At 44.7% G+C, this 144179-nt stretch overlaps 1 protein-coding gene across 5 annotated transcripts; it reads left to right on the top strand.

Annotated features, from left to right (window-relative positions):
* The first annotated feature begins 28848 nt into the window (after window positions 1-28848).
* Window positions 28849-140413, top strand: PTPRU (protein tyrosine phosphatase receptor type U). 5 transcript variants are annotated; one of them, XM_069971569.1, is made up of 31 exons: window positions 28849-29092; window positions 69137-69256; window positions 69440-69711; window positions 79119-79200; window positions 79292-79407; window positions 79941-80115; window positions 81857-82150; window positions 82969-83262; window positions 85099-85208; window positions 88155-88356; window positions 89731-89833; window positions 92586-92859; window positions 93435-93471; window positions 94409-94547; window positions 94676-94705; window positions 95833-95984; window positions 97766-97956; window positions 99089-99158; window positions 99267-99343; window positions 115603-115639; window positions 119421-119518; window positions 124279-124395; window positions 124503-124657; window positions 124740-124875; window positions 124968-125117; window positions 126158-126334; window positions 128570-128710; window positions 130309-130434; window positions 135845-135996; window positions 136078-136213; window positions 139753-140413. In XM_069971569.1, exons 1-31 carry the CDS (start codon window positions 29005-29007, stop codon window positions 139813-139815), a joined length of 4314 nt encoding a protein of 1437 aa, XP_069827670.1. In that variant the 5' UTR covers window positions 28849-29004; the 3' UTR covers window positions 139816-140413. The 5 variants fall into 5 exon arrangements, with proteins under 5 accessions (XP_069827670.1, XP_069827669.1, XP_069827673.1 ...); XM_069971568.1 differs by having other exon boundaries at window positions 99255-99343; XM_069971572.1 differs by lacking the exon at window positions 81857-82150 and having other exon boundaries at window positions 99255-99343.
* The last annotated feature ends 3766 nt before the right edge of the window (window positions 140414-144179 follow it).

The following is a 144179-nucleotide window of genomic DNA, read 5'->3' as shown; positions in this document are numbered from 1 at the left end:
GAAACCATAAACTGGAGGCTGAAAACCATATGCTAGATGCTGAAACCGTACACTGGAGGCTGAAAACCATACACTGGAGGCTGAAGCCATAAACTGGAGGGTGAAAACCATAGGCTAGATGCTGAAAATCATACCCTGGAGGCTGGAACCGAATGCTGGAGGCTGAAAACTATATGCTAGATGATGAAAGCCATACACTGGAGGCTGAAACCCATAGGCTAGAAGCTGAAAACCATACACTGGAGGCTGAAAACCATACAATGGAGGTTGAAAACCATACATTGGTGGCTGAAACCGCACACTGAAGGTTAAAAACCATAAACTGGAGGCTGAAAACCATACGCTAGGGTCTGAAAGCCATACACTGGAGGCTAAAGCTTACGGAGGAGGCTGAAAACCATACACTGGAGGCTGAAAATCATACACTGGAGGCTGACACCGTATGCTAGAGTCTGAAAACCATACACTGTTGGCTGAAACCATACACTGAAGACTGAAAACCATATGCTTGAGGCTGAAACTGTACACTGGAGGCTGAAAACCATACACTGGAGACTGAAAACCATATGCTTGAGGCTGAAACCGTACACTGGAGGCTGAAAACCATACACTGGAAGCTGAAGTCCATACACTGGAGGCTGAAGTCGTCTGCTGGAGGTTGGAAACCATATGCTTGAGGTTGAAACCATACAATGGAGGTTAAAAACAATACACTGGAGGCTAAAAACCATACACTGCTGGCTGAAACTGTAGACTGGAGGCTGAAAAGCATACACTAGAGACTGAAAACCATACACTAGAGTCTAAAAACCATAAGCTTGAGGCTGAAACCATACACTGGACATGAAAACCATACACTAGGAACGGCCAGTCTCTGCAAAGATCTGCAGTTTCTGCCGGTACTGCAGTTTCGGCCGGATGATCTTTCTAGCCGCACTGTTCTGATGCGGGCACATCAGCGCGCGCCTGCATCAGAACTTCACACAGCACAATAAAGCAAGCGGCCAGAGCTGCTCGCTTCATTGTGTGAACTGACAGGTCTTTCTGCGGCCGCAATTCACTTAATTGCGGCCGCAGAAAACGGACACGTCAGTTCTTTGCGGCGCCGTATGGGATCCCGGCCAGAGCGTATACTATGTGTATACGCTCCGGCCGGGATCCCATAGCAAGTAAGGCAGTGTTCCACACTGTACAAAGTACGGCCGTTTTTGCTGATGGCAACAACGGCCGTACTTTTACGTAGTGTGAGCATAGCCTAAATCTACTTTCTAGTGGTTTTGGGAAATCTGATCCACAAAACAGATAAAATCTGATTGCTGTTACTTTCTATGGATTCGTTCAATCGAATGAACTACAACTAAAGCCTCCCGCACGGCCGCCTCCAGACCATGGATTATCTATGCACCTCTGATTTTAATTGGATGAAGTAGTAATTCTCCTACCAGTAAACATATGACGGCACTTCAAATGCAAAAGCAAATATGGCCCCTTTGGACCGTCGGATAACCTTTCCCTAACAAGCTGACTATGTGAGATGTTATAGGAAGAAACTCTTCAAAGCCGAATAAATAATTCAGCCTGGAAGCAGCCGGTCAGAGATCAGAGTGCGCAGAGTCTACATGCAGAGCAAAGAGATCATCTCTATTAATATGCAGTATGCATTCTGCTCCATCTCCTGTCCGTATAGAACTTCAAAAACCAATGAATACAGAAATACAGCTAAATGTCGAAGAGCGATGACTCAAGTTCTGATACTAAATGACATGCAGAATAATGTGATGGCGCCTTCAATAATTCATATATCAATTATAGAACCCTGGATCGAACCTCGGCCAGTTCTGTATTATTAGGATTTTGCGGTATAATTGTATCACCAGGTTTCATAGCAAATTATAGAACTTAGGACCGTGTCAAGTAAACGTCCTCTACAAGCAATGACGGTATTAGGCCTAAGATGACTTTTTGTCTGACAAAAATCCCCACTATCCACCAATCTATAAGAGGGACCAGTAAAGTGTCCTAAAAAATAAAAGGTCCCTCTGGTGGGTGTGTAAGGCCGTAGCGGCCATGTTTGTTAACAAATAAAACATGTCAGGATATATACATACCTGTATACTTAGAACAGTATATAAACATATCAAAACATGAGAACAACATAAATACCAACATAAAAGCTGAACTGTCTGTCATTACTACCTGAGGTAGAAGGTCCCTTGGAGACGCCACCAACTTGTTTGCCCTCAGCCGCACTCACTAACACGAAGGCCCCACTCTTGACCCCTTCAGGATTGGACTGATTTTGGCCTTCAGGACCAGAGCCCATTTTTTAAAATCCAACCTGTCTCACTTTATGTGGTTGTAACTTCTTGATGCTATAATGTTTCTTTTTGATTGTGAGATTTTTTTTTGGTGACATATTGTACTTTAGGTTAGTGGTAAATTTTGGCCAATATGCAACAATTTTTTTGTGAAAAATGCAATTTTTTCATGAAAAAATTTGTATTTTAAATTAAATCTGCGGTCGCCGTGCAGGTTTAATCATGTAATAATTTTATTGCCAGCATCAATATGCATGCAGCAATACTAAATATGTGTACTTTTTTTATTACTTTTCCAACATTTATTATTGTATTGGGGGCTATTAAGATTATATGTATTTTACTTTATTATTAATATTTTTGAGTGTGTGTGTTTTTTTTTCCTTACACTTTATTTTATTGTCCCACCATGGGGACTTCACTATGTAATTGCCTGATTACTGGCATACTGCATTGCACTACTACAGACGCAGGCTAAGGCTATGTTCACACTGCGTATGAGTCCGTCCGTAGTTTGTATGCCGCCATACATGTGCGGCTGAAACTACGGGCGTGGGAAAAATCGACATACGGCGGGATGCGTACGCACCGCGAACATACGCCCGTAGTACAGTTATGCTTCCCTAGCTTGTTTCGAAGCAATCTGAAACAGGTCATTTACTTGGAAATCTTCGCCCAGCCCAATAAAACTCACAGAACCTTTTGGATCGAAAAATCAAGTTCAATTTGGCTGAAATAAGTACTCCGTACGGGACCGCATGGAAATCCACGGCCGTGAGTTTCAACACTTCTGTCCTCAAACAATGGTCTTGTTCATTTTTCACGGCGCCGTATACGATCCGGCCGTAAGCTCATACGTAGTGTGCACTGTGCGGGCGTATATCGTATACTTTCAAGCGAATGCATCAACCTCAAAACTACGTGCGTATATTCGCGGTTTGCACTACGGACGGAATCATACGCAGTGTGAACATAGCCTTAGGCTGAGCCTGATCAGCCACCGTAGCTGAGACACCAGAAGGCTTCAGGAAAACCTCCTAACGTCACAGCAACCATCGGGTCTGTGCGATCTCACCGCACAGCCCCAATGGGGAAAGAAGGAAGGATTCTCCCTTCTTGCAGTATTATAGGTGCTACGATTGCACTGATCGCAGCACCTATAGGGTTAACTGCTGAGATCCGGGCTGAGCGAGTGCCCGGCAGCAGGGTCCCCCCGCGGACGACACGGACGCAGCTCCTGCGCTTGTGTCAACCCTGTCACATATCAGCATGTCCATCTGCTGGAACGCTGAGCAGAATTGGACGTGCCGGTACGTGATCCGGCAGTAAGGGGTTAATCCACCTATCCTGTGAGCATATTACCCAACAGGACCCCAATCTATAAGCTCCTCCCCTCACGTGACCATTCCCTTCCAACCACTGTTAAGAATGCTTCTTAACACGGAGACTTCTTATTTGGCTTAAAGAATACCTATCATTATAAATTTAAACAGATCCTGGGCTTACTGACAATCTTGTAATATACATAAATTAAAGATTTTGGCCATAATGTGTTTTAAACCTAGCCTATACTTTCAAACACCAGGGGGTGCTGTTTGCATTATTTCTTATTCACTGTTAGGCTATGTTCACACTATGGAAAAACAACGGCTGTTGTTCGCACAACTACGACCTTTGTTATGAAATACGCCCGTTGTTTTTACATAAGTGTGCTTATGGCAAGGTGTACATGAGGGGTGGGGCTTACATGAGGGGTGGGGCATACCTCACTGCACTGAAGGGAATGGCAGTACATGCTGGGATGGAGCTCATTGGCCCTTGGAATGTGTAGGGGCCAGTGAGGGATGTAGCCTGTTTGGCTTGCACTGACAGGCAACGTCATTTGATGAGTACATGCCCCCCCCCCCCCCCCAGTGAGAGTAAATGCCAAATAGGTGAGAAGGGAGACAGGGGAGATATCTGGCCACCAGAGCCGCAAATCACCAGACAGCAACCAAAGACGTAGCCCTAACTGTATGTGAACTTTATTATTTTTTTTAAATGACATGAAACGACAGGTACACTTTAGCTAGCCGCAGGGGTGACCCCTAAGGAAACCTAGCAATCGCAGTGGAGTATTTCAGCTTTCAGCATTTACCTAGCCACTGAGTTGAAATCCTGTCACAGTTATCAGAATGAAGAGAGTAGCCGCCCAGCGTAGGTAGGGTTGTCCAGTTCACCTCAGCCTCCTCTGTGTGCTGCTAGCCTGACATGGATGATCTGAAGCTGTTGTAGAAAATATAAAATAAAAGAATCCTTTTTCTCTTAGTCCTGCACAGGGGACCTGGCTTAAGCCAGGCCCTGAAAGAAACACCTCAGCAGGAGCTCTCTCTGGTGTGGTCCTCCCTCAGAGAAATCCTGACTGAAACTCACTGACTCAATCTTTCCCAGCGAATAATCTAACCTCTGATGGGGCAGAAAACAACTGGCCAGTGATTGGTGAGGTGGTGTGAGGGATCCAGCTCAGGGATTGGTTGGCAGAAACAGATAAAAATACAGTTAGGCAGTTGGCAACTAAGGGTACGATTACACGGAACGATAATCGGCCCGATTTGGCCGATTATCGCTCCATGTAATAAATACAACGATCAGCCGATGACAACGATTAGGGATGGTCCGAACAGAACCCGAACCCTCAGTAATGATTCCCGCTGTCTGCCAGCTCTGTGGAGCGGGCGGATCCAGCGGGCGGACCACCTGGAAAACTGGGATACAGCCATAGCCATAGGCTGTATCCCAGTTTTCCAGGTGTTACTCCCGCTGGATCCGCCCGCTCCACGGGAATCATACGAACCCGAACCTCGGCAGGTTCGGACCATCCCTAACAACGATCATCGGCTGATCGTTGATATAGGTTTGGACCTATTTTCGTCAGGCGCCGACCGCGCACCGCTATGTGTAATAGCGGTGCGCGGACGGCGACTGACGATATACATTACCTATCCACGTTCCAGGGCTGCTGCTACGGTCTTCTTCTTCCCGGGTCCTACGCGCTCTAGCTTCAGAGTGGCCTGTCAGCTGACAGGCCACCCAGCCAATCACAGGCCGCGGCGGGCCCGGCCTGTGATTGGCTGAGCGGCCTGTCAGCTGACAGGCCACTCTGAAGTTAGAACGCACGGGACCAGTGGAGAAGAAGACCGCAGCAGCAGCCCTGGAACGTGGATAGGTAATGTATATAGTTAAGCAAGGGCTGCAAGGACATCGGTAACCATGTCCCTGCAGCCCTTGTTTAACGATTATCGGGACGTGTAATAGGTCCAGTAGACTAGGTCCTAGTGAGATAGGTTTAAGCGATCGCAAAACGATCGCAAAACGAATTTTCCGAACGATATATTGTACCATCTAAATGCTGATCGTTATAAGAAAAAAAAAAAGTTACTCCGACATCGTTAATCGTACGATCGGGCGAATTATCGTTCCGTGTAAACACAGCATTATGGCAGAAAATAAGAAGTGCAGGCAGAAATAGGAAACACAGGCAGAGCGCAGATTCCCTTCACTTTTTTTAAAAAAATAAATGTGCTTAAAATCGCAGTATTCTGAGCCATATAACTTTTTTATTTCTCAGTCTGCGAGGCTGGGAGAAGGCTCATTTTTTGCCTTGTGATCTGTAGTGATGTGTTTTGTTGGTTTTACTATCGCATATACGTAATTCTTTTATCTCTTTTTATTCCATTTTGTTTTTCTGGGATGTGGTTTGACCAAAAATCAGAACGGAAGAATTGGTTTTCTTCCATTGCATCACAGGAAAACAATCCGTCCTCTGCATCAATAATGACTTGCTCCTTTAACCCTTTGAGGACCAGGCCCAAAATGACCCAGTGGACCGCGCAAATTTTGATCTTAGTGTTTTCGTTTTTACCTCCTCCCCTTCTAAGAGCTCTAGCACTTTCAGTTTTCTATCTACAAGCCATGTAAGTGCTTGTTTTTTACAGGAATAGTTGTACTGTGTAATGGCGTCATTCATTTTACCATAACATGTATGATGGAATTCCAAATATATTATTTATGAAGATATAAATAGGTGAAATCGTAAGAAAGAATGCAATATGGTAACGTTTGGGGGGTTCCTGTGTCTACGTAATGCACTATATGGTAACAGCGACATGACACTATTATTTTATAGGTCAGACCGAACACAACCATATGCAGGTTACACAGATTCTCTAAGGTTATACATGTATTTTTTTATTAAATCCTTTTTTTGGCAATTAAATATTAATAAAATGGGCCTATTGTGACGCTTATAACGGTTTTATTTTTTCACCTACGGGGCTGTATGGGGTGTCATTTTTTCCGCCATGATCTCTAGTTTTTATTAATACCATATTTGTGAAGATCGGACGTTTTGATCACTTTTTATTGATTTTTTTAAATATATAATGTAACATAAAATCGGTAATCTGCGCACTTTTTCCCCTCTTTTCGTGTACGCCGTTTACCGATCACAATGACGCTTGTTATATTTTAATAGATCGGACAATTACGCACGCTACGGTATATTATATGTTTATCTATTTATTTATTTTTATATGTTTTATTTATATAATGGCAAAGGGGGGTGATTTAGACTTTTATTGGGGGAGGGGCTTTGGGGTAGTGTAATAGTGTTTTGAACTTTTTTTTTTTTTACACTTTTGAAGTCCCTTTGGGGGACTTTTACATATAGTACTTTGATTTATACACTGATCATTGCTATGCCATAGGCTAAATTCGGTAACCATCTCTTACATTGGGCAAAGTCAGTAGGACCAAGCAGGGGTGGATTAACTTTACCATAGGCCCGGGCTGTTCACCAAGCCTGGGCCCCCCCACCCCGCTGTAACTATGGCGGCACTAGCCTGGCGTTCATAGTACAGGAAAGATAATGTCATGATGTCCTGATTTGTGCAAAATTGCCATAAAAAAAAACTGTGATTTTTTTGCAAATCATGGCGGAAGTGTAGCCAGGAGACAGTACACCACTGAAAGTATAAGTCTTTTTGGGTGGTCATGGGCCCCCAGGAGCTCGGGGCCCTGGGCTGCCGACCGGAACGCCCCTGTTATAATCTGCTACTGGGACCAAGAATGTTACAGACCTGTTGACTACTGTTGAAGTAATGTTGAGCAGACCTGGGACACTTCATATAGAGATCTGATGCCAGCCATTGAAATTAGAAGAAGGTCATGTTGGATTGGATCAGGGGTGTCAAATTCAGGCTCTCCAGCTATTGCAAAACTACAATTTCCATCATGCCTGGACAGCCAAAGCTTTAGCTCAAGTTGAAATTTAGTATGTTGCAAAACTGCTTGTGATCACAACCCCTGTTGATTTCTTTTTTTTAAAAAAAAAGTCACAACATACTGTGCAGAGAAACCTAGCTAGGCTTGGAGGATCGCATGTAAAGTTTTACATAAACTATGGCACAGCACATTAGCAAAGCAACGGGCAAAGTTCATTATTTAAGTAAATACTAGATTTACTACTTGTACTTGTAAGTCAGTATAATATCACTGTGTGATTAAATAGGCTTTGGTGACAGGAGAGCCGACCATACAATGCGAGCACCCCCAGAATTCTCTGCTACTGAATGTGAACGCTCAGCAGCGATACACATGTGCAGTCAAGGGAGACACCTAGTGGCTATAATATATAAATATATATAAATAATGTTTAAACACAGAAAACTTTTACAAAAATTAAAGAGAGTACAGTGGTGCCTTGGATTACGACTATAATTCGTTCCGGGACTGCGCTTGTAATCCAAATCACTCTTAAACCAAAGCAAATTTTCCCATAAGAAATCATTGAAATGCAGACAAATGGTTCCCCACCCATCAAAATAATGATTTTTTTTTTTATTCTGAATAACATGAAGAACAATAGGTGAGGGTGAGTGCAGGCACATTATAGCAGCAGTGTGTATAGCTGAGTGTAAGTACAGGCACATTATAGTAGGAATGGAGAGGATGGGAAACACAAGGGCTGACAGAGACTGCAGGAAGGAATGAGCAGGGTATAGCAGCACTCTCTGTCCAGGGAGAGAGGGGTCACAGTCCTGTCCCCTGATGTAAGCCCCAGTTGGAAGTGGATTTGCTATGATTTGGAAGGTAAGGGAGACCTCCTGGGTCAGAGTACAGGGTTGTAGACCAAATTTTTTACGATTTAATGAATAAGCAATGTCGCCCCCCCAAAAACAAATATGTTTTTTTAATTTTTTTTTTGCGTAGTGTGCACATACCCTTACTTGACCCGCAGTAACAATGATTTCATCTAACTAGTTTTGTACTCGAGTCTTGTATGGATTTCGGGAAATCTGCCTAGTATTTAATACCCATGAAGCCATGATTACTAGTTCCATAACGACTCCCGTAAGTATTGGTTTACCATTTCCAATGTCTCCCTGCTGCAGATACATTTGTCCTTGGCTATGCATTTTTCATGCGCAGCTATAACAACCGGTAATTTAGTATTTGGTATTCTGCGTTTCCTTTGATTTTGTGAATTCCGTAGCAATTTTTCAATGTGAATAATTAAGAGCAGATCCTGTTACTGTTATTGTTATGTATCTCTTATTACCTTTCACTCATTGGTCGTACAGACCGCCGTGCTAATAGGCAGCAGAGGGATTCTATCATAACGGTTATTAATGGCAATATCCGAGACGCTGATGATGTTATCGATCCATTATCTTAGGTGATGGCCGACAATATGTCTCCCGGTAGCGATTTTTTTTTACAATCCTTATGTTTATGCATCAGTTTATGCAGCATAAACTCTCTCGGTTTCCTATTAGCACTTGCGGTCTGTAAAACAAATGATGGAAGGAATGGAAATAAGAAATACATATTCAGTGGGCAGAATGTACACATTTCCACCTGCGGTTATAATAACAGACATAAAAGTTACTCAATAAACTTCTTATTGAATAATGGTGAATACAACGGGAGTGCGACATAAATTTCTAAAAATACCCTTACCTTCTAAATAATATATATAAACCAATAATATGTAAAACCAATAAGACATTTATGCATAAGGGAATTTGTCCAATGCCTTGTGAAACGTTGCTGTTTAAAACTGAGATTACGTAGGTGTCACATTCTACAAGGATAGAACTAAGGGCCCTATTCCACCGGACGATTATCGTTCAGATTATCGTTAAATCCTTCGAATCTAAACGATAATCGTTCGGTTGAAATGCAGTTAACGATTAACGACCGAACGAGAAATCGTTGATCGCTTTATAAGACCTGGACCTATTTTTATCGTTCCTCGTTCGCAAAACGTTAGTAAATCGTTCGCATTGAATAAGGCGTCGTTCGGTCGTTCGCAATAGATACGAACGCAATAGCGAAGAAATAGCGAAGAAAAAAAATCGCAATTACGATCATAAACGATTATCGTTCCATGGAAATGAGTGAACGTTTTCAGGTTTTCGCTAATCGTTAACGATTATGCAAACGATAATCGTCCGGTGAAATGGGGCCCTAACACCTTGGCTAGGAGTACTAGAAACCAACAATGCTCAGGTACAGAGATTTGGGCGGAACACACTTAAAGGGGTATGGTTGTAATTTTTTTTGCTTCTATTTAGAAAATCTTAAAGGGGGTGCTCGAGCCTGGGGGCACTTTTTTTGGGGACCGGTGAGGAGGTGGCTGAAATAAAAGACGTCCACTTACCTCCCCGGTTCCAGCGGCGGATCCGCCATCACGGTGCCCGGTTCCCGGACGCTTCCTGGCGTCTGACGCCGCCCGAGCCGCTACGTCTCAGGGCCGCTCAGCCACTCAGTGAAGGAGGCGGGATCCGTTTGAAGTCCGCTCAGATCCCGCCTCCTTCACTGAGTGGCTGAGCGGCCCTGAGACGTAGCGTCTCGGGCGGCGTCAGACACCAGGAAGCGGCCGGGAACCGGGCACCGTGATGCGGGACCCGCCGCTGGAACCGGAGAGGTAAGTGGACGTCTTTTATTTCAGCCACCTTCTCCCCCGTCCCCCCAAAAAAGTGCCCCCACGCTGGAGTACCCCTTTAAGTCTTTCAGTACTTATCAGCTGCTGTATGCCCAGCGGGAAGTGGTGTATTCTATTGTCAGAAAATAATATAGTAATTCTGTAATATATTATCTGTAATTTACTTTTAGTTAAAAAAAGTCTTGAAAGTCTTCAGCTGCTGAATGTTCTGCAGGAAGTTTTTTTTTCCAGTTCGACACAGTGCTCTCTGCTGCCACCTCTGTTAGGAACTGTCCAGAGCATCCCCTTTGGTTCCCCGTGGTTATTGTTCCAAAATTCCGCCATGTATAAACGACTGACATCCAATGGCTGAGCCCATAGAACCAACCTTCATTTGATTACTCCCAAGCCAGTCTTCTTCTTTTTTTACTTTTTTTTTATAAAAGCTATGTTCCCACTTTGTGCTAACAATGGCCGTTCTTTAGTGAATGGCTGTTGTTGTTAAACTAAGGCTAGAATTAACGATCATGAACATGAATTGTTTGCGCTCATCTGTGTGAACGTAGCCTTACGATTGATTTCCCTTTTTTACCCATTTTCCTTTTCTCTACTTTTCTCCCCCTTCGTTGGACTTCTGAGTCGATTCAATAGCCCAGCCTTATGTTTTTAAATTACAGGTATATGTTTAAAGGGGTATTCCACGCAAACATAACTTCATAGGTTTGTATATAGTGAGACTAACAATTTATCTCATACTTTATTATTATTATTTTTTCTGTCTTCTTTCCCCAGTTCTGAGCTGCTGCTTTCTGCTGAAGACACAAAAAAACTGTGTTTGTGCTTTTCTCTCTGTCTCCTCCTCTTCCCCCCTCCCTTCTGAGATGGCTGATATAAACATGCCCTTATCTGCAACTTTGTAATGCCAGGAGGGTTAATCACAGTGAGTTCATCAGCAACTTGACCTCAGATTACAAAGAAGCTACAATGTTGCAGATACAGCTGGCCAGGGAGAGAAAAGCTCACACACATTTTTTGTGTCTTCAGCAGAAAGCAGCAGCTCAAAAGTGGGAGAAGGAGACTAAATAGATAATAACAAGTATGGAATGAATTGTTAGTCTCACCATGGGCAGCAACATATCTAAAGTTATGTTTGAGCAGAGTACTCCTTTAATTATAAAATTATAATATGCTTATAATGCATTCATGCTGATAACAGGTCAGTGTGCCTTGTTTCCCCTTTCTATGATAATCTAAATGGCATCAGGCCTTAGTTTTGGTCTTTCTCCTGTGCTTGTTTTGTTTATTGCTAGAAATAAAAAAAAATTAAGAATAATTTTTTTTAAAAGTCCATTTATTTTAATGCTGTAAAGTTGTGGGCACAATATATAGCATTGTTGGTCCTCGCTGTAATGGCGTCTGCGGTGGACAACGCCATTAAATTGTTGATTTAGGTGCTGACATTTCTGCAAATAATCCAATGGCTGCCCAGTAGTTCTTCCAGATCCCAGCAGAGTCCGTTCTAATGCCGTTTTTAATTAAAGTAAACCTTCTGCTTCATGGAAAATGTACAGGCAAGCAGATCTTCTTTAACCATTTGAGCCAAGCTTCCCGCTCGTGTATACAGCCCGCACACGTTCAGCGGACCGCTTTCACTTCCCATGCATATGTATGCTCATTTGGCCAAGCACGCATGTGTTCTCTGCCAGACACCTCTGCTGGTGGTTTATCTCCCCTTATATCTCTTGAGAACAGATCATTGGGCATGTTGTAATGTCAGCCAAACTGGATAAGTGTCTGGTCCCTGCTCAATCCAGCAGGTCAGGCCCACATGCTCTTTTAGTTTTGTAGTAATTCAGTTAGTACAATGTAACTGTGTGGTTACAGAGGTTTTGGTGCTTTGTGACAGGAGAGCTGACCATACAATGTGAGCACCCCCAGGATTCTCTGCTACTGAATCTGGACTTGCAGCTGTACACATGCGCAGTAAAGATTTGATCCAGCTATGTTTGTGACTGCACAAAAGGACCGAGACTTCCTGTGTTTGATCTCTTTTTTTGAATAGAGAAAAGACCAAATATCAGCACGGAGGGAGCATGGACCGCAGACAGGAAGGGGGACACCTAGTGGCCTTATGTATAACATTAAACATCAAAAATGTAAAGAAAACCAAAGTGAATATATTGCAAAGCTGCCTGTGATCACAACCCCTGTTGATTTCTTTAAAAGGGTCCTAACATGCTGTGCAGAGAAACTTAGCTAGGCTTGGAGGATGGCGTGTCAAGTTTTACATACACTATGGTTAGGGCTGTCCTAAAAGCATTATGGGCCCCTGGGCAGAGCTTTGAACTAGGCCCTACTCCCCCCACCCCCCCACTCGCGCTCACTGTGACCTTTACCACCTTCCCAGGGGACTGACCGCCGGGAGACACTGGGAGGCTTTGAAGCAAGCAGGAGCGTAGAGCAGATGATGGATGCTCTGGGGCCGCAGGGGTTAACGGTGCTGAGTTACACATACTCGCAGTGGGATGACAATGTCAGCCCATTCAAATACATGGGCAAGTATCTGAAGCGGATTTTGCAGCCCATTGAGAAATCCACTGCGGATACGCTGTGTGAAGGCACCCTTACAGTAAGTTCAAAGCGCAGAGGGCCCCCCTGTTGCCCTCTTACCCTTCCTAATGTGGAAGACGGCTCCGACTGTGGCAACGCAATTTGGTGGTCTGGCAACGGGCAAAGTTGATTATTGAAGTAAATAGTAGATTTACTACTTGTAAGTTTTAGGCTATGTTCACACAACGTATAGAGACGGGCCGTTCCGTGACCCGCCCGTACTTAAGTACCGGCCGGATGATCTTTTGGCCACAGGGTTCTGATGTGGGCGCATCAGCGTGCGCCCTCATCAGAACTTCCCATAGCACATAGTGAAGTGAGCGGCCGGAGCCGCTCGCTTCACTGTGTGAACTGACAGGGTTTCCTACGGTCGCAATTCATTGAATTGCGGCCGCAGAAAACTGACATGTCAGTTATTTGTGGTGCCGCACGGGATCCTAGCCGATGCGTATACGATGTGTATACGCTCTGGCCGGGATCCCAAAGCGGATAAGGCTATGTTCACAGGCGCATAAAGTACGGCCGTTGTTGCCGATAGCAGTAGTGTGAACATAGTCTTAAAGGGGTATTCCCCCCAAGAGCAAAAAAAAGTAATGCTCCCAAACCTAGCTGGTCTTTCTCACCAAGTCGCCCTGAGTATTTTGAGCCATCTCCCATCTTTCTAGCTGCTGTTGTTCCTGAGTTACACGTTTTTTTTAAAGATCGTCTATTATCAAGATAGGAAACTACATTTCACATCATGCAATGCTTATGCCTGATGATGATGAAGTAGTAGAGCTGAGATAGTGATAATGGTGTAGCAGAGCTGAGATGGTGATAATGGTGTAGCAGAGCTGAGATGGTGACATGGTGCAGCAGAGCTGAGATGGTGACACGGTGCAGCAGAGCTGAGATGGTGACACGGTGCAGCAGAGCTGAGATGGTGACACGGTGCAGCAGAGCTGAGATGGTGACACGGTGCAGCAGAGCTGAGATGGTGACACGGTGCAGCAGAGCTGAGATGGTGACACGGTGCAGCAGAGCTGAGATGGTGACACGGTGCAGCAGAGCTGAGATGGTGACACGGTGCAGCAGAGCTTAGATGGTGACACGGTGCAGCAGAGCTGAGATGGTGACACGGTGCAGCAGAGCTGAGATGGTGACACGGTGCAGCAGAGCTTAGATGGTGACACGGTGCAGCAGAGCTGAGATGGTGACACGGTGCAGCAGAGCTGAGATGGTGACACGTTGCAGCAGAGCTGAGATGGTGACACGGTGCAGCAGAGCTGAGATGGTGACACGGTGCAGCACAGCTGAGATGGTGACATGGTGCAGCAGAGCTGAGATGGGTGGGTGGACAGGTGAGACCGATCTGTTGAGCCCAGGGGGAGGGGGTGCCGCCGGTAAGCTGGGATGTTGAGGGTGATGGGGGTGCCGGGGGCGAGCAGCACAAGTGAGCCGCGGGTGAAGGGGGGGGGTGCCGTGAGCCGCGAGTGACAGGGGGCACAGTCAGGGGGTGAGCTCTGGGGCTGGGGGGGCACACGTACAGGTGACTGGTGTGGCTGCAGTTAGAGAGGGAGACAGTGACAGCTGCACTGATCACTGTCTCCCTCTCTAACATCAGCCACCCCCAGTCCTCCTTCACTTCAGTTTGGCTGGGTTACATGCTAACCCGGCCCATTGAAGAGAAGGAAGACACGTGATGCCGTCTCGGGGGGTCGGGCCAGGAGCAGGGAGCGTGTCGGGTTGGACTGAGAAGTGATGATTCTATGTGTTCCATGAGGGTGGATGTACCTAGATAACAGCAAAACTGTGCAGAATCTTTAATACCTTGATATTGGAAAGATGGAAAGCTACGGGTGGGTGACGTATAAATGCAAAAATAATTTTGGGGGGAATACCCCTTTAATGTAAAATAGAAGTTTTCTGACCCCCTAAACCCCCATCGATCGTTATAGCAGATCTTTACACGATAATCGCTATGTGTAATACGTCTTTAAGACTTCTCCACCCCCTCCTTTATAGAAGAACAGTTTTATTCTTTACTGTAAGAGCAGTGAGACTATGGAACTCTGCCACATGATGATGTCATAGCTAATTCATTATATAAATACAGGGGAGGCCTGGATGCTTTTCTTAAAAAATATAATATTACAAGTTATGGGCATTAGATTACATGTGATAGGATGGTGATGAAGGGATTATTCTGGAGTCGGGAAGGAGTTTTTCTCTCTGTGATGGGGCAATTGGCATCTGCCTCATAAGGGGTTTTGCCTTCATCATCAGACTCGAGCAGGCTCCACATGCGCTCATCGGTAATACATAGTCTTACTATACAGTAATGTACAGGCAGGTGGAATTACATACACTAGACCCCACATGAAAACTTCCTCTCCTGGGTACTGAGATTTCTGAGCCAATCCAGTATATATACCCTACAAACTGTGGTCAGAGTATCTGTCCCTTTAAGAAACCAGAAGGGGAATGTATGTTCCTATAGCATCAGAGGAAGAGCTTCCGTGTGCCCAGTCTGAGGGAGGAAGCTCCAGTGTGCACAGTCTGAGGGAAGAAGCTCCAGTGTGCCCAGTCTGAGGGAAGAAGCTCCAGTGTGCACAGTCTGAGGGAAGAAGCTCCAGTGTGCCCAGTCTGAGGGAAGAAGCTCCAGTGTGCACAGTCTGAGGGAAGAAGCTCCAGTGTGCCTAGTCTGAGGGAAGAAGCTCCAGTGCGCACAGTCTGAGGGAAGATGTTCCAGTGTGCACAGTCTTAGGAAAGAAGCTCCAATGTGCACAGTCTTAGGAAAGAAGCTCCAATGTGCACAGTCTGAGGGAAGAAGCTCCAGTGTGCACAGTCTTAGGAAATAAGCTCCAGTGTGCACAGTCTGAGGGAAGAAGCTTCAGTGTGTACAGTCTGAGGGAAGAAGTTCCAGTGTGCACAGTCTGAGGGAAGAAGTTCCAGTGTGCACAGTCTGAGGGAAGAAGTTCCAGTGTGCACAGTCTGAGGGAGGAAGCTCCAGTGTACACAGTCTGTGGGAAGAAGCTCCAGTGTGCCCAGTCTGTTGGAAGAAGCTCCAGTGTGCACAGTCTGAGGGAAGAAGCTCCAGTGTGCACAGTCAGAGGGAAGAAGCTCCAGTGTGCCCAGTCTGAGGGTAGAAGCTTCAGTGTGCACAGTCAGAGGGAAGAAGCTCCAGTGTGCCCAGTCTGAGGGAAGAAGCTCCAGTGTGCACAGTCTGAGGGAAGAAGCTCCAGTGTGCACAGTCTGAGGGAAGAAGCTCCAGGGTGCACAGTCTGAGGGAAGAAGCTCCAGTGTGCACAGCCTAAGGAAAGAAGCCCCAGTGTGCACAGCCTGAGGAAAGAAGCCCCAGTGTGCACAGCCTGAGGAAAGAAGCTCCAGTGTGCAGAGTCTGAGGAAAGAAGCTCCAGTGTGCACAGTCTGAGGGAAAAAGCTCCAGTGTGCACAGTCTGAGGGAAGAAGCTCCAGTGTGCACAGTCTGAGGGAAGAAGCTCCAGTGTGCACAGTCTGAGGGAGGAAGCTCCAGTGTGCACAGTCTGAGGGAGGAAGCTCCAGTGTGCACAGTCTGAGGGAAGAAGCTCCAGTGTGCACAGTCTGAGGGAAGAAGCTCCAGTGTGCACAGTCTGAGGGAAGAAGCTCCAGTGTGCACAGTCTGAGGGAGGAAGCTCCAGTGTGCACAGTCTAAGGGAAGAAGCTCCAGTGTGCACAGTCTGAGCGAAGAAGCTCCAGTGTGCACAGTCTGAGGGAGGAAGCTCCAGTGTGCACAGAAGAAGCTCTGGGGTGCACAGTCTGAGGAAAGAAGCTCCAGGGTGCATAGTCTGAGGGAAGAAGCTCCAGGGTGCACAGTCTGAGGGAAGAAGCTCCAGTGTGCACAGTCTTAGGAAATAAGCTCCAGTGTGCACAGTCTGAGGGAAGAAGCTTCAGTGTGTACAGTCTGAGGGAAGAAGCTCTGTTCCTGGTGGAGCCTGGCCATTCTGAAACACAGGAAAAATGACAGCTGGGAAGAATATTCCTGATTCCTGTGATTGTGAGACTAGCTGATCCTCTTATCCCGGTCCCCAGCACTTTACAGTGTGTCGCCCTCATGTGACAGACTGACATTCTGAACGCTACAATTACTTTTGTTGTGTCTGTCGCTATAACTTCGGGAAAGTTATTGCATTCTAACCTGGTAACACCTTACGTCTCACCCTGGGCTGAACTCCTCTGGGCGCCATGGCAACCACCATCAATTTGCAGAGCAAAAACATGAACAAAGTATAAAAAGTCAAAAGTCAAAAAAATCTTAACTCTTGCAGTTCTGAACCAGCAGGCCCCTTCCACAGGCTCTTATGATAAAGCTAAAGCTTTGCCTGTCCAAGCATGACATGAATTTTGGGGTAGTTTTTCTTTCAGATCAACTGGAGCCAGAAAGTGCCAGAGATTTGTTATTTACATCTATTTAAAAATCTTCAGTCTTCCAGTACTTATCAGCTGCTGTATGTGCTGCAGGAAGTGGTGTATTCTTTCCAGTCTGACACAGTGCTCTCTGCTGCCACCTGTGTCCATGTCAGGAACTGTCCAGAGCAGAAGAGGTTTTAAATGAGGGATGTTACATTACAAGGGACCCGCAGCGGCTTTCACTACAAGTTGTCGGTGCGAGAAATCCGCTACGGATCCACCCTGTGTGTTTGCAGCCTAAAAGTACATTTTAGAGTTTTTCACAAACAGGTCATAAAGGGTTAAAGCGTCAACCAAAATTTACTACTAACATGAGGTTTATTAGAAGCAAAACAATCTAAAAAAAACCTGGGTAAATTTAAAGGGGTACTCTAGTATCCCCCCCAAAATCTGTCAGAAAGTTATACATATTTGTAAATTGCTTCTATTTAAAAATCTCAAGTCTTCCAGCACTTATCAGCTGCAGTATGTCCTGCAGGAAGTGCCATATTCTTTCCAATCTGACACAGTGCTCTCTGCTGCCACCTCTGTCCATGTCAGGAACTGTCCAGAGCAGCAGCAAATTCTCATAGACACCTCTCCTGCTTTCCAGATTGGAAAGAATACACCACTTCCAGCAGGACATACAGCAGCTGATGAGTACTGGAAGACTGGAGATTTTTTAATAGTAGTAAATTTCTACTACTTTCTTCTTATTATAATTTTCCACACCCCCTGCTACTTTTTCTGTATTATTATTTTCCCGCACCCCCCTGCCTGTCTGATTTTTTATTTTTATTTCCCTGAACTTCTCCTTAAAGTTTGGCTGGTCATCTCGGAGGTTTTACTGTATATTGAGAATCGTTTTATAGATATTCCCTTATCCTGCTTGGCACTTTACAATGTGAGACTCCTAGACTCCTGCGTCCAGCACGGCAGCCAACTCTATATGAGGCAATGAAAAAGAATTGGACTCACAGCAGGACGCTATCTCCTGGTGCACCGAGCCAAGTGTACTGGACGCAGGAACCAAGGAGACCAGGTAGTGGCCCAGATGTATCTGAACTGTCTGGTATTGTCACATTGTCTGATAGCCACCAATCATTTCTCAGACTGTACTGGTAAAATGACAGCTGGGCTGCTATTGATTGCTATGGGAGAATCAGACAGTTTTTGAGTACAGACAGATGGACAGGGCCCATGAAGGTTTCCTTACTGCAGCACTTGCATCTGCTACCATCCACATCACCGCCTAAGGCTATGTTCACACACTGACAAAATGATAGCTGTTTTATTTGGAGGAGCCTCACTGAATGACAAATATAATAATAATAACAATAATAATAATAATATCAACAACATAGCCTAACATAGGGCTGGGTGATTAACCCCTTAACGACATCGGGCGTAAGTATACGCCCCCGCAGGGTGGGCTTTAACGCAAACGGGCGTATACTTACGCCCGATGTTTCCCCGATCGCTGTGTGTTCACACACAGCGGTCGGGGAAGATGGCCTGCTATAATGTATAGCAGGCCATCTCTGCTCGTCGGCATGGGGGGTGATTAACCGACGATCGCTGCTATAGGCTGATCAATACAGATCAGCATATAGCAGCTGAAAACAGCTTTCCGGGTCATCGGTGACCCAGTGACCCGGAAAGCAATGGCGATTGGTGCTGTCCGGGATAGCACCAATCGCCATTAGTGTCCCCACCAAAGATGGCGCCGATGCCACCTCCACGATCGTCGTGATGGGCCAGCCAGTACCGGCCGGCCCATCACGGCGATCATACTGTAAAAAAACAGTGTGCAGAACAGGTGTGTGTGGTGCAGGTGTACCATACTCAGCTGATCCCGGCGTCCGGAGCGACGATCTGCGGTCCGCGGCGTCCTCTTCTCTTCGTCGGGTCACTGGCTGCTGGCTGCTGATAAGTGCCGCACATAAGTGCGGCATTTATCAGCAGCTCCTTTCTTGGCGCAGGGATATTTTTTCTTACTGTCAAAAAAACACGTAAAAACACTACATTACACTACACTACATGGAATAAAGTTTTACACTACACCACTACACATTTACATACCCCATATATCAATCCCCGTATAAAGATGGCCCCCAAGGTGTTTTCGCCGTCGGACGCATACGTTATTATTGCCTCCGACACCGAAACAGCCAGTGAGGATGAATGGGGGGATCCTTCTTTCCTCCATTCATCCTCATCATCCAGTTACGTGTCTGGGGGTAGAGTAGCGTACGCTGCCCCCCAGACACGTCTTTTCCGCCAGTACGGTCCCAATAAGAGATCACGGTATGGCGTGAAATTCTACAAACTCTGTGAGAGTACCTCAGGGTACTCTTACAGATTTAGGGTACGTGCACACTGCGGAATGGTGAAGGATAACCCTTTGTGCATTCCGCAGCTGGCACCCGCCGGCGGACTGATGGAGGCGCGCGTCTCCGCACGTGTCATAGACTCCATTCTATGCACAGGCGAATTCCGTCATCCGTCCAAAGAATGAACAAGTTCATTCGTTGGAGAGAGGGCAGAATCCGCCCGTGCATAGAATGGAGTGTGACACGAGAGGAGACGCACGCCTCCATCAGTCCGCCGGCGGGTGCCAGCTGCGGAATGCACAAAGGGTTATCCTTCGCCATTCCGCAGTGTGCACGTACCCTTAGAGTGTATGATGGAAGGGACACCCGAATTCAGCCCCCAGATTCCCCCCCACCCCCACCCCATCCTCCGAGTTAGTGGGGAGATCATTCGGGAACTGATCTTCCCACTGCTGGATAAAGGTCACCACCTGTACGGGGATAACTCTTATACCAGCACCCCCTCTTTCGGTCCCTCGCTGCCCGAGCTACTGTAGCTTGCGGCACGATCCGAAAATATCAGAAGCAGTAATAAAGCCCTAATATTTAGCAGCCATGGAGCGGACCCAGCGCTTCTGGATATGTGGTATCCCGTATCGCACCAGGACAACATTTTCCAGGTGACGTCCCCCACACTGGAAAACAGGAGACCCCAGAAGAAGTGCAGAGTGTGGCGTAACAGGGGGATCAGGAAGGACACCATTTTCCAGTGTGACGCCTGTCCTGATCACCCCGACTCTGCATACTGGATCGTTTCAAGGCGCACCACACGTCATCGGAGTTCTACATTTTCTAAATTCTGTCCCTTATTCCTATTTCAGGGGTCACGTTGATCCAGGGATTATTCTGATCGCCAATATGGAGTCGGGAAGGATTTTTTTCCCTATGATAAAGCTACTGTCGTCTGCCTCACGAGGGTTTTTTGCCTTCCTCTGGATCAACACAGGTTGAGTTTGATGAACTTCTGTCCTTTTCAACCTTATAAACCAATAATTGGCCTAATACCCCCAAATAAATTAGAATTGTCCCTTTTCCCCAGCTAAATAGGTATGGCTGCCATTCCCATTAGAGGATGCCATGATGCAATTACAAAGCCTCTGTGCGGCCAGGACAGTAGAAACCCCCCACAAGTGACCCCATTCTGGAAACTACACCCCATTAGGAATCTAACAAGGGGGGCAGCGGGGATATGGCCCCCTGGTGACGGCCACATTTGTGGCGTGAAAATGAAAAAATTGTATTTTTTATTTTCATGGCACATGTTCCACATATGTGCCCGTCGCCAGTGCGGTCCATATGCTCACTGTACCCCTTGTTGGATTCCTTATGGGGTGTAGTTTCCAGAATGGGGTCACTTGTGGGGGGTTTCTACTGTCCTGGCCGCACAGAGGCTTTGTAATTGCGACATGGCCTCCATCCTCCATTCTAGCCTTTTAAATGGCGCTCTGTCCCTTTGGTCGCTTGCCCTGTGCCCATATGGCACATTATGTCCACATGTGGAGTATTTTCGTACTCAGGGGAAATTACGCTACACGTTTTGTGTCCATTTTCTTTTTTAACCCCTTGTGGAAATGGAAAAAATCGAGGCTAGACCAACATTTAGTGTAAAAAATGTTTCATTTTTACACTAAATCATTGATCTTGTCTTGATTTTTTCATTTTCACAAGGGGTTAAAAGATTAAAAAAAACACAAAATGTGTAGCGCAATTTCCCCTGAGTACGGAAATACCCCACATGTGGACATAAAGCGCCATGCGGGTGCAGGGTAAGCCTCCAAAGGGAAGGAGCACCATTTGGTTTTTGGAGGCTGGATTTGGCTGGAATGGATTTCGAGGGGCCATTTTGCATTTAAAAGGCCTCTGTGTTGCCAAGACAGTTGAAACCCCCCACAAGTGACCCTATTATGGAAACTACACCCCTCAGGGAATGTAACAAGGGCTGTAGTGAGCATAAGGACCCCACTAGTGACGGGCACAAATGTGGAAAAATGTGGCGTGAAAATGAAATATTAAATTTTTTACACTATAATGTTGGTTTAGCCTTAAATTTTTCATTTTCACAAGGGGTTAAAAGAGAAAAAAACACACAAAATGTGTAGAGCAATTCCCCCTGAGTCCGTAAATACCCCACATGTGGACATAAAGCGCCATGTGGGCGCAGGGCAAGCCTCCAAAGGGAAGGAGCGCCATTTGGATTTTGGAGGCTGAATTTGGCCAGAATGGATGATGAACGCCATGTCGCATTTACAGAGCCCTCGTGCTGCCAAAACACTGGAAACCCCCCACAAGTGACCCCATTCTGGAAACTACACCCCTCAAGGAATCTAACAAGGGGTGCAATGAGGATATGGACCCCTTGATGATGGGCACATTTGTGCTGTGAAAGTGAAAAAATGAAAATTTTCCCTTTCACGTCACATTGTTCCACATTTGTGCCCGTCACCAGTGGGGTCCATATACTCACTGCACGCCTTGTTAGATTCCTTGAGGGGTGTAGTTTCCAGAATGGGGTAACTTTTGGGGGGTTTCCAGTGTTTTGGCAGCACGAGGGCTCTGTAAATGCGACATGGCCCTTGAAATCCATTCCAGTGAAATTCAGTTTCCAAAGGCCAATTGGCGCTCCTTCCCTTTGGAGGCTCGTCCTGCGCCCGCTTGGCACTTTATGTCCACATGTGGGGTATTTCCGTACTCGGGAGAAACTGCGCTACACGTTTGGTGTTTTTTTTTTTCTTTTATCCCCTTGTAAAAATGAAAAATGAAGGCTAGAACAACATTTTAGTGTAAAAAAATCGAATTTTTCCTTTTTTACACCACATTGTTCTGAAAATCTGTGAAGCACCTATGGGGTCCAGATGCTCACCGCACCCCTTGTTACATTCCTCGAGGGGTGTAGTTTTCTAAATGGTGTCCCTTTAGGGGTGTTTTTTAGGTTTTGGCACCCCAGAGCCTCTGCCAACCTGAAGTGGTACTGTCAAAAATGACCAAATATAACGGAGCCATTGAAATTTACTGGGCGCTCCCTTATATCTGAGGCTTGTGGTTGCGTCACATACCGTAATAGGGCCCCATATGGGGTATTTTTATAAACTGCAGAAATGGAGCAATCAATATTGGGGTGCATTTCTCTGGTAATAGGTTTATCATTATGAAAGATATTGGATTACAATAAAATTTCTGCACAGAAAATTAAAATTTTCTAATTTCTTACACACTTAGCTTTTATTTATGTGACTCCCCTAAAGGGTTAAAAAAAACTTTCTGGATGTGCTTTTGCAGAGTTTGGGGGGTGCAGTTTCTGAAATGGGGTGCTTTGTGGGGCTTTCTAACATACAGTCCCCTAAAATACACTTGGGGGCTAGGTTCACACTATGTAACTGTGCGGCTGTATTTTTTATGCGGCTGTAAATGTGCGGGTGAAACTCCGGCCGTGGGAAAAAATAGACATGCGACTCAAAACATACGGTCATTTACTTGGAAATCTGGTTCAACTAAAAATAACAAATAAAATCTTAAGAAAGTGATGCAAACACCTCTGGATGCATCTGGGAAAGCAGGGAACACAGTTTACATGAATTGCTATTACCGGGGTTTGCGATCCTCTGCACTAATGCCGATGTCTCTCATGGTTAATCTATTAAAATAATAAAACACATTTTCGTTGTAATAAAGTTCCTTTCGTTGTTCAATAATTAAATTTAAACGATTCCATCATTTTGCAATTAAATATACTGTTAAAATAAATAAATATATATATAAATAAATGTATATTTATATATATATTTATTTTTTGAAAGTATATTTAATTGCACAATGATGGATTCGTTAGAATTAAATTATTGAACAACAAAACTGAATTTATTTCATCGAAAATGTGTTTTATTAATTAAATATTAATTAGTACAGGAAGCTCCATAAGCCGTTAATTCATATTGCCGGCAATAGAGCTTTCTGTACTAATCATCACTTTACTGTAATGAAAACATCAAATGTTTCTTCTAATTATGTTATCACAATAGCATTATTAGAAGAAACATTTAGAATTATATGTGCGCTCAGCTGATTGGCTGATCGGCTGAGCGCACATATAAAGAGCCGGTCCGCAGTACAGTGACTTCATTGTGCTGCGGACCAGCGAAGAGGACACATCGGGGTGAGTATAGAGCTCTCCCCACCCCCTCCCAAGCACTGCACCCCTCCCAGCAAGGAAGGGGGGTCACTTAACCCCTTCCTTGCTGGGATGGGTGCAGTCTGACATCAGTCTGGCCCCCAAGGGGTTAAGGGGGATACAATACATCCTCCCTTAACCCCTTGGGGGTCAGACTGTAAGCAGCGATCTGTAAAGATGCTGCATACTGTAAGGAGCACAACACCGCTCACAATGATGGGTGTTGTGCTCCTGTTTGTGTGTTTTTTGTGTGTTTCTCCCTTTTTGTTTTTCAGATATCGGTATCCTGGGGATTACGTTGGATTCCGTGGACTACGTCGATGACCAGCGTTTTTATTTAATTTTTTTAATAAAATGGTCAATGAGGGGTGTGGGGGTGTTTTTATTTGAATAAAAAAATTTTTTAACTTGTGTCTTGTCTTTATTTCTTTACTTTATAGACTTAGTAGTGGAAGCCGTCTAATAGACGGAATCCATTACTAAGTTGGGGCCTAGTGTTAGCCGGTATAAAATGGCTAACACTAACCCCCTATTATTACCCCAGTACCCAATGCCACCAGGGGTACTGGGAAGAGCCGGGTGCCAGTGGTCCCGGAGCGTCAAAATTGGCGCTCCTGGACCGGGCGGCAGCAGGCTGGTAAGATTTAGGCTGGGGAGGGCCTAAACCAATGGCTCTTCCCACCCTGGTGTTACCAGGCTGCTGTCGTTTGGTTTTTAACCCGGCTGGTTATAAAAATAGGGGGGACCCTATGCGGTTTTTTTAAATTATTTATTTATTTAAAAAAAAAAACACATAGGGTCCCCCCTATTTTTATAACCAGCCGGGTTAAAAACCAAACGACAGCAGCCTGGTAAGACCAGGGTGGGAAGAGCCATTGGTTTAGGCCCTCCCCAGCCTAAATCTTACCAGCCTGCTGCCGCCCGGTCCAGGAGCGCCAATTTTGACGCTCCGGGACCACTGGCACCCGGCTCTTCCCAGTACCCCTGGTGGCATTGGGTACTGGGGTAATAATGGGGGGTTAGTGTTAGCCATTTTATACCGGCTAACACTAGGCCCCAACTTAGTAATGGATTCCGTCTATTAGACGGCTTCCACTACTAAGTCTATAAAGTAAAGAAATAAAGACAAGACACAAGTTAAAAAAATTTTTTATTCAAATAAAAACACACCCACACCCCTCATTGACCATTTTATTAAAAAAATAAAAATAAAAACGCTGGTCATCGACGTAGTCCACGGAATCCGACGTAATCCCCAGGATACCGATATCTGAAAAACAAAAAGGGAGAAACACACAAAAAACACACAAACAGGAGCACAACACCCATCATTGTGAACGGTGTTGTGCTACTTACAGTATGCAGCATCTTTACAGATCGCTGCTTACAGTCTGGCCCCCAAGGGGTTAAGGGAGGATGTATTGCATCCCCCTTAACCCCTTGGGGGCCAGACTGATGTCAGACTGCACCCATCCCAGCAAGGAAGGGGTTAAGTGACCCCCCTTCCTTGCTGGGAGGGGTGCAGTGCAGGGGAGGGGGTGGGGAGAGCTCTATACTCACCCCGATGTGTCCTCTTCGCTGGTCCGCAGCACAAGGAAGTCACTGTACTGCGGACCGGCTCTTTATATGTGCGCTGAGCCGATCAGCCAATCAGCTGAGCGCACATATAATTCTAAATGTTTCCTCTAATAATGCTATTGTCATAACATAATTAGAAGAAACATTTGATGTTTTCATTAAAGTAAAGTGATGATTAGTACAGAATGCTCTATTGCCGGCAATATGAATTAACGGCTTATGGAGCTTCCTGTACTAATTAATATTTAATTAATAAAACACATTTTCGATGAAATAAATTCAGTTTCGTTGTTCAATAATTTAATTCTAACGAATCCATCATTGTGCAATTAAATATACTGTCAAAATATAAATATATATATAAATATACATTTATTTATATATATATTTATTTTAACAGTATATTTAATTGCACAATGATGGATTCGTTAGAATTAAATTATTGTACAACGAAAGGGACTTTATTACAAAGAAAATGTGTTTTATTAATTTAATATATTAACTATTAGAGGCATCGGCATTCGGCATCATTGCCGGCTATTTTTGAAGTACTCCGTACGGACCGCCTGTCAATCCACGGCCGCGTTTCCAGCCGCAAACAATGGTCTTGTTCATTTTTTACGGGTCCGTTTACGATCGGGCCGTAGATTCAGACATAGTGTGCACTGTGCAGCCGTATATCCTATACTTTCCAGCGTACGCATGAACCACCAAAAATACCGCCGCACAATTACAGCCGCAAATACAGCCGCACACTTACATAGTCTGAACCTGGCCTAAACCTGAACAGGTCCCTAAAAATATCTGATTTTGAAATTTTACTGAAAATTTGGAAAATTGCTGCTAATGTTTTAAGCTTTCTATTATCTAAAAAAAATTAAACATAGTTTAATAAATGCTGCCAACATAAAGTAGACATGTTGCTAATGCTATTTAATATATAATTTATGTGGTATAATCATTTTCTGTTTAAGCAGAAAGGTTTCAAAGTTGGAAAAATGCATTTTTTCACTATTTTTTACGTTATTTTGGTGTTTTTCATAAAGATTCATTATAAGTATCGACTCCATTTTACCAGAAATGTAAAGTACCATATGTCATGAGAAAACATTCTCAGAATCGGCCGGATAGGTAAAAGCATCCCGAAGTTATTAATAAATAAAGTTACACAGGTCATTTTCATAAAATTTGTCTCTGTCCTTAAGGCCATTTCAGGCTCTGTCCTTAAGGGGTTAATCAAATTAATTCGATTAATTTGCCCAGAATTCTGGAATTGATTAGATTTTTTGTGAAAATCGTAAATTAGATTTTTACAAAAAAATCATTGCGGGCGAACAGCATGGGGCGGGCAGTGTGGGACAGCACGGGCGGGCGGCATGGGTCAGTGTGGGGCGGACGGGTGGCGTGATACAGAGTCGAGCCGGGGCGAACAGTCTGGAGAGGGGCGGTGGAGCAGTGTGTGGCCGTTGGGCTGGAGGGAAGTCCCGAGATCTGCGGTGTGGGCGGCCTCCACCCCTAACACACCCGCTCCCCGGTCTCTGGAGGAGACAGCAGAGACTGCAGGGTGATTGCTGTGGATCTTGGAGCTGTCGGACCACGCTGTACAGCTTCAGTAATCACCTTATCCTGCAGTCTAGAGACCAGGGACCTGCATGTGCACTCCTGCCCCAGTCCCCCTTTGTCACGCCCAGCCTCCCTTAGTCCTTTTCTGTCACCCCCCTTTGTCCCCCCCAGCCTCCTTCTGTCACCCCTCGTCCCCCTCTGTCACCCCCAGTCCCCCTGTTACCCCGAGCCTCCCTCTGTTACCCTCCAGCCCCCCTCTGTCCCCATCAGTCACCCCCAGCCCCCTCTGTCACCCCCAGCCACCCTCTGTCCCCATCAGTCACTCCAGCCCCCCTCTGTGTCCATCAGTCACCCCCAGCCGCCCTCTGTCCCCATCAGTCACCCCAGCCCCCCTCTGTCCCCATCAGTCACCCCCAGTCCCCCTCTGTCACCCCCAGCCCCCCTCTGTCCCCATCAGTCACCCCCAGTCCCCCTCTGTCACCCCCAGCCCCCTTGTCACCCCCAGCCACCCTCTGTCACCCCCAGCCCCCTTCTGTCACCCCCAGCCATCCTCTGTCCCCCTCAGTCACCCCCAGCCCCCCTCTGTCCCCTCAGTTACCCCAAGCCCCCTTTTGTCAACCCCCAGTCCCCCTCTGTCCCCCACAGCCCCCTTCTGTCACCCCCAGTCCCCCTCTGTCCCCCCCAGCCCCCTTTTGTCACCCCATCCCCCTGTCACCCACAGCCCCCTTCTGTCATCCCCAACCCCCTCCTGTCACCCCCAGTCCCTCTCTGTCCCCCCCAGCCTCCCTCTATTCCCTCAGTTACCCTAAGCCCCCTTCTGTCACTCCCAGCCCCCTTCTGTCACCACCAGCCCCACTCTGTCCCCCTTCTGTCACCCCCAGCCTCCCTCTGTCTTCTCAGTTACCCCAAGCCCCCTTCTGTCACCCCGTCTCCCTCTGTCACCCCCAGCCCCCCTCTATCCCCCTGTCACCCCCAGCCCCCTCTATCCCCCTCAGTAACCCCCAGCCCCCTTCTGTCACACCCAGCCCCCCTCTATCCCCCTCAGTCACCCCCTGCCCCTTCTATCACCCCCCGCCCCCTTCTGTCACCCCCAGTCCCCCTCTGTCATCCCCAGCCCCCCTCTATCCGCCTTAGTCACCCCAGCCCCCTTCTGTCACCCCCAGCCCCCCTCTGTCACCCCAGCCCCCTTCTGTCACCCCCAGCCCCCCTCTGTCCCCTTTCTGTCACCCCAGCCCCCCTCAGTCACCCCCAGCCCCCTTCTATCACCCCCAGCCCCCCTCTGTCACCCCCAGCCCCCTTCTGTCACCCCCAGCCACCCCCAGCCCCCTTCTATCACCCCCAGCCCCCCTCTGTCCCCCTTCTGTCCCCCCCAGTCACAGGGGGAGCACTGTTACACTGGGAAGCCATACAGTTGTTGTCTCAAACGTCATTAAAATAGTATCTGACGCTGCGAGAAAAATCTTCAGTTTATTTAGCAAAAAATTTAAAAAAATCGAGATTTAAATCGAGAAGCATCCAAAAAAATTTAAAAATGGAGATTTTATTTTTTTGCCATATTGCCCAGCCCTAGCCTAACACTGATATCTAACACAGATCATAGTAAATCACAGTTACTTTATGAAAGATAAGACTGGGGAGGTAAGTATGGCACACAAAGGGTCGCAGCTTCTGGTGTCTCTGCCCGGGAGCCGCAGTTACACACGCAGACAGCGAATCATCGCGTCCACAACAAGCTGCGACATCGATCCTGATTCTGTAGCTGCGCTTCCCCAGAACCGCCAGCAGATGTCACTATTGCTCCACGTTCCTCCTTCGTCCACCAGGGGGCAGTACGGGCACTTTTCTACTTGGAGCCCATGACGTCAGCCCTGATACACTGAGCTGGTCTGACACTCCGCTCCACTCTGCAACTTTCCCGTGGCGGAGCAGGCAGGAATGAAGAGGGGGGAGAGGAGTATGTGGTGATAGAGGGGGGAGCCTACAGCTTGGACCGCAGGGGGCAGAAGACTAGACTGAGACAGGAACATGGAGAAGTTCAGAATGTACCCCAAGCTGTCCCTGCTGCTCCTGGTCGCCCCCCTGTGCTTCCCCCTGGAGACTGAGACTCCCACAGGTCAGTGACTGGTTGCTGCTGCTGTTCCTCCCCCTTCACTCCCTCCTTCCCCTCAGTCTGACTCTTCTCCTCCTCCCCTTTCCCCCTGGTCACTTCTTGCACCTCTCCTCTGCACCTTTCTTCCCTCTTTGATGCCTCTTCTCCCCATGTTGTTGTCCTCTTCTTCCTCTTCTTCCTCCTCACTTCTCTCCCTATCTTATAAACTTCCTGCCCTGATATTAATCCCCAGCCCTGCTGTTACTTATCCCATCTGTTCTACTACCCCCCTGTAATCCCCCAGGCCTTTCTTCTTGTCCCATTCTCCCCTTTCTTTTGTTCCCTTCCTCCTCCCTTCATGTATTGTCACCTTCCTGGATGTGGAAGTCTGATTCTTTACAAGCTCCTTTTTGTTCCCCTAAGGCATAGTTTTCTCTTCAGTCACCTGAGGGGGCCATGGGCGGCCAGGGTTATGGAGATGGGCTGCTAAACCCACCTAACCACTAGAACTAGATGGATAGAACAAGATATAATAGCAATAGATAGAACAAGATATAACTATAGGTAATAACAATAGATAGAACAACAAATAACTATATATAGATAGAACAAGATAGAACTATATATAATAGCAATAGATATAACAATATATAACTATATATAATAGCAATATATATATATATAACTATATGTAATAGTAATAGATATAACCAGCTATAACTATAGGCAATAACAATAGATAGAACAACAAATAACTATATATAGATAGAACAAGACAAAACAATATATATAACCAGATGTAACTATATTTAATAGCAATAGATAGTAACAAGGTTGGAAGAAGACGAGAGTCCATCATGTTCAACCTAGGGAGACCCTACTGTGTTGATCCAGAGGAAGACAAAACCCCTATCAGCCAGATAGATATAACTATATGTAAAAGCGATAGATAATACAACATATAACTATATATAATAACAATAGATATACATATATATATATATATATATATATATAAAATAACAATAGATATACCCATATATATATATATATATACAAACAATAGATATACCTATATATAATAATAGATATACCTATATATAATAACAATAGATATACCTATACATATGATCACAATAGATATAATAGCCCGCCTCCTGTCTCTGATAAGTTTTCCTATTCCGATCCCAAATTCCCATTCCCCCCAATGACAGTGAATCCCCCATCTGCCGGCACTGACACAGAGACACAATTGTTGCCTTCCCGTCCACGTCCATCCCTGACCTCATCCCGCTGCCACAATCTATCAATGTTTGTTTGTTTATTTCTTCCCTGACTTTCTTCTTCCGTTCTTTGCACATTTGTAACACATTGTATCGTCCGGCGTCATCCCCGCTCCTGTCAGTGACGTCATCATCACATCCTAGAAAGTCATCGTCCAGTCAGTGGAACATCTCCTTTTCCTAGGACATTACTGAGGAATTTCTGTAGCTAGGAAGCTGGATGGCCGTTGCTGCACCATTCCTGCACGGCCATTTCTTAGCCTTATACCCTGCTGCTCAGAGTCCTCTGTATCAGTCACACCTGTGGATGTTCTTTGCCCGTCACTGCCACCTGGTTTCTATGTGATCATAGCCCCACTCTTCTTTACACCTTTTATTCTCTATGGTATAATCCAGGGGTAGAGAACCTTGGCTCTCCAGCTGTTGTACAACTACAACTCCCATCCTGAAGGCTTTCCAGGCATGATGGGAGTTGTAGTTTTACAACAGGTTCCCTACCCCTGCTCTGTGGTATAATCCCCCAATCTTTATTGCTTTGTCCTCTTCTCCTCTCATCATCTTTGCACTTTTTCTCTATTACACGTCGGCACTCACCACCTGATTCTTCACCCATTTAAAACTTCCCATCACCCCTGTCTCCTGCACTTGCCTATTGCTTCTCTTTCTGTATCTTCCCCCCCTCCTTCCCCTCCTCCACACCTTTATTTCCATAATCCTTTTCCTCCTTGCTATTTACGCTTTAACATACCTCCCTTTGATGTCCTCCCCCCCCCCCCATGGTGGATAGAGGAGGGGTATGTGCTGCGCCTGGATGCTGGAGATCTCATTGAGGCGACCTGTAAAGTTTGACTCGGTGACGGAAGGGTTTTTACATGTTTATTAATTAGCCGCTAATATTAATAATTGATACGACTTGTTTTTTTAGCTGACACAGGGAAAAATAGGATCTGTGGGGACGGATAAGGATAGAGATTTATGATGCGATGTAAATATATTGTAAGACGTCATAGAACAAACAACGGTTACAGATGGTGGTATTAAAGAGGTACTCCTGCCCCCAAAAAATATATATTTTTTTTCAAATCATATAGATTTGTAAATGACTTCTATTTAAAAATCTCTAGTCTTCCAGTACTTATCAGCTGCTGCATGTCCTGCAGGAAGGGGTGTATTCTTTCCAGTCTGACACCGTGCTCTCTGCTGCCACCTCTGTCCATGTCAGTAGCAAATCCCCATAGAAAACTCTCCTGCTCTGGACAGTTCCTGATATGGACAGAGGTGGCAGCAGAGAGCACTGTGTCAGACTGGAAAGAATACACCACTTCCTGTGGGGCATACAGCAGATGATAAGTACTGAGAGACTGGAGATTTTTTAATGGAAGTAATTTACAAATTTGTATAACTTTCTGACACTAGTTAATTTTTTTTTTGACTGGAGTCTAAGGTAACTGGCAATGTGCATTAAAAAAAATAAAATTATATATATATATATATATATATATATATATATATATATATATATATAAATATAATATATTATAATATATAGGAACCTGTTGCCAAGAAAGGTCAAAGGGCAAATAAAGGACACAATTGTTTTCTATTGAGACAGAGGGGAGAAGACATGGGCACTGGACTTTTGTTGAACTTCTGTTTTAAAGAAGCCATGACTACAGTGCAATGTGTCATGTGACCACCCGGTAACGTGATGAACGGCCGCCAGGGCTCACAGAGTAGCCAGTCAGTATTCCGTTTGCGTCTCCTACTTCAGGTTCTCTTGAGTCCAGTCTAGGGACCGTCTATAAATCCGGCCTATGTATGTGAGGTCCAACCTGTGTAGGATTTACCACCCACAAGGTTTATTACATTGTTACTAATTAAGGTTTGATGTATTGTGGAAGTATTGTTACAGAACAAAGAGCTGGTACACCAGGGGATGGAAGGAGCCATTGCGGGAACACTTCCACCCAGACTCTATTGTTTGTTTCGGCCTGTATCCGGACTGAGTTTAAAGGGATTATCCAGCGAAAATCTTTTTCCTTTAAATCAGAAAGTTATATAGATTTGTAATTTACTTCTATTTAAAAATCTCCAGTCTTCCCATACTTACCAGCTGCTGTATGTCCTGCTGTAAGTTTTCTTTTTTTTAGTCTGACACAGTGCTCTCTGCTGCCACCTCTGTCTGTGTCAGGAACTGCGCAGGTTTTCTATAGGGATTTACTACTAATCTGGACAGTTCCTGACACGGACAGAGGTGGCAGCAGAGAACACTGTGTCACACCTCTTTCTGCAGGACATACATCAGCTGATAAGTATGGGAAAACTTGAAAATAGAAGTAAATTACAAATCTATATAACTTTCTGAGACCAGTTGATTTGAAAGAAAAAGATAACCCCTTAAAAAAATACAGATTTGTGTTCTGATAAAATTGACTTTGCCAGTTGTTTGTTTCAGCAGTGAAATGGTCACTTCTGACTCTGAACCTTCATGTCTAGACTTCTCTTTCTTTTTTCCTGGTGAATAACCTCACTTCCTAAAGAGATCAAAGTCCCTTCTCTCTATAGAGCCACTTTGTGACTGGCCGGTCCCCTCTCATTAGTGTCATCATTAATGACGGACCAAAGGTCCCCTTGTGCGGCCGTTGTGATGTGCCTGTCCTTACATGCGGGCACATTGCACCTCGGCAGTATTGATAATGCCAGTGGCCATATTGATCGGTGATCCATAAATGCACTGAACATATGGTGCTGCACGGGGAGACGGTGCCAGCTTCTCTATGGATAAATCATCGTCTGATGATTCTGTGGAATACAGGGGAGATTATGTTAAAAAATATGTTTAACATGAAAACAATGGGGGAGATTTATCAAACATGGTGTAAAGTGAAACTGGCTCAGTTGCCCCTAGCAACCAATCAGATTCCACCTTTCATTTTCCAAAGAGTCTGTGAGGAATGAAAGGTGGAATCTGATTGGTTGCCGGGGGTGACTGAGACAGTTTCACTTTACACCATGTTTGATAAATCTGCTATGTGTTATATCCTGTGCTGTACATGTATTAGGTGTATTATATGTTATATTCTGTGCTGTACATGTATTGGGTGTATTATGTGATGACAGGCCTCGCACCATCCGAGGTGTTAGCAGCGGGGCAGAATGATGCCACCAACCTGACAGCGTGATAACAGGGATTAATAAGATGAGCTGGTAGCATTGAATGTCATCGGTGTTATAGTTACTGGACTGGAATATTGATCTGTTCTTGCAATTAACACTCTAGTATAATCCCTATAAAGTTGAATTAAAGGGGTACTCCAGTGGAATTTTCTTTTTCTCTTTCAAATCAGCTGGCGTCAGAAAGTGACAAAAAATACCTCTGTCCCTGACATGGACAGAGGTGGCAGCAGAGAGCACTGTGTCATACTGGAGAGAATACATCACTTCTTGCAGGACATACAGCAGCTGATAAGTACTGGAAGACTGAAGATTTTTTAATAGAAGTAAATGACAAATCTCTGGCACTTTCTGATACCGGTTGATTTAAAGAAAACATTTTTTGCTGGAGCATCCCTTTAATGTGTTTAGCTACTCTCTATGGAAGGGGTAAGGGAACCTTGGCTCTCCAGCTGTGCATAACTACAACGCCCATCATGCTTAGACAGCCAAAGCTTTAGCTTTGTCTGTCCAGACATGATGGGAGATGTAGTTTTGCCACAGCTGGAGAGCCAAGGTTCCTACCCTGCTCTATGCATATGATGGGCAGATCCTTGTAATGTGCCTGAATTCCTTACGCCAAGTCTTCTGTGAGGATCAGGCGGCTTGTTTCATTGTTGTGAGATTAATGTGGAAGATTACACGGAATTCCAGTCCCCCTATACACGGAGTGCGGAGCCTCTATTAACATCTCACTACAACTTGTTTGAACAGGCACAGGGGGTCTGAGGAGGGAGACAAAAGACTGCTACAGTCTCAATGGAAGGAAGCAAAAGTGCAGGTCGCTGGTGGAGATGGCGGGGTTAATAAAGAGACGGTGCTGGAGGCAGGTGATAGGGTTGTACCATGACTAGAGGCTGGAGGAGCTCTGCTGTGGTTCTTAAAGGGATTCTGTTATCAGAAAATAACTTTATTAGAAAATTAGAAAAAAATGTCACCATAAATTCTTAAAAAATATGTTGACAATATGACAACAATGGGGGAGATTTATCAAACATGGTGTAAAGTGAAACTGTCTCAGTTGCCCCTAGCAACCAATCAGATTCCACCTTTCATTCCTCACAGACTCTTTGGAAAATGAAAGGGGGAATCTGATTGGTTGCTAGGGGCAACAGAGCCAGTTTCACTTTACACCATGTTTGATAAATCTCCCCCATTGTTGTCATATTGTCAACATATTTTTTAAGAATTTATGGTGACATTTTTTTCTAATTTTCCATTTTTGTATCTACATTATAAAATAATCCTAATATCTTGCAGTTTAAAGGGGTACTCCAGCGGGAGGCACTTTTTTGCTGGGACCGGGGAGGAGATGGCCGAGGGAAAAGATGTCCACTCACCTCCCTGGTTCCAGCGGCGGGTCCCGCATAACGGCGCTCCGGTGCCCGGTTCCCGGCTGCTACCGGGTGTCTGACGCAGGCCCGAGACGTGACGTCTCAGGTCCGCTCAGCCACTCAGTGAAGGAGGCGGGATCCAGGACATCTTTTCCCTCGGCCACCTCCTCCCCGGTCCCAGCAAAAAAGTGCCCCCACGCTGGAGTACCCCTTTAAGCTAAAACTAAGCTGGGACTTCCTGTTGTGTCTGTGGTGATAATAGGAAGCTGCTGTAAAGTGATCTGTACAGCTTTGCAGCATCATGAGACACTAGTAGATAGAGGAGACCATAGCAGCTTTCTGTGGAATGACCGCTACAAAGGTCACAGAGCGCGCTCAATTATGTTTCACATTCATCTGAAGGTAACAGACTATGGGAGGCATTTATTAAGTCCGGCGTTTTTTACGCCGGACGTAAAAATACCCCCGCAGCTCCGGCGCTACGGAGATTTATGTAGAGGCGGACTGCCTCTACATAAATCCCGTGCGCGCCGTTGCGCACCGCCGAAAACCTACGCCAGCTGAGGACTGGAGTAGGTTTTCGGCGTACATTTTGGCGGAACGGATGATAAATCGCGCGGACTCTGAGTCCGCGCCCTCCGTTCTGCCCACTTTCCGCCCCCTTTCCGCCCCCTGGCGTACTCGGCGGAAAGTGTCGATTTGCGAATATTTTATTCGCAAATCGGCCATTTGCGTATAAATAAATACGCAAATCGGCACTTTCCGCCGAAAATCATCCGTTCGCCGGATGATACATGTGGCCCTATGTCTATTGTCTGTGTCCATGAGTCTTGCTGTAAAGCATGTCACTAAATGCTGTTAAGAACAGCCCAGGCAATATGGCCGTTCCATAACAATTCACAATTCAGTTTTTCAGCTTTTCCATTTTGATAACAGAGAAGCACAACCTAGCGGTTCCTTCATACTTCCCATTCATTTCATTAATGGAAAAAACGCTCATGGAAAATTCATGCATTTGTGTGGATCCATTTGGATCTGTTTTCGCATTGACGTCCACATTTTTGTGTATTACGGTGTGGTTTGCAATTAAGCTCCATTCACTTCAATGGAACTAATGGGCCTATTACACGGGTCGTCTAGAGGAGCTCTCAGCGCTCGTTTGCTCCTCGTTCCCCGCTCGCTGCCGCCGCTATTCAGCACGGCTGCAGCGAGTGGGTGAGTGCGGGAGGGGCGGCCCGGGGGATCGCTGATCGTCCGGGCAGCCCATAGGATATAGCAGCGTCTGCTGCCGACGCTTCTATTCAATGAAGCGACGGCAGCAGATCGCTGCTATATCATATATCATATAACATGTTGAAAAACAAACGACTGCAGCATCAGCCGACATGAACGATGTCGGCTGATCGTTGCACTCTATTCCACGGGACGATTATGGTCCGTAGGGGCCGATATCGGCCGAATACGAACGATAATCATTCCGTGGAATAGGCCTTAAGATAGGGTCCATTTACACAGAGGGATTATCTGCCAAAGATTTGAAGCCAAAGTCAGGAATGGATTTGAAAAGAGGAGAAATCTCAGGCTTTTCTTTATGACCTGATCTCAATTTATAGTCTGTTTCTGGCTTTGGCTTCAAATCTTTGGCAGACAATTTGTCAGATAATCTTTCTGTGTAAATGGACCCTTACAAAACCTGCACCCAAACTGGAGACAAGAGGGGTAGAAAGTGGCCATGTTTTTGTAGCGCTGGATAACTAACCCCTTTAATATGAACGGAACTGCTCATGAATGAGACAAACACAGGTGTGAACATAGCCTAAGGCTGGACAAATCACAGAAGCCAGGTAAATGATACATCTAGACATTTCCTGCTGTTACCTGTTCCTGTCCACAGACGTTGTTATGGCTGCACTACTGAAATCATCTGATCGGCTTCTGGGGTGATTTTGCTATTCTTGCTGTAGGCAGAGGAGGGCTGTACGTCTGCTTTTGGGGTCTATATTTTATGCCCTATATCAGACATATATGGTATTGATGGTAGTAGCTACTTTCATAGGAAACAATAAAGTTAAAGGGGGTTTTCTCCTGAAGAGCAGAGGTTTCCTGTGGGGATTTGCTGCTATTCTGGACAGTTCCTGACATGGACAGAGGTAGCAGCAGAGAGCACTGTGTCAGACTGGAAAAGATACACCACTTTCTGCAGGACATACAGCAGCTGACAAGTACTGGAAGATTTTTTGATAGAAGTAAATTACAAATCTCTGGCACTTTCTTGCACCAGTTGATTTGAAAGAAAAAAATAATTTGGTGAAAGAAAGCGGCTGCAGCTCTGTGGAAATTTCCACCTTAAGGGTATAAACCCACACACCGTATACACAGCGTATTTACTGCTGCGATACGCAGCGAATACGCAGCAAAAACGCAACAAATACGCAACAAAAACGCAGCAGATTAGATCTAAATAACTGAACTCAGCATTAAATCTTCACCATCAAACTGCTGCGTATTTGCTGCGTATTTGTTGCGTATTTGCTGCGTATACGGTGTGTGGGTTTGTACCCTTAGGGTATAAACCCACACACCGTATACGCAGCGTATTTACTGCTGCGATACGCAGCAAACACGCAGCAAATACGCAGCAGATTAGATCTAAATAACTGAACACAGTATCAAATCTTCACCATCAAATCTGCTGCGTATTTGTTGCGTATTTGTTGCGTATCTGCTGCGTATACGGTGTGTGGGTTTGTATCCTTAGGGTACAAACACACACAGCATATACGCTGCGTATTTACTGCTGCGATACGCAGCAGATACGCAGCAGATTAGATCTAAATAACTGAACACAGCATCAAATCTGCTGCGTATCTGCTGTGTGTGTTTGTACCCTAAGGGTGCCTTCACACGTACCGTATCTCTGCGTTTTTATTGCTGCATTTTTTACATGAGCATTTTGATTTTCACATGATTTCATGTGAAAATCAAAACGCGCATGTAAAAAACGCAGCGTTAAAAACGCAGCGATACGGTACGTGTGAAGCTACCCTTAGGGTAAATTCAGACGGGAGTTTCACGCATGAAATCCGCAGCTAATCCGCAATACACGTATTATTATTAATGCGTGTATTGCAGATTAGCTGCGAATTTTGTGCGTGAAACTCCCGGTGGATCTGCCCATGTGAATTTACCCTTAGGGTATGTGCACACTGAGTAATTTTGACGAAAACTCGGTCGCGGAATTTTCAGCGCGCGCAGGTCTCTGCCCGTGTCATAGACTCCATTCTATGCACGGGCAGATTCCGCCCTCTGTCCAAAGAATGAACTTGATCATTCTTTGGACAGATGAAAGAATCCGCGAGCGGACGCAAGCTCAGAATTCTGCGACGGAGTTTCCGTCAAAATTACTCACTTTGCATATATCCTAGGGGTATGCTCACACTGAGTAAAATAGGCAAAATTCCGCGGCAGAGTTCCGCCTGCCTCAGTGTGCCATAGCCCGTCTATGGGAGAGCGCGCGCTCCTCCGCTGCCGCCGCTCTCTGCTCAGAGAAGTGACATGCGCGCACTCTCCCTTAGAGATGCTATGACACACTGAGGCAGGCGGAATTCGACGGCGGAGAATGTGAACATACCGTAAAATTATAGCCAAAAAAACAGAGGGGGAGAGTTATCAAGCATGGTGTAAAGTGAAACTGGCTCAGTTGCCCCTAGCAACCAATCAGATTCTACCTTTCATTTTCCAAAGAGCCTGTGAGGAATGAAAAGTGGAATCTGATTGGTTGCTAGGGGCAACTGAGCCAGCTTCACTTTACACCATGTTTGATAAATCTCCCCCATAGAGCGCAGCTGTCACAGAACTCCTGCATGCTTAGCCAGACTTTGCTTAATAAAGTGGAACACTGTAGGTTTACAAACAATTCGGTTCTGCTGTCAGCCATCACCGTTCCCTATAATCTCTGCCACAGACGCATCACAGCCGACGGAAGACAAAAGGTTAATGCTGTCTGCACTGAGTGATCCCGCTGACTCTTCAGCTACGCGGACCAGACGCTTTGGGAAACAATAGGAACCCTGATAATCCCACAGACTGCAGCCTTTTAAAATCCCCCCTATTGTGGGAACTGGGGCAGCGTGTGTGCTGCAGGTTGGGGGGGGGGGTCATAGCGTCTCAATTTCTGGTGACAGACATGGAAGGACAAAGGAAGCCTGAAGAGCCTAAGGGCCGTGTCGTTTTCACAATTCACGGCCTGGATAATTTCACCTGAAGATTTTTTTTGTTTCCATTTCTGACTGACTTCCGAGTATTTAAAGGGCTGGTTCATTTATCAGCTGCTACATGTTAATTAGAAGGCATACAGTATATTTCCATACCAGAGATATAGGTTATACTAGTAGGAACTTGGGAAAGGTGACCCGTGGGTGACTATGAGGTTTACCTATGTATACATGATAAGATTGTTCTATGGTACGTCCCCAAACCTGTTTCCTAGCTCGGCTGACTGAAGCCGGGGAAGATCCTGAACTGTAGTTTGATAGGATAATGGAGACATTTGCACCCCCATAGTCGATAATGTACTGACCGTAGGGACTGGCCGATGGCCCCTTATTTCTCCCTTCAGGGGTCAGCAAGGATCCATGTAGGATTTCATCCTGTCCAGGCATATTGGTTTCCTCTTGTTAAAGGGGAACTATCAATGAATCTAATGCTGCATTTTGCACGATAACGAATTCGAACGATAATCGTACATGTAAACGCAGCGAACGATCAAACGACGAACGAGAAATAGTTCATTTTGATCTTACAACATGTTCTTAAATCGTCGTTCGTCGTTCGCAAAAAAATTTGTTCGCCGATTTAACCTATGTGCGGGATAGGCTTAAGCGATTGCAAAACTATTTTCCGTACGATATATCGTTCCGTCAAAACGCTGATCGTTATGAAAAAAAAAATTGTTACTTCGAAATCGTTAATCGTTAATCGCTTTGTGTAAGCGCAGCATAACCGGCTGATATCTCCTTATTGTGCATGGGGCGCTGAGGATGAGGGTATGTCTCTTACCTCCATCCTCAACGCCATTCCTTTGGACTTTTCTAGGGGAATCCTTTGTCAGGGTAAGGCTGTTTGGAGCCCTGATCTGTGCCGATATGCCCCCAGCTGGCCTGTTCCTTCCAATGATTATAAGTGGAGCAATCAAAAACAGTAGCAAATCCCCAAAGAAAACCTCTCCTACTCTGGACAGTTCCTGACATGGGCAGAGGTGGCAGCAGAGAGCATTGTTTTAGGTCCTCCCTGTACCAAGCCTCCTGGTGACAACACATAGAATTTCCCCAGTCATCATTGTGCAGGTGTGGTTTCATTTAGCCAATATTTTATGTTTCTATTTGGGAACTGTTAGTTTGGGAACGGTGGTGACCTCTTTACAACACTCCTATGGCAGCGGCTTATCTTACTGAGGACTGGGCAGTTGAATTTCAGCGGCTCAGTCCTTAGATCTAACGGCATCAACAATTACCAAATTAGCGGGTGTGGGCAACATTTATCTAATGTGTTTGGCCAGTTTAATGGTGCTTTTAGACGGAGCGATAATTCGCAGGATCGCATGATTAACGATTTTGAATGAACAATGTGTTTAGACGGAACGATACATCGTACGGAAAAATCGTTTTGCGATCGCTTAAGCCTATCTCACACATAGGTTAAATCGATGAACGACTGTTTAGACGGAACGATTTGCGAATTTTTTGCGAACGAAAATTTAACATGTTGAAAGATCAAAATGAACAATTTCTCGCTCGTCGCTTGATCGTTCGCAGCGTTTACACATACGATTATCGTTCGAATCCGATCGTTATCGCGCAAATTCGAACGATAATCGTTCCGTCTAAAAGCGGATGTTAATGCAGCTTTTTAAAAAATTTTTTATCCTCATCTACCACAAAGTAATGTTTGTTTAGGGTGCATTCACACTTACCGGATCCGCTGCTGATTTTCTGCAGCGGATCTGCAGCGGATGCGGAATCTGTCTGGAATTCCGGATGCAATGCATTGCAGCAATTGTTCATGCAGCCCTGGCCGCATGATTATCGAGCTGTGTGAATAGGCTGAATAAATGAGAACAGATCTAGGTCGTCTAATATGCCCTTAAAGTATTTGTACCATTAGGTACATAGTTTTCTGAACGGTGGCAGTGCAAGGATCCCAGTAGCGTGATCATTTTTTTAAAATGCTGCCTGGTTCTTTTGCAGTGCAGCGGCCCAGCTCTATGCACTGAGGACAGGTCCGCCACCCCAAGTGTGATAATATCCCCGCCCCTCTGTGACACGGGTGGCTCTATTGATTTTAATGGAGCCGCTTGCAGGGGTATATGGTCCGACTGGGGGGGGGGGGGCAGGCACATGCCCAGTGCCTATATCCAGGCCGATGTACGGCAAAAGAACGGCGCAGAGCACGGGAACCATCAGTTTTAAAAAAGGAATGTGCCACTGGAATCCCTGCACTGGCACCAATCGCGCCATGCGCTTTAAGGGTTTGTGCTGGTTTTAGTTTTGTTTTCTATATGGACTTCTCCTTTCAGTTACAGTTGTGCTTTGACTCCTGTTTCTGTACTTTATGAAGCCAGACACTCCTCAGGTATAGGATGGTTCCTAATTGAGAGTTAGCAGCTGCAGTTCTGCTTACAACTTAAAATCACAGACACAAACAGCTGATGTACGTATCAGTAACATAAGTTGGGGAAGCGCCCCCTTTATTGATTTGTGTTAACTTTTACAGACAAAATATGGGGCGTTACTACTCATACGCAGGGTATTCAAGTGTTGCAAACTTTAACATATGCATCAGAGTTCCTGGAAATTATCATTGTGAGCGAGAGTTGACATTCCTTTCTTCCTTCCAGACCATCTTTCTGTCATGTTCTGATCATCTAATTCAGAGAGCTGCATATATTTATATATAGTCCCATAGGTCACGACGGCAGCAGGTAAAATCACATAACCTAGCCTTATCAAAAGGCATATTGCTTTGAGTATTTTTTTTATCCATCAATGTTTTCCTTGGTCTTCTTCCATGTTTTTCTTTTTATAAGTGACAATATTTATAATGTTTCTAAGTGTATACAGCCCATGTGGGACTCGACACACGTGGTCACCTGCACTGAACACAGTCAGTATGAACACAGCCCAAGGTGGCAGCTGCACATTATACATTACATTATTTCAAAAACCCAGATGCAAGAGGTTATTAATAATACAATACAATAATTTTTACATTAAACAAATAAATTAAATTAAATTAAATCAATGACGTATGGCAGCAGCAGCGTTCTGACCTATGGCGGGTCCGGCGATCAGGCGGCACTATTAACACGCCGGATGCTTTGAACTGTCCCATTGAAATCAATGGGATCAGTTCAAAGATGCGTTTCCCTCCTGCTCTTTTCTACTGCATCGGAGGGAAACACCGCCAGATCGCCAGATTAGTGTAAACCCGGCCTTACATTTACACTAGCTAGATAGAGAGATATAGAGACAAGGAGAGGCAGGGTTATAGAAGGGACAGATAAAGAATAGTGTGAGGGTAGTAGTGTAAGCTGTGTAGCTGTGAAATAACTGTATCAGTACAATCTGTCCACAGTTCTTCTGGGTGAAGTTAACCCTGTAAAGCTCCTGTCAGACAGAGTATTAGAACATACCACCTGACATAGCCTGCCAGGTGCTTCGCAGGGTTAACTTCACCTAGGAGAGCTGTGAACAGGGGCGGATCACTGGCATACAAGGACTCATCCACTGCTGTCCACTGCTCTCCTGGGTGAAGTTAAGCCTGTGAAGCACCTGCCAGGTTACGTCCGGTGGCCTGTTCCAATATGGCCTTTATTACACGAATAACCATTTTGACGGTGTGTGAAAATAGACTTACTTTGTTTTCATGTCTCTTTAGAACCACCTTTGATTATTAGTCTTCACTCTCATTTTTTTGCTACATAAATTTTATACATATTTTAATTATGGCTTATTTGAACCGTGAAAACTTATTAACATATGAAAACAGCTATGAAGTATACAATGTTTTCTACAATAAGTATACAATCATTTACTTATATAGACAATACAATCTTAATAAAAGGTGGAGCTTTGCTTTTCAGCTAATCTAATGTTCACAGATGAACACTTCTAAGCGTTCACATCAGGTGTTTAACAGAATGCACAGCAAACTATGGCTGGGAGTATATTTTGATTTTCTTTCTTTTTTATGTTTTTTTTGTTGTTGTTGTTGTTTATAACCCAGTGTGCACATAAAGTACTTTTCCTCCATTAGGATCAATAATACTGATGTGAATGTCTGTCTGCTTTACGATCATGAACAGAATAGTATATTAGAAGATAGTCGCCTACTGTGTGCAGATGACAACAATGATTTAAATTATTTCAATAGGAAAGAATACATTCCTATATTGTGTGACTGTGGTATTTCAGGGATTTTCCTTAGGCTAATAGGGTAATAGGGTAATGACCATATTTTCTGGAAATTAAAGCATGTAACTGTGTGACTTTTTACGAATATTATCCTCAGTCTGTTGGGTTAAAGGGGCAATTTGGAAAAAAAAATATGTTTTCAAATCAACTGGTACCAGAAAGTTATATAGATTTGTAATTTCAATCTATTTAAAAATCTACAGTACTTATCAGCTGCTGAATGTCCTGCAGGAAGTGGTGTATTCGTACTAGTCTAACACAGTGCTCTCTGCTGCCACCCCTGTCCATGTCAGGAGCTGTCCAATACTGACACCAAATCCACAGGCACTAAGGTCTGAGGTGAAAGACATCCTTAGGGTGCCTTCACACCTACCGTATTGCAGCAGAAAATCCGCTGCGGATCCGCAGCAGATTTAACTAAATGAATGAACACAGCATTAAATACGCACTGTCAAATCCGCTGCGGATCCGCAGCGGATTTGTAAGTGCGGATTTGATGCTATGTTCATTCATTTAGTTAAATCTGCTGCGGATCCGCAGCGGATTTTCTGCTGCGATACGGTAGGTGTGAAGGCACCCTTAAAGAGGTTGTTCAACAAAATATTTTTTCTTTCAAATCAACTGGTGCCAGAAGGTGTCAGAGATTTGTAATTTACTTCCAATAATAAAATCTCAAGTCTTCCAGTACTTATCAGCTGCTGTATGTCCTGCAGGAAGTGGTGTATTATCTCTAGTCTGACACAGTGCTCTCCGCTGCCACCTCTGTCCATGTCAGGAACTGTCCAGAGCAGCAACAAATCCCCATAGATAACCTTTCCTGCTCTGGACAGTTCCTGACATGGACAGAGGTGGCAGCAGAGAGCAGTGTGTCAGAATACACCACTTCCTGCAGTACTCTCTACTGCCACCTCTGTTTGTGGCAGGAACTGTCTAGAGCAGTAGCTAATCCCCATAGAAAACCTTTCCTACTCTTCAGACTGGAAAGAATACACCAATTCCTGCAGGACAAACAGCAGCTAATAAGTACTGGAAGACTTAAATAAAACTAATTTATTGATGTGTATAACTTTATGGAACCAGTTCATTTAAAAACTTTTTTTATTTTTTTTTCCCTCTTTTAACTCAGCAAGGGATAAGTAAGCAGAGAGGAGGCAGTGGAGGTAGGAATCAGGTACAGAAAGGTATAGAAAAATGTGGCATAAGCCGTGCTTTGTGCAAAAATGTGTGATCCCCCCCCCCCCCCTACTTTTATGCTTTCTGGACAGCGTTTCTGAAAAGTGTCCAGGGCTTGCGGAGGGGACATGGCCTCCTGATGTCTGGCAGATTTAATATAACTTACGCCAGTAATCTATTCCAGCTCATTAGCTGAAGTGGACATCTAAGTGGATGGTGCATGAGATGCACCCAATTTCTTAAAGGGGTACTCCGGAGAAAAAAAATGATTAAATGGTAACCAACTGATGTCAGATTTGTAAAGTACTTCAAGTTAAAAATCTCAAGTCTTCCAGTACTTATCAGCTGCTATATGCCCTGCAGGAAGCGGTGTTTTCTCTCCAGTCTGACACAGTGCCAGGGCCGGTTTTAGACTAAATGTGGCCCTGGGCAAAGTTGAAGGTGGGGCCCCATATGCTGAAATATTGTAGCAACAATTTAAGGTCCCCATACATTTTACACTTTTGTTGGTGGTAACTGCTGCTCGTGGTGGGTTCGCCCATCAGTGTAAGGTGTATGGGGCTCTCTGGACAGTCTGACAGATGACATCAGTGGACATAGGGGGTCGGACTTGATGGAAAATCAACACCCAACCTCTTTGTTGTCAGAGAGATAAGCCACCATCAGATCTGTCTGGCTATAGCTTATCCCTCTTATAGAGGACACAGGAACACTCATCTGTGCCGAACATTCCTGTGTATGGGGAGGACGGGGCCGGATGGGAGAGAGAATTGTCAGCTGAAGGATTGTTCAGCCAGCAGCTACTGAAAGTGTACGGACAGTATAAGGGCCGTACTACACGGCCTGATATTCCGTAGAAGTGAGCGCCAATCTAGTAGAATGGAGCTCGCTTACAGAGCCAACCACATGGCTCAATTATTGTGCAGCAAAGGCTGTATATATATAATCTATCATTAGTGATGTCTGTGCAGCCCTTGCTGTATATAGTAAATAATTAAGATATATATATATACTACCTGATCACGTTCCCTGGTGTCCTCAGGCCTTGTCTGTGGGATCCTCCAGTCACCGCAGCTGCAGCTCTCACTTCTAGTCCCCTCTCTGAGGTGACAGGCCGCTCAGGCAATCACTGGCCGTAACAAACAGACAAAGCCTGAGGACACCAGGAACATGATCAGGTAAGCAACAGCTTTATTATTTTATATGCACATCAGCCAATGATTTTTAAACTTGCCAAAAGAAAACGATCAGTTGATGATTGTTGTCTTTATTACACAGAGCGATATCGTCCGGATTCGAACAATTTTCGCTCCTTGTATTAGGGCCCTTATTCACATTGAGTCAGTTCAGAAGGTTACATGCCAGGACTGCCGCTAGTGTACATGCCGGGACTGCCGCTACTGTACATGCCGGGACTGCCGCTACTGTACATGCCAGGACTGCCGCTACTGTACATGCCAGGACTGCCGCTAGTGTTGTAAACACAAGAACTATTTATATGAATTGTTTTAAAAAATAAATTAAAAAAAATCACTATATCAGGACCAAATATTACCTCCAAACTGTTATTGAAGAAAACACACTATATACAGGCCAATATTACTACCATAGAGTGACCACAGCGTAATGACTCTATATACAGACCAATATTAGAACCATACCATGACGCCACATAAAGACTCTATATACAGACCAATATTACCACCATAGACTGAACACCACATAATGACTCTATACACACTATATACAGACCAATATTACCACCATAGACTGACCACCACATAATGACTCTATATACACTATATACAGACCAATATTACCACCATAGACTGACCACCACATAATGACTCTATATACACTATATACAGACCAATATTACCGCCATAGACTGACCACCACATAATGACTCTATATACACTATATACAATCCAATATTACCGCCATAGACTGACCACCACATAATGACTCTATATACAGACCAATATTACCACCATAGACTGACCGCCACATAATGACTCTATATACAGACCAATATTAGCACCACACCATAACCGCCACATAATGACACTATACATTCTATATACAGACCAATATTACTGCCATAGACTGACCACCACATAATATAGTTCTGTATATAATGCATACATAGAGTCATTATGTGGCGGTCACTCTATGGCAGTAATATTGGTCTGTATATAGAATGTATAGTGTCATTATGTGGCGGTTATGGTGTGGTGCTAATATTGGTCTGTATATAGAGTCATTATGTGGCAGTCACTCTATGGCAGTAATGACTGTATATAAACACTATATACAGACCAATATTACCCCCATAGACTGATCACTGCATAATGACTCTATATACACTATACAGACCAATATTACCACCATAGACTGACCACTGCATAACGACTCTATATACAGACCAATATTACCGCCATAGACTGACCACCACATAATGACACTATACATTCTATATACAGACCAATATTACTGCCATAAATTGACCGCCACATAATGACTCTATGTATGCATTATATACAGAACTATATTATGTGGTGGTCAGTCTATGGCAGTAATGACTCTATATACACTATATACAGACTAATATTACCCCCATACAGTGACCACCACCTAAGGACTGAATACCACCTTATTTTTTTCTCAATAAAACACACCGTATTGCCTTATATACATAGGAGCTGCAGCCAATCACCGGTCACCTGCAGCAATTACATAGGACGGATGAGGCCGGACAATGGCTGCAGCTCCTATATACAGTCTATTCACTTCTACACCTCTGCTGGACAGTGGAGTCAGCAGTGCTAATACACACACACTCACTATACAATATATATATATATATACACACACACACACACACGCTAACACATCCATGAAAACACATACAAATCAAAACCATACAGTCCATACAGTACACAGACATGTAACACACTACATTCATCCCTCACTACACACTACATATACAGTATACTTACTACCACTAGCAGCATGCTGGGAGTAGTGGTGCATCCTCTAATGTCCATGCAGCAGCAGCAGGCTGGGATCCTCACACTGCAGCCTGCAGCCCTCTCCTCCATGTCCCGACTGCTGTAATATTACACCATGTGAGGAAGTCACAAGGTGCAGTGAAGCTGGAGGGAGGGGGAGGGGAGGAAGCACACTCCGGAGAAGAGCGGGTCCTGCAGCCTCTATGTGACCCGATATCAGCCATCAGCTGTAGCCAGGGATCACTGCCAGAGGCTGCAGGACGCTGTCTGTGCACTCCTGCCACTGACACATACTGTAACTGGGGCAGGGGGCCCCTGGGGGATGGGGGCCCTAGGCATTTGCCCTGTCTGCCCCCCCCTAACGCCGGCCCTGCACAGTGCTCTCTGATTCCACCTTTCATTTTCCAAACAGTCTGTGGGGAATGAAATGCGGAATCTGATTGGTTGCTAGGGGCAACTGAGACAGTTTCACTTTACACCATGTTTGATAAATCTCCCCCATAGTCTGAATTTTAAAGGGGTACGCCAGGGAAAATCTTTTCCTTTCTGGTGTCAGACTGGTGTCAGAAAGTTATACAGATTTGTTATTTACTTCTATATAAAAATATCAAGACTTCCAGTACTTATCAGCTGCTATATGCCCTGCAGGTAGTGGTGTTATCTTTCCAGTCTGACACAGTGCTCTCTGCTGCCACCTCTGTCCGTGTCAGGAACTGTCCAGAGCAGGAGAGATTTTCTATGGGGATTTGCTACTGCTTTGGACAGTTCCTGACACGGACAGAGGTGGCAGCAGAGAGCACTGTGTCAGACTGGAAAGAATAAGACTAGAACAATATCCACAATAAAAATGTCATGCTTGATTTTATGTACAACATAGCATGGAGATCACTTACTGTACTGCAATATATACATCAGGGATGGGAAACCATGGCTCTCCAGCTGCTGCAAAACTACAACTCCCATCAGGCCTGGACAGCCAAAGCTAAAGCTTTGGCTGTCCTGGCATGATGGGAGTTGTAGTTTTGCAACAGCTGGCGAGTCGAGGTTCCCTACCCCTGCTTTCCACTGTTGGAGAATTGGATTCAGGAGTACCGCAGCCCATATTAGCCGCCTTCTTCTTCTTCTCTTTCCCAGCAAGGAAAGGAGGATTAGAAATGTATATTGTTTTAAGAATAAAATCCAATATGTCGTAGCGATTAGCTCTCTGAATCCTTTAATTGCTACTTGTGCCATATAAAAGGGAGCGCACATTTATGGGGCAGCATTAAGTAATGTTGTTCCAGTTTTAAATGTCACATAAACGGCCTTGTAGGAGGTCGGAAAAAGCTAATGGTAATGATATTATTTCACACAAAAAAAAATAATTCGGAGCTGTCATGGTGCCAGTCTCCGTTTTGTGTTGGGGTCTGGTAAAGGGAAAGGGGCTGGGAGGGGGTGGGAGACTGATGGAGCAGACTGAAGCTGGGCACCGGTTCAGAAAAAATAGGGTTGGGCGGTTTGAGGAGCTCCGACTTTTTATGAGCTCTGACTATTACTCGCTCTCTTTGCAGTCTTGAATGTGGTGGAAACAAACTGTGAGATCAGCATCAACATACAGTCCTAAACGGCACTATTGGGGAGAGTACATCTGTATAATCTGTATATAATATTACCGAGTGTGACCTTAAAGGTGACTGGCAAGAATGATTTTCTTTCAAATCTACTGGTTTCAGAAAGTTACTCAGATTTGTAACTTACTTCTTTTTAAAAAATCTCAAGACTTCCAGTACTTATCATCTGCTGTATGTCCTGCAGGAAGTGGGGTTTTCTTTCCAGTCTGACACAGTGCTCTCTGTTGCCACCTCTGTCCATGCTAATTCCCCTAGAAAACCCTCTACAGCTCTGGACAGTTCCTGACATGGACAGAGGTAGCAGCAGAGAGCACTGTGTCAGACTGGAAAGAAAACAACACTTCCTGCAGGGCATACAGCAGCTGATAAGTACTGGAAGTCTTGGGATTTTTATATAGAAGTAAATTACAAATCTGACACCAGTTGTTTTAAAAGAAAAAGATTTTTGCTGGCGTACCCCTTTGAAATTTAGACTATGGGGGAGATTTATCAAACATGGTGTAAAGTGAAACTGTCTCAATTGCCCCTAGCAACCAATCAGATTCCACCTTTCATTCCTCACAGACTCTTTGGAAAATGAAAGGTGGAATCTGATTGGTTGCTAGGGGCAACAGAGCCAGTTTCACTTTACACCATGTTTGATAAATCTCCCCTTATGTGTCTGTACGTAGCTCCATGTTGCTCCATGTTCCCTTTTCTTACAATGTGAGAGAAAGTAAATAGCGGCCATTTTAATGCTGCTTTCACCTGGCGTTATTCGTGCACCAGGATTTGTAAGCCGCCACAACCTGGCCGGTGTCTTACTGTTATCTTCCTTTCCTGGTTATGACTTACAAATATGCAAAATACTGCTGTGTGAAAGTGGCCGAGCTCACTACGGCCGAGCTGAGCCGCCTTATGGCAGCACAAATAGAAGCAGAGCAGCGCCACCTAGTTGTCAGATTATTTCACCGTTAATAGGCCTCCTATTTAAAGGAAAAGTCCATCGAAAATTTTTATTAAAGTATTGTATTTCCCCCCAAAAGTTAAACAAATCACCAATATAGACTTATTACGGGAAATGCTTATAAAGTGCTTTTTTTTCCCTGCACTTACTACTGTATCAAAGCTTCACTTCCTGAATAACATGGTGATGTCACTTCCTGGATAACATGGTGATGTCACAACCCGACTCCCAGAGCTGTGCGGGCTGTGGCTGCTGGAGAGGATGATGGCAGGGGGACGCTGTGGGACACAGGGCACTGGAGGGACACTGAGCATCCCTCTGCCATCATCCTCTCCAGCAGCCACAGCCGACACAGATCTAGGAGTCGGGTTGTGACATCACCATGTTATCCAGGAAGTGACATCACCATGTTATCCAGGAAGTGAAGCCTTGATGCAGTAGTAAGTGCAGGGAAATACAATACTTTAAAAAAAACAATTCACCGGACTTCTCCTTTAAGTGCATGAGGATTCTACAGTACCATTGTAGACCTTGGCTTTCATATGCAGTGCTTTAAAGTGACTCTGTCACCCTCTTTGTGCATTCTGACATCTCTAAACAGGTGTAAGGGGTAAATTTAGCGGTTTTCATACCTTATTTTATATTATACGTCTTGGTGCTTGTTTAAGTAAAAAGTCATCTTTTATCAACTGCAGATTGTTAAGTGGCGACCATTGGTGGGCCGACCTAGAGGGGGTGGGGCCTTGACCTTTAGGTCAGCCTGTTCTAATGGCGGGTGAGGGGGCGGGGCCAATGGTAGTGTTGTGGGTGGGGCTAAGTGGTGCTACTGTCACGAGGCCCCGCCCACTTAACATAATCTGCAGTTGATAAAAGATGACTTTTTACTTGAACAAGCACCATGACGTATGATATAAAATAAGGTATGAAAACCGCTAAATTTACCCATTACACCTGTGTAGAGATGCCAGAATGCACAAAGGGGGTGACAGTGTCACTTTAAATCTTATTTTAGGACAACCCCCCCAAAAATTGTGGCATACTCCATTGGGTGCCATGTGCTGAGGTATTCTTTCCTAACAGTCTCTTCCCTCTTTGGGTGAATAGCTCCATATGCCCTGTGCATAGAATGATGTCATATTGCATAGATGCTAAACTAGCTAAGTGATAAAACGAATAATTTTGTATACTGATTTTTCTGCACAGATATAATAATATTTGGCTCCAGTTTCACTGATTTATTATTATTATTATTATTATTATTAAAGGGGTAGTGCGGTGTAAAACTTTTTTTCACTAAATAACACACATTACAAAGTTATACAACATTGTATTGTGTGTTATTTATGTGAATGGTCCCCTTCCCCATGTTTCCACCCCCGACCGTTGAAGTGTGATACTGTATACTCACGGAATCACTGTCGACCCCGGCCGCCATCTTGGGAGGATTACATCACTCTTCAGGAGGCCGGCCTGACTGCTCCAGCCCTCCCTCATGCCGGCCCCCCTCCAGCGTGTCATCAGCTGCTCATCCTCAATTGGCTGAGCATAACAGAAGACGTCTGCAGCTGGAGGGGGGCCGGGTCAAACGTTGGGGGGTGGAAACATGGGGAAAAGGGCCATTCACATAAATAACACACATTACAATATTGTATAACTTTGTAATGTGTGTTATTTAGTGAGAAAAAGTTTCAAACCGCACTACCCCTTTAATAATATATATATAAATATATACTGTATATATATATATTATATATATGATAATTGTTATAATATTTTTGGGCGATTACACAGTTTCCATGACTGGTGGTGGTGGAACTTGTGGGGCTTAGGTCTCATTCATATGTTCAGTGATTTTTCAGGTCCACATATATATATAGTTCCGCTATATTTACTCCATGATCCTTGCAAAATGGTTCATAATTATTGTTTGACTGTAAGAATTCCCATTATCGATGACACAATTGTCAGACATCACGGTCGACATTGCTGCTTGTGGATTAAATATTTTTCTGATGGAAATAACCATTAGCAACAACATCACTTGTTTAAGTTGCAGTGTGCTAACCCGTCTCTTATATCTGTTTTTGTAAAGCTGTTTGACAGTCCATAGGCCCACTAGTCTATAAGCCCACCAGTCTTTAAGCCGACCATTCCATAGGCCCACCATTCTATAAGCCCACCAGTCCATGATCCCACCAGTCTATAGGCCCACCAGTCTATAAGCCCACCAGTCCATAGGCCCACCAGTCTATAAGCCCACCAGTCTATAAGCCCACCAGTCCATGATCCCACCAGTCTATAAGCCCACCAGTCCATAGGCCCACCAGTCTATATGCCCACCAGTCTATAATCCCACCAGTCCATGATCCCACCAGTCTATAAGCCCACCAGTCCATAGGCCCACCAGTCTATAAGCCCACCAGTCTATAAGCCCACCAGTCCATGATCCCACCAGTCCATAGGCCCACCAGTCTATATGCCCACCAGTCTATAATCCCACCAGTCCATGATCCCACCAGTCTATAAGCCCACTAGCCCATATACCCACCAGTTGCCAACTATCCTTCTAGACACCTGAGTCACAAGTCTGTATGGTTATGAATTCTTTGCTTCTGTTTAGAAATGAGCCAACTTGCCGATAGATAGTGGCAAGAACACGAACGATCAGCATTTGAATCCTGCTGGAAAACATGGATACAGCCATTGGCCATAGACGGTAATATAGACAAATGCTGAGTATCATCAGACAAGAATGATAGTATAAGGCTGGATTCACACGTCCACATAAGTTCTCAGGATTTGCGGATCTACAAATACGGAGTACTTTGTAACCCATTAATTTCTATGGTACAATTCACACATCCTCTATTTTTGCGGATCCTGAATCCGCAATGTAAAAAAAGAGGACCGCAATAACGGTACGGACACTCCAATAGAACTCTATGGGATCCTTGGTGAAAATTTTGCCACTTTTTTAATTGGAAAAAGCAGGAAGCTGATAAGGTGTTTTGGCTTCCGCATATTTTTGTATGAAAAATACTTGGTGGGAAGGTATAAAATATGTGCATCAGCAATTACTACTTTTATCCTGGAAACCTGGATGCAATCCTGATGCTATTCCATCTGTAATGTCCGAATGCAATGTCCGACTGGGGTACCTTGGGCCCACCAGGGAATTTGATTCAATGGGCCCACCTTACATAAACCAGATATACTTTCACACTACTATAGCGACTTTGCACTGAGCTGTGCATGTGACCAGTGGCGGTCTTTGGCACCAAGCACACCAAGCGATCGCTTGGGGCTCCCAACATCCAGGGGGGCCCCCACGCCCCGCTCTTGTGCTCAAGACCGCTGGACAGGGCCGCTGCCCCGCTCGCTGCTGCCATCTGAACTGCAACTATGAGCACTCGTAATGAGCGCTCATAGTTACATGCAGCAGCACTGACAGGGCGGGAGACATTGGCTCCCTTCCTGTCAGTCACTCTTGAGGCCGCAGGAAGGGTTTTCCCTGCGGTCACAAGTGGCAGCTTTGTCCTTGTGGTGCCGGCGCTCCAGTGACATCACTGGAGCATCGGCGCCAGGACAAGGGGAGTGCGGTCTCTTGTGATCGCAGAAAAAAACCTTCCTGCGGCCACAAAAGTGAAGAGAAGAGGAGACGCCCGGACCCAGGTGAGTATAAGTGTTTGTTTTATTGTGTTATATACTATATGGGAGGGGGAGCACACAGGGGTCTGTTTAACTGGGGGAGCGCACATCAGGGGTCTATATAAATGGGGGGAGCACACAGGGGGCTATATAACAGGGGGAGCACACAAGGGGGCTATAGACTACTGGGGCTTCACAAAGGGGTCTACATACTATTGGGGGCAGCACACAGTGGGTCTATATACAACTTGGGGCAGCAGAATGGGGTCTATATACAACTTGGAGAGCACACAGGAGGTCTATATCCAAGTGGGGGAGCACACAGGGGTCTATATACTACTGGTGGGGCACACAGGGGTCTATATACTACTGGGGGAACATACAGGGGGTCTATATACTACTTGTGAGGCACACAGGTGGTCTATATATAACTGGGGGGAGCACACAGGGGTCTGTATACTACTGGGGCAGCACACAAGGGGTCTATTTAATACTGGTGGGGCACACAGGGGGTCTATATACTACTGGGGGAACCACACAGGGGGTTTATATACTACTGGAGGAGCACACAGGGGTCTATATCCAAGTGGGGGAGCACACAGGAGGTCTGTATCCAAGTGGGGGAGCACACAGGGGGGCTAAATACCCCTGAGGGAGCACACAGGGGGTCTATATACTAGTGGGGGAGCACACAGGGGGTCTATATACAACTGGGGCAGCACACAGGAGGTCTATATACTTCTGGGGAAGCACACGGTGGGGGGGCTATATATAACTGGGGGAACACACAGGGGTCTATATACTACTGGGGGAAGCAAACAAGGGGTATATACTATTGGGGGCAGGACACAAGGGGTATATACTACTGGGGGCAACACACAGCGGCCTATTGTTTTGGAACGCGTGTCGAGGGGGGGCTTAGACATAACTTTGCTTGGGGCCCCAGAAATGCCAAGACCGCCCCTGCATGTGACCATATATCACACACAGATAAAAAGAAATCCACATTACCTATATGCATACATAGTACACACACACACACACACACACACAATATGTATATATACACACATCATACACAGATATAGAGAAATGTGCATTACCTATATACATACATAGTACACACACATGCACCATACACACAGACTCACATACATCATGTACACACACACATTTACATCTGGTACAGGATAGCACCAGGTACAGCTTACATGCTGGCACCAGGGCCACACTGTGCAGTCTGCAGCCCCTCTCCCTCCCCTCTTCCTGTGTCCCAACTACCAGCAGCAGCACATAGAGCAGATGGAGGCAGCCTGAGAGTAGGAGGTGGGGGAGGGTCCCAGGGGAGAGGAGAAGGGCTGCGCTGATTCTGTACTGTACATGCTGCTACTTGTCAGCCCTGTCAGCCCGGTCCCTTCTGCCAAAGGCTGTCCAGGCATCATGGGAGTTGTAGTTTTGCAATAGCTGGAGAGCCAAGGTTCCCTACCCCTGCTCTATATAACAAGACAAAACCCCAGATTACTATATAGAGGCAGTGAGTGACCAGGTGATAGGTGTGTGCAGCAGTTCTGGGGGATTATATGTCATCCTGGAGCTGCTAAACAGGGAGGCCCACCTCATGCTCAGGGGCTCACCAAAGGGTAGGGCCCACCGGGGGATTCCCCTGACCACTGTGGGCCAGTCCGAGCCTGTCTGTATGTGAGATCTGTAACACCCATGTAGGGACCGGAATCTGAAAGGTTTTACATTATTATTATTATTATTTTAATATTATTATTATTATTCTATTCCATCTTTATTGTTTCAATGGACAGTATTTATATAATAAATATATAATAGTATTTATATCTTATAGACGTCTAATGCTGCATTGCAGGGCATTACTCTCATCATTGTAGCCGGATTACATTGTGTAAACTCTTGTCTCTTAGCGGATCTATTAGACAAACACAACCTTAGAGAGAGGAAGCAGTGTGAGCAGTTTTGTCACAAAAGAGACAGAAGTCAGCATGTTACAGCCTGTTGAATTGCCTTTTCTCACTGTGCCACACGCATGAATAATTCAAGGTATCACTGGGAGAGATTTGCACAGGCGTCGTCGGTAGGACACATATATCACAGGTCGTGTTGGCAGATGTAGAGCGGTATAATTACATTGTAGGCCGCTGACAGTAACTTAGAGCAGCAGTGACCAGAAAGGGTTAGATCAGCTGCTAAGTGCCAGGTGTTTTTAGCGGGGACGGCCTGCATATTCACGCTTAAATTTAGCGCTTTTTAAAATAATTATAATCTTATAAATTTAACGATACTGCATATCAATGGTAAAAAAAAAAGTATAAAACAATGTTAGTATAGACTATACTGTATAAGTAAAAGATTACATAAAAACCTTACTGGCAGTACAGCTGCTGTGCCAGGCCAATCTGGCAAATTGCTTTACTATTTGTCCTGATGGAAGATTGTCGGCAGAATAAACCCACCTGGTCCATCTAGTCCGCCCTATTTCTTTTTTTGTTATGTTAGGATAAATATATGTATATACCAGGCAGGTTTACATTTAGCTGCTGTATATTCAACATACTGTATATTTACCTGCCACCTAAACTTTACTTTATTCAGTATGCAAATTAGACAGTTTGGTGCACAGGGGGAGGGACTGCCGCTCTAAGTGCACTGATCTGCCCCGCTGTTTCACCACTTTTTGGGTGGCGCAAGGAATCCGTCTGAGCTTATCTGTGCAGACAGTGGAGATAACTGCTATTAAAGGTGTATAGGCACCTTAAAGTGGAAATGTCACCCAGGGCTGGCGTCAGCACAGGGCTTACCCGGGCGAGTGCCGGGACCCACAGCACTTCCAGGGGCCCAGAAAGGGAGAGGGGGGCAGTGTTCTGATGTCCAGCCTGCTCACTATAGTACAGAGTGCCCGGGATGAAAATCAGAAAATAGAGAAAGAGAAGGACCTGTAAGCGTCCTGCAGAGAAGGGTAAAGGACCTGATCACATGACCCGCAGGTCCTCAATACTATAGTGTGGAGATCGGCCTGACAGAGAGGAAGAGAGGGAAGTCTGAGCTGTAAGTGCTCAGTGTGTGTGTGTGTGTGTGTGTGTGTGTCAGTCAGTAATGTGTGTGTTTGTGTGTCAGTCAGTCAGTAGTGTATCAGTAATGTGTGTGTCAGTAAGGGCCCTATTCCTCGGGACGATTATCGTTCGCATAATCGTTAACGATAAACGATCCAAATGACCGCTATTGCAAAAGACCTGAAATCGTTCACCCATTTACATGAAACGATAATCGTTACTTATGATCGTTCTTGCGGTCTTCTTGTAGTCGCTATTGCGTTCGTCACTACTGCGAACGACCGAACGACATCTTATTCAATGCGAACAATTTGAGAACGAGCAACGATAAAAATAGGTCCAGGTCTTATTAAATGACTGTTTTCTTGTTCGGTTGTTAGTCGTTAACTGTCATTCAAACAAACGATTATGGTTTAGATTTGAACGATTTAACAATAATCTGAATGATAACCGTCCAGTGGAATAGGGCCCTAAGTGTGTGTTTGTGTATGTTAGTGGTGTCTCAAGTGACTGTGCATAGTGGATGGATGAGGGGCTCGCTAAGGCTCTGTCGCCCAAGGGCCCACAAAAACATAGAGCCGACCCTGCTGTCACCCATGTTTGCATGGTAGATGTTTGCAGATTTACCTTTTGTACGTGATCTCTGTGGCGGCTTTTATGTGTAAAAATGCTTTTAATCATTGGTGAACAGTGTCAAAGAGGCGGGGCTTCTCTTTAAGTGTGAGCACAGACTAAAGCTCCACACAGGTGAGTGCATGTCATGTGCATTTTAGTGTCCGTATTATGGACACAATCCCTGGCCTGAGCAAGGGTCAGCTGACATTTCAGGTCATGAGATTTGCTATTAGGTTGGGAACTTACGAAATATGGATATATGCCAAAATGTGCATGAAATAAGCTTGGCTTGTCTTGTGTGTGGGTAGCCAAAGTAAAGATGGTAAATTTTAGGACATAACGTTGGAAGAGGCGACTTTCCTGTACACAACAATGTTTGTCCAGAATTCCAGTGAAAAATATGACAGGAGTTTCCCACCGGCCTTGAAATAAAAGCGCAGAACAATACTCTTAGCTGAGCCAAAATAGGAAAGTTTTATACATAGTGATGATAAATGATATAACAATAAGTCATATTAATTCACGTGTTGGTTCATTCTTTGGCTTTTTGATCTGTTTTTACTTATTGAAAATGGGGGGCTGTTTTATCCAGAGCGGCGCATCTGAACATCTCCTCAGGAATGGCGTAGAGGTTGCGCAGATGCAAAAGGTTGTGAGTTAGGGTACTATTACACGGAATGATAATCGGCCGAATCGGCCCTATCCGGCCGATTATTGTTCCGCGTAAAAAAGACAACGATCAGCCGATGATCGTTGTCATTGGCTGATCGTTGATATAGGTTCTGACCTATAATCGTCAGGCGCCGGCCGCGCACCGCTATGTGTAATAGCGGTGCGCAGCCGACGCTGGCGATATGCAAACAGGAATCCATACCTATCCAGGTTGCAGGGTTCCTCTTCCTCTGTGCTTCTCCACGGGTCCCGCTCGCTGCAGCTTCAGAGCGGCCTGTCTCAGCTGGCAGGCCGCTCAGCCAATAACAGTCCGGGACCGCCGTGGCCAGTGATCGGCTGAGCGGCCTGTCAGCTGAGACAGGCCACTCTGAAGCTGGACCGCGCGGACCCGGGGAGAAGCACAGAGGAAGAGGAGCCCTGCCACCTGGATAGGTAATGTATACAGTTTAAACAAGGGCTGCAAGGACATCGGTAACGATTATCGGGACGTGTAATAGGCCCAGTAAACAAGTGCTGATCTAGGAGCTCCATTACAGGCATTATCGGGCCCCCATCGGCCTGTGTAATACTACCCTTAGTGACTTTTTACCGTCTACGCCAGGGATGATAAATTCCCTCCCCTTTTATAAAGGTTTTCTCACAGTGTTATGTTTACTGTCTCTCAAAATATTCCATTGATCAAGGAATACTTGGGATGTCCAAAAATTGGGATTCAGTGTTAGTGGTAGTTCTTTTAAAGGGGTTATCCGGAACTACAAAAAAATGGCCACTTTCTTCAAGAGGCAGCACCACTCTTGTCTCCAGTTCAGGTGTGATTTGCAATTAAACTCCACTTCAATGGAACTGAGTTACAAAACCTGCACCGAAACTGGAGACAAGAGAAGTGCTGTCTCTGGATGAAGGTGGCCATGTTTTTGTAGCGCTGGATAACTCCCATCAAATGGGGTATTTTATTTGTATTCCAGTTGGATGCAATTTTCCTTCCTGTAATAGTAATTGTCTGAAGGCATACTGTTCTGTATGGTTGAGGAATTTTTGTCTGCATCTATATTCAACAATCAATATAATCTGATATTTTCACATAAAAATGTCCCTATTGTAACCTAAAAGTCCTAGGTCTTAGGCCAGTTTGGAAGGAACCATGTACCATTTGTATAATAGTTTCTTGGATACTTCCAAGTGGTTCAATGCAAAACGGTAGGGGTGATTGAACGCCCTTATTTTCCCCATTGGGAATTCGTAAATCTTTGCTACTGATCTTCCCCCCACTTTTCCTATACAGATCCATAGGTCTGTAGGGATATAGTAGTCTTTTATAGCTTTTTTAGAATTCCTTTGTGATTCTGGGATAGAGATAATAACCAACAGTATAGCTCAGAATCTCTGTTATAGATGGGGGTTTAAGTTTTCAAGAAAGCTTGTCTAATCTGGAGGTAAAAATCACTGTTCTGTAGATTGTGTTTATTCTTTAGGAATTCAGATGAGACCACAACAGAGATATGTTCTTAAAGTGAATGTACCACTAGGTACATTGCTTGGGCTCTTTACATTAACAGACTGGTGCATGCACGGGGATGCTGGTGGCCTGGTTTTATTTTGAATCACCACCTGGTTCCTGAGCAAGATACCGGTCTATTCCGGAGCACCGGACGGATGTGAAGCTCTGGAGGCGGGCTTGCCAGCCCAGTGTGATGAATCCCCCTCCCCTCTGTGACACCGTTTCATTAGAATCAATGGAGCCGTGTCACAGAAGGGAGGGGAGATCGTCACACTGCCCCCCCCCCCAGTGCTTCATGTCTGGTTGGAGCTCGGGAATAGACTAGCGACGCGCTCAGGAACGGGACGGCAGTTCAAAAAAAGGACTTTGCCACCGGCATCCCCATGTGTACGCCGTTCTGTTAATGTAAAAAGCCCAATCGATGTACCTGTGATTCAAATGTTTTGCTGTCAATAAATAGTTTTGGATCGGTTGGTGATCAATAAAGAATCTTGCTATAGGCCCTATTCCACGGAACGATTATCGTCCGTATTCGGCCGATATCGGCCGCTAATCGTCCCGTGGAATAGAGTGCAACGATCAGCCGACATTGTTCATGTCGGCTGATCGTTGCAGTCGCTTGTTTTTCAACATGTTGAAAAACAAGCGACTGATATAGCAGCGATCTGCTGCCGTGGCTCTGTTGAATAGGAGTGTCGGCAGCAGACGCTGCTATATCCTATGGGCTGCCCGGACGATCTAGCGATCGCCCGGGCAGCCCTCCCGCAGCTCCCCGCCGCCCCACTCCCGCACTCACCCGCTCACTGCAGCCGTGTTGAATGGCGGCGGCAGCGAGCGGGGAACGAGGAGCAAACGAGCGCTGAGAGCGCTCGTTTGCTCCTCTGACGACCCGTGTAATAGGCCCTTAAGTCTATCTATAGCTTCCCTGGATGATTTTTGGACTGATTGGACTGATTTGGTCGCCCGGAGGACTGTGGCAGCAGCAGTTTTACGCCAGAGAAAATAAGGTTGTCATCTCGGTGGCTTTTTCGTTTCTAGTCACTGTTCTCTCCCTGTCAGCGCGATTGGCAGGGATGATTGATAGGGAGAGGTGCCAGTAACGGGCCTCTCTGCCTGTCACTCATCCCTGCCAAGCACACTGACTGGGAGAGAGAGGTTACGAGACACGGGCAGGGAGCTGCCCAGATGACTACCTCTCGCGCGCCGGGGATTAAACTTGATTCTATCTTACAATGAACGATTAACAATGATTTTGGTGACAAACGAACGATAAACGATTTCTTGTTGGTCGTTTGATTTACACAAAACAATTATCGTTTAAATTGAAACGATAATTTACATGATAATCGTCCCATGTAATAGGGCGCTCAGGTCTAACCAGAAATCAATAACTCATCAGATGAGCGCCATCTAGATCAATGGTTCTGTGGTAGTCAGGGGGCACATCCCTATGCGGTTATGTAACGTACAGACATTAGAATGACAGCACATTAGTCTCAGTGAGCGCTGTGTTATACGTCTTTCATGTAACGCCCCTGTGATGGCACAGCCGGAATAATTGAACACTTGCGGCTTAGTTCCCCGGTATTTCAGGTGATCACTTGGGGTCCAGCAGGTCATTGGCTTATTCTTGATTGGACCCATCTTACAAAACCCTTTCTCACCATATTCCATAACTGCTTGACCTTACCGAAATCTAGAGATCTCTGACGCTGTAGATAACGTATATGCATCCATCGATTCGGCTCTAGACATAATGCTAATCTCAATTGTAGATCTGACGTTCTATTTGTGGATTTTGCAGTCTATTTAGGGAGCAGCACCATGTTATCACATCTGTACGTGTTTCATTAGTCATGAGGATGCTTGTATTTCTTATGGAGGAACAGGGGGTTATCTACTATTTGACGCAAGTGTTATATACTGCATAAAATCAAGGCTGTTAGTTACTTAAATAGCATTTAGGGTGGGTGCTAATGCAGTGTTGGATAGTATAGCTAATAGCCAACGATCGTGTACTGTAATGTGTTCTGAGAGACATCTTGAGATTGGTGAAAAGGATCAGTAGCAGATTAAGTAACCATAATTTGGTTTCAGGTGCTCAAATAAATTAGGATTCAGATGGTAAAATATATTTAAAATCCAACTTGGACCTAAGGGTGCTTTTAAACAATTTTGCTATATGCACTGTTTGCAGCAAACACTCGGGTGAATCAAACCACTCTGCTGCCTGAGGCGAACTACAGAAAGGCAAAATAGTAGTAGTAGTTGTTAAAGTAATCCGGCCTCTCTGTGCTCCCATATAGTAGTTAGGTCTCTCTGTGCTTACATATACTAGTTAGGCCTCTATGTGCATACATATAGTAGTTAGGCCTCTCTGTGCCCCCATATACTAGTTAGGCCTCTATGTGCATACATATAGTAGTTAGGCCTCTCTGTGCCCCCATATACTAGTTAGGCCTCTATGTGCATACATATAGTAGTTAGGCCTCTCTGTGCCCCCATATAGTAGTTAGGCCTCTCTGTGCATACATATAGTAGTTAGGCCTCTCTGTGCCATCCTATAGTAGTTAGGCATCTCTGTGCATACATATAGTAGTTAGGTCTCTCTGTGCATACATAAAGTAGTTAGGCCTTTCTGTGCATACATATAGTAGTTAGGTCTCTCTGTGCATAAATATAGTAGTAAGCCCTCTCTGTGCAGGTAGGGTCCCAGTAAATTTATATCCCTTATGTTCCCCCCCATCCTCTGGTAGTTAGTTTCCCCACTAGGTAGTGTCCTCATGGAGTTAAGCCTCCCCAGTAAAGCGTATCATTTATGTTAGTAATCTCTGTGTAGGTAACCCCCCCCCCCATTGGTAGTCTCTGTAGTAGTTGGTCCTCTCAGTAAATATTATCCCCAATGTAGTCATCCCTCCTGTAGCTATCCACCCATGTAGGTATCCCTTTCTGTAGGTAGTGCCTATGGCAGTTGCCCCCCCCCCAGTGAATAATATCCCTAATGTAGGCTATCCCCCTGTAGGTAGCCCCCCCCCCCATGTAGGCATCCACTCTATAGGTAACCCACCAGTGGGTAGCCTCCCCATGTTGGCATTTACTCTATAGGTAACCCACCAGTAGGTAGCCTCCCCATGTTGGCATTTACTCTATAGGTAACCCACCAGTAGGTAGCCTCCCCATGTTGGCATCGCCCTGTAGGTAATCCCTAGTAGACAGCCTTCCTGATGTGTAGACATCCCCCTATAGGTAGTCCTCCCTGGTAGTTAGCCCTACGCCCTCACTCAGTAATAGCATCCTATCACCCTCATGTTAGGCAGGTGTTGGCATCTCATTGATCAGATATTGAGCGCCTATCATCAGGGTAATAATAAAGGAGTCCTGGAGAGACCCTGATAGGCTTGTGAAATATGTTTTTATCTGCTCTTGACAAAAAACATTCAAACTTTATCACTTTATTACTTTTGTACCCTCTGTAACCATTGACTGTAGTCTTTCACACTAAAAACTGAGAATATAACATATGTCGATTATTTGCAGAATGCTTGATAAATTATAAAATAATAAGGTCCAGTTCACGCTGAGCAAAACCGGAAGAATTCCACGGCCGAGCTCTCTGTCGCGGAATCCTGCCGTGCTCAGTGTCCTCCAGTATCTCTATGGGAGGTCATGTGCGCCTCCGCTCCCGCCGCTCTCTGCTCAGAGAATTGACGTGTTAATTCTTTAAGCGGAGGGGGGAGGAATTCTGCCGTTTTTGCTCAGTGTGAACTGGGCCTTACAGTGGAAAGAACTGTTAATAAAGAAATAAAAATTGCAGGAATGATGGACCGCACATTTCCTTGCACACAGTGACCAAGCATGCTGAGTTAGAACACGGCCTGAGAAGCTTACATTATGCAGCATTTGTGGTTAAAAATATGGTGGTGTGTGAACATAGCCTTAGACTGTTTCGTTGTTTTGGCTATTGTAAAAGGCTGTGTGTGCTTTTTGCTATCGCTCAAGAGATTTCATAAATGAGAACCCCGCTGTTTGATATTAACAGCTCTTATACAGACATATGTCTCTTTGTGGTCACAACCAAACTCTGCGTGTAGTCTTATCACACTTTTTTTTTTTTGAGTTCCACAAAATAACATGAAATGAGTCGTGCCCAATAATTTCAAAGGACATAACGTAGTTTACAACTACAATGGATGTGGCAGTATACAATCCATGGGGAGTCACTTCCCTGTTGCGATAACAGACGCTAAAGGTATGTTCACACTGAGGAAAAGGTGAGAAATTTCAAGCAGAATCTGCGCTTAAAGGGGTAGTGCGGAGCTAAAAAATTATTCACTAAATAACACACATTACAAAGTTATACAACTTTGTAATGTATGTTATGTTAGTGAATGGCCCCCTTCCCCGTGTTTCCCCCCACCCACTCTATACTCACCTGATCCGTGTCAACCCCCTGTCCGCCATCTTGTGACAACGATGTAATCTTTGGGCGGCCGACTGAACCGCTCCGACCGACCCTCGTGCCGGCCGCCCTCTGCCGTGTCATCAGCTGCTCAGCCGCGATTGGCTGAGCATAACTGTGCTCAGCCAATCGGTGCTGTATAACTTTGTAATGTGTGTTCTTTAGTGAATAATTGTTTAGCGTCGCACTACCCCTTTAATTTTACACATTTTCTACTTGAAATCTTGCCTTAAAATATGTAAATGTAGGCAACGACCAAACGGACAACGAGAAATCGTATATCGTTCGTTTGGAGCTGACACCAAAATCAATCGTCAATCAATTGTCAATGGTTCGCAGTAATTCCGCATTAATTCACTAATCGTTCAGTGTAATTCCACATCGTCCCTTTATTTGCTTAGATCAGATGGAGTACATGATCGTAACTTATGACTGTTGTTCTGTGTAATATGGGGAACAATTTCAGGTTAACCATAAACAATCTTGTTTGCCATCATTAGGGTACGTTCACACTAGGGATGGTCCGAACCTGCCGAGGTTCGGGTTTGTATGGACCCGAACGCTCGGTAGCAGATTCCCGCTGTCTGCTCGCTCCGTGGAGTGGGCGGATACAGCGGGAGTAACGCCTGGAAAACTGGGATACAGCCTATGGCTGTGGCTGTATTCTAGTTTTCCAGGCGGTCCTCCCGCTCGATCCGCCCGCTCCACGGAGCGGGCGGACAGCGGGAGTCATTACCGAGGGTTCGGGTTCGTACGAACCCAAACCGAACTTGGTTCGAACCATCCCTAGTTCACACCTACCGGATCCGCAGCAAATCTCACGCTTCGGATTCGCAGCGAGATTCGCTGCGGATCCGGTACCATTCACCCTTATGATAGCACATACTCGCAGCGGGATTTACATTCCGCTGTGAGTATGTGCTTTAACCCCCTGCCGCCCACAACGTAGCCCAGCCGCCCACATCCCCGCCCCCCGCATCCTGCAGCTTGCCGCCGAGAGGATACATTACCTGCTTGGTGGCGCGGCTGCAGTGAGGCTCCCGGCTCCGATCCCGCTCAGCCGATCAGTGTGCGCTGATCGGCTGAGCAGGACCGGAGCCGGGAGCCTCACTGCAGCCGCGCAGCTAAACAGGTAATGAATGCTCTTGGCGGGCTGCAGGATGCGGGCGGCGGGGCGGGGACGCAGGCGGCGGGGCTGTGTTGTGGGCGGCAGGGGGTAAAAGCACATACTCACAGCTATCATAAGAATCAATAGAATTAGCATTAGATCTGCTGCGGATCCAGTAGGTGTAAATCTACCTTCAATCGTTAAAAATCGCTTTGTTTAATAAGACTCTTAGGGGGAGATTTATCAAACATGGTGTAAAGTGAAACTGGTTCAACCAATCAGATTCCACCTTTCATTTTCCAAAGAATCTGTGAGGAATGAAAGGTGGAATCTGATTGGTTGCTAGGGGCAACTGAGCCAGTTTCACATTACACCATGTTTGATAAATCTGCCCCTTAGTGCTTTAATCCTCCTGTGCTTTTTATTTTGCCCATATTCTAATATAGTACGGCCTATGCGTCTGTGCTCCTTGAAAATGTTGATGCCTTCAACCCTTTCCACTCTCTGATCTGCCATGTACAACCTCCTACTGCTATCTCTAAGGGCCAACCCTTGGTGTAAAGACCCTATTACACGGAACGATCATCGTCCGCCGATATCGACCGTTACAGCGGATTAACGCCCCGTGTAATAGAAGGCAACGATTAGTCGACATGAACGATCGTTTGTCTTTCAATATGTTGAAAGACAAACAACTCATATAGCAACAATCTGCTGCCGTCACTCCGTGGAATATATGCTATAGGCTGCCCGGACGATCAAGCGATCACCTGGGCAGCTCCCTGCGGCCCCCTCTAAACTCACCCGCTCGCTGCTGGCGAGTGTAATAGCGGCGGCAGGGAGCCCGTGGAATACAGCCTTAAGTACGCACCAATCTGCTAGATTGGCGCTCAATTACAGAGCCAATAACACAGCTCAACACAGCGGTCAGAGCAGCACAAACATCGATAGTAATGTTCATGCAGTTCTTTTCTTTAATCAGCTGTTGGCATTGTGTTTCCTATTACACGGACAGATGTGTGGCTGACCGTGGATTATCTTTTGACACGTTTAAAGGCCCTTTTACGGACAACCCAGATAGAAGACCACTTTTCAAACGGTTACTCCGGAGAAATAAAATAGTTTTTAAATCAACTGGCATCAGAATGGTATACAGATTTGTAAATGACTTCTCTTTAAAAATCTCAGGTCTTCCATTACTTATAAGCTGCTGCACGCCCTGCAGGAAGTGGTTTATTATTTCCAGTCTGACACAGTGCTCTCTGCTGCCACCTCTGTCTGTGTCAGGAACTGTCCAGAGCAGGAGGGGATTTGCTACTGCTCTACACAGTTCCTGACACAAATAAAGGCAGCAGCAGAGAGCGCTGTGTCAGACTGGAAGGAATACACCACTTCTTCCAGAGCATACAGCAGCTGATAAGTAACGGAAGACTTTAGATATTTAAATATATAGATATATAAGTATAACATTCTGATACTAGTTTCATTTCTCCAGAGCACTGCTTTAATGCAACTCTTAGCGGTCTTTTAAAGAGAGTTTACTGTATTTACTAAAACAGTCAGGTCAGGAGAGGCCACAGCTCCCTCCCCCCCCCCCCCTGCGCTGCCTGTTTACCAGTTTTCCATAAACCAGATAAAAATTTCTATATATTCTTCTTCCGCCTAGTAAAATAATTAGTAGCTAATGCAATAAACAACCTTTTCGTTTCTGTTTAGCTGCCGTCCCCATTGAGTACGACTAAGCCCCGCTAAGAGTCCTTGCACCAGGCCGGGTTTTTGTGTGTTTTCTAATCCCTCGATACGATGCAGGGAATATGAGAGTGGATTTGTAAGGCCATTGTGCGCTAAATACTTGACCTTTCAGAAGTGGTTTAACATGTATTTATGATTCTAGTGTATAAAGTCGAATATTCCCGTAATCTTTTAATCCTTTCCAGTCTTCTACCCTTCAAACTTTCCAATGTATAAAAGATGACAAATTAAATAGAAAATGCTGTTGTAAAAAAAGCAAAAAGATTGGTGGGAGACGAGGGTCTTATTCCGATGCTCTGGGACGGGAATCTAGGGTGGCCTTTGTTGTCTTAGCTGGGAGAGTCACATTGATAGTTGACCCTGAAAAGCGAGAGACAGAGTTCCCAACTCCAGGAAACAGTCGACTCCCATCCTTCCTTCCTTTCTCACTCATTGGCTATGAGTTTCTTTATACTGTGCCTATTATTGTCGTGTAGCCCCCTCTGCTGTTGCAGTCCTGGCCTATGCCGGTCATCGTGTTCTACGAATAAATGCTTTCGTATAAAGGGATAGTTCACCAAAAAAATCAGCTGGTGCTAGAAAGTGCCAGAGATTTGTAATTTACATCTATTAAAAAATATCAGTACTTATCAGCAGCTGTATGTCCTGCAGGAAGTGGTAATCTTTCCAATCTTGAGAGCAGGAGAGGTTTTCTATGGGAATTTGCTACTGCTCTGGACAGTTCCTGACATGGACAGAGGTGGTACTGGAAAGACTGAAAAGAATACACTACTTCCTGCAGGACATACAGCAGCTGATAAGTACTGGAAGACTGGAGGTTTTTTAATAGAAGCAAATTACAAATCTCTGGCACTTGCTGGGACTAGTTGATTCAAAAGAAAACATTTTTGGGGTGAATTCAATTTTTAGGTTTTCTATTCTTTTAGCAGGACATTCATCTTTTAGTTCACGGTCATTGTCAGATTGATCAGCCTTCTATCCTAGGGCATGACATAACTATTTGTAATATGTTAATTAGGATGTCTGGTAGATTACCGATTCAGCTTCTGGTAGCTGTACGTATAGTGTAGGATTCTTAGATGTTCCCATACAGTGATGTGGACATGTGGTTGTACACACAAATGAATACTGACAGTGTTCAGAAAAATTGCCTCAAAAGTGAATATGTGTCACCCTGCAACCCCCACACCCCCCAAGTTGGTACCATTGCATAGTCATGAAAAATCTAAGCCTTGTCCCCGGGTCCCTTTGGCTGTTTAAAATAAAAATAAAAATTACATGGTGTCAAAGGGGTGGGGCCTAAAGCGTATATGCCCTAGTCCTGCATCGCCTCTTGGGTGTCGGGGGCGTAGATGCTCTAGGCCCCACCTCTTTGGCACCACACAACCGGGAATAAAAGAAGTCTTTCACCAAAATAAAGGCGTCAGCAGCCGAACGGACTCCGGGATAGGGCTTCCCTCCTGTGGAAGCGAGCAGCTCGGCCTTATCTCCTCTCCCTGCTGTGACTGAGTAAGCCTGAGTGTGAGTGAGACAGCTGCCCCCTCCTACTCAAGTGTTCAGGAAGCCTAGAACCTGCATGCACAGACATAACCCAAGCGGTGAGAGCTTCGACTCCCCAGGGCCTCGTCCGCTGTCTGTGTTGCCTCCATCTTTCCTACATATGACGTTGGATGATGTATGACCGCTGCTTCCCTCTGACCCCTGAATTAAAGGGAACCAATCGACCCATTTGGCTAGACACGGGCGGTGAGCTGCCCAGATGACTATCTGCCTCTCGACAGGGGATTAAACTTAATTTTCTCTGTTATAAAGCTGCTGCTGCACCCGCAACCGATACGTACCGCTAGCTGCACAGGAGATTTAAACAGTGATCCAGGGAACCAAAATAGCCCAATAATCCAGCACTAGTATCAACAGGTAACTGCACCGGCAGGTTTGCAGCCAACTGGGGAGTTGTATGTGGTGGGAGGGTTAACTGATTAACCCCTTCTTTACTGATGGAATGTTTTTTATTGATACAGAACACCGTAACTACCTTATTTTTGGGTTGTGGAACAAATCATGTGCGTTTTGTTATTTATGTGAAAATTTACTTTGCTATACGAGTGATTTGGATTACAAACACGTTCCCGGAAAGTAATCCAAGGTTTCACTGTACATAATTTATGCGTGAATCTGGTGACCCCTTTGTCTTACAGCTGGCTGCACATTTGAGGCCCATAGCGATATCGGCCCATGCGAGGTGACACAGAGCACACAGCATGACTTTGATTGGCAGTTGGTTCATGACCCTCGTGCAAACCCTGACTTACCCCAAGGTGAGTGACTATGATCTTTTCTGTTGTTTTTTTTTTTTTTTTTTTGTGCTTTGTGTAAATTTGCTTTTTAGTCCTTGTTGTTATCCTTATGATGCAGTCATCATTTTTCGGTTATTTATCTTCTACATTTTTTTTGTTTGTTTTTTTTCCCACTAATTGCTACTGCATTCGCTGTTTTTATAGGTTCTTACCTTTTGGTCAATTCTTCAGAACATGCGGCAGGGAAGCGGGCTCATCTCCTCTTTCAGCCGCTAAGTGAAAATGATACCCACTGCTTGCAGTTCAGTTACCTTCTACATAGCAGGGACGCAAGAGGTCCTGGCACATTACGGGTATATGTAAGAGTTAATGGTGGCCCTTTGGGCACAGCTGTTTGGGAAGTATCAGGACCGCGGGGAAAGCAGTGGCAACAAGCAGAACTTGCTGTTAGCAATTTTTGGCCCAGTGAATACCAGGTAATGAAAATACTTTACAAATGCTATCCATATATTGCATGCATTAATGGGATTGTATGGTATAAAAAAAATTAAGGGCTCATGCTGTCTTAAAAATAAGCATTACTTACTTGCCCAATTCCTCCCACTTCCTGCCCGGAGCCCACTGATCAGCACTTCTAGGTCTGTCTCAACACACAGGAAATGCTCACTCAGCCAGTCAGTGGTGGCAGCATTGACCTGGGGATTGGCCCTGTTGGAATGGCAGCAGTGGGGGATTGGGTAGATTATTCCTGCTGTATGAGAACTCTGTCCAGGACCCTTTTTTTTCAAAATGCTCGGGAAGGGTGGGTGAAAAAAATAATCTACTTACCTCCCTTGCTCTAGCACTGCCACTTGCATGGTGCTGCTCTGGTCCCTGGCCGGTTCCTGGTCTGAGACAGGACTTGGGGCGTGATGTGGCAGGCCCACTCAGGTATTTGGGGGCAGATACGGGACCCTGCAACATTACCACGTCTCATCCCAAGTCCCTCCTCAAGACCAGGAAACAGCTGAACACTGCAGGCGGCAGTGCTGTAGTCAGGGAAGTAAGTGGAAGTGATTAATTATTTTTTTTACCCACCTCCCTCCCTGTTTGAAAAAACGGGTCCCTGCTGGAGTTCTCCTTTAAGGCAGCCCGAGCCCTTACATTTATGTCCAGACCACCTCTTCATTGTTAGGAAGCAAACCGACCTCCCTCCAACCCGGGTACGTAGGGCTCAGGTCCCCCCCCAAAAAAAGGGCAGAGTAGTACTTAAAATTTATGTAAATAAATAAAATAAAAACATTCATGGCGACACAACGCGTTTCCAACCCGAACTGGTTTCTTTCTCAAGTGTCATCTGCCTCGAAGTAATCTCCACCTACATATATACCCACCTACTTGATGACATCAATATGCAAATAAGTTAGACATAAAAAACAGCCATTAACCCCTCATGAACCAAAGAAGCAAGCAATAAAAATATATATCTTACTAGAAATGCAAGGAATTGTATATAAAACATTATATTCAACGGACATTCTCAATGGTTTCGTTTAGACCATATGGTGATAGGGTACATAATCTAAAAATCCAGTAGGATTCACGATTAATAAGCTGCCTGTATCTATTGGACCGTGTTTCTGGGATATGCTCTAAAATTGTTAGAGTAAGGTGCCTAGGATCACTGTTATGTTTTAGAAAAAAATGTTTGGAGATGCTATGTAATAAATATCCTTTACGAATGTTAGATCAATGTTTATTCATGCGGGAACGCACGTCTGTACAGTGCGTCCCACATATTGTAACCTGCATGTGCACTCCAAAAGATACACCACAAATTGTACGGAACAATCAAAAAAACCTGTTACCGGAAAATTTTCTCCAGTAGTCCGAGATGTAAAGCTGATATATGGACTCTGAGGTATCCAGTTGCAACAGAGACATCTTGCATTAGAACATTTTACAGTTCCTACTGGTCTATCTCCACCCCTCTTATCACTCATCTGCATAGCAATATTTAAATCCTTTTTGGGTATTTTGCTGGGGGCAAGATAATTCCGCAGACTTTTAGTTCTACGAAAAATTATATTAGGATTTTTTGGAATACTGGATTTTAAGATGGGGTCATTCTGAAGGATTGGCCAGTTTTTTTGTAAACATTTTTTAATTTGCATGGCTCCGCAATTATATTCAGTTGTGAAGCAAAGTCCAAATTCATTATTATATGTTTTATTTTTATTTTTGTTCATATTACTTTTTTCTTTCATTTTTTCTAGTATATTTCCTTGTGTAGTGAGTTTATTTGAATTATATGCATTTTTAAAGATTCTTTTAGGATAACCCTTATTAATGAATCTATCCTTCAAAATTTTTGACTGCTGTATATAATCACTTTCCAAACTGCAATTTTTCCTTATTCGTTGATACTGGCCGAACGGAACATTTTTCAACCAAAGGGGTAAATGGCAACTATTAAAATCTAAAAAGCTATTTACATCAACACTTTTAAAATGGGTTCTAGTAGCAATGTGGAGATCGTCATTCTTAAAAATCTCTAAATCTAAAAAGTCAATGGCATTAGCTCCAAAATTCAGAGTAAATTTTATACCCCACTGATTGCAATTTAAATTTTTTACAAAAAGTTGGGCTTCGGTTTCAGATCCCACCCATATAATAAACAGATTGTCTATAAAACGTCGATAAAAAATACACTTATTAAAATCAATGGATTGTGCGAGGACACTCGCCTCGAACCTCCCCATGAAGAGGTTAGCAAAGCTAGGTGCGAAGCGAGTGTCCATCGCACAACCACGAATCTGACGATAGACCACATCCTCAAAATTAAATACATTATGTTCCAATATAAAATTCATACTATCATAAATAAATTTGATTTGTTGTCCATTAAGATCGGGATCATTCTCGAGATAATAAAGAGTTGCCTCCAACCCTAAAGTGATATCAATATTTGAGTATAAAGATGATACATCTAAAGTGACAAAATTATAATAAATAGGCAATTGTAGTGCTTGTAATTCAGAAATTAATTGAGAAGAATCTTTTAAAAAAGAAGGCAATTTACACACATATTTTTGTAAAAATAAATCCACATAGTGAGATAAATTAGAAGTCAGAGAGCCAACCCCCGAAATGATCGGTCGACCAGGCCGGTTGGTGAGTGACTTGTGTATTTTCGGTAAATAATAAAAATAAGCAAGATTAGTGTTAAAAAATCTTTTTCTTTCTTATTCAAAATCTTTGATTCAATCGATTCAGTGCGATTGAATCAAAGATTTTGAATAAGAAAGAAAAAGATTTTTTAACTGTTTTTGACACTAATCTTGCTTATTTTTATTATTTACCGAAAATACACAAGTCACTCACCAACTCCCCTGGTCGACCCATCATTTCGGGGGTTGGCTCTCTGACTTCTAATTTATCTCACTATGTGGATTTATTTTTATAAAAATATGTGTGTAAATTGCCTTCTTTTTTAAAAGATTCTTCTCAATTAATTTCTGAATTACAAGCACTACAATTGCCTATTTATTATAATTTTGTCACTTTAGATGTATCATCTTTATACTCAAATATTAATATCACTTTAGGGTTGGAGGCAACTCTTTATTATCTCGAGAATGATCCCTATCTTAATGGACAACAAATCAAATTTATTTATGATAGTATGAATTTTATATTGGAACATAATGTATTTAATTTTGAGGATGTGGTCTATCGTCAGATTCGTGGTTGTGCGATGGACACTCGCTTCGCACCTAGCTTTGCTAACCTCTTCATGGGGAGGTTCCAGGGCGAGTGTCCTCGCACAATCTATTGATTTTAATAAGTGTATTTTTTATCAACGTTTTATAGACGATCTGTTTATTATTTGGGTGGGATCTGAAACCGAAGCCCAACTTTTTGTAGAAAATTTAAATTGCAATCAGTGGGGTATAAAATTTACTCTGAATTTTGGAGCTAATGTCATTGACTTTTTAGATTTAGAGATTTTTAAGAATGATGATCTCCACATTGCTACTAGAACCCATTTTAAAAGTGTTGATGTAAATAGCTTTTTAGATTTTAATAGTTGCCATTTACCCCTTTGGTTGAAAAATGTTCCGTTCGGCCAGTATCAACGAATAAGGAAAAATTGCAGTTTGGAAAGTGATTATATACAGCAGTCAAAATTTTTGAAGGATAGATTCATTAATAAGGGTTATCCTAAAAGAATCTTAAAAAATGCATATAATTCAAATATACTCACTACACAAGGAAATATACTAGAAAAAATGAAAGAAAAAAGTAATATGAACAAAAATAAAAATAAAACATATAATAATGAATTTGGACTTTGCTTCCCAACTGAATATAATTGCGGAGCCATGCAAATTAAAAAATGTTTACAAAAAAACTGGCCAATCCTTCAGAATGACCCCATCTTAAAATCCAGTATTCCAAAAAATCCTAATATAATTTTTCGTAGAACTAAAAGTCTGCGGAATTATCTTGCCCCCAGCAAAATACCCAAAAAGGATTTAAATATTGCTATGCAGATGAGTGATAAGAGGGGTGGAGATAGACCATTAGGAACTGTAAAATGTTCTAATGCAAGATGTCTCTGTTGCAACTGGATACCTCAGAGTCCATATACCAGCTTTATATCTCGGACTACTGGAGAAAATTTTCCGGTAACAGGTTTTTTTGATTGTTCCGTACAATTTGTGGTGTATCTTTTGGAGTGCACATGCAGGTTACAATATGTGGGACGCACTGTACGCACTGTAAACATCGATCTAACATTCGTAAAGGATATTTATTACATAGCATCTCCAAACCTTTTTTTCTAAAACATAACAGTGATCCTAGGCACCTTACTCTAACAATTTTAGAGCATATCCCAGAAACACGGTCCAATAGATACAGGCAGCTTATTAATCGAGAATCCTACTGGATTTTTAAATTATGTACCCTATCACCATATGGTCTAAACGAAACCATTGAGAATGTCCGTTGAATATAATGTTTTGTATACAATTCCTTGCATTTCTAGTAAGATATATATTTTTATTGCTTGCTTCTTTGGTTCATGAGGGGTTAATGGCTGTTTTTTATGTCTAACTTATTTGCATATTGATGTCATCAAGTAGGTGGGTATATATGTAGGTGGAGATTACTTCGAGGCAGATGACACTTGAGAAAGAAACCAGTTCGGTTGTGAAATGCGTTGTGTCGCCATGAATGTTTTTATTCACAATAAATTTTAAGTACTACTCTGCCCTTTTTTTTTTTTTTGGACCTGCGCCCTACGTACCCGGGTTGGAGGGAGGTCGGTTTGCTTCATGGTATCCATCCTGTATGGAAATTCCTGGGAGTGGCAGCGATCCTTACACATGCGATTTTGAGTGTTGTGCCTCATCTTGCACAACACTACCAGGTGAGAGTTTTTAATTTACTTCTCTCACCAACCATCTATACTCCTGATCTGTGCTATGGAGCGCTGTTCTAATTTCTTCTTCATTGTTAGGGGAGCTTCACTTTAAAGGGACTGTACCACCAGGCCCAGGCTGAAGCACTGGAGGCGGGCCAACCCACCCTAAGTGGGAAGAAACTCCAGCCCCTCCATGACGTGACTCCATTAGAATCAATGGAACCCTATCATAGAGGGGCTGGAGTTTCCTCCCACTAAGGGTGGGTCGGCCCGCCTCCAGTGCTTCAGCCTGGGCCTGGTGGTATAGTCACTTTAAGGGGTATTCTGCTTTGGTAAAATACATGTTGAATCATTCCACCTCCTGGACACTAACAATTTGTTCAATACTTGTTATTATCTTTTCAGTCTCCTTAACCCAGTTCTGAGCTGCTGCTTTCTGCTAAAGTCACAGAAAACTGTGTGTGAGCTGTTCTCTCCATCTCCCTCTCCTCCCCCCTGCCTTTTGAGATGACGCATGTAAACAGTGTCCCTGGTTGGATGTCTTTGTAATGCCGGGAAAGTTAATCTGAGGTCAATTTGCTGATGACCTCACTGTGCCACCCTTCCGACATTACAGAGTGCAGAGACAGACAGGGACACTGGTTACATGAGCCATCTTGAAACGGAGGAGAGAGATTAGAGCGGAGACAGAGAGAACAGCTCACACATAATTTCCTGTGTCTTCAGCAGAAAACAGTAGCTCAGAACTGAGCGAAGGAGACTTAAAATATAATAACATGTATAGAATAAATTGTTAGTCTCTATAAGGGGGCTGATTTAAGTTGTAGTTTACCTTTAAATCAATACCGTGTTGTTTTCTTGATATTAAACTAAAATGACTTTATATTCTTATAGTGTAGTGTGATACTCAGCCAGTTCTGTGATGGGTTGGTGCTGGTGGTGGTACGCTAGCTTCCTCGGCTGAAGGTGTATACAGGTGTGATGAGGACACCTGTTTTGGCCGGTTTGCTGTCCCAAATGGTCGGAAACCTCCGGAAGTGTTGATGGTCACTTGGGCACTTGTCACAGTAGCCTGGAGTGGTAGCAGACCCACCTGGGATGTCAATACCGGCACTCACAGAAAAGGGGGGAAAAAACCCAAGTATACAGTGGTGTCTGTGGGTGCGGGTGCAGATTTAACGTACGTCAGAGTTTCTTGCATTAAATAAAAAATAAAATACTTAATGAAAAAGGCTTGAGGTGAACAGTACATGTAATACAACAACACAGATCTTGGCTTAGTAAACTCTGTAGCTGATGGTGAGATAGAACCAGTCCTTTTGAGAATTGGAGCTTTGTAGAGAGGGAAGAGGAGTTGCCAGAGGAGTGCTACCCAATGTAGTATATGTGCTCTGCTGAAACAAGGATGTAGAAAGAAGAGATAAATGATACTCGTACTCACAGCTGCCTACTTGTGGCTCTGAACCGCCTATGCCCCCTAGTTGTGTCGAACCCATGCTAGGTGGGTAGTACGAGCCCCAGTCGACGGTTATCTGGGAGTTGCAGGTTCCCAAGACCTCCCAGTTGTTCTGCGCTGCGCAGTAAGAAACATATAGATCTTTTCCCTGGTAGCTTTGTCCTACTGGGGTCAGTTCATATAGTGTCAGGAGACTGCCCTGCATGTTTTAGAAAGGTTCCTGGCATTGTAAAGGGTTATCCTATGTAGCTTCTCTCCCCTGCGGTGAGCTTAGTACTGCATAGTGAACATAATTGTTTGCATAAATGAAAATCTTTTGGTTGTGATCTTTGGCTCCTGTCAGGGGTCCTGGCTGAGCCACGTCCCGGCTTAACTTCTGCAGGAACTGGGTCTGTTTGCATCCTCTCACTTTGAAAACTAACTACGGACTGCCTCACTTCCTCCACCAGGAACTAACTCCTCCTACAGGGGTACATCTAAACCCCCCTGTGAGTGGTGGGGCTGAGTGTGGGTGAGAGCGAAGACAGACAGGATAGGTTTAGAAGAAAGAGCACCTGTGACTAGTCAGCATATAACAGGTGATATAAAACAGTTAACCATTGACTTCAGCTGTGCATAGAAGAGACACAAATAGTGGTGGCACCCAGTGGGGAAAATACAGTACTACGTCTCCTACTTTGTTAACCTGAAAGAGTGACTTTAGACAGCACCCGAGGTGGGACACCACATTAGGACTGTCTTTTTTTTTTTTTTTTTTTTTCTAACTTGGCTATCTCCCCCCCCCCCTACTCTTAACATAGCTATGGTTCCACAGTTCCACACATAGGCCTTGCCTGAAAGTCATAGTAGAACCACTGAATTGCTGTGACCCATAAGAAACATCTTTAGTTCTTTGCATGATTTCTTTCCACTTTGGAAGACATAGAATACTCCATTTTTACCTTCACTTATGGGTGAACAATTACTGCTATGGAGCCCCCGCGTCTCTGCATATAGAACTCCATTGCTGCGTTAACATTTTCATTGGATCCACATTCACAAGAAAGCTCCTGTGACCCTGAAGTTGAATGGAATTGTTATTCTATAAAAAATGGAATATGTTAAGCCGGTGTATAAATTGTCATGCTGTCTTCAATAACCCTGAGAATATCGGCGAGTAGTCTTGATAAGTATGTAATATTGTGTGAATGTCGCTATTCTCACTTTCACATTCCTCTGTAAGATGTCTACATTATAAGGTATAACCTTCAAGCTGTGTTACAGACTACCCATAGTCCTCCTAGGGCCGCATGCTGTCTGCCTTCTCGTATCATTTGCACAGAGTACCTCCAGAATATCTAAAAAGATTTGACACATTTATTCTTTTTATAGTTCTGAATTCTGCCATATTTAACCTAAAGTGCATTTATGTTATTGCTTTGGACTGATTTTCCACATTGGTCTTTGTTAAAGAATTAGGTAGTTTCTCTTCCGCAATCTCTTTGTGTTGACGTATAGTGCTGGCTGCTGGTTTCTGTCCTTAACCCCTTCAGGACCGGCCTCACTTTCTTTTTTTGCATTCTTGTTTTTTGACTCCTTGTGTTTAAAAGACGACAGCGCTTGCATTTTTTCACCTACAGGCCCACTTGAGCTCTTGCGTGCTTGCGTATATGCAACTTTTTGATCACTTTTTATTACAATTTTTCTAGATTTAATGTGATCAAAAATCAGCATCTGGTATTTGTTTGCACTTACACCGTTTACCGTACGAGATCAGTAATGCCATAATTTAATATGTACTGCATGGCTTAATAAGATCAGTACTCAATCACTATAGGCTCCTGGAGCCCATAGTAATCGAGCGACCAGCTCGACCAGCCCGCCCTGACCAATAGCACTGATCACCTCCTGCGATCGCATCCTGCCACTAGACCACCAGGAGAGGGGTTTTATAGCCATTTAAATACTGTGGTCAGGGCTAATAGCCATGGTCCCCCCAGCTGCTCCAGGACATACAGATATGTATGAGAAAGAGTATTCGGCTCAAACATAGCTTTTCGTATGTTGCTGCCAATGGTGAGACTAACAATTCAATACTTGTTATTATCTATTAGTCTACTTCCTCCAGTTCTGAGCTGCTGCTTTCTGCTGAAGACACAAAAATCTGTGTGTGAGCTTTTTTCTCCTTCTCTCACCCTCCTTCTGAGACAGCTGATGTAAACAAGTCTGTGGCTGGCTGTCTCTGCTTCTTTGTAATGCTGGGAGAGTTAATCAGGTCAAGTTGCTGATAAAGTCACTGTTAATATCCATCTGGCATTACAAAGTTGCAGATAGGGACTTGTTTACAGGAGCTGTCCCACAAAGGAGGTGGGAGGAATGGGGGACGGAGAGAAAGGCTCACACAGTTTTTTGTGTTTTCAGCTCAGAAGTAGCAGCTCAGAACTGGGGGAAGGAGACTGAATATATAATAACAAGTATGGAAGGAATTGTTAGTCTCATCATGGGCAGCAACATATGAAAGCTTTGGCTGTCCAGGCATGATGCGAATTGTAGTTTTGCAGCAGTTGGAGGGCCAAAGGTTCCCCGTCCCAGCTATAGATCATGGCGCAAAAAATTAAGCTCCCAAACAGCCCTGTAAGTGGGAAAATAAAAACGTTATAAGTCTTAGGAGGAACACTGCTTCGATGTGATCTGGACAATTGTGCATCTATAACCTTTGGTCATGAAGAGGTTAAAGGGGTTATCCACCGCTACAAAAACATGGTCACTTTCTTCCAGAGACAGCACCTCTCTTGTCTCCAGTTTGGGTGCAGGTTTTGCAACTCAATTCCATTAAAGTGAATGGAGCTTAATTGCAAACCACACCTGAACTGGAGACAAGAGCGGTGCTGTCTCTGGAAGAAAGTGGCCATGTTTTTGTAGCGCTGGATAACCCCTTTAAAGTAGACAGAACTAGCTGTGCATGTCTTTATGTTTTTCACGTATTCCATTCCATTAAATAACAATTTTTTTTTTTTGTCGTCGTCGTCTCATTGTAGGTGCTGTTTGAAGCGGAGGTATCGGGAACTCCCCTAGGATACATTGCACTGGATGATATTCTTTTACTTAGTTACCCCTGCAGTGAGTAACATAAAAATCTGACCCCATTTGTTTTGATATGAAATTAAGAGTTCCGTCTGAAAGAAATCTCATTTCACGTCCTCTCTCACAGCTCAGGCTCCCCACTTCTCCCGACTCGGGGAGGTGGAAGTTAACGCTGGGCAGAACGCCACATTTCAGTGCCCCGCTGCCGGCAGGGCCAATGAAGGCGAGGCCTTCCTGCTGCAGGTGAGACGCTTGATGTGTTTTCCCTCTCTTATGAATACTGAATTGAATGGGGCATCTAGATGGCAGGTGTTTGAATGGGATGGCATGAAGCCAATTAGAGAGTGCGGCGTCTGAATCGCAAGAGACGACCATAGTTATTGTATTACCGACACAATTCCTCAGCATGACTACTTCATTGTGCCTATTCAGCCGCATGTACTACTTTTCCGTGCAATGCAGATGAACGGAAAGTGCGACAGATAAGACGGTGGAACGTTTCTATGGTTACGCCTTGAACAAATGATAGCGTGTACTTGCAGTTTAACTTTAGCATAATTAGTAATTGGAACGAGTAGATTCAATGTCAAAGGCGCGTGATGGTGTATATTCATTCATAAAATGGCTAATCACGTTCATTCACCAGCAGGAAATTGTTCCGGAGCACTGTGTAAGTCTGTAGAGGACTCTTGTCTCGGCTGAATAAGTTTTTTGTAGTGAGATGAAGCCGTCAGTGTGATTGGTTCTAATCATCTGAATGTATTGTTGGATTACAGAGGCAAAATGGAGGCGTCACATCTTCAGGAGTGATTCAGCACGTCAGTCATTGGCGCCTCTTGGCCTCTTTTCAGCTTTTCGAAGCTGGGAAAGATGATCAGGACCTGTATCGCTGTGTCAGTCGCTCCATTTATGGGGCGGGAGTGTCCAACTTTGCCGAGCTGGTGGTGAAAGGTGAGAGCGGCTAGTGTGTGATTTCCTGTCGTTGCGTAATGCGGGGTTTATTATGTATTGTCTAGAATTTTCTTATTTGTTTATTGTATGAAAGATTTGAAGAAAATCACTGTGCTGGTGACACAGAAATTCTAACAATTCTCTTGACAACTAATACTGCATTTCTCCAAAGATTACACGGGGTCTTATATTAATTTTTTTCCCCGTAAAAAAGACTAGGGCTTATTTTCAGGTTAAGGCATGTTTTACTAAAAACATGGTATGCCCCTATGCTGTAACCGCACTCTATACAGTAGTTAGCCACCATATTATACTGTATGTCCCACTGATGTTAGGCTCCTATACTGTAAGTTCCCCTGTGGTTAGGCCTCCATACTGTATACATCCTCCTCTGCAGGTAGTCCATATACTGTATACCTCCCTCCCCCCTCTGTAGTTGTTCCCCCATACTGTGTACATCCCCCCTCCTGTAGTTCTTTCCCCATACTGTATACATCCAACCCCTCTGCATATAGTTCCTTATACTGTATACCTCCCTCCCCCCTCTGTAGTTGTTCCCCCATACTGTATACATCCAATCCCTCTGCAGGTAGTCCCTTATACTGTATACTTCCCTCCCTCTCTGTAGTTGTTCCTCCAATACTGTATACCTCCCTCCCCACTCTGTAGTTGTTCCCCATACTGTGTACATCTACCATCCTGTAGTTCTTCCCCCCCATACTGTATACATCCACCCCCTCTGTAGTTGTTCCTCCCATACTGTATACCTCCCTCCCCTCTCTGTAGTTGTCCCCAGTGGCGTAGCTACCATAGAGGCAGGGTAGGCAGTTGCTATGGGGCCCGTGCAGGAGGGGGGCCTGGGGGAGAAGGTAATAGCGTGTGCCCCTTTGCTTAACCCCTTACGTATTGCAGTGTGTAAGTGACCCAATGTTTACTTACATGCTGCAACACAAAAAAAAGGGTTAACAAGCAGAAGACAGAGATCTCTGCTTCACTGCTCTGATAACCTCTGACCTCTGTTCTCCTGCTGCAATCAAGTAGGAAAAGAAAATGTGCAGAGCTCCATGCAGAGGACAATGATATCTTCTAAACTTTGGGTCACTTACACACTGCAGTACAAAGGGGTTAAGCAGAGGGTAGTCTGCTCCTGTACCTATGTATGTAACCATAAGGGCCCTAATGGGCCCTTATAGGTACAAACAGTGGACTGTCATAGCAAGCAGCTATTGGCTCTCTGCTCTGCCAGTCACTCTTGTGGCTGCAGCCAGGAACATCACATAGCATACACTGTATATATATGCGCAGTGCTTTGTGTTGTGCGTTGGGGAGGGGGGCCCCTTAAAGTTTTTTGCTATGAATCCTAGCAACGCCCCTGGTTGTTGCCCTCCTTTATACCTTCCTTTCCTCTCTTCATTGTCCCCTACTGTGCATCTTCTTACCCCTCCTTCCTCCCCTACAGCTTGTGTTGGGCAGATGGGGGCGGAGTCTGGCACTGATTGGCTGATGCTCAGCCATTTAGTGTTAAGGATCTGGTCAGCTGACTGTAACCAGGACTTATTTATAGAGTAGGGCTTATATTTCAAACCTACTCCATAAAACCTGCCAAATGGAGCTAGGTCTTATTTTCAGGGTAGGTCTTATTTTCATGGAAACACAGCATGTGCTTAAGTTCATCTATACTTACAGAGTCCTTAATCGCTTTATTCCTTACGCTAACCTATTACTGCTGAATGTCACACAGAACCGCCAACACCTATCGCTCCACCTCAACTTCTAAGGGCCGGCCCCACCTATCTGGTTGTTCAGCTTAACACTCGCTCCATAACTGGTGATGGTCCCATTGTGCGCAGGGAAATTGAGTACCGCGTAAGTGGTGGAACCTGGCGGGAAAGGCATGCTGTCACTTCACACACCTATAAACTGTGGCACCTCGATCCTGATTCGCAGTATCACCTGTCTGTGTTACTGACTCGGCCTGGTGAAGGAGGCACCGGGAGACCTGGACCAGCACTTATCAGCAGGACTAAGTGTGCCGGTAGGTCGCCTTATGATTATAATGTATGTGTATGGTAATACTGGCAACAGGTTAGTTAGGAAAAAAAATGCTTTCAAAACTGCTGGTGCCAGAAAGTTCCAGAGATTTGTAATTTACTTCTATTAAAAAAATCTCCAGTCTTTCACTACTTATCAGCTGCTGTATGACCTGCAGGAAGTGGTGTATTCTCTCAAGTTTGACACAGTGCTCTCTGCTGCCACCTCTGTTAATGTCAGAAACTGTCCAGAGCAGCAGCAAATCCTCATAGAAACCCTCTCCTTCTCTCCAAACTGAAGAGAATACACCACTTCATGCAGGACATGCAGCAGCTAATAAGTACCGGAAGACTAAAGATTTTTTTAATAAAAGTAAATTGCAAATCTCTGGCACTTTTTGAAAGAAGGTTTTTTTTGGTGAACTACCCCATTAACTGTACTGGTGAGTAGTGTTGAGCGGAGTTGCGAACTGTTCAATTTGGCAACATTCTCCAAACCCAAACTCGAACACTTGACTCTCGATGTCTGGTGAACTTAGATGCTGCCCTATGGCTGCCAGATAAACACGGATACAGTCTACGGTCTATGGCTGTGTCCATGTTTTCCAGGACTCTCTAAGGCGGCATCTAACTTCCTCAGACGCTGAGAGTCAAATGCTGAGTGTGCAGGTTCGGAGAACTCGGCTACTGTTCCGACAGGCTTATAACCAATAGTGCCAGCTATTTTGCACGTGATTGCCTTTGGTCAGAGCAGGACATGTACATTTACACACACATTTTCCTTACACACCCACTAATGGTCTCGCTTTCCTTGTCCCGGCAGAGCCCATGCGAGCCCCTAAAGGCCTTTCCTGCACGGCGGAGCAACCGCGCCAGCTGACTCTGCACTGGGAAGCCGTTGGCTTTAATATCACTCGCTGTCACACCTACTCAGTGACACTGTGTTACCACCATGAATCCAGTGCACTGCAAGACTGTGCAACAATGGAGGGGGGAGCCAGCCACTATACACTCCAACCTCTCCCTCCATACAGTGCCGTCCACTGCCGCCTTGTTATATCCAATCCAGAGGGCCGGAAGGAGGGCAAGGAGGTGACTTGCTATACACAGGAAGATGGTGCGTATGATCAGCTGTTCGTATCTTGAGATTGTTGTACTGTTTACACGGGGCACAGAAGCTGTGGACCTTCCTTAGTCATAGCATGCAAGAAGGTGGATGGGTTTTGTAGAACTGTCACCCAGACATTGGGGGAGATTTATCCAACATTGTGTGAAACTGTCTCAGTTGCCCCTAGCAACCAATCAGATTCCACCTTTCATTTTTCAAAGAGTCTGTGAGGAATGAAAAGTGGAATCTGGTTGGTTGCTAGGGGCAACTGAGCCAGTTTAATTTTACACCAGTTTGATAAATCTCCCCCATTGTGTAAAAAAATCTGCACCTAAATGGACTTTGCAGTGCGGATTTAGGCCACAGTTATACGTTTGGCGCATGGACAATGTGTAACGGAACAGACTTCTGAGTACCTGGCATCATGATCAAAATCTGTTTAGATCTTTGCGGTACTGTACTGACACAGCGAGGCTGTGTCAGTACAGTACCACGAAGATTTAAAGGAGAAGTCCGTTGAGTTATAATTTCCCAGCAGGCGGGGGTAGGGGGAACATAATAAACTCTACTTACCTGTCCTTGTTCCCATGCCTCTGCAGTGTTGGCTTACTGTTCCAGGACTCCCGCCAGGCTTCTGGATCTGCGTGTGAAAGGATGCCACAACTTGGTTGATGGGTTGCTCGCTCAGCCAGGGCTAGAGCAGGACACCACTGCAGTCACTGATTGGCTGATGGGGCAATCCATCATCCTGCGGGCGTTCCGGAGCCTGTGACGCAGCACTGTGGAGGGGCGGGGATTGGTAAGTAGCACTTGTTTATTATGTTCTTCATTTAAATTGATTCAGAGCTCTGAAGTCTGTTCTGTTGCATATCGTCTATAGTCACGGACTGTGCACGGAATGTGTAAATGTAGCCTTAGTGTAGATTTTCCCTATTGTTTTTAATGGGGACGTCAGAATCTGTGCTGTATCTACAGTCACCCTGGATTCCTGGATTTTACTTTGGAAACACTATGGGGGCAGATTTATCAAACATGGTGTAAAGTGAAACTGGCTCAGTTGCCCCTAGCAACCAATCAGATTCCACCTTTCATTCCTCACAGACTCTTTGGAAAATGAAATGTGGAATCTGATTGGTTGCTAGGGGCAACTGGGCCAGTTTCACTTTACACCATGTTTGATAAATCTCCCTCTATGGCCCCGTTCACACTGAGCAAGAACGTCGGACCTCTCCGTGGCGGAATCCCGCCGTGCTCATTGTGCTGCTTTGAGCGAATGAGAGGGCGCACGCTCGTCCGCTTCCTCGCCTCTCCGCTCAAAGAAATTCCACTTCTTGGAGCGGAGAGCAGCGGCAGCGGAGGAGCACACACCCTCTCATTCACTCAAAGCAGCACACTGAGCATGGCGGGATCCCGCAGCGGAGAGGTCCGTTGCCGAATTCTGACGTTCTTGCTCAGTGTGAACGGCGCCTATGTGTCCACAGCAAAATCCATGCTGCGATTGTTTACTATCTGAGACACATTGATACATCAGGGCCAATGTTAAAGGTCATTGAACTCATCAACGTTATCGATATCAGTATAATTTCTCCAGCTATTGATTTGATGTCCGTCGCTCTATATTATATGACGTATTGTATTTGACCTTTATGTTGCACTGGTTTCCTATCACCTGGGCAGGAAGAATTGATAATAAGATCACATGGTCTCCAGTATAATCCACATACAATCATTATATTGACTGTGTAAGTAATGTGCTTAGTGATAGGGCTCATTGGTTTTGTGAGTAATCCATTAGGTTCATAGAGATTAATATTGGTAAATATACATGTTTTTTGTATTGCTCAGCGCCTGGGGGGATTGCTTCAGAGTCCTTGGTGCTTACTCCATTGGATGATGCTATTCTTCTCTCCTGGGACGAACCTGCTGAACCCAATGGGGTCCTTACTCAGTATGAGGTAGGGGTGCAATCAAATACATCTTACCCATCTTGGTTTTAATTTTGTAATGTACTGCATGTGAAATCCTGATCCTACCTTTGACTTCCTTAGAACCAACACAATTAAAGTGACACTGTCACCCCCTTTTTGCATTATGACACAGGTGTAAAGGGTAAATTAAGCAGTTTTCATACCCTATTTTATATCCTACGTCATGGTGCTTGTTCCAGTTAAAACTGATCTTTTATTATCTGCGGATTGTGTCACCTGGGCGGGGCTTCTCGAACGAAGCGCCACTTAGCCCCACCCATAATATCAATGTAGACCCAGCTCCTCCATGACGTCATAGCCATCTAGGCCTCGCAGCCATTGGAATGGGCCGGCCTAAAAGTCTAGGCCCCACCCCCTATAGGTGGACTCATACCAATGGGCGTTGAGAAGGCGGGGCCTATGCGCCGATGACGACAAGGAGGGGTGGGGCCTATGGTGGTGATGTGGGGGGGGCTAAGTGGTGCTGCGGCCATGAAGCCCCGCACAGGTAGCACAATCCGCAGATGATAAAAGATCACTTTTTACTGGAACAAGCTCCATGACATATGATATAAAATAAGGTATGAAAACTGCTAAATTTACCCTTTACACCTGTGTAGAGAAGTCATAGTGCTAAAAGGGGGTTGGCAGTGTCACTTTAAGTGGGCGTTCACACATTCCTTGCATGGTCTGTAAATATGGACAACGTGCTATGGAACATAGTTCGGAGCTCCCGGCATCATCATGCAGGGAGCTCCGAACCATGTTCTATGGCACATTGTCCATATTTACAGGCCATGCACGGAATGTGTGAACGCTCTATTGTGTGTGAACGCTCTATTGTGTGTGAACGTCCTATTTACGGGGAATGTATCATCAAAAAACTAATTATTGTTTAAACAATGTTTTTATGTTAAACATATTTTTTAAGAATTTCTGGTGCCATTTTTCCTTATTTTCAATTTTTCTCTCTATATTGGAAAATAATCCTAAAATCTTGCAGTTTTCATTCTCACCACTGGGGCTAAAACTAAGCTGAGACTTCCTGTTGTGTCTGTGGTGATAAGAGGAGGCTGCTGTAAAGTGATCTGTACAGCATTGCAGCCTCAGGTGACACCAGTAGATAGAGGAGACAATAGCAGCTTCCTGTGGAATGACCTCTTCACAGGTCACAGAGAGCGCTCAGTAATGTTTCACATTGATCTCAAGAGGACAGACTCTGTCTATTGTCGTCTATGTCCATGAGGCTTGCTGTAAAGCCGGTCACTTAATGCTGTTAAGAACAGCCTGGGCAAGATGGCAGCCCCTATAACAATGTATAAAAAGTCAAATAAAAAAAAAATATATTACAGTCAGAAAATAGAAACAGATTAGAATAAAAAAACTACTTTTGTATCTGACTCTAATCAGTAAAAGAAAATTTAGGTGACACATTCCCTTTAAATCTTCAAGCTACTGTACTGACACTTCGTGGGAAGATTTTAACTACTTTGGAGCACCTGTCATTGTAATGATTGATGATGCTGGGAGCTACAAACTCCGTTCCATGACATATTGTCCGTATTTACAGAACGTGCATGGAACATGTGAATGCCCCCTAAGGGCTCTGAAGCGCCTGTTTGGCAGCACACAAGTCCCCAAGGGTCTTTGTTAGTGTCCGTTCACATCACATTTAGTTATCCTGTTGATATGTATGCTTGAATTCTTATTGTTCTTAGCAGATCCATAAGTTTTCAGTGGGAATTTGTCATGGTTACCAGTGTCTGCATCTGTTTGACAAGTCTCCGTCAAGAGCTGTTTTTTTTGTTTTTTTTTTCTTGTTAAGGTCAATCCATACGTACAGGATCCTATCAGTGTAACTGGATGACTGAACACAGAATAGAATGAGCAGCAGATCCTGTGTTTTATGCCCATTGTTCATTAAAAAACCTTAGAATTTGTTGGGTATTATCTGTGATTTTACATAGAACTACAAGTAAACCTATGTAGTATTCTTAAAGGGTTATTCCACTCAAGCATAACTTTTGATATGTTGCTGCCCATGGTGATACTAACAGTTCTTTCCATACTTGTTATTATCTATTCAGCCTCCTGCTGCTTTTTGCTAAAGACACAAAAATCTGTGTGTGAGCTTTTCTCGCTGTCTCCCCCCTCCCATCTGAGGCAGCTGATGTAAACAAGTGCCTGACTGGCTTTATCTGCAACTTAGTAGCTTCTTTGTAATGCTGGGAGGGTTATTCTAAGGTCACGTTACTGATGAACTCACTGTGATTATCCCTCCCGACATTACAAACAAGCTACAATGTTGCAGATAAAGCCAGTCAGGGACTTGTTTACATCAGCTGTCTCAGAAGGGAGGGGGGAGACAGAGAGAAAAGCTCACACACAGATTTTTGTGTTTTCAGCCGAAAGCAGCAGCTCAGAACTGGGGGAAGAAGACTGAATAAATAATAACAAGTATGGAAGGAATTGTTGGTTTCACAATGGGCAGCAACATATCAAAAGTTATTTTTAAGAGGAATACCCCTTTAATTATATTAAAAAAAAAAACAGTTTAATTGATAATTCTGCTACATCTGTGTATGTCAGCTGACTAGGGGATCAAATTATGATAAGGCTATTTTCACATTTCCTCCCTAGTGTAGGTTGGTACGTCAGTAATATGGGACCCATGAATCCTTGAGTCCCTATAGATGCATTTGCTGTACATGTTTAGAGATTTCTTGCCCCCGGCACCGTGCAGGCGCAGTGTGAACTCGTCCTAGGATTGTGCTTGTTACAGTCTGATAAATAGCTGGATCTATGGATTGGATATTGATGTTTGAGCCTCTGAAGCCTTTGATGTCGTCTCATTTACGTAACATTGTGGACATCTCTTTGTAAAGTAATGACTGCTGAGATCAATGTATTCAACGCTACCTCATTCCCATTCAGATCAGTTATCAGATCATTGAGTCTTCAGACCCCGGGGTGAGTGTTCCAGGACCACGCTCCACCATCAGTAAGCCTCCCAACGAAACCTCCCACCTATTAACCAACTTGCAGCCAGGAACCACCTACCTGCTGAGTGTACGTGCCCGAAATAGCAAAGGTTATGGACAGAGTGCGCTTACTGAGCTCACCACCAACATTTCAGGTACCTAATATTTCATCTGTCATATAGTTTTGCTTTACGACATATGTTAAAGGGTTTTCTGGTGGGGGCTGACACACATCACCTCCTTTGATCAGCTGCTGGTCGTAGCACACACACACACAGTGAAAACACAAAAAAGATATCCCAAACAGCTCCATACATTGTGTAGTGGTCATACAGGGTTACTGCAGCTCAACTCTCTATGAAGAGAACAGGGGCTGAGCTGCAGTAACTCTTCATGATCACTACTCAATGTATGGCGCTGTCTGCTTCTGCTTCCTTTGTATTCAGGCACTACTGTACTGTGGCTCTCATCTCCAATATCACCAATTAGATATTAATAGTATGTCCTGAGAATAGGCTGTCAATGAAGAAGTTCTATAATATTTGTCCCTTATCTTAAAATTTGACTAATATCTAGTGATAGAAATGATCACAGGAACATTTTATTTATCATTCAATAAAGTAACTATAGGGTCCAAGCCTGGGAAACTAGGAATTATATTGTGTTGCATCCTTATTCTTAAAAGGGTATCCCCCCTTCTGGACACTAACATTTTTTCCCATACTTGTTATCATCCTCCCCTCTATTAAATGCTCAGACAGCGAGCAGGGAACAAGGGGGGAGTGAGCACTGACATGACACGGCGACGCTCGCTTCCCCCTCATTATCTTGTTGTTTAATATGGCCCTCCCGGCATCACAGAGTGCAGAGACAGCTGGCCAGAGACACTGGTTACATGAGCCATCTCATAAGGGAGGGGGGGAGGAAGAAGATCAGAGAGGAGATGGAGAGAACAGCTCACACACAGTTTTCTGTGTCTTCAGCAGAAAGCAGCAGCTCAGAACTGAGGGAAGGAGAAGGAAAAAGGTAATAACAAGTATGGAAGAAAATTTTTAGTCTCCAGTAGGGGGGATGATTAAACATGTATTTTAGCTGAGCTGAATACCCCTTTAAGAACACAATGGTAATTTGTTGTTAGTGGTATCAGGCTGTTGATATGAAATACCTTTCTACAGGAGTGTAACTCAGGTACAGATGGTGCAGCTGCAGTCGGGCCTTTATGCTTGAGAAATAACAAAGCAGCAATGTTCTTCCAGGCCAATGCCGAGGTACCATAGTGTTTGATGATACATTGTAAGGCAGTAACTGGAGCCATATCTGCATTACTGCACAGATGACTTGTATGTTTTACACAGTGTAAATTATTTACCTGCAGTGGCATGTGACCAGGTGTGCGCCATGGTCCAGGCCAGCAGCTTCAGCTTATACCTATATGTCTGTATGTAGTGACGTCACTTTGCATTATAAAGATGTTTCCCATCAATTTAAGGGATTCTTATAATCTTGAATCTAAATCGTATATTCTCCAGCTCCGGCATTTGACTACAGAGACCTACCTGCTCCACTTGCAGAGACGGACCGAACCATAACCGTTCTCTTACGGCCTGCAAAAGGAAGGGGATCCCCAGTGAGGTGCGTTTCCTATATGGGACATAATTGAAGAAATTTTATATAAACTTACTTTTTACTTACTCTAAATGATACCCCACATGTATTAGGAGATGCAGGCCTTTATATATATATATATATATATATATATATATATATATATATATATATATATATATATATATATATGTGTGTTTAGCTGTGTGCCACACACGAAACAATGCACTTCCTTTACATTGGTACTCCGTCGATTATTTTTCAAATCAGCTGGTGTCAGAAAGTTATACAAATTTACTTCTTTTTAAAAATCTCCAGTCTTCCAGTACTTATCAGCTGCTGCATGTCCTGCAGCAGGAAGTGGTATATTCTTCACAGTCTGACACAGTGCTCTCTGCTGCCACCTCTGTCCATGTCAGGAACTGTCCAGAGCAGGAGAAGTTTTTCTATTGGAATTTGCTGCTTCTCTGGACAGAGGTGGCAGCAGAGAGCACAGTGTCAGACTGCAAAGAGTACACCACTTCATGCAGAACATACAGCAGCTGATAAGTATTTAAAAAATCTTTATAACTTTCTGACGATTTTTTATTTATTTTTTTTATTAAATTTTTAAAATTAAAGTTCCCTTTTAGGCATGGTACTAAAACGGCAGAAAGTTGAGGTTGTTGCTTATATGCTTATTGCAGCTATTTTACTGGACCTCTTTTTATGTTGCGGTGTAATTTGTTCCATAGGTCGTACTAACATTGACCCATATTCCTGCTTATTCTGTGTCGGATTCACAAGCAAATCTTTCCGAAAAGAACCTTACACATCCTTCCAGCTTTCATCATGTTTTTTCCAATAAATAGTCCAGCATACTGGGGAGCGTTCTTCTTCCCCAGCAGCCTTTCATATTCACATTTTCCAATGGGGCCTCTGATAAATGAGATCTCGGATCTGACTGCTGGGGGCAACCTGCCCCTTCCCCTTTCTCTGCTTTTGAAGCATCTTCACAGTTTTTGTATTTTGTTTGTTTTGTAGCTAAATATTATTCGAGCACTTTGAGCCTAGAATTGAAGATGAGCTAGTAGAGATGAAGGCAGCTGGAGCGTGCGCGGGATCGATCGGCATCTGATTACCGGTGGCTGAAGAAGTTGCATGCGGCCACAGGGAGTCTTATGGCCTTTGGCTGTAACCATGTTTTCCAGGACTCCCTAGGGCTGCATCCAACTTCTTCAGTCACCGGTTATTAAATGCAGAACGATCAGACTCGCGCTCATTTCTATAAGGCTGGGTTCACACTGCAATTTTGCAAAAAAACGGATGGAAAAACGGATGCATTTGTGGTGAGCCCCTGGTGTAATGTTATATCGGAGGATCGGCCAATCACTTGCTAGGTGGTCAGGTGTGACTCCACGCCGGAGGTGGTTGGCCAAGATACAGCTAGACCTTGAAGTGCTACTTCGTGACGCCAGTGCGGCACACAGGTGTTATGGCACGCCTGCTTTTAGTTTACAAGGCCGGGTGTACCCTTTTCCCCCGTGGTCAGTGTCCTGCCGGGCTGTGGGTCCCTTGGGATAGTGTGATTACGGATGGCAGAGTGGTGTAGGGACCCTCCCGGAGAAGGGGAAGTGTCCCAAGGTTGCGATGTGTGCTGTGTCGGTGGAAAGCGAAAAATCACAGAGTCTCTTTAACTTTAATAAACTTGTTTTTTAAACTTGCAAGATTATGATGTTTCTCTTGATAGAGCACGGGGTAATACACTTGACAATAGTTCCAGACAAATACTTGACAATACAACAACCAAATCTGTAGTAGAAATGCAGCGTAGGATACAGTCGTGCTGACTGAGTAGAGTAGTAGAGAGGAGGATGCCGTCAGAGTCTCAACCCATGTAGTACTGTGCTCTGTCGGGATGTTGGAGGGTGAGGTAGAATACTTAGAAGAAGAACACCTGTGCTCGTGTGTAAGGCTGGGCTCACACTACGTTTTTGCAATCCGTTTTTTCACCCGTTTTTTTTTGCAGAAAACGGATGGAGAAAACATATGCAACTGTGTGCATCCGTTTTTTATAATGGAGGTCAATGGAAAAACGGATGCACACAGTTGCATCCGTTTTTTCCATCCGTTTCTTGCATAAAACGGATGAAAAAAACGGATTGCAAAAACGTAGTGTGAACCCAGCCTAACTGTGACAGCCGTGGTAGGACACCACACATTTTTTTTTTTTATTGTAAAAGTCAATGGAAAAACGGATAAAGACAGGTGCACAGAAATGCATCTGTTCTTCTGATCAGTTTTATTTGCAAAAACGCATTGTGAACCCAGCAGGGGCGGATTAACTTTACCATAGGCCCGGGCTGTTCACCAAGCCTGGGCCCCCCCACCCCACTGTAACTATGGCAGCACTAGCCTGGCGTTCATAGTACAGGAAAGATAATGTCATGATGTCCTGATTTGTGCAAAATTGCCATAAAAAACTGTGATTTTTTTGCAAATCATGGCAGAAGTGTAGCCAGGAGACAGTACACCACTGAAAGTATAAGTCTTTTTGGGTGGTCATGGGCCCCCCAGGAGCTCAGGGCCCCGGGCTGCCGCCCGAAACGCCCCTATTATAATCCACTACTGGAACCCAGCCTAGACCAGCACATATAAAATGATTTGAAAGCGGCAGCAATAATTATACGGCTATGTTCACACCCTGAGACGAAAATTCAGCCATAAATAATAATCATGAATATTGATGTATGCCCGTATGTTTGCTATAACATTGTCATTACATTTCCATATATACCAGCTTTTACCAGGTACTGGTTGAAGGAGAAAGCTCCAGCCGGGCTAGACGTGAACTTGCCGTTCCTGGCTGTTTCCCTGGGGCAGGAGGCTATGAGGAAGCGGAGATGGAAGGAGCCACCAGCTATGTAGGAGCAGAACTTCCACCCAGTGACTTGCCTCGAGATACCCCATTTATAGTAGGGGATAATCGCAGTTATGGAGGCTACTGGAATCCACCCTTGGATCCTCGCAAGGGCTATCTCATCTACCTGCAAGCGGCCAGCCACCATCGTGGGGTAAGAATTCCAGAAAACTATGAAATATACCGTACATACAATCACTTTTATGGATTATGATCTGGTAGAAATTAAAGGGAACTCTTGCGGAAAATTTTTTTTGTTCCAATCAACTGGTACCAGAAAGTTATATAGATTAGAAAATTACTTCTATTTAAAAATCTCCAGTCTTCCAGTACTTAGCAGCTGATTTATGTCCTGCAGGAAGTGGTGTATTCTTTCTAGTCTAACACAGTGCTCTCTGCTGCCATCTCTGTCCATGTCAGGAACTGTCCAGACTAGTAGAGGTTTTTTTATGAGGATTTGGTACTGCTATAGTTCTTGACATGGACAGAGGTGGCAGCAGAGAGCACTGGGTCAGACTGGAAAGAATACACCACTTCCTGCGGGACATACAGCAGCTGATAAGTACTGGGAGGCTGGAGATTTTTAAATAGAAATAGATTACAAATTGATATAACTTTCTGGTATTGGTTGATTTAAAAAAAAGTATATATATATTATATTTTTCGCCAAAGTAAGGATTTATGGTAAGAGGATGTGGGTTACTGATAGCTCTCTTTTTCCCCCCAAAGGAAACACGGTTAAATTGTGTTAGGATTGCCAGGAAAGGTAAAAACCTAAATGTGTCCCCTTGAATGTAACCGCATTTAACCAAATAACCAATCCATTCATCCATTCCATCTTGTCTGATCCGGTGTGCATATATTGTATGATCTTCCACAATAATCATCTCCCGTCTGTCTCATGGCCGGAATACTTCTTTGACTTTTGAAAATTAACCCCATTAAATTTTTTTGTCATTTTCAACTTTTCTACTTCAAGTCTGTCAGTCCGTGCTTAATCTCTTAAAGGGAACCTGTCATCACTTTAATGCTGCCTGAGTTGTTGGGGCAGTCTATTGCGGCCTCTCCCCACCCTCCAACTTTGGTTGATAGATCTCTTTCTCTCTTTAGTTATAGGTAGAGATTTATCAATCAGGACCAATGGGGCAGGCAGAGACCATTGGGACCTCCCTGTATTAGGCAGCATGAAAGTGATGACAAGTTTTCTTTAAAGGGGTAGTCTGGCAAATGTATTTTCTTTCAAATCAACTGGTGTCAGAAAATTATACAGATTTGTAATTTACTTCTATTTAAAAAATCTCCAGTCTTCTAGTATGTATCAGCTGCTGTATGCCCAGCAGGAAGTGGTATATTCTTTTAAGTCTGACACAGTGCTCTCTGCTGCCACCTCTGTCCGTGTTAGGAACTTTCCAGAGCAGGAGAGGTTTTCTATGGGGATTTGCTACTGCCCTGGACAGTTCCTGACATGGACAAAGGTGGCAGCAGAGAGCACCATGCCAGACTGGAAAGAATACACCACTTCCTGCCGGACATACAGCAGCTGATAAGTACTGAAAGACTAAAGATTTTTTTAAATAGTAAGTAAATTACAAATCTATATAACTTTCTGAGACCAGTTGATCTGAAAGAATTAAAAAAATCGCCAGAGTTACCCTTTAAGTATATAAGATTGACCTATAGTAATTTTTTTCTTGTTTTTTTAGCCCCCTGTAAGGACAGTCACCGATTCTCAATGGCTCCTCAGCATTCAGAGGAGATGGGACTTGTACTAGGAATCTGTGCTGGGGGTCTGGTTGTGTTTATCATTCTGCTCGGTGCTGTGATCCTTATTGTCCGTAAGGGGTAAGTAACCGAGGACGTCTCCCAAAGATCCAGGTGTATGGTCTTGTTTATTTAGAAAAAAGAAAAGTTTTTTCATTTTTAACTGTGAGGATGGCTGATAATTTCCTTCTTTTCTCTATGGCTGGCAGAAGAACACAGTTTTCTTATGCTTACTATCCGTAAGTATGACAATGAAGCACGTCTATGCATAGATGATTGATTTTATATCTTTATTTCGGTATGGAGCTCATAAGTTTACATGTTTAAACGTCACCCTGTATCTCCCATTACTATAAAGATGGTCAAATCCAGGGTCGGCTCCAGGTTTTTGCGGGCCCTCGGGCGATAGAGCCTCAGCAGACCCCTCATCCATCCACTATGCATCCATTAGCCACACACTATGCACAATCACTTAGAACACCACTAACACACGCAAACAAACACACATTACTGATTGACCGACAAAGACACTGACTGACTTAGACTGACTGACACAAACTGTGACTGACTGACACTGACATGCTCGGACAATGACACTCAGCACTTACAGCTCAGTCTTCTCCCTCTTTCTCTCTGTTGGGCTGTTCTCCACACTGTAAGGTTGAGGACCTGCGGGTCATGTGATCAGGTCCTTCACCCTTTTCTCTCTCTGCAGGTCCCGCTCCGTCTCCTGTGTCTTCTGATGTTCAGCTCCTCACCCTGCGCTACAGTAAGCGGGCTGAACATTAGAAAACCGGGCTCCTCTTCCTCTCTGGGCCCCTAGAGGCGATGTGGGCCCCGACACCTGCCCGGGTAACGCCGGCCCTGGTCAAATCCCCCCAAGCTAGACCGCCAGTATTTCTAGAAAATACCTCCTGGATTTTTTTTTGTTTTTTGTTGCCTGCTAGAATATTAGACTGTCAGATTGTCTGGTCAGTCCCGTGTTTTGAGAGGCTCCGCTGTTTTTGTATATTTTTTTTTATAATTGACGCCTGTTTATAATGATCCTTATTTATGGCCGCCATTATAAAAAAAAAATGTCCGTTATTTTAAAAACAGCAGCTTTTATTTGAAAAAACGGCCGTTATTTCACCTAAAAAGACCTTGTGGGAACATAACTGATGTCTGTGTCTTTTTGTTGAACCCTGCGCTACCATAGTCTAGACTGGTGCGAACAAACCCAACGGCAAACCAGTCCTTTTGTGTACTATGCATGTAGCGTTCTGACTCGTATTGGTGAATGATCTTCAATATTTGGTAACACAGACTCCAAGTTCAATGGCAGAATGAAAGAATCTTTGTAAATTAAGTGTTTCCTTTGTTTCAGCAAACCAGTCAGCCTAGCCAAGGCTGCTTTGCCGGTACGGCATGAAAACTCCGGCGCAGGAGCCACTAGAGAACATACTAAGATTTTGGATCAACCCAAGTTACTACAGGATGAAGCAGCTTTAACATTTTTGCACAATTATGGTTCTCGAGGTATGAATATGACCCTCTTTTATATAGCTTGTATACTCTGTAAAGTTTTAAAAATCTTTTATCAGTGTTTTTAGGGTAAACTGCAGCAAAGATTGACACAGTCCATTGTGGTATAATTTTTTTTCCCTTTTCAAATTAACTGGTGTCAGAAAATTATATAGATTTGTATTTACTTCTATTTTAAAAATCTCAAGTCTTCCAGTACTTATCAGCTGCTGTATGTCCTGCAGGAAGTGGTGTATTCTTTCCAGTCTGACACAGAGCCTCCTGCAGCTCCTACTGCTGCAGCTGCACAACACGGCTAATGGATTGTCTGCTCAGCCAGTCAGTGATTCGGGCAAGACACCGCTGCAATCACTGACTGGCTGAGCAGGCAATCCATTAGCTGGATCAGGTACTTTTACCTGAGTCATGATGTCGCAGGAAGCTGAGGAAAAATGAGTTCTGGTAGAGGTCGCTGCAGGGGCACAGGATGGGTAAGTATACATTTTTTATTGTTAAGTTCCCCACAGTTTTTTTTTCTTTTTGTCGGACTTGTCCACATGGTTCAGAGAAAGCCACTGCTCAGTGCTGCATGTGGGAAAGGTTTTATGCATATGTACACATATGCTTAGTTAGAAAACAGTGCATCTCTACAAATGCGGATAGCAGCCATACATTTCTTTTTCTTATGATTCAATTTACTAAATTTTTTTTTTTCAGACCAGCATAGGCCTCCATCAGTCCATGTTCACACAACGTCAAAATGAGGGTCGTTTTTTTTTATTGGATGGAGGTCATTTAACAGCAAAATTATACAAACAAGGTCCATTGTTATAAAATAACATTAGGCCACAACTTCTTTTTTTGGCCAGTTGATGGTTGTTCTTTTGGACAGCCGTCATTTCGCTGCCAAATATTGTCAGTTATTTCAAAATAATGGCGGTTATCTTCAAATGACGGACATTATTTGTCTGAGAAATGACGGTCTGCATAGCGTGGTCTACAGCACTGTACTCTGACCCAAGAAGTCTCCCTCACCTTTAAAATCATAGCAGATCAACTTCAGGCTGGGGCTTACATCAGGGGACAGGACTGTGGAGGTAATCTCGCCATAGCTGTAACTCCTCTCTCCCTGAACAGACAGTGCTGCTATACTGTACCCATCCTCTCCATTCCTGCTATAATCTGCCTGCACTCACGCTCAGCTATACACGCTGCTGCTAGAATGTGCCTGCACTTACACTCAGCCATTCACACTGCTGTATAGAAAAGTTTCAGTCACTGTCCTCCTGCACAGCTCTGTGATTTTCACTTCCTGATGGGTCCCTGCTGAACACCCCCCCTCCCCTATTGCTGTCATATGACCACACAGACCTCTGACAGCAGCCCTGCTTCAGCCCTGTTGTACTACGCTACTGCATTTTAGGGATTTACAGTTCCTTCCTGTATCTACAAACTGCTGCTGTTTTTTCACTCTTATGCACTTACTATACATTATACACCACATGCTGATTGCTATAATGTACAGTAACCTATAATATGACATATCCAGCTTTTTAAATATTTGATTCATTTGTTTTACCTGTTGTTTAGAATAAAAAATAATTATATTGGGGGTTGTGGAACCAATTGTCTGCATTTCAATGATTTCTTATGGGGAAATTTGTTTTAGTCCAAGAGTGGCTTTGGATTACAAGTACGGTCCCGGAACGGATTATGCTCGTAATCCAAGGCACCACTGTACCAATGTATAGATGACAATGTGCAAACTGATAATTAGCGACATTGCTTTTCCTTAGGAGAACCACGTGTTGGGTCTGTTACGGAATCAAGCAGCCTTCTGGGAGGATCTCCACGACGAAACAATGGTAGAAAGGGCTCTCCATACCATACCGGACAACTACACCCAGCTGTACGGGTGGCTGATCTCCTCCAGCACATTAATCAGATGAAGGTGGCGGAGGGCTATGGATTTAAACAGGAATATGAGGTAACCGCTTTGTTCTTTTTTTTTTGTTTTTAATCTACTTTTATTTAGGTGTTAGTTTCATTTAATAGTGTTATAATAAAGAACGACGGGCGTAACATCATGTTCAGTTCTTTGTTTATATGCACGTTTTTTTATTGCTTACTTTTATTGTGCTTTGCACAGAATGATGATGTTATAAAGAAGCCGCCATCCAGCTTTGCTCTCAGTCTGGGAGGATGCGCTGTTTTATATTATGCTCAGTAGAATCTGCCATGTACATTTGTGCACGTAATAAGTGAGTCATGCTGATGCCGAACTGCAAACAAAAATGTATATCCAGTGATTTGTTTTCCTAATGTTTCAAAATTGCATCTACAAAGGCAGAATCGAAATGAGTTTGTGGGAGACAAAGCTTAAAGTGCACCTGTCGCAAAAATTTTATTTGAAAGAAATCAACAGGGATTGTAATTGCAAGAAGTTTTACAATATATTCTCTTTCATTTTTTTTTTTTGCCTATGTTTAATTCAATGTTATACATACGGTCAAACTGTGCTCCATCCTCCCTCCGTGCCGATATTTGGTCTTTTCTCTCTTCAAAAAAAGAGGCCAAAAACAGGAAGTCTCCGTCCTCTGCCGCTCACACAAGGAAAGACCTGTACATCAACTGGGCAATAACTTAGGGTCCTATTCCACGGGCCGATCAATAATGTAAACGATGGCCGATCTGCCAGATCTGAGCTCGTTTACTGGGCTGAGCGAATACCGCTCTGTGGAATAGGCCCCTTAGGCCTATTAACTTTTGCTAATTCTATTATCAGCTCTGCAGCTTACCAGGAGACAATGCTCTTTGTTATATAAAAATTCAGTCAGTATAATGTTACTGTGTGCTTACAGAGGTTTTGATGCTGTGTGACAGGAGAGCTGACCATACAATGTGAGCACTCCCAGGATCCTCTGCTACTGAATCTGGCTGCACAGCAGCTTTACACATGCGCAGTGAAGGGAGACACCTAGTGGCCATATGTATAATGTTGATTTAAACATAGAAAACTGCAAACTGCTTGGGATCACAACCCCTGTCGATTTATTTGAAAATAATGCCTCCTTAATTTTAAGCCATTTTGACGTCATACTGTGTTCTTTCTGCATCAGAGTTTTTTTGATTGGGATGTGTCTAAGAAGAAAGACAAAAGCAAAGGAAGACCAGAGCCAGCACAAAATTGTAAGTGACCATTTGGGACCACTGCCTTGTTATACACAGTGTGCACAAAGGAAATAGGGTCTCTGGATGAACGGTTGTTTGTTACATATCCCAAAGTTTTACTTTCAGATGAGCGGCACCGCGTTCGACTCCACCCTCTACAGGCGGAATGCAGCTCAGAAGAAATCAATGCCAACTACATTGATGTGAGTAACAGGCATACATGATGCATCCTATATAAAGTATTTATGGTGATACAGAGTGATAATTTACCAGACTAAGGCTAGGTTCACACTACATTTTTTTTATCCATTTAAAAAAAAAATAAAAAAAAATGGAAAAACGGATACATTTGTGATAACCGAATTTTTGTGTACTTAAAAAAAAAAAAAGATTGTGTTTTGATCCGTTGTCTTTCTTAAAATGGACGTCAATGGAAAAGCGGATCAAAACGGTCGCACAGAAATGTATATAGTTTTTTCATCTGTTTTTTTTTTTTTTGTTGTAAAAAAACGGATTCCAAAAACGTAGTGTGAACCCAGCCAGTGGGGGAGATTTATCAAACATGGTGTAAAGTGAGACTGGCTCAGTTGCCCCTGGCAACCAATCAGATTCCACCTTTCATTTTCCAAAGAGTCTGTGAGGAATGAAAGGTGGAATCTGATTGGTTGCTAGGGGCAACTGAGCCAGTTTCACTTAACACCATGTTTGATAAATCTCCTATAGTGTGTTCTAAATGAAAAAGCGAATAAAAGGGTTATGAAGGGGGAGATTTATCAAACATGGTGTAAAGTGAAACTGGCTCAGTTGCCCCTAGCACCCAATCAGATTACACCTTTCATTCCTCACAGACTCTTAGGAAAATGAAAGGTGGAATCTGATTGGTTGCTAGGGGCAACTGAGCCAGTCTCACTTTAAATGCCCTCCTTCATAACCCTATTACACATACTGTCCACCTACTTATATTTATATCTTTATCTATATTTATTTATATATATATATATATTCATATATACTAGGTTCATTTTATTCTATGCACTCAAGGTGGGAGACAATAGATGACAATGTCGGCACTGAACCCGCGAGCAGCGGTAATAAGTCACTTTCTTTACCATATGAGAATTGTGGGAAGAATATTTATTCAGGTTTTATCAGCTGCTTTTCACAGTAAATCTTATCAGTGTTTTATTGAAAGTTATAGGACCATTACTAAATGCTGTGGGTTATCAGTGGTTAATATGGTGTTCCTAGGGTGGTGTCCTCTAACATCAAGAGTAAATATAAGCCAGTGAATTTCCTTCTATATAATGCTAGTAATGCTGTATCTGTTTCTAAGCTCATTGCCTGATCTGATTGCCTGATCCATGGTAATAACTGGGGCAATGCAGTCTCTTTGTCCGACCCTAAATGATCACAAACTGAAGGCCCTTTATTACCTTATACCAGGGATGGGGAACCTTCGGCCCTCCAGCTGTTGCAAAACTTCAATTCCCATCATGCCTGGACAGCCAAAGCTGACATGTCAATTCTTTGCGCGCAGAGAAGCTGTGAGCCCTCTCATAGACAGGCTATGGCACACTGAGGCAGGTGGGATTCCGCCACATTTACTCAGTGTGAATATACCCTTAGGGTAGCTTCACACGTACCGGATCCGCAGCGGATTTCACGCTGCGAGTTTGCAGCGAAATCCACTGTGGATCTTGTAGTGTGCTGAATGGGTCCCATACACGCAGCGGATCTGCTGCGTGTATGGGACCCGGCCTCTTTAACCCCCCCCGCTGCCGGCCGCCCACCCGCAGCCTCGACCCCTTTAACCCCCCCAGCCCCGGCCCCGAGCATACATTACCTGCTCGGCACCACGGCTGTGTGTGACGCTCCCGGCTACCCTCTCTCCCCATCAGCCAATCAGTGCCAGATTAAGCTACCCTTGTTAAAGGGAACCTGTCACCCCCCGTGCCGGGGTGACAGGCTCCCGACCCCCCGTTAGAGACCCCTATACTTACCTCATCCCGCCGGGTCCCGCTTCTGGATTCGGTCGGGTCCCGGAGATCTCAGCCGCTGCAGCCCGGCGCGCGCGCTGACAGATGAGTCCAACGCTCATAGAGAATGACGGAGCGCTGGACTCTCCTGTCATTCTCTATGGGTGTTGGACTCATCTCTCAGCGCGCGCGCCGGGCTGCAGCGGCTGAGATCTCCGGGACCCGACCGGATCCAGAAGCGGGACCCGGCGGGATGAGGTAAGTATAGGGGTCTCTAACGGGGGGTCGGGAGCCTGTCACCCCGGTACGGGGGGTGACAGGTTCCCTTTAAGCTACCCTTAAAAGGGTTATCCAGCAATAATATTTTTCTTTCAAATTAACCGGTTTTAGAAAGTTATACAGATTTGTAATTTACTTCTATTTAAAAATCTCCAGTCTTCCCATACTTGTCAGCTGCTGTATGTGGTGTATTCTTTCCAGTCTGACACAGTGCTCTCTGCTGCCACCTCTGTCCATGACAGGAACTGTCCAGAGCAGCAGCAAATCTCCATAGAAAACCTCTCCTGCTCTGGACAGTTCATGACATGGACAGAGGGGGCAGCAGAAAGCACTGTGTCAGACTGAAAAGAAAACATCTCTTCCTGCAGGACATATAGCAGCTGATAAGTACTGGAAGACTGGAGATTTTTATATAGAAGTAAATTACAAATCTATATTACTTTTTGACACCAGTTGATTTGAAAGAAAAAACAAGATTTTCACTGGACTACCTTTTTAATAGTCCATTGTTTCATTGGTTACTGCAGGCTCCCTATGTGCTTACTGTAAAATAAAAAAAAGAAAAAGTAGCCACGTCCAATAACTCTTTATGCTTGTAGGCCTTAGGGGCCAAAGGGCACTGTGTCTCTTTATGACCCTTCCCCAGTATAATGAGCATTGTTGTTGTTTGCCAATATACAATAGCTGCAGCTGCTTTGTTCCCCTTGTCTGCCAGGATGTTTAATTGAGAGTTTATTTTATATTATTTCTGACACTTTGGATCCTGTACCCTGAGCGCAGATGTAATGCAGCTCAAAGATTTTTTTTATGTACCTGCCTCGAAGCCAAAATGGCAGCACATATAACAATCCCCAAAAAAGCCAAAAGTGGAATGTGTTGTGTACGAAATGGAATGAGCGTTAATTGTACGTAATAATAACTCTCTCCTCTCCAATGTGTGCCATGGAAGATTCCAGCTAATGAGTTGGCTCGGTAGTTAAGAGCACGGTTTATAAAATAAGCCGTTCCGCTCGCCGGAGATTCTGATTTCAGTCCCGGTGTTTTGTGAGTAAATGACTTTGTATATCTGTGACCTGACTTCTTAACATGCGGCATTGTAAGCTTTACTTCTATTCCATAGCAAGAGTTCACTGTTCATAGTGATTTAAAGGGATTATTCACTCAAATTTTTTTCTTTTAAATCAACTAGTGCCAGAAAACGCCAGAGATTTGTAATTTACTTCTATTAAAAAATCCCATGTCTTCCAGTAGTTTTCATCTCCTGTATGTCCTGCAGGAAGTGGTGTATTCTTTTTAGTCTGACACAGCGCTCTCTGCTGCCACCTCTGTCCATGTCAGGAACTTTCCAGAGCAGCAGCAAATCTCCAAAGAAAACCTCTCCTGGTCTCCAGACTGAAAAAAATACCACTTCCTGTAGGACATACAGCAGCTGATAAGTACTGAAAGACTTGAGATTTTTTTTTTTTAAGTAAGTTAACCAGTGAATTCAATTGAAAATATTTTTGGGGGTGAACAACCACTTTAAAGCTACTCTGTAGTGACTGAAACACCCTATGGGTATAGCCGCTGTGAGAAAGGACTAACATGGGGCAAATATAACTCTTTCCTTTAACCCTGTAATGACGGCGGGCGTACATGTATGCCCCCGCAGGCTGGGCTTTAACGCAGCAGGATATGCACTATGAAGCGGGTTCAGGAGCTGAGCTCGTTAATAGCGGGTGAGGACTGGCTGCTAGCAGCAGCCGGGCCCACACCCTTAATCATGGGCTGCTGCAATCGTGCGGCAGCCAGACATTTATTCATTTAAGTGTTAAGTGACAGGAGCAGCTCTTGTAACATACTCAAATCTTACAGTACTTATCAGCTGCTGCATGTCCATGGTATTATTTCCAGCCTGGAAAGCAGGAGAGGTTTTTTAAGAGGATTTGCTGCTGCTCTATACAGTTCCTGACATGGACAGAGGTGGCAGCAGAGAGCACTGTGTCAGTCTGGAAAGAATACACAGCTTGCTGCAGGACTTACAGCAGCTGATAAGTACTGGAGGACTGGAGATTTTTTGATAGAAGTAATTCACAAATTAACATACCTTTCTGAAACAAGGTGATTTGAAAGAAAAAAAAACTGCTGGACTACCCCTTTAATGTATTTAATTGCTGTTAGATATCTTCACAAAAATACATATTTGCCCTAAAAATTTTCAGTATAGTAGTAAATGAAATGTTAAGCCTAATACCATTTTTTTTCCTGCATTTTCTGCAGTATAGTATATTATATAGGTTTTATTTTTATAGTTTATATTTCTGTTTTGTTGCATCCTTTGAAATCTGACAGCAGGTTCCCTTCTCCATAACTGGTGACTCCCAACTGTTCCATTGTGCTTGAATTGACAAGCTGGGAAAGTGATGGTTGGTTATCAGTTATCAAATGTAAATGTGACAGATACACATTGATTGTTCCTTGCAGCGGAATGTTAACCATTGTCTTCGATGTATGACGAGAGCGTTGGGTAGTTCAGGGAATAAAGCATTAGGGGCTTTTCAGGAACGATTACATCAAGGTGATTACCAGCGGGAGAACAACTGTAATATCCAGCTGCACCTCCCTCCACCGAAACAGCTGAGATGGAAAAAACCCTGATCAATGCCCATGACCGAATAGGCTTACATTACTATAGAAACACCCTGGGACCTGGCGATTGTTCCCATGTGTGTTCTGAAAACTGGGTAGCATGCCACGTCCTTAAAGGGGAACTCTGGCCATAAATTTCAAATCAGCTGGTACCAGAAATTTATATAGATTTGTAATTTACTTCTATTTAAAAATAATTTATAGTGTTACAGTACTTATCAGCTGCTGTATGTCCTGCAGGAAGTGGTGTATTCTTTTTATTCTGACACAGTGCTCTCTGCTGCCACCTATGTCCATGTCAGAAACTGTCCAGAGCAGTAGCAAATCCCCACAGAAAGCATTGTGTCAGACTGGAAAGAATACACCACTTCCTGTAAGACGTACAGCAACTGGAAGACACAAGATATTTAAATAGAAGCAAATTACAAAAAAAATATATATATTTGCAGTTGTTCCCCCATTCCCCTTCAATTTTACATATGCCCCATAGCTGTGTGAGTGTGAAATCGCATCTCTCCGATCCCCATTATGCTATGATTTGCAAAGATTCACAGAAACTACTTTTCCCAGCAGTCTCGTCACCTCAGACTGCTGGGTCCCTTCCCTGCTGTGTAGGCTCATGCTGGGCTGAGTAATCCTGAGTTAAGATAGTGAACCTGCTACCTCCAGGAGCCTGATCTGCAGTAAAAGTTTTTTCTTTTTTGCACTGCTAGATGTGCTCCAAGTGCTTAATGTTCTCAGGCATAGGACTCATGGCCCGGACTGTTCACCAAGCTTGGGCCCCCAACCACCCCACCGTAACCATGGCAGTAATAGTGTGGTGTTCATAGTACAGGACAGATAATCTCATATTTACCATGTTCCTGTAAAGTTTTATGAAAAATTATTATCAGCCATCTCTGTGCTCACTTTTCATTCTCTAAATTACTTCCATGTTAAATTTGGTGCTTAAATACCTTAACAGAAGTGCCATTGTCTCCGCTCCCTGCTGTCTGTACCTGTGGAGGTGCCATTAACTCTGCTCCCTGCTGTCTGTACCTGTGGAGGTGCCACTGTCTCCGCCCCCTGTTGTCTGTACCTGTGGAGGCGCCATTGTCTCCGCTTCCTGCTGTCTGTACCTGTGGAGGCGCCGTTGTCTCTGTTCACTGCTGTCTGTACCTGTGGAGGCGCCATTGTTTCCGCTCCCTGCTGTCTGTACCTGTGGAGGGGACATTGTCTGCGCTTCCTGCTGTCTGTACCTGTGGAGGCGCCATTGTCTCCGCTCTCTGCTGTTTGTACCTGTGGAGGGGACATTGTCTCCGTTCCGTGCTGTCTGTACCTGTGGAGGCGCCATTGTCTCTGCTCCCTGCTGTCTGTACCTGTGGAGGGGACATTGTCTCCACTCCCTGCTGTCTGTACCTGTGGAGGGGACATTGTCTGCGCTTCCTGCTGTCTGTACCTGTGGAGGTGCCATTGTTTCCACTCCCTGCTGTCTGTACCTGTGGAGGGGACATTGTCTCCGCTCCCTGCTGTTTGTACCTGTGGAGATGCCATTGTCTCTGCTCCCTGCTGTCTGTACCTGTGGAGGGGACATTGTCTCCGCTCCCTGCTGTCTGTACCTGTGGAGACACCATTGTCTCCGCTCCCTGCTGTCTGTACCTGTGGAGGCGCCATTGTCTCTACTCCCTGCTGTCTGTACCTGTGGAGGGGTCATTGTCTCTGCTCCCTGCTGTCTGTACCTGTGGAGGAGCCATTGTCTCCGCACCCTGCTGTCTGTACCTGTGGAGGGGCCATTGTCTCCAATCCCTGCTGTCTGTACCTGTGGAGGCGCCATTGTCTCCACTCCCTGCTGTCTGTACTTGTGGAGGTGCCATTGTCTCCAATCCCTGCTGTCTGTACCTGTGGAGGCGCCATTGTCTCCGCTCCCTGCTGTCTGTACCTGTGGAGGTGCCATTGTCTCTGCTCCCTGCTGTCTGTATCTGTTGAGGTGCCATTGTTTCCATTCCCTGCGGTCTGTATATGTGGAGGCTCCATTGTCTCCGCTCCCTGCTGTCTGTACCTGAAGAGGGGACATTGTCTCCACTCCCTGCTGTCTGTACCTGTGGAGGGGCCATTGTCCCCGCTCTCTGCTGTCCGTACCTGAAGAGGGGACATTGTCCCCGCTCTCTGCTGTCCGTACCTGTGGAGGGGACATTGTCTCCGCTCCCTGCTGTCTGTACCTGTGGAGGGGACATTGTCTCCGCTCCGGCGCTCCCTGCTGTCTGTACCTGTGGAGGGGACATTGTCTCCGCTCCCTGCTGTCTGTACCTGTGGAGGGGTTATTGTCTCCGCTTCATGCTGTCTGTACCTGTGGAGGTGCCATTGTCTCTCCGCCCTGCTGTCTGTACCTGTGGAGGGGACATTGTCTGCGCTTCCTGCTGTCTGTACCAGTGGAGGCACCATTGTCTCCGCTCCCTGCTGTCTGTACCTGTGAAGGGGACATTGTCTCCGCTCCCTGCTGTCTGTACCTGTGGAGGTGCCACTGTCTCTGCGCCCTGCTGTCTGTACCTGTGGAGGCTCCATTGTCTCCGCTCCCTGCTGTCTGTGCCTGTGGAGGCTCCATTGTCTCTGCTCCCTGCTGTCTGTACCTGTGGAGGGGACATTGTCCGCTCCCTGCTGCCTGTACCTGTGGAGGCGCCATTGTCTCTGCTCCCTGCTGTCTGTACCTGTGGAGGCGCCATTGTCTCTACTCCCTGCTGTCTGTACCTGTTGAGGGGCCATTGTCTCCCATCCCTGCTGTCTGTACCTGTGGAGGAGCCATTGTCTCCGCTCCCTGCTGTCTGTACTTGTGGAGGTGCCATTGTCTCCGCTCTTGGCTGTCTGTACCTGTGGAGGGGTCATTGTCTCTGCTCCCTGCTGTCTGTAACTGTGGAGGAGCCATTGTCTCCGCGCCCTACTGTTTGTACCTGTGGAGGCGCCATTGTCTCTACCCTCTGCTGTCTGTACCTGTGGAGGGGTCATTGTCTCCGCTCCCTGCTGTCTGTACCTGTGGAGGAGCCATTGTCTCCGCTCCCTGCTGTCTGTACCTGTGGAGGAGCCATTGTCTCCGCGCCCTACTGTCTGTACCTGTGGAGGGGCCATTGTCTCCAATCCCTGCTGTCTGTACCTGTGGAGGAGCCATTGTCTCCGCTCCCTGCTGTCTGTACTTGTGGAGGTGCCATTGTCTCCAATCCCTGCTGTCTGTACCTGTGGAGGTGCCATTGTCTCCGCTCCCTGCTGTCTGTACTTGTGGAGTTGCCATTGTCTCCGCTCCCTGCTGTCTGTATCTGTTGAGGTGCCATTGTTTCCATTCCCTGCTGTCTGTATATGTGGAGGGGCCATTGTCCCCGCTCTCTGCTGTCCGTACCTGAAGAGGGGACATTGTCCCCGCTCTCTGCTGTCCGTACCTGTGGAGGGGCCATTGTCCCCGCTCCCTGCTGTCTGTACCTGTGGAGGGGGCATTGTCTCCGCTCCCTGCTGTCTTTACCTGTGGAGGGGACATTGTCTCCGCTCCGGCGCTCCCTGCTGTCTGTACCTGTGGAGGGGTTATTGTCTCCGCTCCCTGCTGTCTGTACCTGTGGAGGTGCCATTGTCTCTGCGCCCTGCTGTCTGTACCTGTGGAGGAGACATTGTCTGCGCTTCCTGCTGTCTGTACCAGTGGAGGCACCATTGTCTCCGCTTCCTGCTGTCTGTACTTGTGGAGGGGACATTGTCTACGTTCCCTGCTGTCTGTACCTGTAGAGGAGACATTGTCTCCACTCCCTGCTGTCTGTACCTGTAGAGGGGACATTGTCTCCGCTCCCTGCTGTCTGTACCTGTGGAGGGGCTATTGTCTCCGCTCCCTGCTGTACCTGTGGAGGCTCCATTGTCTCCACTCCCTGCTGTCTGTACCTATGCAGGCTCTATTGTCTCCGCTCCCTGCTGTCTGTACCTGTGGGGGTGGCATTGTCTCCGCTCCCTGCTGTCTGTAACTGTAGAGGTGCCATTGTCTCTGCTCCCTGCTGTCTGTACCTGTAAGGGGAACATTGTCTCCACTCCCTGCAGTCTGTACCTGTGGAGGGGCCATTGTCCCCGCTCTCTGCTGTCCGTACCTGAAGAGGGGACATTGTCCCCGCTCTCTGCTGTCCGTACCTGTGGAGGGGCCATTGTCCCCGCTCCCTGCTGTCTGTACCTGTGGAGGGGGCATTGTCTCCGCTCCCTGCTGTCTTTACCTGTGGAGGGGACATTGTCTCCGCTCCGGCGCTCCCTGCTGTCTGTACCTGTGGAGGGGTTATTGTCTCCGCTCCCTGCTGTCTGTACCTGTGGAGGTGCCATTGTCTCTGCGCCCTGCTGTCTGTACCTGTGGAGGGGACATTGTCTGTGCTTCCTGCTGTCTGTACCAGTGGAGGCACCATTGTCTCCGCTTCCTGCTGTCTGTACTTGTGGAGGGGACATTGTCTACGTTCCCTGCTGTCTGTACCTGTAGAGGAGACATTGTCTCCACTCCCTGCTGTCTGTACCTGTAGAGGGGACATTGTCTCCGCTCCCTGCTGTCTGTACCTGTGGAGGGGCTATTGTCTCCGCTCCCTGCTGTACCTGTGGAGGCTCCATTGTCTCCACTCCCTGCTGTCTGTACCTGTGCAGGCTCTATTGTCTCCGCTCCCTGCTGTCTGTACCTGTGGAGGTGCCATTGTCTCCGCTCCCTGCTGTCTGTACCTGTGGAGGTGCCATTGTCTCTGCTCCCTGCTGTCTGTACCTGTAAGGGGAACATTGTCTCTGCTCCCTGCTGTCTGTACCTGTGGAGGGGTCCTTGTCTCCGCTCCCTGCTGTCTGTACCTGTGGAGGAGCCATTGTCTCCGCTCCCTGCTGTCTGTACCTGTGGAGGAGCTATTGTCTCCGCTCCCTGCTGTCTGTACCTGTGGAGGAGCCATTGTCTCCCCGCCCTACTGTCTGTACCTGTGGAGGGGCCATTGTCTCCAATCCCTGCTGTCTGTACCTGTGGAGGCGCCATTGTCTCCGCTCTCTGCTGTCTGTACTTGTGGAGGTGCCATTGTCTCCAATCCCTGCTGTCTGTACCTGTGGAGGCGCCATTGTCTCCGCTCCCGGCTGTCTGTACCTGTGGAGGGGCCTTTGTCTTCTCTCCCTGCTGTCTGTATCTGTGGAGGTGCCATTGTTTCCATTCCCTGCTGTCTGTATATGTGGAGGCTCCATTGTCTCCGCTCCTTGCTGTCTGTACCTGAGGAGGGAACATTGTCTCCACTCCCTGCTTTCTGTACCTGTGGAGGGGACATTGTCTCCGCTCCCTGCTGTCTGTACCTGTGGAGGGGCCATTGTCTCCGCTCCCTGCTGTACTTGTCGAGGCTTCATTGTCTCCACTCCCTGCTGTTTGTACCTGTGGAGGCTCTATTGTCTCCGCTCCCTGCTGTCTGTACCTGTGGAGGTGCCATTGTCTCCACTCCCTGCTGTCTGTACCTGTGGAGGTGCCATTGTCTCTGCTCCCTGCTGTCTGTACCTGTAAGGGGAACATTGTCTCTGCTCCCTGCTGTCTGTACCTGTGGAGGGGACATTGTCTCTGCTCCCTGCTGCCTGTACCTGTGGAGACGCCATTGTCTCTGCTCCCTGCTGTCTGTACCTGTGGAGGCGCCATTGTCTCTGCTCCCTGCTGTCTGTACCTGTGGAGGCGCCATTGTCTCTACTCCCTGCTGTCTGTACCTGTGGAGGGGTCATTGTCTCCGCTCCCTGCTTTCCGTACCTGTGGAGGAGCCATTGTCTCCGCTCCCTGCTGTCTGTACCTGTGGAGGAGCCATTGTCTCCCCGCCCTACTGTCTGTACCTGTGGAGGGGCTATTGTCTCCAATCCCTGCTGTCTGTACCTGTGGAGGCACCATTGTCTCCGCTCCCTGCTGTCTGTACTTGTGGAGGTGCCATTGTCTCCGCTCCCGGCTGTCTGTACCTGTGGAGGGGCCTTTGTCTTCTCTCCCTGCTGTCTGTATCTGTGGAGGTGCCATTGTTTCCATTCCCTGCTGTCTGTATATGTGGAGGCTCCATTGTCTCCGCTCCTTGCTGTCTGTACCTGAGGAGGGAACATTGTCTCCACTCCCTGCTTTCTGTACCTGTGAAGGGGACATTGTCCCCGCTCTCTGCTGTCCGTACCTGTGGAGGGGCCATTGTCTCCGCTTCCTGCTGTCTGTACCTGTGGAGGGGACATTGTCTCCGCTCCGGCGCTCCCTGCTGTGTGTACCTGTGGAGGGGACATTGTCTCCGCTCCCTGCTGTCTTTGTCTGTGGAGGCTCCATTGTCTCCGCTCCCTGCTGTCTGTACCTGTGGAGGTGCCATTGTCTCTGTACCTGTGGAGGAGCCATTGTCTCTGCTCCCTGCTCTTTGTACCTGTTGAGGAGCCATTGTCTCTGCTTACCTGTGAATTATGAGGCGAAGCTTCCTGATCCATCTCCAGCTTGAGCCCTAGTGTAATGTGATTCTATGGCACAAGACTGGAGATGGGGGTCATCAAGGGGTTAAATTATAAAGAATGTACTACCCCCTTCCCTCCCAATTCAATTCACAACATTATTCCAGACCTCAACCAGACCCCTAAATAGAGGCCTGGACCTCAAAATTAATTCAGATCCAAATTGCACCAAAACATCTTCCTTCCTCACATACACACACACACACACACACACACACACACACACACAGGGCCCTTTTAACACATTAATGGGCCACACGCGTTATCAGAATCGGAGCTCCACACACACAGTATAATGTACTGAAAGTGACCCCACACTGTATTAAGAGCCCCAATACATACGGTAGTTACCTTATATTACTATTTCCACCATACAGTGATTACATATTACATGAAAACTGCACTGAACAAAACAGTAAGATATCACCAATAATACCGCCACACTATGACCCCTATCACTACAGACCCTATGACAGAGAGCAGTTACATCCAGTGACTCACAGGGGGCGTCTTCTCCGATCAGAGTCTGTCACCTTTTCTTTTTCTCTCCATCTAGCATGGGCCACCTTGAAGTCTTCTCCAGGCTGTGAATCGTCTCTCCAGAATCTGCCAGACAAATATTTTAGGCTCCAACACATCCAGTAGTTAGGTCCCTTGTACCCCTATATAGTAGTTACCCCCTCTGTACCCCTATATAGTAGTTACACCTCTCTGTGCCTCCATAATTTTAAGGTGTCCCCGTGGTATATAGACCCTCGTGTGCTCCCCCAGCTCTCCTGTGCGCTCCCCCAGTAGTATATAGACCCCCCATGTGCTCCCCCCAGTAGTATATAGCCCCCCATGTGCTCTCCCCAGTAGTATATAGCCCCCCTGTGCACTCCCCAGAAGTATATAGCTCCCTGTGTGCTCCCCAGTAGTATATAGCCCCCCTGTGCGCTCCCCCAATAATATATAGCCCCCCTAATAGTATATTGCCCCCCTGTGCGCTCCCTCAGAAGTATATAGCCCCCCTGTGCATCCCCCAATAGTATATAGCCCCCTGTGCTCCCCCAGTAGTATTTAGCCTCCCTGTGCGCTCCCCCAGTAGTATATAGCCCCCCTGTGCACCCCCCAATAATATATAGCCCTCCTAATAGTATATAGCCCCATGTGCGCTCCCCCAGAAGTATATAGCCCCCTGTGCACTCCCCCAATAGTATTTAGCCCCCCTGTGCTCACCCAGTAGTATATAGCCCCCCTGTGCGCTCCCCCAAAGGTTTATAGCCCCCTGTGCGCTCCCCCAGAAGTATATAGCCCCCTGTGCGCTTTCCCATTAGTATATAGCCCCCCTGTGCGCCCCCCAATAGTATATAGCCCCCCTGTGCGTCCCCCCAATAGTATATAGCTCCCTTGTGTGCTCCCCCAGAAGTATATAGCCCCCCTGTGCACCCCACAATAGTATATAGCCCCCCTTTGCATCCCCCCAATAGTATATAGCTCCCCTGTGTGCTCCCCCAGAAGTATATAGCACCCCCCCCTCCGTGTGCTCCCCCTCCCATATAACATAAAAAAAAAACTTCTTCTCACCTGGGTCCACGCGCTGCAGTGGTCACAAGAGGGCGCACCCCCTTATCCTGGCGCCGGTGCTGGAGTGACGCTGGGCGCTGACACCAGAGGGAGAGTGCGGCCTCTTGTGACCGCAGGTAGTGCGACCACAAGAGTGACTGACAGGGAGGGAGCCAATTGCTCTCTCTCTGTCAGTGCTGCTGCTGCTGAAGGTAACTATGAGCGCTTGTTACGAGCACTCATAGTTACAATGTACAGAGCAGCAGCGGGCGGGGGGGGGGGGGGGGGCTGCAGAGGGCGCCATGGATGGGCAAGATGGGCGGGGGGGCTTTAACACCGTGCACCTTTTGCCCTCTGGTTATAGCAGCCCTACACACACACACACACACACACACTCTCACACACACGTACTGCTCTTATGACCCTGCTTTCCTGTATCCCTACCCTCACCCTAGACTTATCACCCTGTATCCCCCTGCCCCCACCCTAGACTGGTTACCCTGTATCCTCCTGCCCCCACCCCAGACTGATCACCGTGTATCCTTCTGCCCCTCCCCAGACTGATGACCCTGTATCCTCCTGTCCCCACCTCAGACTGGTCACCCTGTTCCCCCTGCCCCTACCCCCAGTGGTGCATTAAATATACCCTGGGCCCCAGGCTGTCTACCCAACCTTGGCCCCCTACCACTGGCCCTAATAATTATTATTTGGTCGCAAAAGCTGGGTTGACATCCATTTTACAGAGTACAAGAAGCTCGGAAAGCTGAGTGAGATCCATTATACTGAGTGTAGGATGTTGGAAAAGCTGGGTGACCCGCATACTGACTACAAGATGCTGGGAAAGTTGTGTGACCCGATTATACTTACTACTATACAAGATGCTAGAAAAGCTGGGTGACCTCCATTATACAAGATGCTGAGAAAGATGAGTGATCTCCACTATACAAGATGCTAGAAAAGCTGGGTGACCTCCATTATACAGGATGCTGGGAAATCTCAGTGACCTTCAGTATACAAGATGCCAGGAAAGCTGAGTGACCCCATTATACTTACTACTATACAAGATGCACTGTTGTGACAGAGCCCTGCGGCTGATTAATTACAGTGCCGCAGTGAGTCAAACAGTTTCCCCGCTCCCGGCATGATATTGATACATGATGCTAGGCAGGGAAACACTCCACTACAGGGCTTCCCCATCAGTAGCACCATACAATACGGAATGTGGAAAAAGCCCTTAGTCTTCCTCCTCCATAGTGCCATAGTGCAGACTATACAGGACCTGTGGTGACATCATAGTCACATGTTAAGGGCCTTCAGTATGTTCCCTAATGTTATTGAATTGTCTTCTGGCTGCAGATTTGCCCTGAGTTGTGCACCTGTTGTGGTCCACGTTTTTGTGTTCGCTAAAAAAGGACGCGATTTGATCTGTTTCATTTTGGACATATTTGTTTATTTTTAGAAAAGACGTGAAAAGCAGTGAGTAGATTTGAGGAAACTGGACTCGACAATTTCTCCGAACTCGAACGCTCGGCATTTGATTTCTGGTGTCTGGAGAAGTTGGATGCTGCTGTATACATGTTTTTTTTTTTGGCTGCCCTAGTGCGTAATCTTACTTCTCCTGACATTGCAAATCAAATGACTAGTGCTATCTCATATTGTGAGCTTTTCAGCATCCCCACTCATGGTAGCTATGACGCTCCACCTCCGCTTGGTCCCGATCTCTGAACAAAGCCAGTACAGCTTCTCGGTCCATACATGACTGCCTGTATTGGAGCAGGTGGCCTACACTTATTGCCACGTGTTCGTCCACAGGCAGCAATGGATGAATGGAGGAGCCGTCTGGCTTCATTCAAGAAATCAGGACCAAGTGGGAGCGGAGCGTCATAGTTGCCCTGAGTGGAGCAAATAACATATATATATATAGTGGCCAATGCTTTTATACAATGCAGAGCCAGGAAGTCTGGTCTGCTCCTAACAGCTGAGATAACGCACATTGTAAGGTCAGGTAAACAAATGACACATTGTGGGGAAACCTATGTGACTTCATGGTTACTGGCTTAGCTTACAACATAAGGCATTCTGCACGTAACAGTATATGGGGAGAAAACGCCTTACATTGTTTATGCTTGACATTTTTGGGCAAAAGAGGACTTAACCTTCTGGAATGTCAGCTCCATCGGGCATTTCCCCGGCCTTGACACATGGCCTTCCTGGCTTCTATTTACTGTATTGTAAAGAGGTCATTGGGTTTTCCCACTATAGACATTTATGTCATTATGATTGGATATATCTGATCACTTGGCATCTGGTATCTGTTCCCACCCCATAATAATGAATGACAGGCCAGTTATTAGGCACCTGACTTGTTGGATATTTTTGGTACATCCAATCCCTATGCCATTAATGCCTCTAGTGGGAAAACCCCAATACATTCTTAGTAGTACTGTTCTGCCTGTCTTTTTGTTTCTGCTAATACATCTTTATCCTTTCTTTTCTCTGCTGCCTTTTCTCTATCTTCTGCATTTTCTTCCTTCATCCTACCCAATCTCTTACATTATTGGTCTCATACGGATATATATGTCACCCACCTGTAACTTCTTTTTGTTCTCCCGGTCAATCTTTCCGATTTTCTATGCCTATTCTCATTGAACTATTTATGTTTATCTCCGCTCCCCCTTCCAATCGTGCCAATTTTTTTTTTTCATCCCTTCAATTATTCCTTTGTTCCGTTTTTTTTTTTTTCTTTCCACTTTTTCCTCCTCGACATCTGTGTCCCTTTTCACTGTCTTTCTGTCTTTTGGGATCACCGGTAGATCCGGATAAACAGAGAAGTGAGTATCAAGCTTGTGATCCTATTCTCCATGTCCCATTACCAGGCGCTCTATTGCCCTGGGATAAAACGTAGAGAATAAAAAATTCTTTGATTTGCCAATTAGCATCTTCTCTTTCCAGAAATGTCTCCATTCCGATATGATTTAATTATAGGCCGCTTCCCAAAAAATCTCGGAACTTCTCAGCCTACCTTCCTCAACCTCTGTCTTTTTACCCTGTCTTATTCCTTTCTTATGGCCCGCTGTATATTTTGTTCCTCATGCATCATTATCCTTACCCCTTCTTCCATCCCGATTTCCCCCTTTCCTTCTGATCTTACTCTGTACACCATATGTAGTCATCTTTCCATGTAAATACATGTTCTTGCTGAAGGCTGCTAATCTGGCTAAGATTACAGACTAATAGACCTTCAAGTAGGTTCCCGATCACCTACTTACTCCATACCTTTAAATTTAGTTTCCTATAAGAAGTTGCCTTCAAACACAAGGAGCTCTTCTTGGGAAGATTTCTCTCGGCAATGCTTCTCATAATTTCTTCCATTCTTTTCTTCAGTCTTGTTTTTGGAATGTGTTTATGTCCTTTAAAGGTTGACGGTTTAAGGATTTAATTGATGCACACATCATTTGTCTGTCTTCCCTAATCCTGTGTCCCTTCTCCTCTTTGTGGATTACAGTGCTTGTCAAACTGCATGATAAGAACGTTAGATCTAGGATAGAGCCAGCAATACGGTTACATTCTTTTTTCTTTTTTCCTCATAGGGTTATCACAGATCGAATCACTTCATTGCCACACAAGGTGAGTGGGTCACTAACCACAGCACTATATCACTTGATCTCATTCACTCTGTCATTTATTGAAAGATAAAAAATAAAAAAAATGAAGGATGGACTTTTGTTTTATGTATTCTGTTTATTACGAATGTTCGGACAGCTGGTGCCAATTTTTTTTCCGATGTTTGGGGTTTGCAAAACAACATTTCCAAATGCAGGATAGAAATCGTAAATCATAAGAGACCCCCCCACCTAGTACTATAAAATCTGAGCTTTTTCTCTAATACTATAATGTGCCCCCATGTGGAGCCAGTCAGTTGCCATAAAAATAAATTGAATAGTTGTGCAATAGAAATGGGCGAGCACCAAAATATTCAAGAGCTCGACTTGAGTGACGAGCCCCAATAAAAACAATTAAAAACTTGAGTATTTAAGTTGCCCCCTACTCGGCAGAGCACCTGGTTAATCTAAAAGTTCCGGCATTGTGCTCTGTTGTTGGGGAGTGGGGAAAGTATACTTACAGCTCCAGTCAATACTATTGCGTCTCAGCCGATCAGCGGCTCCGGAGTGGTAAGTATACCTTCTCCATTGTCCCCGCCCCCGTTGAAATGTACCATGTCACGACTGGCACTTCCAGATCAGCAGCAGGATCCTTTGCTAATCCAGAAGGTTGGGTCTCCATGAATATGAAAACACAGTTAGACCATAATGCATCATCGCCTGATTGCGTCTCCATGCCCATGGAGACCTGATCTTCTGGATTAGCAGATGATCTCACCACTGATCCAGATGGTCAGATCGGGGCAGGTATCTTTAAGGCAGTGGAAATGTATAATGCCCAGCTGCCTTTTAACAAGCTTTTTGTACAGGAGCACCCAAGCATGTAGTATGGAGTACTTTTAAGTAGTCTAATACGTGAGCAAATAATATACTCAATAGAGCGTACTAACACTCTTCTCATAATGCATGCAGACTCTGCTCTGTTGATGGTGGTGGTGTTCGGGGAAAGTATACTTACCACTCCAGCCTTCTGTCTTCACTATTGCCGCTCAGCCAGTCAACAGCTGCAGTGGTGTCCCGCCTCAACCGCTGATTGGCTGAGCAGTGATAGTGAAAACAGATAGAAGGCTGCAGTGGTAAGTATACTTTCTCCACTATTTATTGTTTTAAGTGTACCTGTGATGATTGGTCCTATATTGTACTATATTTGATGCAGCGCTTTGATGCTATTGTGCAATTTTTTTTTTTATAATCATGAGACGTCTTGCTGGTTGCATAGACCTTGTGAACATTTATTAATAACCTAAAAGAACTGTGATACATTATACATTTGATATGTGATACATTTTTATCGGTCATATTTATCGACTCAAGAATCTCAACCTTGAGCTATGAGATTGTCAGTGATTTTCTTTTGAGCTTAGAAATTCAAGTGTGTACAAAACTTGTGTCAAATGTCTAAATAGAAACCATTACAGGGACAGTGGTGAGAGGCAGTACTCGGCCTTCATGAATAATAGATAACCTTGCTCCAGGTAGAACTTACATGTAAAATACTGATTTACAACAATTGTATGACAACAATAAAAATGAGAAAACGCAGTGCCGGAGGTGAATGTTTTTATCCTGACGGATATTCTGCCTCGCCTGGTTGCAGACCTAAACTTGTGCAGAAATCTAAAGGAAGAAACCAAGTGCAAATGTAAAAGAAGCCTTGCTGAGCTGCAGCATGCATGTATCCTTGCTCCCCCACCCCTCCCTGCCCAGCATGACTCAGTGACAAGACTCAGTGCTGGAAGCCAAGCTCTGCACATCAGTCATACCAGACAGGAATGGGTGGGGAAGAGGCATGTATGATACAGCTTAGCACGACCTCTATGTCACTTAAAGGGGTATTCCACTCAAACATAACTTTTGATATGTTGCTGCCCATGGTGAGACTAACAGTTCCTTCTATACTTGTTATTATCTATTCAGTCTTCTTCCCCAGTTCTGAGCTGCTGCTTTCTGCTGAAGACACAAAAATCTGTGTGTAAGCTTTTCTCTCGTGTCTCTCCTTCCTCCCCCCTCCCTTCTGCGACAGCTGACTGGCTTTATCTGCAACATTGTAGCTTCTTTGTAATGCTGGGTGGGTTATTCTGAGGTCAAGTTGCTGATTAACTCACTCTGATTACCCTCCCAGCATTACAAAGAAGCTACAATGTTGCAGATAAAGCCAGTCAGGGACTTGTTTACATCAGCTGTCTCAGAAGGCAGGGGGGAGGAGGGAAAAGCTCACACATATATTGTTGTGTTTTCAGCAAAAGGCAGCATCTCAGAATTGGGAGAAGGAGACTGAATAGGTAGGTAATAACAAGTATGGAATAAATTGTTACTCTCACCATGGGCAGCAACATATCAAAAGTTGTTTTTAAGTGGAATACCCCTTTAAAGAGAATGTATTGCCTATAATAGCTTTTTTTACTCATTTGAGCCAGATAGTGAGACATTTTCTTTTTTTTGCTAATCTGTTTCTATTTCCTGCTTTAATTTTTTAAAATTTGATTTGTAGTGCATTATTATTAGGGGCTGCCATCTTGTCTAAGCTGTTTTAACAGCATTTAGTGATGTGCTTTATGCATTATTTTATAATATAGGTATAGAGGGATAGACAGGCATAATGGAAAATTTGAGGGGAAAAAAAAACACCCCCAACAAATTCTCAAAAAATATATTTAACATACAAAAGGATGTGAAAAAAAAATACCAATAGGTAATATACTGATGACATTCCCTTTAAAGGGGTTATCCAGCGCTACAAAAACATGGCCACTTTCCCCCTTACTGTTGTCTCCAGTTTGGGTGGGGTTTTGAAGCTCAGTTCCATTGAAGTAAATGGAGCTTAATTGCAAACCACACCTGAACTGGAGACAACAGTAGGGGGAAAAGTGTCCATGTTTTTGTAGCGCTGGATAACCCCTTTAAGATTGGAAGGAAAATATGATATTATGGCCATCAAGTAAGAAAAAGTTGTTGTTCTACGTCATCTTTGGGTCTTAGGTGAACGGTCCAGCCTCAACTTCTGAGCAGGACCCGTCTGAGGGTGACAGCCTGCACAGTCAATCACTGACTGAGATGGGACAGCACCAAGGTCAGTGATTGGCTGAGTCGGCTGTCACCCGTAAGAGGAGTTTATCTTGGAAGTAAAGGTGGGATCATTCATCCGGGACCAAAGATGACATAGGTAAGAATAGGCTGTTTGTTGTGTTCTCCCTGAGGGCAGCCGCATATTGAAAGAAAGTTTAATGTGAGCGGAATACCCCTTTAAGACCAGCATATAAAATATAGGCCTTTAGTAAGTTCCCTCCATTAAGTGCAAATTCAGCTTTCCGTTCACATTTAACTCCATACTTGGTCTTATAAAGGTTCAGGAATCTGAAATTGCCCATTTTAAGATCTTTGTGCGAAGTACTTAGCAGTAATTAGTCTTCTCCTTCACTCCCAATACAGAGGATCAGAAGGGTCATAACTTATTTACCTGACTACAGAGCTGCTCTTGTGTTAGTCATTAAAAGCAATTTACTTTGTATTTTATGTGTTACAAACTAACCCATTCATACAAGGACTGTTGATATAAACATTGGCAGTGCCTGCTACCGAGACATCTGAACATGACTTTTGAGGGGGTGTAAGATTCTCCTTGACTACCTTTAAACTTGAATTTTAGGGATTTATCTGGCATTAGGCTTTACAGAAAGTAAAGGTAAGATCTAATCAAAATATCTGGTAATGTATGAATTTTTGGTTAAATATCTGATACCCTACAGGTCCAAAGCAGGACATGATCTATGACTTCTGGCGAATGGTTTGGCAAGAACACTGCTCGAGTATAGTGATGATTACCAAGCTGGTGGAAGTTGGAAGGGTAAGTGCATTTGTATACTATTTACATGTTGTGGAATGATGTTGTTTTAGCATAGCCAAAAATAAAATCATGTAGCAAGTGGAAAAACAGCGGCACTCACCCTTATATGCTTTTCATGGACTTCTTTATTTGTGTGAAACTCTATCACAAAAAATGTGTGAACATCAACTAACAGGTGCCAGCTGGGTCAATGGTGGCAGCTGGTTTGCGATCACATTGCGTTTTTGGTATGGTCAGCAGAAGCGCAGAAAAGAAATAGCATATACAGGTGAGTGCCGCTATTTTTCTACTTGCCTTATGATTGACTGTTCTGTGTGTATACGGCTTGAGCACCACCTGTCTTTCCTCTTGGGATTTCCAATTGATTGCAGCCTATATACAGTGTTGGTAAAATGCATGGATACAACATTATGGCTGTTGTACTCATTGTATAGATAATGTTAAGTGACCACCATGGTCACCATTGAGCGATCAAGGTTTAGGGTGCTCTTACATGGGCCATTCCAGTTGACGATGGTAATGATTGCTTGGTGGCACCTGGAATAGCAGCTTAGAGCAGTGCCTCTTGGCAATTAGTGGTAGATTACAGGTACTACCTGTGTCCAGAATGGCTCATGTAAGAAAACCTTACATTGGTAGAGCTCTTTACTCATTTACTCATTACCATAGTCAGATGAAGACAATTCTATTAACGAGAATCCGTCATATTGAAAATGTGGTCAAAACTGTGGGCAGTTTTTTTATGGGGCAGAAGAAGCTAAAGAGGTTGATATACAGTTTTTTTTATTGGAAAGGATTCAGTTAAATGTTTTATAGATGTAAATAATTCTGTTCTAAGTAGTCAAGTGGGCGGTCCTACTGATTGTAATTTTAACTTAGTGTGAACCTAGCTTAATTAGGAGTCCAGTGAAAATAAAAAAATCCTGTGTAGGCAAAAAGTGAGGGGAACATAATAAAGAAAGGGTATGCAGGTAACAGATGCAGCACTCACACATGGGTGACAGACTGTTTCACTCACCAGGCAGTGTGTCCTTCATCAAGGCCCTCTAGGTTCTTCAGGGCCTTGACAAAGTGAACATTGCCTGGTGCGTGAAACGGTCCATGCCCAACCAAAAGCCTCCACTCCATGACCCAAGCATGGAATAAAGCTCTGTTTTCAACTACCATGGGTGAGTGCCGCATCTGTTACCTGTATACACTTTGATTAGATGAACTGATTTATGCTGAGCACAACCCGAAGTTATACAAGAGCCTGTATGTACATGCAACAGGTCTGTTCACAGTGTCCTGAGGGGTGTGGCTGGGACTTGTAGTATGCCCTGTTTGTAGTGCTGGTAAAGTTCTTATATTACTGCATAATAAAAAAAAGTATACTTACCTGTCCCTGTGCCCCTGCAGCACTACATCACCGGCTCTCTGATTCAGCCAAAAATAATTTTCCCTCGGCTCCCTGGTACATCACGACTGTTAGATTGACCACTCAGCCACTTAGTGACCGCAATAGTGTCCCGCTCCAGTCACTAACTGGCTAAACGGGAAATCCATAAGCCCAGTTGTGATGCTGCAGGAGGTTGTTTTGGGTCTGGGGGTGGTAATATGGTGCTGCAGAGGCACAGGGACAGGTAAGTATGCTTTCTTTATTATGTTCCCCCCCCATCCCCTGCCTGCACAGGGTTTTTCATTTTTGCCGGACCGCTCCTTTAAAGTGATATTGTCACCCGCCCCCCTTTCTCTCTGTGTAGTTCTTCTCACCATCCATAAGCTTAGATGCTGCACATTCCATATATACCTGTATAACACTTGTCTGTGTCTTCTTTCTGTTCTAAAATCACTTTATTTCATTGGTGGACAGTGTCAACTAGGCGGGCCCAACTGCCATGAAGCCCCAGCTAGGTGACACACTCGACCAGTGAAATGGAGCTATTTTAAAGAAGACAAAGCCAAGTGTTATACAGGTATATATGGAATGTGCAGCATCTAAGCTTGTGGATGGTGCGGAGCAGGGGCGTAACTAAAAATGGCTGGGCCCCATAGCAAACTTTTATTTGGGCCCCTCCCAACTGACTACAAATCCGTCAAGTGTAGTCATAACTAAGGATGGTCCGAACCTTCCGAGGTTCGGGTTCGTATGAACCCGAATGCTCGGCATCAGATTCCCGCTGTCTGGCAGCTCCGTGCAGCGGGTGGATACAGCGGGAGGACCGCCTGGAAAACTGGGATACAGCCTATGTCTATGGCTGTATCCCAGTTTTCTAGGCGGTCCTCCTGCTGTATCCACCCTCTCCACAGAGGTGGAAGACAGCGGGAATCATTGCCGAGAGTTCGGGTTCGTACGAACCCGAACCTCGGCAGGTTCGGACCATCCCTAGTCATAACCTTTAACTGCAAGTGCTCGTCAGGAGAGCTTGCAGTTAAAGAGACCTACTCAGCCACCGGGTGCTGCAAATGATGACGGCTCGGGGGCCCCCTGATGTGGTGGGCCCCTTAGCAGCCGCTATGTCTGCTATGGTGGTACTTACACCTCTGGTGCAAAGAGAACCACACATAAAGTAAGGTTGGGGTGATAGTATCACTTTAATGGATTAGCCGGTAGTGAAAGGGTTAACCCTTTTGATGCAATAACATATGGATCTGTGTTTAATCTTTTCCATCTGAGAGAGACTCGGCAGAACATTGATTAGGCCCATTTCTTGAATGTGTAATGTATCTGCTCCGGAGAAGCGTCATGTAAAGGTAGATTATAAATGGGGCCAATCCTATCGGCAAACAATCAACGGCAAAACACAGCAGACGTGTGAGATTTCCAATGTGTTTTTATTCCTGCGAATCTTGAGGGTTTTTTTGCCTCTGAACCTCCCGGCAGATATTGCTGTGAAGCGGATTGCGCCGGGCTAATATGATTAGTATTGTCGCTGTGTTGCTCTGATGGGTAATTAAGAACAATGTTCCTCACATCAGATCATTTTTTAAATTGTGTTTTCTCGTAAATCTCCATTAAGTGTAATGATTTTGTTTGGTCTCTGCTGGTCTCATTTTCCCCTTCTCATTAGCGTCTTCCTTCGGCGTCCTACCTAACTGCGCTGACGTGAATGCATTGTAATTAGTTTACTCTCTTTATCACTCTCCGTCTTCTATTGCATCCATCACACAGTGGTGGGATTAACGCTCGGCACATAGTGCGGCTCTCCTTTCTTTGTTTGGCTGGATGGACGCCATGTGCCCTCTAAGCATTTTTTCTCATCCCCTTTATCACTTTCCTGAAGAAATATATATGCTCTCTTCTAGATACATTATTTTTGTTGTTACCACCCTGAGAAAAGGCTATAAATACATGTTACCCTGCAGGGCTAGAAGAGACATTTTATCCAATATAACCATCTATCTAGGATGGAGTTTCACATTTATCTTCTATAATCCCGCGGGATATACATATATATCTGTATCTATAGATGTATATGGCAGAAATACATTGTCAAGATATTTCTCATGCATAGATAAGGATAATCTTTATGTATTGTTGTATACCATAAGAAAACATGACATCATATTCTATTTTGCATTGTTTTAAAAAATTTCACATGTGTGTGCCGATGGTTGGATGAGGTTCTACAGGATCAGAAAACTCATAAAATATGAAGGTTAGGTAGTTAGTAGTAGGTAGTATTATGTTAAATTATTCCCTCGCCTGGAGACTAACAATTCCTTCCATACTTCCTTCCATTATCTCTTCAGTCTCCTTCCCCCAGTTCTGAGTTGCTGATTTCTGCTGGAGACACAGAAAACTTTGAGTGAGCTGTTCTCTCCTCCCCCTCCCTTCCGAGACGGCTCATGTAAGCCACATCCCTTGCCGGATGTCTCTGCATCTTGTGATGCTGGGAGGGTTAATCTCAGTGAGGTCACCAGCAACTTGACCTCAGAGTACAGAGACATACATCCAGGGATACTGTTTATATGAGTCGTCTTGGAAGAAGGGGAGACAGAGTAAACAGCTCACACACAGTTTTCTGTGTCTCCAGCAGAAAGCAGCAACTCAGAACTTGGGGAAGGAGACTCTAATAACAAGTATAGAGCAAAGTGTTAGTCTCCAGGGAGGGCAATGATTTAACATGTATTTTACCTGACCAGAATACCCCTTTAACTCCCTAACATTCATATTACACGAAGAGAGGGATCCAAAATGCGTACAGAAAAACAACATGTTTTATTATCATGTAGAACCTCATCAAACCATAGACACAAGCATGTGAATTCTAAAAAAAAAAAAAATGCAAAAGAGAATATTTTATACAAAAAAATTATAATTTACTTTGGATACTGCAAAAAAACAATAAAACCCATACCTACCCTGATCCCACGCAGCTGTTCTGACATCTCCCAGTTGTTGCTGCTCTTGGCTGCTTCCTGGGATGATTTGTCTCTGCAGGAACTTACCAGTCAGCCAATCAGTGGTGGCAACAGTGACCTGCCTCAGTCAGTGATTGGCTGAGCCTTTATCTGGGGTGGGGACAGCACATCACATGGAAGCAGATGATAGCAGTGGGGACTGGGAACTGTCACAGTGATTGGAGCAGGTGAGTATTTCCTATTTTTACAGCACTTTGAGCCAAATATAACACATTGTCTGAGGTTCATGATACTCTACATATCTGTATACGTAGATCAAAGTCTTTTAGTAGGATCTCGTAAATATTCCATTTTTATTTAGCATTTTTAAGCTTGATCTTTCTCACTTGTGCCGTATAATCTCATTCTTTGCACAGGTCAAATGCAGCAAGTACTGGCCCGATACTACTGAAACATATGGGGATATCCGCATCACATTGCTTAATACAGAAACCCTGGCAGAGTATACAGTTAGGACACTGGCTTTGGAGCGGGTAAGTGATTAAATAGCTGAAACATTTGGAAGTGTTCTTATTTTTTTTTATTATATTTTATATTTTTATTACATATTATTATTTTTATTATATATATTTTTTGTTAGCGGGGCTATACTGCCAGACATGAAGTAAAGCAGTTTCACTTCCTCTCATGGCCTGAGCATGGAGTACCCTTCCACGCTACAGGGCTACTTGCCTTTATTCGTAGAGTGAAGTCCTCTACGCCCCCGGATGCCGGCCCTGTTGTGGTGCATTGCAGGTCAGTAAACCCAACGGCCCTTTTGTTCTAATGTGCTTATGTGTTATCCGTATAATTGACCCATCTTGTGTTTATTCGCCAGCTCTGGAGCGGGCAGGACAGGATGCTACATAGTCCTGGATGTGATGCTGGACATGGCCGAGTGTGAGGGAGTTGTTGATATTTACAATTGCGTCAAAACTTTGTGCTCTAGGCGCATCAACATGGTGCAGACGCAGGTAAGATGGCTGCCATGTCGCTTTACAGTGAAATGAAGCTTAAATAGGGATTATTTGCCAGTTTTTGATAGACTTTGTTTTGACGCTTCTAGGAGCAATATGTATTTATCCATGACGCCATCCTTGAGGCCTGCCTGTGTGGTGACACAGCGATACCTGCGTGTGACTTCAAGCAAACATACAAGGAAATGCTGCAGATAGACACACAGAGCAACTCAACACACCTGAGGGATGAATTCCAGGTACTACTGCTCAATCAGAATTCTTAAAGTGCACCTGTTCCAATTTTTTTTAAAGAAATCAACAGGGCTTTTGATCACATTTTTGCAATATATTCACTTTTTTTTTATTTCTTTTATCTATTTCTTTTATTTTTTTGTTTCTAATTTTTTGTTTAGTTATATACACAGCCAAACTGTACTCCATCCTCCCTCCCTGCCAATATTTGTTTTTTTTTCCTGAGACCAAACACAGGAAGTCCCCGTCCTCTGCCGCTAATGCTGGGTTTACACGGAGCGATAATTCGCCCGATCGTAAGATTAAGAATTTCTAAGTAACGATTTTTTTTTTATAACGATCAGTGTTTAGACGGAACGATATATCGTACGGAAAAATCGTTTTGCAATCGCTTAAGCTCATCTTTCACAAAGGTAAAATCGGTGAACAACTGTTTACGCGGAACGATCTGCGATTTTTTTGCGAACGACCAACGACGATTTGAGAACATGTTCAAAGATCAAAATGAACGATTTCTCGCTCGTCGCTTGATCGTTCGCTGCGTTTACACGTATGATTATCGTTCGAATTCGATCGTTATCTGGCAAATTCGCACGATAACACTAGGAAAGACACATGCAGGTTGAGGACAATTACCTTAGGCTAAATATATTAACTTTTACTAATTATATTCTCAGCTCTGCAGCTTTCCAGGAGATAATGCTCAGTCAGTATAATGTCACTGTGTGGTTACAGAGGTTTTGTTGCTGTGTGAAAGGAGAGCTGACCATACAATGCAAGCGCTTCCAGTACTCTCTGCAACTGAATGTGGACGCACAGCAGCTGTACACATGCGCAGTGAAGGGAGACACCTAGTGGCCGTATATGTATTAAATTGAGAAAACATTTAAAAAAATAGAGAGTACATTGCAAAACTGCTTGTGATCACAACCCTTTTGATTTCTTTAAACAGTGCCTTTTGTGACAGTGCCTCTTTAATACTGTACACAACTTATTTCTATGTGGTTTACGCTACATGCTAACTTCTGTGTTGTTTTTTCTGCAGACATTAAATTCAGTGACAGCACAACTGGGTGTAGAGGAGTGCAGCGTGGCGTTATTACCACACAACAGAGACAAGAACCGAAGTATGGATGTATTGCCCCCCGACCGCTCTCTGCCTTTATTACTCTCTGCACACGGAGAGGATACCAGCAACTACATCAATGCTGCCCTGACTGATGTGAGTTACTGACTTACTCTCCAAGTATAGGATTCAGATTTATATCTATTCAGAGTTGTATCCATTTACACTAGCTTGGTGTCTTGGTGTAAGTAGTCTTATAGCGGTGAATGTTGAGTAAACTGTACTTTTTAAAGCAGGACTCCGGGTTGGAGTGCTGGGGAGGATGAAAAAATTAACATGCTCTCACCTCCCCCACTCCAGCGCTGGTGCTGGTATCCCACAGCTCGGGTCCCCTGGTCCTGGCCACTTCTGGGGACCTGGGATGTATACTTTAATTTGAGGGAGTGTCCACATTTTTCAAGGTGATCTCACCTGTTTCTGTTATTTCAACAAATAGGAGACTGCTTTCCAAGGTCTATAGATTGTCTGTGTTTCACAATCTATATGCAAAATCATATACAGATATATAGACTGAAAAGTAATGACCATTTACCTCCTCATTTCCTAGTGGAATTTGTAGAATTTTTTAAAATTTTTTGCTGCTCTATTAACTTTTTAACAAAGTATGACAGTATAACGAAGGAGATATAGAGAAGACTCACCACTCAAGCCCTCTCTATACCGGGCCGCTCCCGGCTGCTATCAGCAACCAGGGACAGCACCATTTAAACAGTATAAATGCGCCTCATTAATCTTTATAGGCAATCATGGTATTGCTCGTAGAAGTCCCCTAGAGGCCTGGACTATCACCGCATGGGGAATCGCCCAAACTATTAAAGTATCCCATTCCTGATCTTACACAGTAGACGACATAAATGCAGAAGTGTAAAAATGCTGATTTTTGGTCACATCACATCCCAGAAAATTAATAAAAAGCAATAAAAAAGATGCATATACGCAAGCAAGGTACTGATAAAAACTACAGATCCTAGCCCCATAGACCAAAGAATAGAAACGTTAGAAGGATCAGAATTAAAAAAACTTTAGGCACTTTTTTTTTTGTTTTAATTTTATAAAAGTAAAAGTCATATAAATTGCCTATCGTTGTAATCGTACTGATGTGAGGAATATAAATAGCATGTCATTTTTCCCACACGGTGAACAGCGTAAAGACGGAACCCACCCTTTATTTTAAAAACAGCATTTGACGTCACAAACTATTATTTGTTCCCTGTTTTGCAACATATTTTATTGAAAAATGAAGAGTGCAAAGTACAGTTGGTGTCTCCACAAAAAGAAGACCACATATGGGTCTGTAGATGAAGATGAAGGCACCTTGAGTTTTTAAAAACAAGGAGGAAAAAAAATTGAAAGTGCACAAATGAAAATTGGCGAAGTCATTAAGGAGTTAAAAAGGAAAAACAAAAATGTCACCTTTATGACCTTTTAGGACCTTTATGAGACAGGGGACCAAGAACCTAACGGTCACTTTGGCTGAACTCCAATGCTCCTATGTGCATACTGGAGAAACTTCTGGGAGATCAACCATCACTGCAGCACTCAAAGCCTGCATGTGTTTGCAAAAAAGATCTCCTAAAGGAGTCAGACTGTGAGAAACAAGATTGTCTGGTCTGTTGAAGCCAAGATTGAACTTTTTGGCCTCAATTCTAAAGGCCCTATTACATGGCTAATAATACGGCCGTTACGGTTAATCGTCCTGTGTAATAGAAAGCAACGATCAGCCAACATGAATGATGTCGGCTGATCGTTGCTGTCATTTGTCTTTCAACATGTTAAAAGACAAACGACTGTGATAGCAGCAATCTGCTGCCGTCACTCCAGGGATCTGCGATCGTCTGGTCAGCCGCCCCGCACCTCTCCACAGCCCTCCCTGTACTCACCCGCTTGCCGCCGATGCGTGTAATAGCGCCGGCAACGAGCAGGGAGCGAGGCGCAAACGAGCACTGACATTTGCTTGTTTGCTCCTCTATGTCGGTCCGTGTAATAGGCTTAAAGATGTTTAGAAGACACCAGGGTCACCTTTCAACAAGACAAGTACACAGCCAAGGCAACACAGCAGAGGCTTAGGGATGACTTTCATTACAATAACAGTTATGTTAACAAACAAGTGAGGGTCGGCCAGAGGGTTACTACATTCCTGTTTCCTTTAATAGAAAGTGTGATCCCTTGAGAAACTTGGTTGTCCTGAAAAAGCACAATTTTTGGACCTTTGCTGCTCTATAGACACATTTTGAGAACTTACCTGGGATAACAACCCCTTTGATCAAAGATCTATTATTATAGCAATATTCAGGACATGAAGATTTAGAATTATATTTTTCTGTTTTTTAGAGTTACAAGAAAAGTTCCCATGTCATCGTCACGGTCCATCCACTGCAGAACACAATGACTGACTTCTGGAGGCTGGTGTATGACTATGGCTGCAGTAGCATTGTTATGTTGAATCAGCTAAACCAGTCTAATTCTGCCTGGGTAAGAGAAAGCAATCTATTTTACCAATGGACTATCTGATGTATTAGTGCTGGATGGTTAATGTTTGACCGGGTCCAGGAGCGGGACTTCCAGGGAGCGTTAAGTATGCCGGGCTCCGCCACAGCATCCCGCCTGACAGGTCCCCTTTAAAGGAGAGGGTGTTTTGAAATGGCAGGGCCGTGCCACCAGCGATCTGCCATCTGACCGGCCCCATACTCCCGCCATGCTCCAGGGTTTCCTCTACTGCCTATGTCACGACCTGGCTGATTGACAGCCTGCTCAGCCAGTCAGTGACTGGGGCGAGATGCCACTCCAGTCACTGATTGGCTGAGCGGCTGTCCAGCGGCCGGGTCGGGCATTTCCCCCCGAGTTGTGATAACATCACAACTGGGGGGAAATGGCTTCCGGCGGGGATCCCAGACCTTCTGGCACATTGAGTCACAGGCATCGGGAGAGGTAAGTACTTGTTTCCTATCAGCGGGACGTCACCGCCAATGAATGGAGCAGCAGTGGAGTTTATTCACTGCCACTCTATTTGGAGTCCAATTTAGAAGTCATGTACCCAAGATAGTGGGGATATCAGAGGTTTAAATGGGGTATTCTGTTCAGGTAAAATACTTGTTAAATCATCCCCCCTCCTCGAGACTAACAATTTATTCTAAAGTGGTTATTATTATTTTTAGTCTCCTTCCCCTATTTCTGAGTATACTGCTTTCTGCTGAAGACACAGAAAACTGTGTGTGAACTGTTCACTACCTCTCCCCCCCCCCCCTTCCAGGACGGCTAATGTAAACAGTGTCCTTGTCTGTCTGTCTCTGCACTCTGTAATGCCAACTCTGAGTTCAAGTTGCTGTTGACCTGACTGTGAAGATCCCTTCCAGCATTACAGAGTGCAGAGACATCCAGGGGCTTTACATCAGCCATCTCAGAAGGGAGGGGGGAGGAGGGGGGGTGAACAGCTCACACACAGTTTTCAGTGTCTTCAGCAGAAAGCAGCAGCTCAAAACTGGGGAAAGGAGACAGAAAAAATAGTAACAAGTATTGAAGGAATTGTTAGTCTCCAGGAGGGGGGGAATGATTAAACATGTATTTTACCTGACCATAATACCCATTTAACCACCATTATTAGTAAGAATAGCAAAGGAAAAGCCACAGGAATATCAGGATAGGCCACAAGTCAGGCTCTCTCCAACACTTCCTTAGACAAAGAATGGAGTGGTGATTGAGTCTGCACACTGCCGCCCTGTTCAGAGCCCTATTTGGAGGTTCTGTAGTCAAGACATTAGTCAGGCAAGGCCCAAATTTATTGAAGTGTGGAAGATAAAAGCTAGTGTAAAGAGTGAGTGTGTGTGTGTGTGTGTGTGTGTAGTTATATATGTAGTTATGTGTGTATGGTATGTAATGACTTGTCTGTTTCGGTAAATACTGCTGTTCATCATGAAATGACAATTCTGGAGTATTTATTCTTACAACCCTGCGGTGCCATTCACCTGTTACCCATGCCATAGGGGTATGTAAGGATATGTCCTACTCACATAGGATTCTCATCAATTTTAGGTTCTTTCCTTATAAACTCCTCTGCTTTATATCCTAACTAGCCCTGCTTACAGTACTGGCCAGACAGTGGGATATCCAGATATGGACCAATGGAGGTTCAGTTTGTCTCTGGGTCTGTGGATGAGGATGTAGTGACCCGCCTGTTCCGAGTACAGAACATCACAAGGGTGAGTTAGCGAGTATATCTGAGAATCTTGGATAAAGTTCCGCCAATCTTAATAGAATGTATGATAGCCTGTGGTGTTTCATCAGTTACTTATTAATATTAGTTTACTACATTACATAGTTACATAGTTAATACGGTTGAAAAAAGACACATGTCCATCAAGTTCAACCAAGGAGGGGATGGATACAGGGAAGGGGGAGGGGTGATAGGTTCTATACATATGCATTTATATTATTTTGGTCTAAGAACTTGTCTAGGCCTGTTTTGAAGCCCTCTACTGTTTTTGCTGTGACCAGATCCTGGGGTAGACTGTTCCACAGATTCACAGTTCTCATGGTAAAGAAGACTTGTCGCCTCCGGAGATTGAACCTTTTTTTCTCCAGGCGGAGGCAGTGCCCTCTTGTCCTTTGAGGGGGTTTTACCTGGAACATCTTTTCCCCATATCTCTTGTAGGGGCCATTTATATATTTAAATAAATTAATCATATCTCCCCTTAAACGTCTCTTCTCCAGACTAAACAAATGTAATTCTTTTAATCTCTCCTCATAACTAAGATGCTCCATTCCCCTTATTAGTTTAGTTGCCCGTCTTTGTACCCTCTCCAGCTCTAGAACGTCCTTTTTATGAATCAGGTTCCAAAACTTGACAGCATACTCCAGATGGGGCCGCACCAAAGCTTTATAAAGCGGTAATATTATATCCCTGTCCCGAGAGTCCATGCCTGTTTTAATGCATGACAATATCCTGCTGGCTTTAGAAGCCGCTGACTGACATTGTGTACTGTTCTGTAGTCTATTATCTACAAGTACACCCAGATCCTTCTCTATCAGTGACTCTCCCAGAGTAACTCCCCCCAGGACATATGATGCATGCGGGTTATTAGTACCCAGGTGCATAACTTTACATTTATCCACATTGAACCTCATTTGCCAAGTGGACGCCCAAACACTCAGTGTGTCTAAGTCATCCTGTAACATCTGCACATCCTCCATAGACTGTACTGTACTACAAAGCTTGGTGTCATCTGCAAAGATAGAAACATTGCTGTTAATTCCATTCTCAATATCATTAATAAACAAGTTAAACAGAAGAGGGCCCAGTACTGACCCTTGGGGTACACCACTTATTACCGGGGACCATTCGGAGTAGGAATCATTGACCACCACTCTCTGGGTACGATTATTAAGCCAGTTTTCAATCCAGTTACACATTAAACTTTCCAAACCGATAGACTTTAACTTACCCATCAGACGTCCATGAGGAACTGTGTCAAACGCTTTTGCAAAATCCAGGTACACGATATCCACAGCCGCGCCGCCATCCAGGCTTCTACTTACCTCTTCATAGAAACATATTAGGTTGGTTTGACAGCTTCTGTCCTTAGTAAAACCATGCTGGTTATCACTTATAATACTATTAGCCACTACATATTCCTGGATGTAGTCCCTTATAAGCCCCTCAAATAGTTTCCCCACAATGGACGTTAAGCTTACGGGTCTATAGTTACCTGGGGAAGTTCGAGAGCCCTTTTTGAAGATCTCCTTTTGTATATAGGAAATCATGTCTCCAACCAATTTGTCATACAGTATACCTCCTCCTATCATAACTAAAAGTACCTGTACACAAAAACACAAGAATTAAAGTGAATGAACCAATTCGCTCAGTGTATTTTTTTTTTTTACACTACCTGGTTGGTGCAGGTGCGGAGATTCCATTTTTCAAAATGCCGCCTGGTTCCTTTAAATGGTGCCAGGTTCTTGATGTGCACTTTGGCCCGGTCTATGAACTGGAGGTGGACCCAGCGCGGCCAGTGTAACAATGTCCTCTCACCCAGATTATTATTAGTGTACTGGGGGAGCTGGGCCCACCTCCAGCCTGTTCCGATCATGGGGGTCATTAGTCACTTTGCCTTATATTGTCCAGAACTTTCAAAACTAGAGATAAGTGAACTTACTTCTCCCAGTCTCCCAGGACTGGATCCATCTTTTCCCAGCACCCGGGGAGGAGCATACTGGAGAGAAATATTACAAGGTTGATATTCCTTAATGGTGCGTTCACACCTACAGGATCTGCAGCTGATTTTCTGCAGCAGATTTAATTTAAATAACTGAACACAGCATCAAATCTGCTGCAGATCTGCTGCAGATCCTGTAGGTGTGAACGCACCCTTAAAGTGTACTTGCCGTTTAATTTTAATGTATTTAATGTATTTGTATCATGAAAAAGCAGTTTGAAGCTCTCCCCCCCTGTCTTCATAGTTCTTCTATAAAGAGGGGAGGGTTGGAGGGAGATGAGGCACCAAAACAGGACAACAAAGAGTTAATTTACAGCTACATCACTGGGCTATCTCCTCTAAAGTCAGCACTGACCTCTCTGACCTCTGAATACTGGCTTTCACACAGGTCCAGCTGTGTAATCCTTTATTCTCTGCTCTCTGCTGGCAACTAATCTCCCCCCTCCCCTCTCCATAGGTTACATAGGGCCAGACTGATGTAAAAGAGTCGAGATTTCCTGAGAATGAGCAGTGAATGAGAGAGAGAAGGGGGGGGGGGACCTGGGAAAAGTCTTTTTGAATGTAGATAATGGCAGATTTGCCTAGTAAACTCAATTACAAAGTTTCTTAAAATTGCCAGGACTATTGATTTCTGCAAAAAAACAAAAAAACAAAAAAACACAGTGACACTTTAAGATGATCAAACCTTCTGTATTAGACAGCTCCCTGTTGGCCGGCAGGTCATGTTTGGAGGGCTCGTTCAGCAGCTTCATTAAGCAGACCATTCACTCCAGTAATACTTACCTAGCTCCCTGCACTGTGCCCTGTATAGTCAATTAGGCTAGGAATGGATCATATTGCACCTACATAGGGGGTATAGTCAGTTACATGTAATACTTTCCCTTACCAGGAGTGTAATGAATAAAAAGATGGCGTCCTATGCGTTTGCACAATACATTTGCACACTTGATTGACTGTTGCAGCGGATTTCTGTGCCATTTGCATGCAGTCAGTGTAGTTGTTACTCCAGATTTTCTCTGCATTTATCTGTCTTCTTGGCTGTTTGACATGGAAGTTCGATTTGTCCATTGATTTTCTTTAGGCCGTGTCTGATTATTTTTTTTTATACAGCTGTGGTAGGAGCTTAATTATGACTTGTGATGCAGGATTGCTGCTGCATCATATTCTTTGCTTAGAATTGGGTTCAAATATATTAAGAAGCTTTACAGGGTATAAAGGGGAAGTCAGGTTCATAGCATCACCAAGATACGATATATATTTTAAGTATGTTTTATGAAGTATTCATATTTAGACATGTAAAATAAAGCAGTATGTTACATAATAGAAGATGGCATTGATACTGGAGATTTTGTTGGGTTGTACGGGATTATTTTCCCTAGGAGTTGCACCACTCTTTTCCGTGTGTGTTTCTGGCATTGTAGTTTATCCCCATTCAGGTGAATAGGGATAAAAGGCAATACCAACCAAAGCTATAGACAAGAGGGGTCCTGTTTAAGGAATTTAAATTGACTTCTATTTAAATATCTCAAGCTTTTCAGTACTTATCAGCTGCTGTATGTCCTGCAGGAAGTGGTGTATTCTTTCCAGTCTGACACAGTTCTCTCTGCTGCCACCTCTGTCCATGTCAGGAACTGTCCAGAGCAATAGCAAATCCCTATAGAAAACGTCTCCTGCTCTGGACAGTACCTGACATGGACAGAGGTGGCAGCAGAGAGCACTGTGTCAGACTGGAAAGAATATAGCACTTCCTGCAGGACATGCAGCAGCATGTATGGGAAGACTGGAGATTTTTCAAGAGAAGTAAATTAAAAATCTATCTAAGTTTCCGACACTAGTTGATTTGAAAGAATTTTTTTTTGCATGATTTTACCCATTAAATGCAAACATGGCTGAAGCCCTCTGCTCCTTGGTGCTTATCTTCTCCCAGTCCAGGTCTCTGAATGACCCCTGCCGAGATGTGGGGGTGGCTCTAAGTCCTGATGTTCGCTTGTAGGTGAAACCAGTGTTGTTGTGGCCACACTATACAGCTATTGGACATTGCATGTGTGGGCGAAACACAGTTGGGACTTATACCTGTCCCTTCACGTCTCAGGAGAGGGGAGGGGCCTGAGAACCTTCCAGCACCGGGGAGGCTGAAAGGCTTTAGCTGCCCTTATAACCCCTTTACTGCCAGTAGGTAAAGTGTGAGGGAAACATGTAAACAGGTGGTTAGTGCCTGTTCACATCTGAATACCCAATAAATGGATCTCCAGGTCTTTTTGATTGATGTCCTGTCTCCATCTGGATGGAAGGGCGCCCAGTGCCAACACCGATCATCTGTTAGCCTGAGCCATGGTGCCGGCAACACACAGTGAAGGAGCCAGAAGCACACAGCTTTCTTCATTGTGTAGCGGTTGTGTTGGGTAACTTTATACAATATACGGAACAATGTGCTTCTGACTCCGTGCCATTCATTCACCATGACATATATTTACCGAGCCATTTATTCACCGTGCCATATATTTACCGAGCCATTTATTCACCGTGCCATATATTCACCATGCCATATATTCACCATGCCATTTATTCACCATGCCATATATTCACCATGCCATTTATTCACCATGCCATATATTCACCATGCCATTTATTCACCATGCCATACCGTGCAATTCATTTACCGTGCCATTAATTCACTGTGCCATTCATTTCCCCAGCCATTGTCGGAATTATTAATTATGGCTGGGAAGTGGATCGTACTCCGCGGCTATATCTTAGTCTTGTCATAAACAAGGTGGTAGAGAGATTTATAAGATGGGACGGTAACTTGTTTTATATATATATATATATATATATATATATATATATATACTGCCCTTTGACTTTGCCTTTGTTTAAAGGGATTGTTCACCAAATATTTTTCTTTCAACTCAACTGGGGCTGGAAAGTGCCAGAGATTTATGATTTACTTCGAATAAAAAAAATCTCAAGTCTTCCTGTACTTATCAGCTTCTGTATGTCCTACAGGAAGTGGTATTATTTCCAGCCTAGAAAGCAGGAGAGGTTTTCTATGGGGATTTGCTACTGCTCTGGACAGTTCCTGACATGGACAGAGGTGGCAGCAGAGAGCAATGTGTCAGACTGGAAAGAATACACCACTACCTGTAGGGCATACAGCAGCTAAGTATTGGAAGACTGAAGATTTTTTAGTAGAAGTAAATTACAAATCTCTGGCACCAGTTGATTTGAAAGAATTTTTTTTTGGTGAACAACCCCTTTAGCATATCCATGGCTGCAGCCAAGTGGATCGAGATCAGTACAAACTGTATTTATAAATGAGCAATACTATGACATCCGCCATTGAGATTCACACTCCTCCGCTGTATTGTGACCCAAGTGCATTTGTATTATTCTGTAGGATGAACATCTTCTGGTCAAACATTTCCAGTACCTACGATGGTCTCCATACAGGGACACCCCGGACACCAAAAGATCCTTCTTACAGCTCCTCTCCATGGTGGAACAGTGGCAGGAGCAGAACAGAGAGCACAGGACTCTCGTGCACTGTCTGTAAGTGTCCTCAGATTGAAGCTTTTTCTCCATGAATCTTTTCCTCTTTTGTGACCCTCGTTCTCCGTATGATTTTCACAGGAATGGCGGAGGTCGGAGTGGGACGTTTTGTGCCTGTGCCATGCTGTGTGAGATGAAGCGGTGTCATCACGTGGTGGATGTTTTCTATGCTGTTAAAAGTTTGCGGAATATTAAGCCAAATATGGTGGAAACACTGGTAAGCGAGCCGGAGCTACTGTAAAAATACACTGGGGAGATTTATCAAACATGGTGTAAAGTGAGACTGGCTCAGTTGCCCCTAGCAACCAATCAGATTCCACTTTTCATTCCTCGTAGACTCTTTGGAAAATGAAAGGTGGAATCTGATTGGTTGCTAGGGGCAACTGAGCCAGTTTCACTTAACACCATGTTTGATAAATCTCCCCCACTGTCTCTAAGAAAATAAGACCTACCCCGAAAAAAAGACCTAGCTTCATTTTCAGGCTTTATGAATAGGCTTGAAAAAGAAGCCCTACTCTATTAATAAGCCTTAGTTATAGTCAGCTGACCAGATCCCTGACACTGGGGACAGGGCCAGACTTGTTATGCTCCGCCCTCCACCTGCACAACACAAGCTACAGGGGAGGTAGGAGGGGTAAGAAGATGGACAGTAGGGGACAGTAGGTATAGTGGGATGAAGGGTAGGTGGTCCAACTACAGAGGAGGGGAGGGAGGTATACAGTATGGGGGCCTTACTGCAGAAGGAGCTATAAAGTATGGGGTACTACCTGCAGAGGGGGATGTATACAGTATGGGGACTACTTGCAGCGGGGGACTTATACAGTATGGGGAAGGAGGATGTATACAGTATGGGGACTACCTGCAGAGGGGGGTGTATACAGTATGGGGAAGGAGGAGGTATACAGTATGGGGACTACCTGCAGAGGGGGGTGTATACAGTATGGGGGAACAACTACAGAGAGTGGAGGGAGGTATACAGTATGGGGACTAACTGCAGAGGGGAAAGGGAGGTATACAGTATAGGGACTAACTGCAGAGGGGAGAGGGAGGTATACAGTATAGGGACTAACTGCAGAGGGGGGAGGGAGGTATACAGTATAGGGACTAACTGCAGGGGGGGAGGGAGGTACACAGTATGGGGACTACCTGCAGAGAGGGGATGGAGGTATACAGTATGGGAACTACCTGCAGAGAGGGGAGGGAGGTATACAGTATGGGGACTACCTGCAGAGAGGGGATGGAGGTATACAGTATGGGAACTACCTGCAGAGAGGGGAGGGAGGTATACAGTATGGGAACTACCTGCAGAGGGGGGAGGGATGTATACAGTATGGGGGGGGGGGGGAGAACCACAGGGAGGGAGGAGGTATACAGTATGGGGAAAGAACTACAGGGGAGAAGGGGGACCTCATTGCAGAGGGAGGTGTATACAGTATGGGGGAGGGAGGTATAGAGTGGGGGGGGGGAACAACTACAGTGGGGGAGGTATACACTATAGGATATGAACTGCAGAAGGGGGAGGTAGATATACAGTGTGTGTTGGAGGCACCTTACTGCAGAGAGAGAGCGAGTATACAGTATGGGAGACCATACTGCAAGGGAGGATGTATACAGTATGGGGGACCTTACTGCAGGGGGGATGTATACAGTATGGGGGACCTTACTGCAGAGAGAGAGCGGGTATACAGTATGGGGGACCTTACTGCAGGAGAGGATGTATACAGTATGGGGGACCTTACTGCAGGGGAGGATGTATACAGTATGGGGGACCTTACTGCAGAGAGAGAGCGGGTATACAGTATGGGAGACCATACTGCAAGGGAGGATGTATACAGTATGGGGGACCTTACTGCAGGGGGGATGTATACAGTATGGGGGACCTTACTGCAGGGGAGGATGTATACAGTATGGGGGACCTTACTGCAGGGGAGGATGTATACAGTATGGGGGACCTTACTGCAGGGGAGGATGTATACAGTATGGGGGACCATACTGCAGGGGAGGATGTATTTAGTATGGGGGACCTTACTGCAGGGGAGGATGTATACAGTATGGGGGACCATACTGCAGGGGAGGATGTATACAGTATGGGGGATCATACTGCAGGGGAGGATGTATACAGTATGGGGGACCTTACTGCAGGGGAGGATGTATACAGTATGGGGGACCATACTGCAGGGGAGGATGTATACAGTATGGGGGATCATACTGCAGGGGAGGATGTATACAGTATGGGGGACCTTACTGCAGGGGAGGATGTATACAGTATGGGGGACCATACTGCAGGGGGGGATGTATACAGTATGGGGGACCTTACTGCAGGGGGGAGATGTATACAGTATGGGGGACCTTACTGCAGGGGGGGGGGGATGTATACAGTATGGGGGACCTTACTGCAGGGGGGAGATGTATACAATATGGGGGACCTTACTGCAGGGGGGAGATGTATACAGTATGGGGGACCTTACTGCAGGGGGGAGATGTATACAGTATGGGGGACCTTACTGCAGGGGAGGATGTATACAGTATGGGGGACCATACTGCAGGGGGGGATGTATACAGTATGGGGGACCTTACTGCAGGGGGGAGATGTATACAGTATGGGGGACCTTACTGCAGGGGAGGATGTATACAGTATGGGGGACCATACTGCAGGGGGGGGGATGTATACAGTATGGGGGACCTTACTGCAGGGGGGAGATGTATACAGTATGGGGGACCTTACTGCAGGGGGGAGATGTATACAGTATGGGGGACCATACTGCAGAGGGGAGATGTATATAGTATGGGGGACCTTACTGCAGGGGAGGATGTATACAGTATGGGGGACCTTACTGCAGGGGAGGATGTATACAGTATGGGGGACCTTACTGCAGGGGGGAGATGTATACAGTATGGGGGACCTTACTGCAGGGGAGCATGTATACAGTATGGGGGACCTTACTGCAGGGGAGGATGTATACAGTATGGGGGACCATACTGCAGGGGGGGGATGTATACAGTATGGGGGACCATACTGCAGGGGGGGATGTATACAGTATGGGGGACCTTACTGCAGGGGAGGATGTATACAGTATGGGAGACCATACTGCAGGGGAGGATGTATACAGTATGGGGGACCTTACTGCAGGGGGGAGATGTATACAGTATGGGGGACCTTACTGCAGGGGAGGATGTATACAGTATGGGGGACCTTACTGCAGGGGAATGGGGGACCATACTGCAGGGGGGGGATGTATACAGTATGGGGGACCATACTGCAGGGGGGGATGTATACAGTATGGGGGACCTTACTGCAGGGGAGGATGTATACAGTATGGGAGACCATACTGCAGGGGGGAGATGTATACAGTATGGGGGACCTTACTGCAGGGGAGGATGTATACAGTATGGGGGACCATACTGCAGGGGGGAGATGTATACAGTATGGGGGACCTTACTGCAGGGGGGGGGAGATGTATACAGTATGGGGGACCTTACTGCAGGGAAACTTACAGTATAGAAGCCTAACTACATTATGGCGACTAACTACTGTATAGGGTGGGGCTACAGTAGGGGCATGTTTCTTTGAAAAAATGACCTACTTGTAGGTAAGCCCTCACCCTTTTTTTAAGGGGAAAAAGTAATATAAGACCCCGTCTTATATTCTGAGAAAAACAGTATATACTGAATTATTAATAAAAAGCAACCTTGTATCCCTTTTATATATTGATACAGCTATAATACTCATCATGTATTCCTCTTTTCTCTCGACAGGACCAATACCGATTTTGCTATGAAATTGCCCTGGAATACCTAGAGATGCATGATGCCAGATAGCATCCATCTAAGTAGCCATTTGGGTACCGACCTCATTGCCTATGCCCGATCAAACAGACATGTGCCAATCCGATGCATTTCTATTTTGTTGCCAAAATCCACAAGGACTCCAGTATAAAAAGGGCTTCTCTCTGCCGTCTCCGTGTGAAGTGGAAGTTAGACCCGTCAAAGCCTGTACATATATGTAGCTGTACATATGAGCGTGATTATGACAAGCATAGCTAGAAAGATCCCGCCCATTCCATATTTTACTTGTGATGTAGTCATCTGAAATTTGCATATGCAAATCAATGCAAGTATCAAAGAAGATTTCTCACTGTCAGTGGTATGAACGGACATCTGAGCTGTATATAAGTTTCATCTCTCAATGTGTGACCGGAAGGGCGACAGCAATGGGGTAAATTGCATCAGGCGAACAAAGTATCGTGTCTCCCTATGTGTAATGGATGTCCCTATGTGATCCTCTATGCCACATTATACACTGAGTTTGCTATCATGATCACTATTTGTATATATGGTAAATGATGTACGAACCCCACAAGTAATGAAGGGGTTTTTAATGCTTTATTGTACTCGAATAAACTGCTTGTTTTTATTAGTTTTGTGTTGTGTGATGGAAGTCTTCTAATGCTCGGAAATTAGAGTAGGCGCCAATGTGCAAATGTCTACTTTGTGCTGATTTAAGACATCAGGCGTTTGTCACTGACGTTTCTTCCATTACAAGGAAGTGAGAGGTATGAAAGCTGTGCCCTTTATATTAAAAGGTAATAAGCCTCTCTCCCTATGGACACAGTTTATTAGATGGAGATGACAACTTTACGGCTGTATAGTCGGCAGAGATGACAAGTATCTTCTTCACTTTTGCCCTGGGGACAGTCCTGGTATATCTACAATATATATATATTTATTTATTTATTTATTTATTTTTGTCTTTTATACTATATATATTTATTTATTTATTTATATTTTTTTTCTTGTATTTTTTTTTACTATATATATTTACCATATTTATAATATATACTGTATATGTATATATATATATATATATATATATATATATATATGTTCTCTCTCTCTCTCTCTCTATTTCTCTCTCTCTCTCTATATATATATATATATATATGGTCACACAGAGAAAGGGGCCACCAGCTCTCTAGTTCAGTTCTGCAGTGGTTTTTATTTTCTGCCTTGCAGGGATGATTAAAAATAATTGGACAGACAGATACTTGGTCATTTGTCCTTGTATCAGGGGACAGGGCACCGAATCCTCCACTCTTATACTGATGATTCCGTTGCCCCTGGACAGGACCAGAGAGGTCGGCGGCCTGTCAGAGGAAGATGCGGCAAAGACCTATAATAATTCTCCTCGGAAGGGACTAAAGTAAAACTCCTTCTGCCTTCTTTATTAAACCAACAATGCTGGTCGATGGTGGTCTGAGTATCTGAATGTGCTAAATGCCACATTATGTTATAATATATAGTTAGTGCAAAATAAAAATTGAGGCTATGTGGGTAGCAAACAGTCAGATGTGTGTGTGTGTATATATATATATATATATATATATATATATATATATATATATACTCACCGGCCACTTTATTAGGTACACCATGCTAGTAACGGGTTGGACCCCCTTTTGCCTTCAGAACTGCCTCAATTCTTCGTGGCATAGATACAACAAGGTGCTGGAAGCTTCCTCAGAGATTTTGGTCCATATTGACATGATGGCATCACACAGTTGCCGCAGATTTGTCGGCTGCACATCCATGATGCGAATCTCCCGTTCCACCACATCCCAAAGATGCTCTATTGGATTGAGATCTGGTGACTGTGGAGGCCATTGGAGTACAGTGAACTCATTGTCATGTTCAAGAAACCAGTCTGAGATGATTCTAGCTTTATGACTTGGCGCATTATCCTGCTGAAAGTAGCCATCAGATGTTGGGTACATTCTGGTCATAAAGGGATGGACATGGTCAGCAACAATACTCAGGTAGGCTGTGGCGTTGCAACGATGCTCAATTGGTACCAAGGGGCCCGAAAAGTGCCAAGAAAATATTCCCCACCCCATGACACCACCACCACCAGCCTGAACCGTTGATACAAGGCAGGATGGATCCATGCTTTCATGTTGTTGACGCCAAATTCTGACCCTACCATCCGAATGTCGCAGCAGAAATCGAGACTCATCAAACCAGACAACGTTTTTCTAATCTTCTACTGCCCAATTTCGATGAGCTTGTGCAAATTGTAGCCTCAGTTTCCTGTTCTTAGCTGAAAGGAGTGGCACCCGGTGTGGTCTTCTGCTGCTGTAGCCCATCTGCCTCAAAGTTGGACGTACTGTGCGTTCAGAGATGCTCTTCTGCCTACCTTGGTTGTAACGGTTGGCTATTTGAGTCACTGTTGCCTTTCTATCAGCTCGAACCAGTCTGCCCATTCTCCTCTGACCTCTGGCATCAACAAGGCATTTCCGCCCACAGAAGTGCCGCTCACTGGATGTTTTTTCTTTTTCGGACCATTCTCTGTAAACCCTAGAGATGGTTGTGCGTGAAAATCCCAGTAGATCAGCAGTTTCTGAAATACTCAGACCAGCCCTTCTGGCACCAACAACCATGCCACGTTCAAAGGCCCTCAAATCGCCTTTCTTCCCCATACTGATGCTCGGTTTGAACTGCAGGAGATTGTCTTGACCATGTCTACATGCCTAAATGCACTGAGTTGCCGCCATGTGATTGGCTGATTAGAAATTAAGTGGTAACGTGCAGTTGGACAGGTGTACCTAATAAAGTGGCCGGTGAGTGTATATATATATATATATATATATATATATTAGTGTCATTTTACTATAAACCATAATAATAGCAAGAAAAACGGTACATGGGAAAGAAACATTTTGTTTGTAATATATGTTTGACAGTATTTAATAGTGTTATGATACTTAAAGGGGTATTCCGCTCAAAATTAACTTCTATTTTGTTGCTGCGCTTGATGAGAACATAACAGCCTGTTCTTTCCTTTCTGCGCTCCACTGGTGGTGTTCTGCATCATCTTCAGGTACCGGCTGGATGATCCTGTCTCCACTTCCAAGAAGGACTTGTCTCGGCAGCGACCGCCCGCTCAGCCAACCACTGGTTGTAGTGCTCAGTTGGTGATTGGCTGAGCAGGCTGTCACTACCAGGCAAGTCTGCCTTGGAAGTGGAGACAAGATCACACATCCGGGCCCCAATGATGACATAGGAGGACACTGGGGGAGTGTGGAAAGGTAAGAATAGGCTGTTTGCTATGTTCTCACCAAGGGCAGCAGTCAGGGCCGGACTGGGACTGAAAATCAGCCCTGGCACTCACACCCCTCCAGCCCACATACCATATCACACTTAGGTCATGTTGTGTTGTATTGCAACTCATTTTTATTGACAGAAATGGTGCCAAGTCTATCTATCTATCTATCTATCTCCTATCTATCTCCTATCTATCTATCTCCTATCTATCTCCTATCTATCTATCTCTCTATCTATCTATCTATTTATCTCCTATCTATCTATCTATCTATCTATCTATCTATCTATCTATCTATCTCCTATCTATCTATCTATCTATCTATCTATCTATCTATCTATCTATCATCTATCTATCTATCTATCGAACTATCTATCTACCTCCTATCTATCTATCATCTATCTATCTATCTATCTATCTATCTATCTATCTATCGAACTATCTATCTATCTACCTATTATGCAACAACAGGTTACAGCAGTGATAATATATATAAGTAGGGTCCTAGGGAAATTGTTAGGATATGTAAAATAATATTACACATTTCCTGTATAATGTTAGCACTGGTAAGACAATTTTCTATGCATGATAATACTGTATATCTCTAAATAGCTATTATAGTTACCAAAAAACACCAGTATACAGGAAGCGAATATCATCATTACTGTTACTGGCCAATCTATTATAAAGAGACTGATACTACCATTATTACAGTATACAAGTAACAGATAATACATCAACTACCATCATCACTACAACATGACTAATACCACTATGCTGTCACTGAATAAATCCACTACGTGAACACAAGTATTACCAATAAAATGAGTATACACAGGACAAATAATACCATGACCACTGCCATCATACAGTGACTGGATAATACTGCTGTACTGTCTATTAATAATATCCCCTTTATACCACCAGTATATAAAATGCAATATTCTACCTCAGCATTGACCAGAGATGAAGTTCAGAGCATTTGGGTTCATGCGAACCTAAACTTACTGTAAGGTCTCTCATCTCTAGCAGTGACCAAATAGAGGTAGAGATGCAGCTATACAAAGGATCTACAGACCTTAAGAGT

Source organism: Dendropsophus ebraccatus, chromosome 5, assembly GCF_027789765.1.
Source record: "Dendropsophus ebraccatus isolate aDenEbr1 chromosome 5, aDenEbr1.pat, whole genome shotgun sequence".
Classification (NCBI taxonomy): domain Eukaryota; kingdom Metazoa; phylum Chordata; class Amphibia; order Anura; family Hylidae; genus Dendropsophus; species Dendropsophus ebraccatus.
This window is presented reverse-complemented; position numbering and strand designations above follow the sequence as displayed.

Bases quoted from the DNA above. Each gene is read 5' to 3' on its own strand.
- PTPRU (XM_069971568.1), top strand. From the start codon at position 29,005: ATGGAGAAGTTCAGAATGTACCCCAAGCTGTCCCTGCTGCTCCTGGTC. The intron at 69,712-79,118 runs GTAATGAAAATA...GTCTCATTGTAG, and splicing joins TTTGGCCCAGTGAATACCAG to GTGCTGTTTGAAGCGGAGGT. The intron at 130,435-135,844 runs GTGAGTTAGCGA...ATTATTCTGTAG, and splicing joins GAGTACAGAACATCACAAGG to GATGAACATCTTCTGGTCAA.